At 43.0% G+C, this 144179-nt stretch overlaps 4 protein-coding genes across 6 annotated transcripts in view; 2 read left to right on the forward strand and 2 right to left on the reverse strand.

The window, feature by feature from the left end:
• Positions 1-6854: 6854 nt before the first annotated feature.
• Positions 6855-36094, reverse strand: MPI (mannose phosphate isomerase). 2 transcript variants are annotated; one of them, XM_075857800.1, is made up of 8 exons: positions 35949-36094; positions 33972-34099; positions 29894-30094; positions 27853-27994; positions 23270-23458; positions 21503-21676; positions 7931-8139; positions 6855-7556 (listed from the first exon to the last, which is right to left on the reverse strand). In XM_075857800.1, the coding sequence occupies exons 3-8, from the start codon at positions 30086-30088 to the stop codon at positions 7344-7346; spliced, it is 1122 nt and encodes a 373-aa protein (XP_075713915.1). In that variant the 5' UTR covers positions 30089-30094; positions 33972-34099; positions 35949-36094; the 3' UTR covers positions 6855-7343. The 2 variants fall into 2 exon arrangements, with proteins under 2 accessions (XP_075713915.1, XP_075713914.1); XM_075857799.1 differs by lacking the exon at positions 35949-36094 and adding an exon at positions 35581-35738.
• Positions 36095-36162: 68 nt separating this feature from the next.
• SCAMP2 (secretory carrier membrane protein 2) lies at positions 36163-79808 on the forward strand. The gene is made up of 9 exons (XM_075857801.1): positions 36163-36356; positions 63172-63252; positions 63564-63650; positions 65065-65176; positions 66638-66766; positions 68326-68488; positions 77281-77382; positions 77462-77579; positions 78828-79808. Exons 1-9 carry the CDS (start codon positions 36300-36302, stop codon positions 78972-78974), a joined length of 996 nt encoding a protein of 331 aa, XP_075713916.1. The 5' UTR covers positions 36163-36299; the 3' UTR covers positions 78975-79808.
• A 16133-nt stretch (positions 79809-95941) lies between these two features.
• ULK3 (unc-51 like kinase 3) lies at positions 95942-119359 on the forward strand. The gene is made up of 16 exons (XM_075857798.1): positions 95942-96195; positions 99595-99735; positions 102608-102728; positions 105280-105384; positions 106898-107041; positions 108663-108745; positions 110918-111073; positions 111233-111338; positions 111653-111693; positions 111883-111985; positions 115365-115429; positions 115517-115592; positions 118257-118297; positions 118740-118781; positions 118990-119056; positions 119251-119359. Exons 1-16 carry the CDS (start codon positions 96100-96102, stop codon positions 119265-119267), a joined length of 1404 nt encoding a protein of 467 aa, XP_075713913.1. The 5' UTR covers positions 95942-96099; the 3' UTR covers positions 119268-119359.
• A 5152-nt stretch (positions 119360-124511) lies between these two features.
• Positions 124512-144179, reverse strand: part of CPLX3 (complexin 3) — a 34174-nt gene continuing 14506 nt past the window's right edge. For both annotated transcript variants that reach the window (XM_075857804.1, XM_075857803.1), the window contains 2 exons: positions 127990-128077; positions 124512-126730 (listed from right to left, as the gene is read on the reverse strand). In XM_075857804.1, coding sequence (XP_075713919.1) covers positions 126506-126730; positions 127990-128077 — 313 coding nt within the window. In that variant the 3' untranslated portion in view covers positions 124512-126505. The remainder of the gene's footprint in view (positions 126731-127989; positions 128078-144179) is intronic.

Raw genomic sequence — 144179 nt, forward strand, 5'->3', positions numbered from 1 at the left:
GCTGTGGCGTTGGGGGGCTGTGTAGCGCTAAATTCAAGGGGAGAGGGGCTGTATAGCACTATATACAAGGGGAGGGGGCTGGGCTCTGTAGCACTATATACAAGGGGAGAGAGGGGCTGTGTAGCACTATATACAAGGGGAGGAGGGGGCTGTGTAGCACTATATACAAGGTGAGGGGGGCTCTGTGGCACTATATACAATGTGAGGGGGGCTCTAGCACTATATACAAGGGGAGCTGTGTAGCACTATATACAAGGGGAGTGGGGCTGTGTAGCACTATCTACAGGGGGGTCTTTGGCACTATCTACAGGGGTCTGTGCCGCTATCTACACGGGTCTGTGCGGCGCTATCTACAGGGAGGGGGTGTGACGCTATCTACAGGGGGAAGACGCTATTTACAGGGAGGGGGTGTGTTGCTATCTATAGGGACAGCGGTGTAATGAAGGATTCTTTCACTGATGCCTATAATTGGTGTTTATAACTGCTGGACTTGTAATATTATAGTACATAAAAAAGTCATTAAAACTAATTTCAAATAAGTTTTCTTATTCTCTTATTTAGTCGCTATATTAGCATTTACTGGGGGGGGTATTACTTTTGGTCATCAGATTGCCCACCATTGATGGAGACTTGCCCTGCTCCCTAACCGCCCCGCTCAGGAGCAACCAAGACTTAAAGAGGCTCTGTCACCAGATTTTGCAACCCCTATCTGCTATTGCAGCAGATAGGCGCTGCAATGTAGATTACAGTAACGTTTTTATTTTTAAAAAACGAGCATTTTTGGCCAAGTTATGACCATTTTTATATTTATGCAAATGAGGCTTGCAAAAGTCCAAGTGGGTGTGTTTAAAAGTAAAAGTCCAAGTGGGCGTGTATTATGTGCGTACATCGGGGCGTTTTTAATACTTTTACTAGCTGGGCGTTCTGATGAGAAGTATCATCCACTTCTCTTCAGAACGCCCAGCTTCTGTCAGTGCAGATCTGTGACGTCACTCACAGGTCCTGCATCGTGTCGGACACATCGGCACCAGAGGCTACAGTTGATTCTGCAGCAGCATCAGCGTTTGCAGGTAAGTAGCTACATCGACTTACCTGCTAATGCCGATGCTGCTGCAGAATAATCTGTAGCCTCTGGTGCCGATGTGTCCTCGCTCGTCTGACACGATGCAGGACCTGTGAGTGACGTCACAGCATGATCTGGCAGAAGCTGGGCGTTCTGAAGAGAAGTGGATGATACTTCTCGTCAGAGCGCCCAGCTAGTAAAAGTATTAAAAACGCCCCGATGTACGCATATAATACACGCCCACTTGGACTTTTACTTTTAAACACACCCACTTGGACTTTTGCAAGCCTCATTTGAATAACTACAAAAATGGTCATAACTTGGCCAAAAATGCTTGTTTTTTAAAAATAAAAACGTTACTGTAATCTACATTGCAGCGCCTATCTGCTGCAATAGCAGATAGGGGTTGCAAAATCTGGTGACAGAGCCTCTTTAAAGGGAACATTGGTTAGGGAGAGATCGTTTTGGGGGGGGGGGGTGCGATCAAAATCACATCGTCCGCGTATAAACCTATTTTATGTTGAGTTCTGCCGACATGTAAACCCGTAATATTTACCTGTCTAAGCTTAGTGAATGGTTCCATTATCAAAACAAAAATTAAGGGAGATAGTGGGCGTCCCTGTCTCGTACCATTAGATAACGGGCAAAGGTTTCGATAACACACCAGGAACATAGACCTGCGCTGTAGGCCATGCATACATTGACATTATTGCTTTATGAATTCAACCTATGAACCCAAATTTATGCAGAACCTTTGAAAGGAAACCCCAATGGACCCTATCAAATTCCTTTTCGGTGTCTAGAGATAAAAATACTATAGGGTTATTAGTAGAATTAGCCACTTGTATTAAATCAATAAAAGGGATATTGGCCTGAAGTTACATGGGAAGGTTGGGGGTTTCGGAAGTAGTATAATTGTGGCAGATAGCATCTCTCAGGGAAATGAGCCTAAATCTACCGACGCATTAAACACGTTAGATAAAGCCTCCACCACAAGGTTAGAAAACAATTTGTAATATTCCCCTGGAAGTCCATCCGGGCCAGGACCTTTTGAGGATTTAAGGGTCTTTATAGCATTTTCTTCTTCTAAAACGGATACACGGGCACTAATGGTCTCCCTGTCTACCATAGAGAGTTGAGAAACCCATCAATCAATGAATCATTTGGTTGTGGAGTATTTTAATCTGTTTTCAAGTTATATAATTGCTCGTAATAAGCCACAAAGGCATCCGAAATGTCCGCTGGATTATGTACCTTACCCTTCTTTGGATGATCAATATGTGCTAACATATTTATATAGCATAAGGTGATGAAATTGTTTATGGAGGTCTTGAATTTGAGGAGTGAGTTGTGTGGTAGGTTTAGTTTATTCAATCGTTCTAATTGATATAATTGGGTTAATATAGAGTGTCTGAGCAATTCCCTTTTCTTTTTTTCATAAGAAGCTATTTTTATAAATATTCCTCTAACGACCGCTTTCTGGCAGCACCAAAGAGTGGAGGCAGAGACTTCTGGAGAGGCATTAAGTTCAAAGTATTGTTGGATGGAGGAGGCTATAGTCTCCCTGTGCTTAGGAATGTTTAATAGGTAAGTATTCATATGCCATGGTCTTTGATTTTTATAATTATGTTGCTCTAGAATAGAGTAATTGGTGCGTGATCAGACCATGTGATATGACCCACGGAGGCTGTCTCCACAGCTTGTATCAGGTCGCTATCAACCAAAAACATGTCGATCCTTGTGTATGACTGATGGGAGTGGGAAATATAAGTATAGTCCCGTTTACATGGGTGTAAATATCGCCATATATCGTGCAAATGCTCTTCTTTTAACAAGTGAGCTAGGTTGGGCCTGTTTCCTCCAGACAGGGCCGGCTCCAGGTTTATGTGGGCCCTTGGGAGACACAGACTTAGTAGGCCCCTTTGCGGGGGAACTCACGGCGGCACTAAAATGGCAGAAAACGTCACATTGTGCCCCCCCTATAGACGTTAAGCCCTATTTATAACCCAATATAGAAGTTAGGCCTCCAGTTTGTACCCCCATAAATTTAGTGCCCTGTGTAGATAGTGCCACACAGCCCCCTCCTCCCAGTTAGTGCCAAACAGCCCCCCTCCCTGGTAGTGCCACACAATCACCCTCCCTGTAGGTATCGCCTTTGGGGTTCCCTCTAGGAGTGAAATCCCCAGCCAGAGCATTGCTGACGCTCTGGCTGGGAATTCCGCTTCAGGAGAAGCCCCTGACGTCACTGTCCATATATGGACAGAGTTGTCAGGGGCAACCGCAGAGCAATAGACCTGGGCAGAGCACTACTAGCACTCTGCCTGGGATCAGGGGCGTAGCTAAAGGCTCATGGGCCCTGGTGCAAGAATTCAGCTTGGGCCCCCTACCCCTCCCCAACACCACCAGACCCCTGCGCACGCCTATGCCCAGCCCGACAGACCCCTTGAATGCCCCCACAGTATAATGCCCCCCATAGCTGCCCACCACAGTATAATGCTCCCGTAGCTGTCCCCACAGTATAATGCCCCTATAGCTGCCCCCACAGTAATTGCCACCCATAGCTGCCACATACAGTATAATGCCCCCATAGCCGCCCCATAGAGTATAATGCCCCCATAGCTGCCCTGTACAGTATAATGCCCTCCATAGCTGCCACATACAGCCCCCCTTAGCTGTCCCATACCCAGTATAATGCCCTCAGCAGCTACCATATGAGCCCCCCACCCATACCCAGTATAATGCCCTCATATGTATCTACCTAATAGAAAAATAATAACATAATTACTTAACTAGTCCCGTTCCCACGACGGGTGGAGCAGATCCTTCTCCACTGCACTGTGAGTGACTTGGCGCAGACAGGCGCGATGACGTCACTACATCACACCTCCCCGCTCCAGCATTGAACCCAACTGAATGTGCATCCTGCTTAGGGGGCCCGGTCGCAACTGCGACCTTTGCAACACCTATAGCTATGCCACTGCCTGGGACACTGCTCCGCTTCTGACAACACAGTCTATATATGGACAGTGATGTCAGGGGCTTTCCCAGAGACAGAGTTTCAGAGCAGAGCCGCTTCTAGCGCTCTGCCTGGGACTCCTTCTCTCCTGTTGACATCACCCAGCGGCCGAGTGGGGCCCCTCCTCTCAAGTGTAGTGGGCCACGGCTCTGCCTCCAGATGTACTTGAACAGTCTATATCAGGGTGTACCGTAGTGTTGAAGTCACCCCAGACTACAAGGGATCCTATTTTGACTTTATTCACTAGCTTAAAGAGCCTGTTTAAAAAATATATGTTTTTAATATGAGACATACCCACCCACCAAGGTATATAGTTTATTATTGACAGTACAAGTGATAATTATCCCTTGTGGATCAGCCCATGAGTTAATGCACGAAAATACTAACGTATCTTTAACGGCAAGGAGCACCCCAGCTTTTTTTCCTTTCATTGTTAGCTGTAAATGTATGAGGATAACTTATATGCGAGCATTGTTTTTCAATGATAAGGGATAAAATATGCACGTATAACTTGCATATTTTGCTGAGGTAAAACTGCAGCACTTCCGTCCTATGTGAATCCAGCCTTAGAAGTTTTGTAATCTCAAGCACTAATAATTTGACTCTGGGGGTTTTATTATTGATCTTCTAATAAAGACCGTTATTGTAATTGGTACTTCTCCATATTTCCCTCTAAAAGCACTGGAACAGAGCTATATTGAGAATACAATAGTTTGTTTTATGTAGAACATACAAAAAGCACCATATGAAAAACGGCAGGAAGCTTGCTCCCATTGAAATGCATGGCAATAGTATTCAGAATCTGTGTGAATACGCCAGTATGCATGAGACCAAAGGAGACTCCAGACTGTAGTCAGAAACATTTGTCTCTATTTAATTCAAATTCTGGGGCTGCATTAACCGGTTAGTGACCGCCAATACGCCTTTTCACGTCAGACACTAATGGGCTTTATTCTGATGCATACGCCTTTTCACGGCGCTGCATCGGCATAAATAAATAGCGCAAGGAGCCATTAAATCTCCCTGCTCTCAGCTACCTCCAATATATCAGTATCGATCTCGCCAGTTTAACCCCTCAGATGCGGCACTCAATAGCGAGCGCCGCATCTGAGTGGTTTTGGAAAGAGGGAGGGAGCTCCCCCTCTCACCCCGCCGGCATCCTGCGATCTTATCGACGGTTTCTATGGCAGCCGGAGGGGGGCCTAAAAAAGGCCGCCAGGTCAGCCACTAGATATGCCTGCTAGGCCATGACAGAGGCATGGCCAAGCAGATGCCTGTCCGTTTTACACAGCCAGGCACTAATACACTGCAATACAAAAGTATTGCAGTGTATTATAAATGCGATCGGAGGATCGCATAATGTAGTCCTCTAGTGGGACTAGTAAAAAGAAAAAGTTTAATAAAGTTAAAAAAACCAAAACTTATTTATCAGACTATAAGACGCAGTTTTTAGCAAGAATAAATCTTGCTAAAAAGTCCCTGCGTCTTATAGTCGGCAGTCAAGGGACCCGGCAGCGCCAGGCCCCCTGACCGCTCCTTAATTAACCCCTTCCCGACCCATGATGTGCCGGCACATCATGGAGCGGGGAGTGGATGATGTATGGAGTGGGCTCATGCGAGGAGCCCGCTCCATACACTGCAGGTGTCAGCAGCTGACATGCTGCTCTAACGGCCAGGAACTGTTCCTGGCGTTTAACTAGTTAAATGCCGCGGTCAATAGCAACCGCGGCATTTATAGTGGTTTTCCCATGAAGGACATTTATGACATATCCACCTCTGGGACCCGCATCTATATCTAGAACGTGGCCCCCTAAACCCCATTCTATCTTACACGGCTCCGCTGTCTTCCGGCTACTTCCTGCTTACATGGTCGATTTACACATACAGCGTAACTCGCTGAGCTAAGCAGTTTCCGTAACTCCCATACAACCGAATAGTAGTTACGGAAACAGTGTAGCATGCTACGCTGCTTCTGTAAATGACATTCACTACTATGGGAGTTACGGAAACAGCGTAGCTCAGCTAACAATGCAAAAGGTGATCAAAAAGTCGCATCTACTCCAAAATGGTACCAATAAAAACCAGAAGTCGTCCTGAAAAAAAAAGCCCTTATACAACTGCATCAGTGGAAAAAAAAAAAAAAAAAAAAAAAGTTATGGCTCTTGAAATATGGAGAGACAAAAACAAATAATTTTGAAAAAAAAAGAGATCTTACTGTGTAAAATTAGTAAAGTACAAAATTTATATAAAATTTGGTATCGTTGCAATCGTAACAACCCGCTGAAAAAAGCGATTGTGTTGTTTATACCACATGGTAAATGGCATAAATTTAGGATGCAAAAAAGTGTGGCGAAAGTGCATTTTTCTTTCTATTCCCCCCCAAAAAAGTTAAACAATATATGTACCCAAAATGGTGCTATTAAAAAATAAAACTTGTTTTGCAAAAAAACAAGACCTTGTACAGCTATACCGACGCAAAAATAAAAAAAAAGTTATAGCTCTTTGAATGATACGATAGGAAAACGTAAAAAATAGCTTGGTCATTAAAGCCTAAAATAGGCTGGTCACTAAGGGGTTAAACAATGTATATGGGTATGACACCCTGGTAAATGGGCATCTGAATGTCAACACATTTTAATTGATCATCGCTTTTATGAAGAAGATGGTGATGATATGTTGCAATAAAACCCCACATTCTATATTGCTGTCCACCTGTTTTTATTCAACAAGCAATGCCATAGAAATCTTAATGAGGGACAAATAAAGCACGACATCTTTAGGTTTCCATGGCAACCAATTTATTTTGCCCCTGGACTACAATTTTTTTTAGTATCTGGTAAATACAAGTATGGAAATAACACATTTTATTCATCTCTAATCCTTATTGCAGTTGTAGAACCCAGAATGGTGTAACTAGTCATGTAACAGTAGTCAAGTGGCCATACATTATATATATGTTAGCCGTGCCAGACCATTTATCGTGTATGGTGGCGTCCCGACTCTCCCCGACTGCAGATACCGGTGGAGAGAAGGGTCAGGGTGTGTTGAATTTTAACATGGTCAATAATTTTGTTTGTTAGGAGATAAGTCACCACCAGAGGAGTCTTGAACAGGCCGTCTCCCTATTGAAAACACCTGCACGCTCGGCGGTTCTGAGCATGTATGTAAATGGGGAAGTTGTTAGGAAGAGTTGTCGGCCGAACAAACGATTGTTTGGCCGACAGCTATTTTAAAGTGTATGGCAAGCCTTAGATCTTTCCATCATTACAACAGACAACAAGCCCTGAATAAAAGGAGATTGTGGGATGGGTCAACAGTCAGGGTTAAACTTTCATTTGCAGAAAGGAAGATCGTCGTGCCTGGAAGAAGACTTAATCCTCCATGGATTTCTTGGCTTGAAGCGTGACCCCGGACTAGCAGTAGAATGCTTGCAGAATCGAGTGGTGCAACTTGGTACTGTGTTACAGAAGATGGGACCTGCAAGGATAAAAATTGCTAAATTGAGTTATTGAAAAAATGTATGTTGGGTATTCCCTAGAGTGGAAAACCAAAATTAAAATTCATTATATTTCACCGTCATTCTGCTATTCGGCATTAGTAGTCAATACTATGCAGTACCCAGTAATACAAAATAATGCCTAAAATGACTACGCTATTCAATACAACGGTATACAGTGGAAAAAAAAAGGTAAAGTAAAAAAATAAAATGGTATACATTTATTTTTTTACATTGGGAGGATACGTTGAAAGCTCTTCGTGTATACGTCAAACAGGGCAACAGCCTAATATGAACAGTGCCTAATACTAACAAAATGCCTCAAATTAAAGAGCAAACTGTTGTGCTGATTCACCTCAATTTTGATGACTGAAAAATCAGGTACAGGGGGGTTGTAGAGGAGGGCGTAGGGATCCCCAATAATAGGTGATGGGGTAAACAGCTTGTCAGCAGCAGGAGCTGGTATGTACGTCAGCATTGCACACAGCGTGTCCACGTCAATAAATTTAGGGGTGAGTCCAGCACGGACGGTGTTATCAGAACAAGCCATACATTCCACGCAGTCTGTTATAGAAGAAAAAAAAGAAGAAGAGGTTTACATTTATACATTAGCCTTAAACGTGTCTTTATGCTTATTTACACCCCTTCTTAAAAAAAATGTTTATATATATATATATATATATATATATAACTAGGATTCACTGGTGTGATATACGAGTAAAATATAACATTTATTTATAACTCTCTAAAAACAGGGGTACAATCACCACTGTGAAAAAGCCCCACCGTGTGTATAAAAACGTATTAAATAATAAACTCTGAGTTCTAATTCAATTGTGAACCTACTATAGCTCAGTGTTCAACAAGAATATCAATACGGAATCAGCATTTGAAAAATGGGCATAACAATAGTCTTGACCCTAATTCACACTAGAGTCTGTGATAACCGCACCGGAAGCTCCTAGTGTTGAGGTATACAAACAATGCTAGTGTTCCCAATGCTAAAAAATTCCTATTCACAACCGACCCAACGCGTTTCAATACTCATCATCAGGGGTCTGTAGCTTGGTCACTCTGGCCAGGGATGCCAGCGATATTTAGTTCAGCAGCAGGTATTCTGCTGTACTCCACGGAAGCATGCTCGCATAGATGTCAGCGGCATGCTTCATTCTGGGACTCTGAGTTATTTAAAGCATCTGACTCCTCCCCCTGTCCTCGGCACCGCCAATCGAAACAGCCAAACACACTCACCAATCGAATTCGTGACACCTGTCCATGTGACTCCCGGCCATCAGCTGACAGCCAGGAACCAACATCGACCGCATCAAAAGCCGAACGCGCAGGTGCAGTAGAGGCCACAATCGAGTCGCCCATGCTGCCGGGAACTCACCACTGCAAAGAAGGAGTATATCGATATTTAAGAGTTTGGGTAAGTGTTGCGGATCAGCTCAAAACCCGCAGCTGGACTGCCATTGACAAAACAACTACACTGATAATACATATTGTGTAGATAAATGAATGTCTACCCCACTACAAGGTGTCATTGGAACACCTAGGGTATGTGCACACGTAGTGACCAAAAACGTCTGAAAATCCAGAGCTGTTTTCAAGGGAAAACAGACCCTGCTTTTCAGACGTTTTTTGACCAACTCGCATTTTTTGCGGCGTTTTTCACGTCCGTTTTTGGAGCTGTTTTCATTGGAGTCTATGAGAAAACAGCTCCAAAAACGTCCAAAGAAGTGTCCTGCATATAATGTATATAAGTGTCCTGCACTTCTTTTAACGAGGCTGTATTTTTACGCGTCGTCGTTTGACAGCTGTCAAACGACGACGCGTAAATAACAGGTCGTCTGCACAGTACGTCGGCAAACCCATTCAAATGAATGGGCAGATGTTTGCCGACGTATTGTAGCCCTATTTTCAGACGTAAAACGAGGCATAATACGCCTCGTTTACGTCTGAAAATAGGTCGTGTGAACCCAGCCCTACTGAATAAGGAACCATAGCCAGACTGCCCACATGATGATCATTGATAATTAAGAGACCACCTGTCATGACGACCATGTGGGTCTCTTGCTATCCTGAAGGGAAAACTGGCCATGGAAATGCATGTTTAAATGAATGTTCAAATAAAACATGCATAATTTGTCTGCTCATTTAAACCCCCTGGTTGTGTGCACGCCAATCTATAGATCCACTGGGCTTCCTTTCGTAGTATGAGGTTATCCCAGTCACCTCCCCGTTTGGGAGACCTAATGAGTTCAATTGCTTGAAATTTAAGACATTCTGCACGACCCTGATGTGTAGCGTGTACATGTTTGGATATAGGAGTATCTCTAGAATTCGCAATATCGCCAACATGTTCTCTGATCCGGCGCCGAAACTGCCGCACCGTTTTTCCCACATAATTCAGTGGACTTGGACATGTTATCAGATATACCACCCCTGCTGTTTTACAATTGACAAAATCACGAATGTCATATTCCAATTGCGTAACGACACTCCTAAACTTGTCACCTTTTTGAATAGAATCACAAGCCTTGCACCTGCCACATCTGTGTGTGCCTGGTATTTGTCTGTCCAGCCATGTTCCTTTAGGGTATGTTCACACGAGGGCGTCCGTAACGGCTGAAATTACGGGGATGTTTCCGCCTGAAAACATCCCCGTAATTTCAGCCGTAACGGCATGTGCAGGCGCTTGAACTCCGCGTCCATTACGGACGTAATTGGCGCTGCTATTCATTGGAGTCAATGAATAACGGCTCCAATTACGCCCAAAGAAGTGACAGGTCACTTCTTTGACGCGGGCGTCTATTTACGATCCGTCATTTGACAGCGGCGCGTAAATTACGCCTCGTGTGAACAGACAAACGTCTGCCCATTGCTTTCAATGGGCAGATGTTTGTCAGCGCTATTGAGGCGCTATTTTCAGACGTAATTCGGGGCTAAAACGCCCGAATTACGTCCGTAAATAGGCCGTGTGAACATACCCTTAGGTGCAATGGGGTCAAAACAACTATGCATAACTCTGTCCCTGATGTTTTTCCCTCTCCGGAATGTGACTGAAGGCCATTGCGTAATCTGATCTATCAAATCTGCATCAGTACTAAGAATACGCCAATATCTCTTCAGGATCTGCATAATTTTACATTGTTTAGAATCATAAGTGCCTATAAGTCTCGTAACGCTCTCTTCCCTTCGTTGTCTAGGAACAAGACGACTCTGCCTGTCCGCATCTCTCGCTCCCCCATAGGCCTTTCTGATTACTCCCTTAGGGAAACCTCTATCCTTCAATCTGGTTGTAAGTTCCTTTGCCTGTCTCTCGAAGTCGTCCATGGAGCTGCAACTCCGGCGTACTCTCATGAACTGACCCTTGGGAATACCGCGTTTAAGGGGATAAGGATGACAACTGTTCCATTGCAGGAAACTATTGGTTGCTGTTTCCTTACGATGTACTTGAGTACGGATTGTACCCTCTGATGTTTTTATAATTTTAAGGTCTAAGAAAGTCAGTTCCTGATTGTTGATTTCATATGTGAACCTTAGCCCTAGATCGTTCTGGTTAAGGGCAGCCACAAAACTATTGAATTCTTCCACTGTTGAATTCCAGAACAGCAGCACGTCATCAATATATCTGATCCAGATCCCTATTGACGAAGTCCACTTGGAAAAACTCTCCCCAAAAACAATTGTCTCCTCCCACCAGCCAAGAAATAAATTTGCATAGGTGGGAGCAGTTGGACTTCCCATTGCAGTACCACATTGCTGGTGAAAAATCCTGTCTTCAAAGATAAATACATTTTTCTCCAGCACAAAATGTAATAACTGCAGAACTAGCTGGTTATGAGCCACAAATTGAGTACCTCTAGATCTCAAGAAGTACTCTACCGCTTCACAGCCAAGTTTGTGTGGAATGGAGGAATACAATGCCTCTACATCCAGGCTAGCCAGAAAAGTACTGCGTTCCAAAGTGATACCTTCAATTTGTTTCAAAACATCCATGGTATCACGTACATATGATGTTAAACCCAGTACAAACGGACGCAGCACCTGATCAATATAAGTGCTTACATTTTGAGTTAGATTGTTTATGCCTGAAACAATGGGTCTGCCACGTAAGGGGGGGTACCCTTTGTGGATTTTGGGCAGACTATAAAAACATGCCATGATGGGAAATTGTGGAAATAGGAAATTAAATTCACTAGCACTGATCAAGGACCTGCTTTTTGCATCACCCAGAATGCCCAAAAGCTCCTTTTTGAACAGTGCTGTGGGATTATCCTTTAAGATGGTATAACAGTCAGGATTGAGCAAAATGTCCTCACACATTTTTTTGTAGTCTTCCCTGCTAACCACGATGGGACACCACTGTTCAAAAAGGAGCTTTTGGGCATTCTGGGTGATGCAAAAAGCAGGTCCTTGATCAGTGCTAGTGAATTTAATTTCCTATTTCCACAATTTCCCATCATGGCATGTTTTTATAGTCTGCCCAAAATCCACAAAGGGTACCCCCCCTTACGTGGCAGACCCATTGTTTCAGGCATAAACAATCTAACTCAAAATGTAAGCACTTATATTGATCAGGTGCTGCGTCCGTTTGTACTGGGTTTAACATCATATGTACGTGATACCATGGATGTTTTGAAACAAATTGAAGGTATCACTTTGGAACGCAGTACTTTTCTGGCTAGCCTGGATGTAGAGGCATTGTATTCCTCCATTCCACACAAACTTGGCTGTGAAGCGGTAGAGTACTTCTTGAGATCTAGAGGTACTCAATTTGTGGCTCATAACCAGCTAGTTCTGCAGTTATTACATTTTGTGCTGGAGAAAAATGTATTTATCTTTGAAGACAGGATTTTTCACCAGCAATGTGGTACTGCAATGGGAAGTCCAACTGCTCCCACCTATGCAAATTTATTTCTTGGCTGGTGGGAGGAGACAATTGTTTTTGGGGAGAGTTTTTCCAAGTGGACTTCGTCAATAGGGATCTGGATCAGATATATTGATGACGTGCTGCTGTTCTGGAATTCAACAGTGGAAGAATTCAATAGTTTTGTGGCTGCCCTTAACCAGAACGATCTAGGGCTAAGGTTCACATATGAAATCAACAATCAGGAACTGACTTTCTTAGACCTTAAAATTATAAAAACATCAGAGGGTACAATCCGTACTCAAGTACATCGTAAGGAAACAGCAACCAATAGTTTCCTGCAATGGAACAGTTGTCATCCTTATCCCCTTAAACGCGGTATTCCCAAGGGTCAGTTCATGAGAGTACGCCGGAGTTGCAGCTCCATGGACGACTTCGAGAGACAGGCAAAGGAACTTACAACCAGATTGAAGGATAGAGGTTTCCCTAAGGGAGTAATCAGAAAGGCCTATGGGGGAGCGAGAGATGCGGACAGGCAGAGTCGTCTTGTTCCTAGACAACGAAGGGAAGAGAGCGTTACGAGACTTATAGGCACTTATGATTCTAAACAATGTGAAATTATGCAGATCCTGAAGAGATATTGGCGTATTCTTAGTACTGATGCAGATTTGATAGATCAGATTACGCAATGGCCTTCAGTCACATTCCGGAGAGGGAAAAACATCAGGGACAGAGTTATGCATAGTTGTTTTGACCCCATTGCACCTAAAGGAACATGGCTGGACAGACAAATACCAGGCACACACAGATGTGGCAGGTGCAAGGCTTGTGATTCTATTCAAAAAGGTGACAAGTTTAGGAGTGTCGTTACGCAATTGGAATATGACATTCGTGATTTTGTCAATTGTAAAACAGCAGGGGTGGTATATCTGATAACATGTCCAAGTCCACTGAATTATGTGGGAAAAACGGTGCGGCAGTTTCGGCGCCGGATCAGAGAACATGTTGGCGATATTGCGAATTCTAGAGATACTCCTATATCCAAACATGTACACGCTACACATCAGGGTCGTGCAGAATGTCTTAAATTTCAAGCAATTGAACTCATTAGGTCTCCCAAACGGGGAGGTGACTGGGATAACCTCATACTACGAAAGGAAGCCCAGTGGATCTATAGATTGGCGTGCACACAACCAGGGGGTTTAAATGAGCAGACAAATTATGCATGTTTTATTTGAACATTCATTTAAACATGCATTTCCATGGCCAGTTTTCCCTTCAGGATAGCAAGAGACCCACATGGTCGTCATGACAGGTGGTCTCTTAATTATCAATGATCATCATGTGGGCAGTCTGGCTATGGTTCCTTATTCAGTAGGGCTGGGTTCACACGACCTATTTTCAGACGTAAACGAGGCGTATTATGCCTCGTTTTACGTCTGAAAATAGGGCTACAATACGTCGGCAAACATCTGCCCATTCATTTGAATGGGTTTGCCGACGTACTGTGCAGACGACCTGTTATTTACGCGTCGTCGTTTGACAGCTGTCAAACGACGACGCGTAAAAATACAGCCTCGTTAAAAGAAGTGCAGGACACTTCTTTGGACGTTTTTGGAGCTGTTTTCTCATAGACTCCAATGAAAACAGCTCCAAAAACGGACGTAAAAAACGCCGCGAAAAACGCCGCGAAAAATGCGAGTTGGTCAAAAAACGTCTGAAAAGCAGGGTCTGTTTTCCCTTGAAAACAGCTCTGGATTTTCAGACGTTTTTGGTCACTACGTGTGCACATACCCTAGGTGTTCCAATGACACCTTGTAGTGGGGTAGACATTCATTTATCTACACAATATGTATTATCAGTGTAGTTGTTTTGTCAATGGCAGTCCAGCTGCGGGTTTTGAGCTGATCCGCAACACTTACCCAAACTCTTAAATATCGATATACTCCTTCTTTGCAGTGGTGAGTTCCCGGCAGCATGGGCGACTCGATTGTGGCCTCTACTGCACCTGCGCGTTCGGCTTTTGATGCGGTCGATGTTGGTTCCTGGCTGTCAGCTGATGGCCGGGAGTCACATGGACAGGTGTCACGAATTCGATTGGTGAGTGTGTTTGGCTGTTTCGATTGGCGGTGCCGAGGACAGGGGGAGGAGTCAGATGCTTTAAATAACTCAGAGTCCCAGAATGAAGCATGCCGCTGACATCTATGCGAGCATGCTTCCGTGGAGTACAGCAGAATACCTGCTGCTGAACTAAATATCGCTGGCATCCCTGGCCAGAGTGACCAAGCTACAGACCCCTGATGATGAGTATTGAAACGCGTTGGGTCGGTTGTGAATAGGAATTTTTTAGCATTGGGAACACTAGCATTGTTTGTATACCTCAACACTAGGAGCTTCCGGTGCGGTTATCACAGACTCTAGTGTGAATTAGGGTCAAGACTATTGTTATGCCCATTTTTCAAATGCTGATTCCGTATTGATATTCTTGTTGAACACTGAGCTATAGTAGGTTCACAATTGAATTAGAACTCAGAGTTTATTATTTAATACGTTTTTATACACACGGTGGGGCTTTTTCACAGTGGTGATTGTACCCCTGTTTTTAGAGAGTTATAAATAAATGTTATATTTTACTCATATATCACACCAGTGAATCCTTTAAAATTGTTATGTTGTGGGAGCACAATTGAATGTATCTTTGAAATACAGTGAATTTATATATAATCACTAGCAACATTTTTCGCTGTAGTCGCATTACAACTGGATAGCCTTGGAGCCTAATTTTGCTGGAGATCTATTAGCCCAGGTGTGAATGCAGTTAACCCCAATATCTCCTCTACGCCCCATTTCACATACACAAGTGCCAAGAAGACAAGATAGGTAGGAGTTGTTTGGCAGGGTCCACTCACCGAAGAGCAGCTTTCTATGCCCATGTGCCGGCTTGTGTCACGGGAAGAGCACTGTGGACACTGACAATATAGAAGCTCTGTGGGGTCAATAAGTGAAGAATATATATTTTCCTTAATCCTGCAGAGCGTTTGGCGCCTCGACTCTTAAGAACATATTGCGTAAATTGTATGTATAATGCTACAGTTAACCAGATAACATAAGTCTGAAGTGCTCTGGCAGCTTGAGATACCTTGTGAAATGTCAGAAGGCCACATAGGTGGGGTGGGGTGGTGGTCCAGTAGTACCCTTTTAATATGTCATATTAGACAATATGAGGATAAAAGTCCCTGAATTGGGACCCCGTCTCTATCAGCCAGAGCCATCAATTACAAGAGCTTCTCTGCCTTATTCCTCTGTAGCTGTTCTCCCCGGCATTAATGTACATTGTATATTGCAAAGTGTGAGCTCTTTCTCATACGGTGTAGCACTATTTAGTAACAGGTCAGATTCACACACAGCATTTGGGGGTGTTTTTCTAAACGCTGTGCCCAGATGTTTGCCGTTCGTCTATAGGAACATATGAATATCTGCATACGCATAAGGTTTTGTCTTGTGCTATATTTCTCTCTTTTTGTGGTCCGTTGACTTTTTTGAATGCAGCATGTCCTGGGTATAACATTTTGAAATCTACTGAAAGAAAATGGCTTCGCAAAAGGAGTTCTAAAATACTTGTCGTTTTTTTGGTGCAAATTTTTGGTGTACACATTTGCTTCGTCCACCAGGTAGAGAAACATGTCTAACATGCCTAGCCAGCTACACCAAATCTAATACGCAATGTTCCCCATTCTGATAAATTTGGTGTCATTTATTCAACCAAAGTTTATGCACCTTACCACTGGCGTAGCTATAGGGGTCGCAGCGGTCGCAATTGCGACCGGGCCCCGAAGCCAGGGGGGCCCACGGCCCCCCGCACCACATCAATAAAAAGTTACTATAGTAACTCGGGCCGCGGGCCCCTGTTACTATAGTAACCTACTTTACTTACCTTCCTGGTTCCGGATCGCAGCGGAGGTCCTGACGTCAAGCGCTGTGCGCAGCGCATGACGTCACCACGCTATGCGCCGCGCACAGCATCGAGACGACAGAACTCCCGCCGCGGCCGAAGAGGAAGGTAAGGTTAGCCCTGACTGGCGGGGTCCGACTCCCGGGACCCGCCAATCAGCTGTTTTGAAGGGGCCGCAGCACTCGTACGAGAGCTGCTCCCCTTCATTCCTGTCACTTCATTCCAGTCACACTGTGAATCGGTGTCGGCGATTCACAGTGTGAGCGAGTAGTGAAATGAAGGGGAAGCAGCTCCCGTACGAGTGCTGCGGCCCCTTCAAAACAGCTGATTTGCGGGTCCCGGGCGACACATCAGCTATTGATGGCCTATCCTGTGGATAGGCCATCAATGTTTAGGGACTGCACAACCCCTAAGCCTGCGATGTAGCAGGCTTAGGGGGCCCATGAGACCGGATCACAGATTGCGTGATCCTGTCTGCTGGGCCCTGTATCTAAGCCTACCACACTGTAGGTTTAGATACAGGGTCCCAGCACACAGTAATCTTATACTGTATAAGATTACTGTCTGCTGGACCCTGTATCTAAGCCTACCTTGTGGTAGGCTTAGATACAGGGTCCCACAGACAGTATCACACATGGGCCCTGTATCTAAGCCTTAGGGTATGTACACAGACACTAATTACGTCCGTAATTGACAGACGTATTTCGGCCGAAAGGTACCGGACCGAACACAGTGCAGGGAGCCGGGCTCCTAGCATCATACTTATGTACGATGCTAGGAGTCCCTGGCTCGCTGCAGGACAACTGTCCCATACTGTAATCATGTTTTCAGTACGGGACAGTTGTCCGGCAGCGAGGCAGGGACTCCTAGCGTCGTACATAAGTATGATGCTAGGAGCCCGGCTCCCTGCACTGTGTTCGGTCCGGTACTTGCGGCCGAAATACGTCCGTCAATTACGGACGTAATTAGTGTGTGTGCACATACCCTAACACATGTGTTACTAATCATTTTTTGTGTGTTTTCTTACAGGTTCGGTCGTTAGACTACGGCGGATTCCAGGACTGCTTCGATGACAGCTTTTTTTTTATTAATAAAATGGTTAATGAGGGTTGTGTGTTTTTTTTTTTATTTCAATAAAATATTTTTTCTATGTCTTTGTGTTTTTTTTTTAAACTTTATTACTACCGCCTTAGTAATAGCCGCCGGCTGATTGACAGCATCCATTGCTAATGCGGGGCTTAGTGTTAGCCGGTGCAGAGGCTAACACTAACCGCCTTTATTACCCCGGTACCCACCGCCACCAGGGGTGCTGGGAAGAGCCGGGTACGATCCAGTACCTGACCATCTGTAGTGATGGTCGGCCACTGGGATGGCCGCAGGCTGGTATTATCAGGAGGGGAAAGGCCAAAAACAGTGGCCCTTCCTACCCTGGTGATGCTGCCTGCTGCTGCTTTATTGTATCTGGCTGGTTATGAAAATGGGGGGGACCCCACGTCATTTAAAAACCAAAAAAAATAATAATAATTGGAAAGAACGATGTGGGGTCCCCCCCAATTTTCATAACCAGCCAGATACAACACAGCAGCAGCAGGCATTACAAGGGTGGGAAGGGCCACTGTTTTTGGCCTTCCCCAGCCTAATACTACCAGCCTGCGGCCACCCCGGTGCCTGCCCGTCACTACAGATGGTCGGGTACTGGTTTGTACCCGGCTCTTCCCAGTACCCCTGGTGGCGGTGGGTACCGGGGTAATAATGGGGGTTAGTGTAGCCTCTGCACCGGCTAACATTAAGCCTCGCCTTAGTAATGGAGGTTGTCAATCAGCCAGCGGCCATTACTAAGGCGGTGATAATAAAGTTTAAAAAGATACAAGCACATAGAAAAAATATTTTATTGAAATAAAAAAACAACCCTCATTAACCATTTTATTGAGAATAAAAAAAAACGCCGTCATTGAAGTCCTCGAATCCGAAGTCCAACAACCGAACCTGTAAAAAAAACACAAACACACAAAAATAATCAGTAACACATAAAGAAGCAAAATTATTATTCTTACCTATCCTGGGTCCAGCGCTGGAGACGCAATGTCAGCGAGCTGGGCCCTGTATCTAATCCTATCATGTGTGATACAGTCTGCTGAGCTGTGTATCTAATCCAATCATGTATGATACTGTCTGCTGAGCCACTGTATCTAATCCTATCATGTGTGATACTGTCTGCTGAGCCACTGAATCTAATCCTATCATGTGTGATACTGTCTGCTGAGCCACTGTATCTAATCCTATCATGTGTGGTACTGTCTGCTGAGCCACTGTATCTAATCCTATCATGTGTGGTACTGTCTGCTGAGCCACTGTATCTAATCCTATCATGCGTGATACTGTCTGCTGAGCCACTGTATCTAATCCTATCGTGTGGTACTGTTTGCTGAGCCACTGTATCTAATCCTATCATGTGTGGTACTGTCTGCTGAGCCACTGTATCTAATCCTATCATGTGTGATACTGTCTGCTGAGCCACTGTATCTAATCCTATCATGTGTGATACTGTCTGCTGAGCCACTGTATCTAATCCTATCATGTGTGATACTGTCTGCTGAGCCACTGTATCTAATCCTATCATGTGTGGTACTGTCTGCTGAGCCACTGTATCTAATCCTATCATGTGTGGTACTGTCTGCTGAGCCACTGTATCTAATCCTATCATGTGTGATACTGTCTGCTGAGCCACTGTATCTAATCCTATCATGTGTGGTACTGTTTGCTGAGCCACTGTATCTAATCCTATCATGTGTGGTACTGTCTGCTGAGCCACTGTATCTAATCCTATCATGTGTGATACTGTCTGCTGAGCCACTGTATCTAATCCTATCATGTGTGGTACTGTTTGCTGAGCCACTGTATCTAATCCTGTCATGTGTGGTACTGTCTGCTGAGCCACTGTATCTAATCCTATCATGTGTGATACTGTCTGCTGAGCCACTGTATCTAATCCTACCATGTGTGATACTGTCTGCTGGGCCACTGTATCTAATCCTATCATGTGTGATACTGTCTGCTGAGCTGTGTATCTAATCCTATCATGTGTGATACTGCCTTCTGAGCCACTTTATCTAATCCTATCATGTGTGATACTGTCTGCTCAGCCACTGTATCTAATCCTATCCATAGTTTATAGGGTTGTAGTGCTATAGGATATGCTATGCTGTCTCATATACACACTTTTTTTTGGGGGCGGACACATGTATTGGGGCTATTTCCCGGACATTTTAAGCCCTGAGGGTATGTTCACACGGCAGCGTCTGTTACGGCTGAAATTACTGTGCTGTTTTCAGGAGAAAACAGCACCGTAATTTCAGCCGTAATGGCATGTGCAGGCGTCTTTTGCTGCGTCCATTACGGAAGTAATTGAAGCTGGTTTTCCATGGAGTCCATGGAAAACGGCTCCATTTACGTCTGAAGAAGTGACAGGCACTTTTTTACGCGCCGCCTTTTGACAGCGGCGCGTAAAAAAAAATGACCGTCGGCACAGAACATCGTAAGACCCATTCAAATGAATGGGCAGATGTTTGCCGACGCTTTTGAGCCGCATTTTCGGACGTAATTCAATGCTAAAACGCCCGAATTACGTCCGTAAATAGTGTGTGTGAACCCAGCCTTAGTGACGCCCCGGCTGCTAGTGCTGCATTGTTGGGTCACTTAGGAGACCCAGCGATGCAGCTGAAAGCGGACCGTCGGCCATGAGAAGTTTGCGGGGGGGGGGGGGGGGGGGCCCCAGTAAGAATTTTTGCATCGGGGCCCATGAGCCTCTAGCTACGCCCCTGCACCTTACCACACGACAGACATTGGGGGAAATTTATCAATCAGTAAATAAAACAAACCTACCTTTAACCATACTTAAAATACCATTGTATTATGTTACGGTCTAGTCATCGCCATTTTAATAAAATTTAATATAAATACTGAACCGTAAGTAACAGATTAATAACAAAATATTCATGTGTTCCAAAATTGCTTTTTTTGGCGTAAGGATTTTTGCAAACCTTATCGCCCTTTGAGGTCATGGGTGCATGAAAACTACGGACAGCACGCGGACGACAATAGTGTGCTGTCCGTGTTTCTTGCACCAGTTGCTAAAGAACTGCAGAGAGAGAAAAAAAAAAAACATAAAAAAACCAGATGCCACACGCAAACCACACTGATGCCATACAGACAGTCATATGTGTAAAACACGACACTTTTTTTGCAAATGCAAATCAGACACGCTCGTGTGAATGAGGCCTAACTTTTACACTGGCTAAAAAGACAGGGCTTTTTCTACGCCAGGATCAGTGTACAGTAGAGATGAAAATTTTTGGGGCGACTTAAATGAAATAATAAGAAAAGCCACATTTCATAAATGTGTCTACATGTAAGCCAATTTTTACAAACTGTTGTACGTGGTGCAAATTAATGAATATGGGTTAATGAATATGTACACAGCAAATTAGACACTATATTGGAGTAAAATGCACCCCAGAAAAAGTGAAAATACATTGGGTATGTACTTACTTTTTGCAGCTTTATTTTTAAAGTTTTAAAACTTCATTGGGGACGGCCATATTGGAGACACACTTCAAGTATTGTCTGTATAGACCGTGCGACAGGATGTGTTCGCTTTATGGCAATTGACAGAAAAATGTAATCGATTATTGCAGTCTCCAGGAAAAGATGGCGTACAGTCCCCTCCCGCGGAGACCATGTAGAGGGGAGATGCATACAGAGCCTTATCAGTGTGTATAGTGTTACTATTCCAGCAGTATAATAGAGCGGTCATTAAATCCCCTGCCCATATACCAGTCATATAGCCAATGTGATAAGTGAACTTCAGAAAATAGGAAGAGTCAGCCTACTGTACCTGCTCTAAGATTTTCAGATTTTAGTTTTATGTGCATAGTAACAAAAAAAATAAAAATAACACTAAACATTTAAAAAAAAGATGTTTCGAATAAAAACCGGACTTAAATAATACATCATTTTCTGATGATACATCGCCTTTAAGAGGGTGTAGATAACTCCTTCAAGGAAGCGGACAATACATGTCAAGTTAATTTACAGTAACTCACCACCCTCCAGATACGCATGGGGTTCATTGGCTCCTAGATACATGGCCTCTCCAGGTTGAAGAGTCACCACATTGAGAAAATAAATAGCAAAGCAACCTATATCTCCAGGGAACTGGGAGTGTAGTGTAAGGAGCAGATCTCCAATACAGTACGACACATTTTCTCCTCTTTGATCTGAAATACAAACAGTTATGGTACAATGTTACAGAATGGTACTAGTGATAGATAGATCGATCGATCTAATGCAGACTTGCACCCACAAGTACATGCCACACCCATTCCCCATCATCAGTTTCCCCTCAAACAGTGCCAGAGAATTTTTGGCACGTTTTTTTTTACTGGAAATTAAACTGCAGCGTTTCAGGTTAGATTTAATTAGTTATCTTATATATCTCTACTTCCCTTCACAGAGCCATAGTTTACAGTATAAAATTCTAACTGCTTAAAACCACCAGAAGGGGGTGCTCATCGCATACAGATTTACACAGCTCCAATTGGAGTCAATGAGAGTCATATAAATGAATATGTACCAGGCTTCCCTAGTGGCATCTGCAGGTATCCTGTTTAGCTGGGAGATATCCCCCTACTTCAGGAGACTCAGGGACAAGTCCCCTGGGGGTCTGTACTACAGAGCTGCAGAGACACTGTGTGACACGGTACAACGCTCTGCCGTTTGCCATATGGCAGAGATCTACTACCCTAGAAGCTGTGTGCATGAGGCCTTAAAAAAAAAGATTTTTCTCATAAATATATATTATATAATATAGAAGTATTTTTTCAAAATAATATATATATATATATATATATTGTGACAACCTGGGGACCACTTAGCTCACAGGATTGCAATCTCCCGGGTGAGATCGTTGGCACACATAGAAAGTTCACTCCAACTCCTTGAATAAAAGGTTTAAACCAGCCGCAGCTAGCTTTATTGTCTTCACCACAGCAGTCAGTGTTACAACATAAATCATACAAAATAAACCCTAGGCCGTCCAGGCTCTAACTAACACATTCAGTGTCCCTCACAACGGGACCCTGAGCCTTGTGCCCAGCACCTCAAAACCCTCACAGCTTTACCTCACACGGTGGTGACTCTCACAGGCTAGCATGCCTGTCTTCCCCAGACTGAGAGCCCTGTGTGAACTGCACACCCCTGAATTAAAGAGCCGTCTCAGGTGAAGCCTAACTAAGCTCATCAGACAGCCCAAGACATGGACTGTCTGTATGGAGTGGAAGCCCGCCCTTCTCCTTCACACTCCAGCAAACCAGGCCCTATTCCAGGCTTTACACCCAAGAAACAGCAGAGAAAACCCTCTCTGCTGTACATGCTCCCTGGTTGCTTAAAACCTGAGTTTCTGCACTTTCAAGTAGCTGCACTGCTACAATATATATATAGCAGATTAAAAACAGACTGCTTTGATTTTATATTCCAGCGTCACTACATGCAGCCCGTTCATATTTAAAGATGCATCCAGAATTCTGCCAGTTACCAAAGTGCAGTGCATTGTGGGAGCTCTTACGACAGAGCTAAGCGGTCACTTCACAACCCACAGATTTAGGCAAGCAGCAATCAACATTTTGTGTAAAAGTGGAGATACATTTTAAGACACATTCACATACGTTTAGGAGGGAAGGTTTAGAATCTTACATGCTTCTCTATGCTGGGATCCGTTTTTCATTTGTTTGTGGCTGTTCTTTTAAGTAAGAAAAAAGACGAAAGAGAATGCAGAAGTGCCCTTGAGTTTGTCCCCAGCCACATTTACGTACCTTGCTGTGATACACGCTGCACCAGCAAGTTAAGTTGTTCTGCAAACTCTTTCTTGCCGCTCTGCATCATGCAGGTGAAGCATCGCTGCAGAGCCTTCCTTTGCTCTGCCTCCTTACCGGGATCTTCTGCGCTGGACTCCAGCTGTTGTGCAGCATCCTGACCAATAAGCGCACGGAACTCTGGGATACCTGGAAAATAATAGAGAAATATCCTTTAAAGTGATACGGTCCTTAGCTTATTCTACTTAACCCCTACCCGCACCAGGACGTAACTGTACGTCGTTGCGGGAAGTTACTTCCCGCACGAGGACGTACAGTTACTGAGTTAATCCCGGTGCACACTGTCGGCGACAGTGTGCACCGGGAACCAGGAGGTCAGCTGTCGCCGACAGCTGACACTCCCCTCTTGCCGGCCAGCGGTCCTTTGCCGCTGATTTCGGCGCATTAACCCCTTAAATTCGGCGATCGGGTGCAATCGCCGAATTTTAGGGGTTTCTAACATATCGGCAGACCCCCGTCCGAAATCGCGGGGTCTGCCGATAGTTAGTATGGCAAACGGAAGCCAAACAATGGCTTCCGGGTCTGCCATGGACAGAAGCCCATCAGGACCAACCTTCGGCTGGTCCTGATAGGCTTCCTGTCAGAGTGACAGAAAGTCACTGTGCCGTTCCCGATGCACACTGTCGGCGACAGTGTGCATCGGGAACTTGGAGATCAGCTGTCCCCGACAGCTGACACTCTCCAGTGTTGCCGATCAGCGGCTCATCGCCGCTGATTTCGGCAATTAACCCGTTACATGCGGGGCTCGATTGCGATCTCCGCATGTAGCGGGTTTGTAGCGCATCAGCAGCCCCCATGCAATCGTGGGGGCTTCTGATGCTTGTGATGGCACCCGGGGGCCAGACAACGGCCCCCAGGTCTGCCATGTATGTCAGCCTATGAGGATCAGCCTCTGTTGATCCTCGTAGACCAACTGTCAGAGTGACTGTGACGTCACACTGACAGTTGGAATACGTTACACTACCTAGGTAGTGTAATGTATTCTAGCAGCGATCAGAGCTGCAGGTCAAAAAAAGAAAGTGTAAAAAGTAAAAGAAAAGTTAATAAACAAAAATATAAAGTGTAAAAAGTAAAAAAAAGTTAATAAAAATGTTTTATAAAAGTGTAAAAATAAAAGGTTTTGTTTTCCTATAATAAGTCATTTATTATAGGGAAAAAATGAAAACGTTAAAAAAAAGTACACATATTTGGTATCGCCGCGTTCGTAACGACCCAATCTATGAAACTATAATGTTAATTTTTCCGCACGGTGAACGCCGCAAACAAAATAAACGGAAAACTGTCAGCATCGCTATTTTTTGGTCACCACCCCTCCCAAGATATAGAATAAAAAGTGATCAAAAAGTCGCATTTACCCCAAAATGGTACCAATAAAAACTACAACCCGTCCCGCAAAAAACAAGACCTCCCACAGCTTTTTTGACGAAAAAATAAAAACGTTACGGCTCAAAATAGCGTGTCCCAGAAAATAAATTATTTTATAGAAACTTAATTTTATTGTGCAAACGCTGCAAAACGTAAAAAAATCTATACACATATGGTATCGCCATAATCGTACCGACCGGCAGAATAAATTAAAACGTAATTTATTGCGCACGGTGAACGCTGTAATAAATAAAGAATTTAAAGCGCCAAAATCGCTGTTTTTTGGTCACCTTAGCTCTAAAAAAGATCCTGAGGGGCCAAAATCTCACTATACCCCTAGAAAAATTCCTTGAGGGGTGTAGATTCCAAAATGGGGTCACTTTTGGGGGGTTTACACTGTTTTGGTCCCTCCGGGGCGTTGCAAACCCGACATGGCACTGAAAACCAATCCAGCAAAATCTGCGCTCCAAAATCCAAAAGGCGCTCCTTCCCTCCTGAGCCCTGCTGTGGGTCCAAACATCAGTTTACGACCACATATTGGGTATTGCCGTAATCGGGAGAAATTGCTTTACAAATTTTGGGGTGCTTTTTCTCCTTTATTCCTTGTAAAAATGAAAAAATTCTATGTTTCCACAGAAAAATAGGTGATTTTCATCTTCACAGACTAATTCCACTAAATTCTGCAAAAAAACTGTGGGGTCAATATGCTATCTATACCCCTAGAAAAATGCCTTGAGGGGTGTAGTTTCCAAAATGGGGTCACTTTGGAGGGGTTTCGGCTGTTTAGGTACCACAAGACCGCCTCAAACCTGACATGGTGCCTAAAATATATTCCTAAAAAAAGGAGGCCCCGAAATCCACTAGCTGCTCCTTTGCTTCTGAGGCCTGTGTTTCAGTCCATTAGGACACTAGGGCCACATGTTGGATATTTCTAAAATCTGCAGAATCTGGGCAATAAATATTGAGTTGCATTTCTCTGGTAAAACCTTCTGTGTTACAGATTTTTTTTTATTACAAATGAATTTCGGCAAAAAAAATGAAATTTGTAAATTTCACCTCTACTTTGCCTTAATTCCTGTGAAACGCCTAAAGGGTTAAAATATTTTCTGAATGTGGTTTTGAATACCTTGAGGGGTGCAGTTTTCAAAATGGGGTGATTTATGGGGACTTTCTAATATATAAGGCCCTCAAAGCCACTTCAGAACTGAACTGGTCCCTGAAAAAATAGCCTTTTGAAATTTTATTGAAAATATGAGAAATTGCTGCTAAAGTTCTAAGCCTTGTAACGTCCTAGAAAAATAAAAGTACGTGAAAAAAAATGATGCAAACATAAAGTAGACATATGGGGGATGTTAACTAGTAACTATTTTGTGTGGTATTACTATCTGTTTCACAAGCAAATACATTTAAATTTAGAAAAATGCAAATTTTTGCTAAAATTTGAAGTTTTTCACAAATAAATATTGAATTTATCGACCAAATTTTTTCACTAACATAAAGTACAATATGTCACGAGAAAACAATCTCAGAATCGCTTGGATAGGTAAAAGCATTCCGGAGTTATTACCACATAAAGTGACACATGTCAGATTTGAAAAAATAGGCTGTGTCCACAAGGCCAAAACAGGCTGTGTCCTAAAGGGGTTAAAGGCTATGCCAACTGTTGCACTTTTTTTTTTTTTCTAAATAAAACAACGTATTGTGGCTTTTTAAACAACTTTTTCATTGGTTTTTAATGAAAAAAAGTTGAACTTTTTGAGATACAGCCTCTATTTATCCTGGATACTGAAGCTGTATCTTTCGCTCAGAGCCGAATCTGTCAGGTCAGTGGGACTGACGGGTTCGGAGACAGCGGATCCTGCATGCCATAGGTTTTGCCTATGCATAAACAGGTTTGTTGTTTGGGCGGTTGGTTGGTTCACAGAATAGCTAGTAATTGGTGGACATTTGTATGTTCTACCCCTTTTCTCTACACATTTGAAGTTAGTCAAGTGCTAATATGGAATGGCAGCTGTACAGCTAAAAAGAATTACCCTCCAAAATATAAATAGTAGATCAGGAGTTACAGTAAAAGCCAAAGATTGTTTATTCTTTCATTAATTTTTCTTTTTTTTTTAAATTATTTTGGAGCGGCCATTATTACAATATTGGTTGTCACTTTTTAATTAAGTTCTCAGGGACTGACCAGCTATCAGGTGGTCAGTACATTTTATAGAATAAAGTCAATACCTCTGTAATCTCTATATACGTATAGTAAGGCCTCATTCACACGGCAGGGTTTCCCGTCCGGGTGCCGGCCGTTCATAAATCGGCCGGCACCCGGCTGCATTAGGAATGATAGACCCCTAATGGGGCTATTCACACGACCGATTTTTTGACGGCCGGGAAATCCGGCCGTCAAAAAATAGGACATGCTCTATCTTTGCCCGGGTACCCGGCCGCCCGGCTCCCATAGAAGTCTATGGGGCCGGGTATTACACGGCCATCACCGGAATGTGTTCCGAGTGATGGCCGGGTTTCCCGGCGCTTGCGCTCTATCTCCTCCTCCTCACAGCGCAGAGTGCATGTGAGGAGGAGGAGTTGATGCCATTCTGACGAATGGCATCGCTGTACACTGTGTTGCAGGGCCGGGGTGTACAGCAGGTGGAGGGAGCGCTGCGCTGGCTCCCTTCCCCTGCTTGTTAAAAGCACCCTGGCTCGGCGACACCTTCGATGGCGCCGCTAGTAGCAGCCGCTGCTGCTGCTGCGGCTGCTACTACTGCAGCGACGCCACTATAGCAGAGCAGGGAGGTATCTCCCCGCTCTGCTATGTGCTAGCCGCACTTTAGCTCCTTGAAGGAGCGGAATCCCCGTGTGTTAGGGGATTCCGCTCCTGGACAGAGCGCTTGATGTCTCTGTCCATATCTGGGCAGTGACATCAGGGGAAACTCCTGAAGCGGAATCCCCGAACACATGGGGATTCCCCTTCAGGAGCTGCCGCTGATGTCACTGTCCGGATCTGCCCGGCCCGGCACGGATGCATAACTTTATGCAAACCGGCCGGGCAAAATGGCCGATTTTACCGGCCGACACTCGGGCTCGGGAACGACCCGGTCGTGTGAATCCCGCCTAAATCAACCCCTTAAATGTGTAATGGTGACTGATGTATGTGTTCATACCCTGCAAGAATTCTACAATCTCAGATATAGGTCTGAATCCACAAAGACCCCGGAAAGGGGTAAGAGCAATGGCCATCTCTGGCTTGTGGTTGTCATCAGGATAATGCTGAGGAAATTTGGCATGCAGCTTCTTGGCCAGCGCCTAGGTGTGAAGATAGTAAGAGAAAAAAAAAAAGAGAGAGAGATGACGGAGAAGTGTTAGAACAAATAATAAAGAAGATAAGCGTGAAATATGGACAAAGAAAAGAGGACAAGAGAAGAAACTTATGTTAGAGACTTCATTAAAAAGGTATGATCAGTCATTAAAGCTGGCTATGGATATTAGTATTATTACGACTAATGTTTTCCTGGATACAATTATGTACACATGCGACAACGTCAAACATTATAGAGTTAAAAGAAAAAATAAAGTAAGGAGACCGGACGACAACAGGCAAATTTATGCTCAAATTAAAAATTTCAACCACATATGAAAAAAATCAAAGCAGATGAAATTATCCACAGATAGTCTGTTGGGAGTCAACAACGGAAAGCACAAACTTAAAAATTGCTCAACAGTCGGAACTTGAAATTTATTTCGTCCAATAATTATATAAAGTTTTTGCTGCCGAAACCTGCGGCAATCGGCTGACATAGCTAGGGAATCAGAGGATGGCCATAAATTTACGTAGTGCTACACTGCACTCTTTCAAAAGAACAGGCAACATATAATAAAGTGTGCTGGAGCAGAGACTGATCTTTGCAATGGCACTCTGCTCCGGCTGATAGAGGGGGCTCCGTTTATATGCCCTAATATCGCATTATGCACAGGTGTTGCCTAGTCCGGGGAACTCTATTAAAAAACATTATGGCTTCCTTACATATGACTTTTTGACCACTTTTTATTCCATTTTTTGGGGTAGCAAGGTGACCAAAGAACAGCAAATCCAGCATTGTGACTTTTTTCTTTATATATATATTTTTCAAAAACATTTTTTAATTTAACTTTTTTTAGTCAGCCTAGGGGACTTGCGATCGATGCATTACTCATGCAATACTTATATGTATTGCCTTTTTCTGTGCTCTCCTATCAGGGCTTAATAATCAAGCAAAGAAGGAAGACCTGGAATCCTTAAAATGTAGCTAAACGTTTGACAAACTTCTGACATGTCAGAAGTTTGTATTGGTGGGGGTCCGAGCACAGAGACCCCCACCAAACGCTAGAACGAAGCAGCTGAAGCACTCGTGTGAGCGCTCAGCTGCTTAGTTTCTGTTCGGCTATTTCCAGAAATAAATGTATCGGTGTACAGACTCAATAGAAAGTCCATGAGCCCGTACTCTGATACATCGGAATTCCAGAAGAAGTCGAACAGACACGAAGCGGCTGAGCGCTCACACGAGCGCTTCAGCTGCTTCGTTGTAGCGATTGGTGGGGCCCTCAGTGCTCAGACCCCCACCAATCCAAACTTCTGACATGTCACTATGACATGTCAGAAGTTTGTCAAACGTTTAGCTACACTTTAACTTGATTTTGTCACGGGAAGAGGTTGAGGGTTATTGGGGGACAAAGGCTCCCCTTCCCCGGTCTAACCGCTTAGATGCCACAGTCGATTATCTCCGATCCCAGTCGTTGCAGATGGCTGTCAGCTGTAAAAAAGAGCTGGCACCCGCCGAATACGGTGTGGACTGCGAAAGACAGCACTATATTGTTGTAATGCACAATTGTGGTACGTCGAATGGCGTTAAAGGGTTGAAGGAGACGTACAAAAAAAAAAAAAAAAAAAGGCCATTTCGAGCATGAAAAATATTATTTTATATGGCGAGATGTGATGGCTTGAAGTTACAAGCACAAAATTAGAAGAAGAGACATTCCGATTTACAATATGTCCCCTTTAGATTCCTGTCAGATGCAGTGTGGTCATGGAAAACATGGTCAAAGCGCTGAATACATTATCATAGCAACTGTAGTAAGACAGCCACAGTGTATAGGAATACATAGCGAAAAAAACCCACAATAGCCACTGTTTGTAGTCCTAACCTGACCGTAATTGATTCGTCTTACCTTGTCTGGATGAGCTTGGATGGAAAGAGCGAGTCTTACAGATAGAACTTTAAACAGAAAAGGCAGCTGATCTTGGAAAACATCTCTGACCTTCGACCCCAGACAATCTGGATGGGCTGCAATCCATTGTCCCAAGGTCCTCTGGTTAACACGGTTGTCTGTGATCAAGGCATCACCTTTGGGGTGAGTTCCCATCCACAACTAATGAAGGCAAATAATAAGATTAGAGTCTGCACAAAAAGAAACACATAATTGGGAGATTTATTAAAACTAGTGCAAGGTGGTGTCAGGGTCCGCTCATTGATCGATGCTCCTTTCATATGGGGCGAAGGATTGCCCATGTATAGGGACGAGCGCTTCTTACTCCGATTGCTAGTCCCCGTACATTTTCATCATGTCGGCAGCGCGTCTCCCTGTTTACACCGGGAGATGCGCTGCCGACAACGATGGTTATTAATACTGCATAAAAGAGCAGATCAGCTGATGAACGGGAACAAGTGTTCATAGAATTGCTCATTTGCCTGATCATTGGCCCGTGTAATAGGGCCTTTACGAATAATGTTGATCCAGGGATATGTCCTAGTGGTAATAGGGGGTAAGAGACATTTTTCCACTCTATGGTAAATCGGTCGTTGAAGGATGAATTTTGGCTTCTTATTTGTAAGCATAAACTAATGGGGACAGTTTCACTAGCCTCTGATGTCCGCTGTCAGAGACCCTAGGGCTAAATTGGTCAGATTTTTTTTAACAGTGTTTTACTGGTTGTGTTACACATTTTCAAATAAAATGAGGTGTCCAGCAGAGCTGAACATGGGGAGTTGGGAGTAATAGCTATTGGCAGGTTCTTCTGCTGACATGGGGTTTACAGAAATCCATGCACATGCTGCACTCAACCCCATTCTGTTGAATGAAACACGTTTTTTTGCAACAAATCTGGCATTTGTGAATATACCCTCATGTGTACAGCATGGTCAGCCTCACTTAGGGTAGATTTTGTGTTTTGTTTTTTTTTTTACAAAAAACTTTCCTAAATAAAAAAAAAACAAAAAAAAAACTTTGCTGTAAATGTGCTGTGATGTCATTTGTAATGAACTGTATGTACATCCTTGTTACATAAATCAGCAGCTATTCTCTAAGCCAGGGGTGGGGAACCTTTTTTCTGCCTAGGGCCATTTGGATATTTATAACATCATTCGCGGGTCATACAACATTATCAACTTAATGATCCTGCTATGTTTGGTCAAACATTTACTTAACTCACCCCTAATGTGGTGGCTGGAACGGCTTCTCTTTGGTGAGGCGTGTGATGTTCGCCGGTATTGATGATGATGTGTCGGGCAGTCTGGAGCGCAGTCGTCTCATTGGTAAGTTTCGAAAATAACTCACAGCAGTAATAGGCCTCATGCACACGACTGGATTTTTTCCCACCCGTAAATACTGGCGTAAATACGGGTCCGGTGTCACACGTATTCCACCCGTTTTGCACCAGTATTTACGAACCCGTGCCCGTAAATATGGGTCCGGTGTCACACGTATTCCACCCGTATTTACGAGCACGTTTTTGGCGGCAAAATAGCACTGCACTAATCGGCAGCCCCTTCTCTCTATCAGTGCAGGATAGAGAGAAGGGACAGCCCTTTCTGTAATAAAAGTTAAAGAAATTCATACTTACCCGGCCGTTGTCTTGGTGACGCGTCCCTCTCTTCACATCCAGCCCGACATCCCTGGATGACGCGGCAGTCCATGTGACCGCTGCAGCCTGTGATTGACCTGTGATTGGCTGCAGCGGTCACATGGCCTGAAACGTCATCCAGGACGTCGGGCCGGATGTCGAGAGGGACGCGTCACCAAGGCAACGGGCGGGGGACCGGACTGGAGGAAGCAGGAAGTTGTCGGTAAGTATGAACGTCTTTTATTTTTATTTTTTACAGGTTTATACTGATCGGTAGTCACTGTCCAGGGTGCTGAAACAGTTACTGCCGATCAGTTAACTCTTTCAGCTCCCTGGACAGTGACTATTTACTGACGTCGCTTAGCAACGCTGCCGTAATGACGGGTGCACACATGTAGCCACCCGTCATTACGAGAGCTCCATAGACTTCTATGGACTGTCCGTGCCGTTATTACGGCCTGAAATAGGACATGTTCTATCTTTTTCAACGGCACGGACACCTTCCCGTGAGAAAACGGGAAGGCACCCGTCGCCAATAGAAGTCTATGAGCCCGTTATTACGGGTCGTGATTACGACCCGTAATAACGGGAGTTTTTACGGTCGTGTGCATGAGGCCTTAAAGGGGTTTTCCCATCAGGGACATTTATGACATTTCCACTGGATATCTCAAATGTCAGATAGATGCGGGTTCCATCTGTGGGACCTGCACCTACCTCTAGAACGAAGCCCCCTAAACTCTGTCCTACCTCTCTGTGTTCCTGCTGATTGCGGACCATGAAGAAGAAAAGAGCGTAGCTTGCTGAGCTGTTTCCGTAACTACTATTCAGTTCTATGCAACACGGTTTCCTTCTTTATGGTCGGAAATCAAAAGCTTCAGCACAACACCAAGACATAGAACAGTGTTTAGGGGGGGCCCGTTCTAGAGATATGTGTGGGTCCCGCATCTATCTGGCATATCCTGTGAATATATCATAAATGTCCTTGATGAAAAAAAAAACCTTTAAAGAGGCTCTGTCACCAGATTTTGCACCCCCTATCTGCTATTGCAGCAGATAGGCGCTGCAATGTAGATTACAGTAACGTTTTTATTTTTAAAAAACGAGCATTTTTGGCCAAGTTATGACCATTTTCGTATTTATGCAAATGAGGCTTGCAAAAGTACAACTGGGCGTGTTGAAAAGTAAAAGTACAACTGGGCGTGTATTATGTGCGTACATCGGGGCGTGTTTACTACTATTACTAGCTGGGCGTTGTGTATAGAAGTGTCATCCACTTCTCTTCACAACGCCCAGCTTCTGGCAGTGCAGCACTGTGACGTCACTCACAGGTCCTGCATCGTGTCGGCACCAGAGGCTACACTTGATTCTGCAGCAGCATCAGCATTTGCAGGTAAGTAGCTACATCGACTTACCTGCAAACGCCGATGCTGCTGCAGAATCATCTGTAGCCTCTGGTGCCGACACGATGCAGGACCTGTGAGTGACGTCACAGTGCTGCACTGCCAGAAGCTGGGCGTTGTGAAGAGAAGTGGATGACACTTCTATACACAACGCCCAGCTAGTAAAAGTAGTAAACACGCCCCGATGTACGCACATAATACACGCCCAGTTGTACTTTTACTTTTCAACACGCCCAGTTGTACTTTTGCGAGCCTCATTTGCATAAATACGAAAATGGTCATAACTTGGCCAAAAATGCTCGTTTTTAAAAAATAAAAACGTTACTGTAATCTACATTGCAGCGCCGATCTGCTGCAATAGCAGATAGGGGGTGCAAAATCTGGTGACAGAGCCTCTTTAAGTTACTTGGACCTCACTTTAAGTAGGGGCGCAGAGGGAGCCAAGTAGGGAACGACACGGCGACAGCCAGATGACAGGACTGGTCCACTCAGGCCACCGCCGCCATACTTGGCTCCGTCCGCCCTGCTCCTAAATGTGAGTGAGTAGGGCGGACAGAGCCAAGGAGGGAATGACACAGTGGAAGCGGCGGTCAGAGTGAGGTTGGAGCGTGCTGTGACAGGAGTGGACCAGTCCAGTCAGTTGACCTCACTGACGTGAAGTCAGATGACTGGACTGTGCCGGCCCGGGTGTGTACCAGTCCGGTCACATGACCTCACGTTACGGACTCAGGTCAGATGACCGGACTGATCCACTCTTGGGCCGGCACACACCAACCTCACTCAAACAGCCGCTGACGGAACCAAGTAGCGAATGACGCGGCGGCAGCGTGGTTTGAGTGAGGGCGGGCCGGACTAAATCATCCCGCGGGCCTTATACGGCATGCAGGCCGGACGTTCCCACCCCTGCTATAAGCAATCTGACCATGACTGCAATATTTCAATCTTAATATTATTATACATGTGACAGATGACTTCTGTCAGTATTCTTAAAAAATGTCTGCGTTACCTCTGCATATGGTTTATTTGGCTCGATTTTCCGCACAGAGTCACCACCAGCCCATAGTTGAGCTACTTCGCTGTCACCTCCGAGCTTGCCCCATGCATAGTCTTGCACCACACATGACAGAAGAAAAACTGCATATGATAGAAAAGGAACTTAGAATGAAGCAAGCCAAATACTTCCTCACAACAATATATTATTTCGGGAGGCCCAATCTCTCCTTTTGCCAAAATTTTTTAAAATGTAAAATGTTTCCACTGTTAGCTATTCAGTTATTTCAATGGATAATTTATTTAAGTCAGCTTTCAAGAGGGTATATCACCAGATTGCACAATACAAACGGTATACATTATTAAATAGATCTGTTAAGGTCAATGCACACGATGCCTATTACGTGCAGTTTTGCCACACGGTTTTGCGCGCGGTATTTTCCTGCACGTAAATTGACCTGCTGTGCAGATTTGAAGATCTGCAGGATGCCAATTTAGCTTGTGTTTCCGCTTGCGAATCTGCCTAGTGCAGAGGAAAATCGCACCAGAACACGCAGAATGAAAACACCGTGATTTACGTATCAAAATGTAAAAAAAACGCACCAAAAAAAATGCACCTTCGGGAGCGTTTTTTCCCTGCAAATTTCTTGCGCTTTCCTGCTGCATATTTTCCCCAGCAAAATACGCAACGTGTGCATGTAGCCTTAGTCCTGAAGTCAAAATGGCTTTATAATCCGCTCTCAAAGTTTTCCTGCCTGATATTAGTGAGCTAATTAGGCCCGGCTTTATAGGAGTGCCTTAGGTTCTCTATATGGCAGTCCTGGGGGCCATTATTAAAGAGTCTCTGTCACTACATTATAAGTGCCCTATCTCCTACATAAGGAGATCGGCGCTGTACTGTAGGTGGAAGCAGAGCTTTTTATTTAGAAAAACAAATCTATTTTTACCACGTTAGGAGCGATTTGGCTATCCGTATTTGTGGACGCACCTCCGTAGTCATCGGCAATTTTGGATTCCCCCATAGACTTCTATAGAGGAGTCCGTGCCGCAATTGCGGACCAAGAACGGACATGCTCCATAATTCCCAGCACAGTTCTGCGGCACGGACACTCATCCGTATCGATACGGAAAGGTACCCGCGTTCAATGAAAGTGAATGGGTCCATTTTTGCAGTTAGCAAAACTGAGGTTTTTTACGGTCATGTGCATGGGGCCTAAGGGGTTAAACCAATAGGCACCAGAACACATATTATTCCCCAAACAATTCGCGGAGACACCGATGAAACAAGATTCCCGCTCACTCTACAGATTATTGGGCTAATACAGTATTGGTTTTGTCCAGTCCATACACCCCAAGTCATGCAAAACCATATTTTACACTCTCGCCAATCAGAGCTTGATTGTTTCCATAACCCCATAACAATTACCAATGAAAAAATAAAACACATCTAATCACCAGGAACAAAAATAGCGAATGATTTATAGTACAGGCAGCCTGAACTCTGTTGGACTACATCTCCCAGTACGCCCTACTCTACTGAACATGGCTATATCATCGCCCTGGAAACGGTTCACTCCCATTTGCCCACCTTGCCCAGTTTCAATGCCCTACCGTCCTCCACTCACCTCTGGGTTCAGCCATCATTCGCTACTTCCACCTCGTTCCAGTTTACACTGCGCAGCCACATCACAGCGCAAAGCATGCCGGGAACTGTAGTCTACATTTAACTATTGACGTTACTGCTAAGAATATTTTCTCTTAGGTCATGTGATCGGGGTTGACGATGAATGGTTTATAATTGGATGACGCTGCCGAGGTTCCCGCTAATAACAGACACACAATTCCAATGATTTTAATTAGCACACAATTTTAATTTGTTAAAACAACCGATCTAGATCATAGCCAGCGAAACCACAGCAACCGCGATCTATCTACAGACTTTCCGCAGCGCCGTGCCTCTCCGTCACGCCGCCACACCTGTTGCAAGTCTTACCTGTCTACTGTTAAGACACGCCCCTCCCGGATATCAGAAAAATATTGTCCCACGTTAACTCCGCCTCTCTGTCATTTGCCACGCCTCTGTAACTTAGGATCGGCTTTAGGACTCCGGCAGTACCAGTCCCGCCTCTTCTTGTAGAATCTCGCTAGATGATTGGCGTGTAGGACGCGTCAATGATGCGGCCACTGCTCGCCTATTGGCTTCCGTGCAGACGTCGCTCAACACCCTGTACTCGGAAACCCCGCCCTGCAGAGACTGCCCCGTCACATCCAGAAGGGTTCCTGTCCAAGGAGGAGTCCCGGCTGGAGGATCCAGCTACACACATTGACCCTCGCGGAAAGAGCCATGGCCGGCTACGACACTAACCCGTTTGCGGACCCAGTGGACGTTAACCCTTTCCAGGTAAGCATGGGTGATTAGAGGACTAGTTCCCTGACGGTACACGGCTATAAGTGGCAAGTCCATAGTGGTAACTTAATACAGCCTATCAGGAAGAGGAGCCTGGGGCTGGGTCGCGGCAGGTGGACGTGGGCGGGGCCTGTCATCTGCCTCGGCTCCTGTAGTGTGATGTGGCGGAGGTGTCATCCGGCGATGGTGTCTGGGTCATCTTGTGTTTCCTCATAACTTCCTGGAAGTGTCTGTGCTGCTTGTAGTGACAGAAAGTTTGTGCTACTTTTGAATTGATTACTTATCAGGAACAAGCTCTATCCAGAAGTTAAAAGATGGCATTTTTAGGGCCTATCTGTGATTAAAATATTACTGAAAGGGGAAATCCAATCAAAATGATCTACTGATATGTCCTAGATACATCAGAGACGATCGCATTGGTGAACTCTGTGATCTCAGACCACCACTGATTTCCAGATGAAAGGGATCAGTTAAGTACTTAAAGGGGTTGTCCTATGATTAACAATCATCACCTATCCACAGGATAAGTGCTAAATGTCTGATCACTGGAATTAGGGTCTTGAACCGCCTTGGCACTGCCTATAGATTAGTGACCGGATGTTTGACATGACCTTTTATTCACCTAAATGCTGTGCAGAATGTGTCTGCTATCAAGTAACAGAAATCTGGGGAGTGCCAAAGGGGTTTGATGATCTCTGTGGAGCCCTTTAATTCTGGAAATCCGTAGTGGTCTTAGATGCTGCCAATCTCCTGTGTATCTGATGTATCAGAAGATCATTCTAACTGGAGTTCCCCTTTAAAGTGGCCATTAATGTCACCTCCAATTGTAATAAATATTGCCTAATCGTTTTTCTTGTTAAATGTCATCAAGTTGTAGTGTTTATACCTTTGATGGCTTCTCCCTAGTAGCAGACTGCATTTTTCTAGCACTGGCTACACGGGAATTGTAATATTACAAGGTGCCCAATGGAATGAAGCTAGAACGGCTCCGACTCATTTAGGGGATACCCCCCCCCCACAACCCCTCTGATGTCTGTATTTCTTAATAGGGCATATGGAACGGGGTTGTTAGTGATGGCAAAGCTGGTAGAGCCCATACATATGGGCGTTTTGTAGGATTTTACGGATCCTTAGTATGGTGTCCATAGCCTGCTATAGCGCACATTTTGTATATCTGTGTGCCTCATATCACCAAATACAGGCAGGATAACCAGTATAATGCAAAATACAGCATCTTTATTAGATATAAAATTGAATGACAAGCCCACGATGCGAGGATGCCCACATGTAAATACTAAAATCCTCCTATAGAAAAAAAATCATGGGTAAATACGGCAAAGTGCAAGTTTCTGAACAATAAATGCAGCAGCCCTATACTGCCAAGTGTTCAATGTCAATCTGATTTTATTCTGCAGCACAGAGGGTTTTTTTTTCCCCATGGATTCTTAATGAATCCTTGAAAAGAAAAATGTAGGCCTTGCATGTCGCATCATGGAGGGATTTGCCCCCTAAAAGCTCTGCTTCTAGAGAAGAGTGGTGTTCATGGAGGCATCGTACGCTGGCACATGAAATGTATATGGGTCTGTGCCTTATTGCCATGTTAAGCAGAAGATCTGAGAAATCCGGAACAGACTTGTGAAAGGATCGCCCTTGCTGTGACATGCTACAACTGTTTAAGGGCCCGGATACACCCGCGTCTGCGTTTCCGTCGTAAGAGCAGAACAGCGAAAATCCCGTTAGCCCTGGTTGTATTACTTGACGGCCACCAATTGTGCCCAACAGAGCCCGATGACTTTAATGGGTTACCCTCAGGTCTTCGCTATGGAGTCCGTAATTTTGCTGGAAGCAATAGCGCATTGTGCTGCTCTATTCTTTCCAGTATTTTTGGCAGAAGGTTTTCTAACGGAGCCTCAGATGTGAACCGGTCCTAACATGGGGCAAAGCAAGAATGAGATTACCGTATATTCTTTGCTTCTATTGTGATGTTCCAGTTGAAGAAACCTTTTTCTTCCATGGATGCTGTTTTTGGATGAATGTTCCAGAATGGTGTAATTATCGGATCTTGTGTCATGTTTATGTCTACAATCCTATACTCAATGTGTACAGCTACTCTTGTATACAGAGGGCAGAGATAAGCGTTTATGAAAAGGAAGCTGTCACTACTTTGTAAAGCTGATAGCTAGGTTTTTCCTTTTTTGTATTATGTCCCTTGTGTGTTACGTTGTTCCAAGAAATACAAGGTTTCATTTTTTTGAATTTTCTGGTGTTCGGGTTTTCAACAACTGATCAGTGACCTTATTCAGACAGGCCTATTGTCCGTGTGTTTAACGGGGTTTTCCAGAGTTATTCCAAAATGTAGCAGGGGTAGGAGGGAAGCATTTAAAAACAAAAAACAAAAGCATTAATCACCTCACAGATCCCTGGCGTTCCAGCGCCGCTGCTCCAGTCCTCCCCACTGTTGTGTATTGACCTATCTGCAGCGATGATCTGCTTGTATACCCACCTGATCGCTGCAGCCATTCACTGGTCTCAGTGGGCATACGGCACAGGATCACTGCAGCTATGTCTATAAACAGTGGCGTGGAGGGCCGGAGTGGCTCGAGGATCTGTGAAGTGAGTAATGGATTTTTTGTTTCTTTTAAATGCATCCCTCCTACCCCTGCTATTTTTTTGGAATAACTCGGAAAACCCCTTTAAAGGCTCATGAACATGGGAGAGCCTGTACATCAGTGCAGGGAGGCCAAACCGCTCCTTAGTACGCAGCCGCATGGGCACCGTGTGCTGCCATTACAGGCTCTGCCGGGTGCTATATGTACAGAGATGTTCTCCAATAGAAGTTTTGCCTCCAGCAAGGCATGGCACAATTTTTTGTTGTTGCATTTTCTTATGAAATCGAAGGTGTACAGAAGAGCGTTCACCTCTATGGGTCAAGGTGGATCCTGCTTAAATAAGTCGGATAAGCTGACGCCCAATACCTATATATTATGTATGTATTACGTTGTGTTCATTTTATGTCAGAATAGATGAATACTAAATAATATATATTGGTGGGAGAAATAGGTTGAACGGAATTGTTGTCATCATCACTTCTAATAGTTGAAATCACGATCACAGATCTTCACATATGCGAAAAACGTAGCTCTTAAAGGCTATATACACCTATGAAAGTTTTTTTTTTTTATTGTTTTTTTTAAATGTTTATCATTGTTTAGTGCAACTTTTATTTAAAAAAAAAATATTACTTTTTGAGATACAGCTGCTTTGTATTCTGTATACAGAGCAGCTGAATCCTGTACCCATCAGGTCTGTGGGAATGATGGGTTCAGTGACAGCGGGTCCTGCATGTATCTGACATGCAGGATCGAGTTGTTACCGATCTCATCTATGTTCATAACTTAGACCCTTTGACGCCGAACCAGTCAGGTCCGACGGGACTGATGGATTTAGGTCATAACGAACAATACAGCTGCTCTGTATACAGAATTTAGAGCAGCTGTTTCTTAATAGTAAAAATAATTTGTAATAAAAACTAATTATAAAGTTGCACCAAACACACTGACTTTTTGAAAAAAATATAGAATCCCTTTCTAAGGCCTCATGCACACGACCATGCCCGTAATTGCTGTCCGCGTGCACGGACGGCTGCAGCACGCGTTTTCGGCCTGTTCTCCCATACAAAGTATGGGAGCACGGCCTGTAAAAAGCAAAAGTTAGGACATGTCCTATCTTTTGCGGTACACTTCTACAGCATGGGCACCTATCCATAGCGATACGGAAAGGTGTCCGTGGCCAATAGAAGCGAATAGGTCCGTAATTGCGGACCGTATTACGGTCCACAATTCTGGAGAATTTTTATGGTCGTGTGCATGGGGTCTTCGGAGTGGTTGTCCCACAAAGAACATTTATCACTTATCCACAGGGTAGGTGATACATTTCTGAACACTGGGGGGCCCACCGATTACTGGAAGAAGGGACTTCAGTCCCCTATTCCTACTCATTACACTGAGGGGGAGTTTAAATGGTATAACAGTCACGCATTTGTACTGCCGCTCCATACAATGTCTATGGGGCTGATGTTAAGGGTATGTGCACACGATAACTGCAATTACGTCTGAAATTACGGAGCTAGTTTCAGGAGAAAACCGCTCCTGAATTTCAGATGTAATTGCATGTACTCGCGTTTTGCGGGGTGTCTTTTACGGACGTAATTTGGAGCTGTTCTTCATTGGAGTCAATGGACAAACGGCTCCAATTACGTCCCAAGAAATGTCCTGCACTTCTTTTGACGAGGCTGTATTTTTACGCGCCGTCTTTTGACAGCGACACGTAAAATGACAGGTCGTCGGCACAGTACATCGTAAAGCCCATGAAAGTAATGGCCAGATGTTTTCTGACGTATTGGAGCCGTTTTTTCAGACGTAATTCGAGGCGTAAAACGCCTCCATTACGTCTGAAAATAGGTCGTGTGAACCCAGCCAAACACAGCGGTCATGTTGCTACATGTAAACAACTTGTTTTTTTTTTTCCTCAAGACTAGATATCGCCAAGGCGTATGAGGGTGTGTTCACACGCTGATACAAAAACGTTTCAAAATACGGAGCAGCTCCTGATTTTCAGACGTTTTTTAAGCCACTCGCGTTTTCCGCCGCGTTTTTGATGGCCGTTTTTGGAGCTTTTTTCAATAGTCTATGAAAAACACCTCCCAAAACGTCCCAAGAAGTGTCCTGCACTTATTTTTTGCGGCCGTTTTTTTTACGCTGCCGTTTTGAAAAACGGGCGTAAAAAAAAACGCAGCGAAAAGCGATCTGTCTGCTTCTAATTTTTCGGGCATTTACGGCCGTGTGAACATACCCTAAAGGCTCCCACAATCCTTTTGGGTAGGAAAAAGTTTGCTGACACTGAACATAGACTGAAGAACCCGAGTCAGAGGAACCAAGTGGGATCATGTGTTGGCTACTTTTGGATTCATGGATTAATTCAATTTTCATTGGCTGAGAGGCCGAATTTTCATACAATTCCTACAGTCTTTTATTAGGGCATAAAATAATATGAAATGAAAGGGTCTGTCTGGTGGCAGAAAATATATATTTATAGACTTTTTTCAAAATTTTTTTTTAGGGTGCTTGGCTATTAATGTAGCCATGCTCCATCACTGTCATGTGCCTGGGCCACAGCCCTTCATTATGATTCGCGGCGTCTGCTAACCAACGCTTATTTAGTAAACTTGCAGGAATGCATAATGTAGCTGCACCCAATCCCGTGACACACAGCATGCAGTTTATATATTGAGATAAGAGGGAGAAGTTTTAGAGAATGTGTGTAATCTTATTAGAATTTGTCCTATTCTATTCTGGTGGCTTTTCACGGTTGGAGTAGAAGTCACATGGACGAAAAATGAAGATATTTATTATGAATCTCCTCTTACGTCTGTTCTTGGAATGGTTTTAATAAGAGCCTACATATACATATATATCCCCATTACAACGCTGTGGTATACATTGGCACTTCATAAATACTGGCATATAATGATGGTCTTTTGCATTTAGTACACCATCTATATGTTGATCATTCTATCTTTTTATACATAGGAAACTCAAATTTCATACATCGAAGTAATAGATGTTCCCATTCAGACAAGCTGACCGTTTTCACTTAGTCGGGATGGTACTTGGGCTACAGGATAGCTTGGCCTGACTACTGCGGCTTGTTACCATGATTCCTTTTGACACATAGAGATGTAGGGTTCGTTTATTGAAAGGGCTTGCTATGGTAGGTACCCCCTCTATAATGAACCTCACTGTTTCCAGAAGTGTGTGAAGGGCGCAGTGCTCCCCATGTTCTTAGAAGAAGTGCAGCTTTTGCTAGGAAGCCGGGAGTACTAGTATGGGACATACCAGGTCCTTCGAATCTTCATATTCTTATTGGATCATAAGTGAAGTTTGGGTATTGACAAATATGTCACTATCTTCTTGTCTTTACCTGTGGACATATCTATTTTTACTGACATAATGAGCATTTCTGCAGTAACTTAGGCTGTGTTCACATGTCATTCTTGATCCATGTTCCATCACATGTCATATATTGCCTGGTGCACAGGACTGCGTTTGCCGACCTATACTATCTGCAATTGTGGATAGTATAAAACACATGCTAACCTAATGGGCCAGTGCACACGACTGTCGTTTCTATGGTCCATGCATTGCCCGGACCGCAAAAACAAATAAGACATGTCATACGGTCCACAATTGCGGATCAGGCTCATTGAAATCAATGCACACCTTGTGTATGCACGGTCCGTGATTTGCGGACGGCCCACGGATGACACTCTGCTGCCTGTCCGTGTCCACAGACATGTGCGTGAGGCCTTATAGGGTTAATCTTCCTTAGAAGCGTTGCTTCTAGGGGAGAATACAGGCAGTACTGATGCACCATATATCCGTGCGTGGAGCATACGGCTCCGTAATAAGTCACTATATTCATATATACTCATCTGTATGCTGTCGGATAAGAAAAACTCTTTGCACAACCTACCAATTATATATATATATATATATATCTATCTCTCTCTCTTTGAATTCACTCATCACAGATTTTACCTTTTGCAAAGCAAAAGGGTGAGATCCGCATCAAATCTAAGAGATGTAAAGTCAGCCCAACAGACTGTTTAAAGGAAAACTCTAAAGGTATGTTCACACGCTAAAGTAAAAACGGCTGTAAAATACAGAGCTGTTTTCAAGGGAAAACCGCCTCTGATTTTCAGCCAGTTTTTCTATTGGCACAATGAAAAACGGCTCCAAAAACGGCTGAGGAAGTGACATGCACTTCTTTTTATGGGGCGTTTTTTTTTATGTGCCGTTTCAAAAGGCTTTGTAAAAAAAGTCCAGTCTGAACGAAACGCCGTTTTTCCCATTAAAATCAATAGGCAGGTGTATGGAGGCGTTCAGCTTCCGGTTTTTCAAGGCCTTTACACTTCGAAAAACGCCTGAAAATGTTGCGTGTGAATATACCCTTACAGTCGTCTGAAAACACCTTCTTTGGGAGATTTTTATTATCTCCCTTCCTTCCTGGGTTGGGAATAAATCTAAATGTATATAATAAAATGTCATCATATGACCAAAATAAAGCTTCTGACAGTCATTCAAGCCAGGTATATAATTCATCTGTATAGACATTTTCAGGTTATTCCACTTTTAACTATTCTCTCCTCTTCATCCAGGCCTCCTTCACACTCAGAAAATGTCTTGCGTTTTTTGGGAGAACTGGACGAGGCGGCACGTTGCTGCAACTCGTTCTGCTTACACCTCTTTTTGGTGTTTTCTTGCGTTTTAAGCTGCATGAAAAAATGCTAGCGTTATTAAAATGAAACGCGCATTTTTCATTTGGTATCATTTTGTACAAGCTTTTTTGAAGTCCTATAGAGAAACCTATGGGAAAAACACCTGAAAAAAACGCCATACCCAGAGCATGCTTCGTTTAGGAAAAAATGCCACTGACCACAAATTTGCCTCAAAAACGCCACGAACCAAAACACAGTTGTGTGTCGTGCATTTCATATTTTGCTATAGTCTTTTAATGTAACATCTGGCTGCAGTAAAAAAAAAAAAATAGCACCACAAAACGCTGACAAAAACACTGCGTGTGAATTCAGCCTTAAAGGGATTTTCCCATCAGAGACGTTAATGACTTAACCACAGTATATGGCCATTAAGAAGAAGGCAGAGTAGCTCGCTGAGCTACGCTGTTTCCGTAACTCCCATAGTAGTGTATGACTGTTAAGGGAACAAGGCAGCATGCGTGCTAAGCGGTTTCTGTAATTACCATTGAGTTCTATGGGACTTACAGAAACTTCGTAGCTCAGCGAGCTATACTGTTTACATAATTCATGGTCGGAAATCACACGCTTCAGCCCCAACACAGAGCAGTAGAATGGGGTTTGGGGGGCTCCGTTCTAGAGATAGGTGCAGATCCCATAGGTAGGATCCGCATCTATATGACATTTATGACATCCTGTGGATATGTCATAAATGTCTCTGATGGGAAAACTCCTTTAAAGTTCTTTTGTGAGACAACCACTTTTTTAAAAAGAAGTTGGCGTTTGGTTTCTCTTGCCCCAGAGATTAGCTGTTATCGCCGGGAAAGACTCTGCCAGCCATACATTTGTGTGTAGCATTACATGCCGGCAAAATGAGCCTCATAGAGCGGGGTTATGATGTACTGGGGTTGTGATGGAGAGAGCCCATTTAAGCGACGTGATTGCACATATGAGGGTATGTTCACACACACTAATTACGGACGTAAATCGAGCGTATTAACCCCCGAATTACGTCCGAAATTACAGCTTGAATGCGTTGACAAACATCTGCCCATTGAAAGCAATGGGCTGACGTTTGTCTGTTCACACGAGGCGTATATTTACGCGCCGCTGTCAAAAGACGGCGCGTAAATAGACGCCCGCGTCAAAGAAGTGACCTGTCACTTCTTGGGGCGTAATTGGAGCCGTTATTCATTGACTCCAATGAAAAGCAGCGCCAATTACGTCCGTAATGAACGCGCCGTTCAAGCGCCTGCACATGCCGTTACGGCTGAAATTACGGGGATGTTTTCTCCTGAAAACATCCCCGTAATTTCAGCCGTTACGGACGCTGCCGTGTGAACATACCCTAAGAGTGAAAGGAGCACTAAACTTAGAGACCCTTGTAAGAGTTCAGCTCATAAAAACAAAAAAATCTTGGCTTAGTGTCCTTTTGAAGTTCACAGGCCCTCAGACTTTCTGTTGCACAAATGCCTGCACAGGAAAAACTTGTTCAGAAACTGAAGTCACACCCAGCCCTGCCGAGAACAACTTGCCCACTCATCGAATGCAGAAACAGTTGCAATAAAAAGTAAGTGATCCTTTTGGAATTACCTGGATTTCTGAATTGATTACTAATAAAATGTGGTCTGATTGTTATCAAGGACTTCGTTCACATCTGCATCGGGACTCTGTTCATGGGTTCTGCCTGAGCTTTCTGTCAGGGGAACCCTTAAAGAGGCTCTGTCACCAGATTTTGCAACCCCTATCTGCTATTGCAGCAGATAGGCGCTGCAATGTAGATTACAGTAACGTTTTTATTTTTAAAAAACGAGCATTTTTGGCCAAGTTATGACCATTTTTGTAGTTATGCAAATGAGGCTTGCAAAAGTCCAAGTGGGCGTGTATAAAAGTACAAGTCCAAGTGGGTGTGTATTATGATCGACTTACCTGCAAACGCTGATGCTGCTGCAGAATCAACTGTAGCCTCTGGTGCCGATGTGGCCGTCACGATGCAGGACCTGTGAGTGACGTCACAGATCTGCACTGTCAGAAGCTGGGAGTTCTGAAGAGAAGAGGATGTTACTTCTCTTCAGAGCGCCCAGCTAGTGAAAGTATTAAAAACGCCCCGATGTACGCACATAATACACACCCACTTGGACTTTTACTTTTAAACACACCCACTTGGACTTTTGCAAGCCTCATTTGCATAACTACAAAAATGGTCATAACTTGGCCAAAAATGCTCGTTTTTTTAAAATAAAAACGTTACTGTAATCTACATTGCAGCGCCTATCTGCTGCAATAGCAGATAGGGGTTGCAAAATCTGGTGACAGAGCCTCTTTAAGCGGAGACCTGACTGAAACAAACCGAAACCTATGGTTTCAGTCAGGGCTCCGTTCGTGGGTTTCCTTGACTGAAAACTCAGACAGAACCCATGAATGGAGCCCTGACACAGATGTGATCAAAACCAAAGTCACAACTGAATGCAAACACAATCTAAACAAACTAAAACCACACAAACAGCTAGGCCTCGTGTGCACATCTGTCGGCCGCTGTACGGCTGCTAATGACTGATCCGTGAAACACGGACCGCAAACGGAAACCGAAACGTTGTTTCACGGACCAAATCAATGAAAAGGCAGAGACTGTTCTATCAAAAACGTACAAGAGTAGGACCTGTCCTATTTTTACAGAATAGCAGCACGGTTCCGTTAAAACAGAAACGTGCATGGCCCCATTGAAATGAATGTGTTGGGGTGCTATCCGTTAAAAAAACGGATAGCAACCTGAAGAAGAAAAACTGAAGTGGGCATGTGGCCTTCTACTGTTCATGTCTTTTATTGAGCACATCCACAGTGCATGGAGAAAAACGTGGACCCCTGAATTTAACAACCTGTAACCCCTTTGGCAGTAATCACCTCTACCACTCGTTTCCTGGAGCTGAAAATAGGATTGGACCATTCCTTCCCGCAATTCTGTTTCAGATCCTCAATATTTCTGAGATTCTTTGCGTGCACAGCCCTCTTCAGGTCATGCCAGAGAATCTCTAATGGGTTAAGGTCAAGACTTTGACTTGGCCATTCCAGAACACAAATCTTCTTTTCCAACCATTCTATAGTTGATTTACTTGTGGGCTTTGGGTCATTGTTTTGTTGCATTACCCAATATCTCTTCAGCTTGAGATCATGGACTGCTGCCCTTGTATTCTCCATAAAAAAAAGTTTTGCTACGCCTTTGAATTCATTGTTCCACCAATGATGGTAAGGTCTCCTGCACACACACAATTTTTCTGGCGTTTTAAACTTCATCAAAAAACGCTTATAAAAATGCTAGCAGTTTTCAAATGAAACATGCATTTTTGTGGCGTTTTTAATTTGGTGTGATCTTGTACATGCTTTCTTGTTTCTTGAGGTCCTATAGAGGAGCCTAAGGAAAACGCCTGAAAAAAAAGTCACACCCAGATCATGCTGCGTTTTGGGGAAAAACCCCCTCTGACCACAAAATTGGCTCAAACACCACAACCCAAAATGCAGTTGTGCATTGTATATTTTACAATAGACTTTAATTACAACTCCACGAAAAATGCACAAACACAGCAATTTTGCATCCAGGTCCTGAGGCATCAAAGCCGCTTTAAACCATGGTGCTCCCTCCATCATGCCCCACACTTGGGATAAGGTTTTGGTGTTGGAGTGCAGAGATCTTTTTCCTCCTAACATAGCGTTGTGCATTTGTGCTTGGAAGTTCCACTTTTATCTCATCTGTCCATAGAACATTTTCCCAGAAGCATTATGGAACATCCAGGTGGTCTCGGGCAAACTTGCGATGGGCCGCTGTGGTTTTTTATCTTTGTCTTTTTTTGTTTGTTTATTTTTACAGTAGCGGCTTCCTTCGTGGTGTCTTTTCATGAACACCGTTCGTTCTTATTCAATGTTTTTCCAATAGACTCTTGAAAATAGGTTTTTGCAGTTTGTAGTCTTCAGTAGGTCTTTTGCTGTTACCTTTGGGTATTTCTCACCCCTTTCAGGATCGCCCGCTGAGCTCTTGGAGAGATCTTAACTGAATTCTTATTCCTACAAAGAGTAGCAACAGTGCTGAATTTTCTTCATTCGTATGGAAATTTGTCTAACCGTGGATTGATGTACACCTTTAGTAATTATTTTGTAGGCTTTTCCAGCTTCATGCTTCTCTAAAACTCATCTTCTGGAAGTTGCTTGCATTAATGATTGGATCACACTAATCAATCTTTCTTGAGAAGAACAGATTTGGCAGTAACCAGGTTTTGGTGTGCTTATTTAATGGGCAAAGCACCTATGAAACCCACACTTAAGGCCCTTTTACACGGGCCAATTATCTGGCAAACGCTCGTTTATAGAAAGCTCGTTGCCGATTGCCCTGGGAAAACAGGACAACGATTAGCAGATGAACGAGCAAACACTTGTTCATCAGCTGATTGTATAGTTTTAAAAATTAAAAAAATTATCGTTGTCGGCAGCACATCTCCCACATGATGATAATGTATGGGGCACGAGTGATCGGAGTAACGAGCACTTGTTCCAATGGATAGATCCTTGTGGAAGAAGCAAACAAGCGCCGATCAATGAGCTGTCTCGTTGATCGGTGCTTGTTTACGTGGCCCAGGACGGGCCGTGTAAGAGGACCATTCACAGTCTAATTTTTTTAATTGAAACACCTGTAGGTCAATTAACGCTTGGAGAAGTCATTAACACAGAGGCTTCCTGCACTGTGGATGTTTACTCAATGTGCTCTATAAAAGACATGGACAGTACAATTGTTTGTGTTTTATTAGTTTAGTTAGATTGTGTTTGTCTAGAATTGTGACTTAGGAATTATCTCGATTTCTGCATTTATTATGAATAAAATTTGGTCTGACTTATCTAAGGTTCACTTAGGCTGGGTCCACACGGAGTGTTTTGACAAATTTTTTGGCGCGCCGCAAAACTCGCAAAAAGCGGCTGAAAATGCAGTCTCCGCGTCAGGCAAGTGTACAGAGGAGGGAAAGGGGTGCTGTTAGAGTGAGATGCAGGACACTTCCAGGTCCGGAGGACTCTTTGTGCCTTATTAGCCTAAGACTTGGGGCTTATTTAGACGAACGTGATATACGTCCGTGCAACGCGCGTAGTTTTCACGCACCTCGCACGGACCTATGTTAGTTTATGGGGCCGTGCAGACTGTCCGTGAGATTCACGCAGCGTGTGTCCGCTGCGTAAAACTCACAACATGTCCTATATTTGTGCGTTCTTCGCATCACGCACCCATTTACGTCAATGGGTGCGTGAAAATCACACGCAGCACACGGAAGCACTTCCGTGTGACGCGCGTGATTCGCGCAACAGCAGTAAAAAGTATGAATGAAAACAGAAAAGTACCACATGCTTTTCTGTTTACAAACAGTGTCATAATGATGGCGGCTGCGCAAAACGTACACGCTCGTGTAAATCCAGCCTTACAGATGAGTAAATGTGGTTTTTGAACGTTTAGAAAGAAACCATATATGTAATATAGGTACCTTGACACTGTTTTTCTCAAACTGACCAGCGGTATAAGGCTGGGTTCACACACCCTATTTACGGACGTAATTCTGGCGTTTTAACATCGAATTACGTCCGAAAATACGGCTCCAATGCGCCGGCAAACATCTGCCCATTCATTTGAATGGGCTTTACGATGTTCTGTGCCGACGGTAATTTTTTTTTTACGCGCCGCTGTCAAAAGACGGCGCGTAAAAAAGACGCCCACGTCAAAGAAGTGCCTGTCACTTCTTGAGACGTAATTGGAGCAGTTTTCCATTGACTCCATAGAAAAACAGCTCCAATTACGTCCGTAATGGACGCTGCGAAAAACGCCTGCACTTGCCTTTACGTCTGAAATTCCGGAGCTGTTTTCCCCTGAAAACAGCTCCGTGATTTCAGGCGTATCGGACGTGTGAACATACCCTAAGCGGTTTGGGGAGGAAAAAAAAACTGGAGACAGACTCCCTTTAAAGGGCTTTTTTAGCCTCAAGCATTTTTCACCTATCCACTGGATAGATGAAAAATTCTAGATTGATGGGGGTACGACCGCTAGGACCCGTATCGATCGCCAGAATTAAAGACCCCAGTGGGTAGGTGAAAAATTGCTGGAGGCTGGAATACCTTCTTAAGTGCTATTTATTTAGGATCCAATGGCTTACTATCAGCATGTGTAGTATGATAAATGTATTGTTTCTGAGAGAATAGACATATGTGTACACTGCACGCATGCAGTAAACAAGTATGTGGCTCGAATCCTTGATGTCCCTAGGATGTAATGGATATTTGACATTGGTTCTCAAACTCCCATATCACATCCCTGCTGGCATTGAATAGCCCTTTACTAGATCAAATTTCATGTTGCTGACACTTTATTTTTTCTAAATGAATTTTAGCATAGGACAAAATCTTACAGCTGTAAACCCATTAACATTTTAAGGCCCTGTTCACACAGAGCTTTTTGCAGGCAGAAAAAATCTGCCTCCAAATTCCTTCAGGAATTTTGAAGCAGATTTGACCTGCCTGCGTGTTTTTTTTTTTTGCTGCGGTTTTCATGCCATTTTTCGCACCGCAGGCAAAAAATGCTCGGAAACGAGAGCCACAGTTATTTTTTCTGTCAGGGGCATAAGCAAGAAACGACATGCCGCGTTTTTTCCTGCGAGCATATAAAAGCCTACCGGGGGGGGGGGGGGGGGGGAATGCTTCTGCCTCCCATTGAAATCAATGGGGGGGGGGGGGGTTTAGCACTGAATCCGACGTGGTTTCTTCATCAAAATCGGTGCTCAAAGACTCCCTGGGCCTAAAAGTGCTGGTATTTTTATTTTCCAGAGCGTTCTATTTAGTTTATTTCTATATAGAGGTAGATATAGGGTGTGCATCCCTGTTGTGAAAATGTTATACCCTGAGCCTAAAGTCCCTATTACATCTGCCAATTTTGGGAAAAAAAACAGACATGCACGGAAGACATCTGTGTGCTGTCCGTTTTTTACCGATCAGTTGCTAAGAAATGCAGAGAAAAAAAGAAAAGTGAAACCACAAAGTGTTCGCAAAGGAGAAAAATATAGATGACACGCAGAAGCAAAGCGGGCATTCATATGCATAAAAAACTGTCGTGAATTGCACATGCTTGTGTAAATAAAGCCTTAGGCTTCATGCCCACTTCAGTCTTTTCCTTCAGGGTGCTAGCCGTTTTTCTGACGGCTAGCACCCTGACCTATTTGTTTCAATGGGGCCATGCACACTTCAGTTTTTTTGACGGTCCCGTTGCTCCGTTCCGATAAAAGTAGAGCATGTCCTACTTTGGTCCGAGATTCCGTGACCGTGAGGCCCATGCAAGTCAATGGGGCCGTCAACACGGAAGGCATCCGGTGCCGTCAGTGTGTGACGGAGCCGTTGCCTAGCAACAGCCGGCCGGGTAGAAGTACATTAGAGATATTACACTAATCGGCAGCCACTTCTCTCTATCCAGCACTGATAGAGAGAAGAGGCTTCTGATAAAAATAAAAAGCAGTTCATACATACCCCGGTCGTTGTCTTGGTGACGAGTCCCTCTTCTTCCTCCAGTCTGACCTTCCTGTATGACGCGGCAGTCCATGTGGCCGCTGCAGCCTGTGATTGGCTGCAGCATCAGTCACATGGGATGAAGAGTCATCCCAGGAGGCCGGACAGGAGGAAAAAGCAGGGAGTTATGGGTAAGTATGAACTGATTTTTTTTTAAATTTCATTAGAATTGTATTTTGCGAGCGCCGAGCATGGTCATTCTTCAGCGCTAGTTACTGTCCAGAGTGCTGAAAGAGTTACCGCCGATCAGTGCAGACAATTAACTCTTTCAGCACCCTGTACAGTGACTAGCGCTGATCAACTATGCTCTTTCAGCACCCTGGACAGTACCATGCTCGTGCACACGGGAGTGCACACGGACTACAAAACGGGCAAACGGAACCGTCAAAAACGGCTGATAAAACGGTGAAGGAAGTGTGCATGAGGCTTCAGGCTGCGTTTACACTGAAAGCATATGTTCTATTTACCTTGGCAATGGTGAGTTCTGCATGCAGAGATATCTTAACCGAATGGAAAGGGCAGAAATGTTTGCATCCTCGTACAATAAATCTGTGCTGTGCAGCATTGCCTCCTGATCCAGAAATACTGCAGAGCGCTCTCGTTAGCCCAGAGTGTACAGATTGACCAGAGCCCTCTTCCCATCTCTCTAATGAAACACTTGGTTGAGAAGCAATGCCTCAGCAGAATTACAGCCGCTTATTACTTTACAGTTCCATATCGGCTGCTAAATATTTACTTGTCACACTTTGGCAGGAGATTTTTCACCAGTCTACTAAGGCTCACAGCTGTTCTTTTTTTTCAGACATGGGGCATTTCCCATAGCCGCTGATTTATTTTATTTGTATAGCCATTTTGGAGTAGGGGTAAAGTAATGTTTGTAGTTTTATTCCATAGCATTTATTTTGCAGCTCCTATGGCTTGTAAGAGTAATGGATAGGAGAAGTTCCTGTACACTTTCCTATAGAGCTCCCACTTATACAGTATTTTATGCAGGATCTAGAAGATTGTAATACCACCTGCTAGATTTTATCATCGCGTACCCAGGTTTTGTGTAATCCTTGCTTGTAATGGAGACCTCTATGGTACCAACATCTCAGCAGGACAATGCTTCGACCTTTCTTCCATGCCCCTTCAGCACTATTCATTTTTTATTCTGTGGAACCCATTTTCTTTCACATCCTAGGGCCTTCTCGCTGGTGCCCCATATGGTACTGTATTACAAGGAGAGTCTCCCATGGAAGGTAAAATATTTCTAATATGGTGTTCGATGGAGCATGCTGCAATTTTTTTTTTTCATAGCTAATCTGACAGAAAAAAAACGTTAGCATACCTCCGTATGAAATCGGAGGCATACAGAGATGTAAAGTAGGGCCCAATAGACGTCTGGAAGCTGTTTTACACCTCTGTAAAACTTGGCCCATTCTACAGAAACGTAATACGCCAATATACATGAGGACTTACGCCATGTGCACATTCAGCTGATTACTTCCGCTGACGGTGGATGAAATCCGCAACCAATCCGGAAATCTGCACAAATTTGAGGGCACGTGTATGAGATATTGTTAAACCCAATTCACATGCATTGTACTGTGTTGGATGTAGATTTTCATGTACACGTTGTCAAAGAATACCACCACCTAGTTTGGAGCGCAGATGCCAGTCCAGGTCCACTACAAAATCTAAATTCCAAATAGAGAGAAAAAAAACATGGCTGCTTTCTTCAAAAACAGAGCCACATCTGTCCGTGGGTTGTGTCTGGTATTGTAGCTCGTCACTGTTCACTTCAGATGAGCTGAGGTGCGATACCAAATACAACCCAAAGAAGGCCGCCATGGTTTTCTATTCCTGGACAATTTTTGTGGTCTATTTATACGGTGAATTTTGGTGATACGGTTTTTCTTTGTCGGACACCCGTGTACCGTCTGTTCTATGGAGCGATATTCTCCCAAAACATTTTATTGGGTCCTAATGTGATTTTAATATTTATTTATATATATATATATATATATATATATATATATATACCCTTCTTTAACGATAATATATTTGCAACTGCTTTGAATATTGCAACTTTTTTTTACCTTGTTTTTTTACAAGACTGATGAGGCTTTCATTTTCTAGATTTGTTTAATTTCATGTTTTAAATTTTTTTTATTGTGCGCTGACAAATCACAAAATATTTTTTTTTGTAATTGAGATATATGCACTCAATACTTGATCGTGGCTACTTTTGCATGAATTACTGCATCAATGCAGCGTGGCATGGGGGACATCAGTCTGTGGCACTGCTGAGGTGTTATGGTGTTATGGTGTTATGGTTATGAGGTGTTATGCTTTGATAGCGGCCTCCAGCTCATCTGCATTGTTGGGTCTGGTGGCTCATCTTCTAGGGGTTTCCTGTGACGCAATGAAAGGGCAGTCCCCCCTCCTCTTATTTACTTTGAATGCTGCGATCAGCTTTGATCGCAGCATTCAAGGGGTTAACGGCGGAGAGAAGATGTTTCTCTTCTCTCCGCCGTTAGAGCGGAGCTGCGGTGGTGTATTACAGCCGTTGCCCCACTGATGTGTGTGTGTCAGTGATATTCTGGATGTGCCACACCCAGGTACTTTAGCTACAGCCTTTGTGAAAATGTAGCCTAGAAGTTTACTTTTTGCTTGACTAAATTAAAAAAACTCGGAAACTGCGTTCTTATTTCCAAAGATTCCAGTTTAGTTACTTTTTATCATTTTAAATGGGTCTTCGGCTTCAGCTTGACACACATTTCCCATAGGATATCTGTTCTACGGCATTAACCCATAGTTCACTTACAGGCTCACATTACTCTATGTTCTGTACAGTAGTAAACAGGGATTCAGTCCTGAAAACTTGGGGCATTGGTCAGTTTTAATAATTTGAAACCAACGGATAATGCAATAAATGCTTATTCATGAGAATATAGTAAAGCAATGCAGGTAAGGGTACTATCAGTGTCGTAACTACCGCTATAGCGGCTGCTACGGGACCCTCAGCATGAGGGTGCCTGTACCGCTCACCAGCACGGGCCCCCCATGCCCGAAGGCTCTGCTAGCAGCCGCTATAGCTGCTACAGCGGTAGCGACGCCACATTCAATAGTATCTGCGTCCAACAGAGCACCTCCCTGCTCCGCCATAGGCTACAGCCTATTAGGCGCAGGGTCAGGAGCCCTGCGTAGGCTGGCGCGATGATGTCACTGGGTCACGCCGGCCCACGCAAGGATCCTGTCGGTGTTGAGGAGCTGCTCCGTTCGTCGTGGGAACGGGGCCCAGGTGAGTATAATCTTCTGTTTTGCCTGTATAGCGCGGTCTACGGGGCTGGGGGCCTGTGTGGCGCGGTCTACGGGGCTGGGGGCCTGTGTGGCGCGGTCTACGGGGCTGGGGGCCTGTGTGGCGCGGTCTACGGGGCTGGGGGCCCTGTGTGGTGCGGTCTACGGGGCTGGGGGGCCTGTGTGGCGCGGTCTACGGGGCTGGGGGGCCTGTGTGGCGCGGTCTACGGGGCCTGCGTGGCGCGGTCTACGGGGCTGGGTGCTATTGCACGGTACGGACAAGCTGCTATCACTGCACGCTGTTTAGTGCCAGTTGCCATGGTTTTGCAGCACAGACAGGGTAAGCGCATGGTTTTTATGTGAATCATCTTTGCTTGCAGCGGTAAACCGCATGGTCTAGATCCACTACATGTAACAGCACCCTTAGGGTATGTTCACACGCAGTGTTCTCAGGCGTATTTCGGGGTGTTTTTCATAGTGTTCAATGGAAAATCCGCTCCTAAAAACTCCTCAAGAAGTGACCTGCTACTTCTTTTTACAGAGCGTCTTTCTGTAGGCAAATGTTTATAGGTGTTCAGCTTCCGTTTTTTTCAGGCGTTTTTCGAGGCGTAAACGCCCCGATATACGCCTGAAACCACTGCGTGTGAACATACCCTTAGGCCTCGTTCACAGAGTTTTTAACGGGGAAAATTTTTGCCCGTAGCACTCAATGGGCGCGAGCGAAAAACGCCATGAAAAAAGCAGCGAAAATCGCAACAAACGACATGAAGGAAGGACCAAATCTGCCTCAAAATCCTAAACGGAATTTTGAGGCAGATTTCGTCCTTCCTTCATGTCGTTTGTTGCGATTTTCGCTGCTTTTTTCGTGGCGTTTTTCGCTCGCACCCATTGAGTGCTACGGGCAAAAAACTCTGCCTCCCATTGATGTGACCCATCAATGGGAGGTCAGAGGCGTAAATGCGCGAAGAAAGGGCATGTCCCTTTCTTCCACGAGGCGGTTTTACCGCTCGCGGGAGAAAACCTCCCCCGTCTCCCATTGAAATCAATGGGAGGCATTTTTGGCCGGTTTTTGACTGACTAGTTTTGCGGAGCGGTTTCCGCTACAAAAAGCTCGTCAAAATACTCAGTGTGAACATAGCCTTTCTATTACAACTCGCAGTTCCTCTGGATGTTTATTTGCAAGCAGCCATATTTGGCAGCATGAAGTCATCATCTTGTCACCAAACTGAGCAAACGTATGGCATCATAAGGTCATTGAGCAGAGTCTGAACAAAGGGCGTAACAAGGTTCACGTATTAAAATATGATCTAACAAAACTGTAGGAAAATCAACAAAGCATGGCTATTGCCTGTTTGGCTCAGCTTTGTAGGCCTGGGCTTACCTTATTTTATGTTTTAGATCATTACCTCAGAAATTTACCGACTGTATATATAGCTTGAGACCATGTGTAGGCCCAATTCACATAATTTATTTATTTATTTCAGTTACTTATATAGCGCCAATTACGCAGCGCTGTACAGAGGTCCTCATTTTTTACTGTCCCCATAGGGGCTCACAATCTAAATTTCCTATTGGTATGTTTTTGGGGTGTGGGAGGAAACCTTGAGTACGCGGTGGAAACCCACGCAAATGCAGGGAGAGCATACTAACTTCATGTAGATGTTGTCCTTGGTTGGATTTGAATCCCAGCGCTGCAAGGCAATAGTGCTAACCGCTGAGCCACCATGCTACCCATATTTTTTTTTTACCCTGTGTTTAGCATGTACGTTAGGATCTTTTCCCGGGATGTATAAGCTAAATGTAGTCAAGAAAACGTGACGCAAACATAGACTTAGAAAATATACACAGAACATAAAGTTGAAATCCTTACCCATCCATAAAATATCATACCATATTACAGTAAGATTCATAAAATCAAGCCTACAGCAATGCGTCTCCATAGATGCAAATTGGCATTAGAACAAGTCATGCTGAAGTTCGTGGTGATGTTTGACGCGGCCATCTTTTCAACAAGTCAATACACAATTTCTGCCCTTCGAGAGCTGCCCTGGTCATCAGTAAGAATAGTTACTCTGAAGTAGAAACATCTAGGAGTAGCAACGACTCAACAATCCACAAAGTGGTGCACCACACGTGCTTAGGACCATGGAGCGCTTTACTGCACAAGTCGCATCACTCCGAACTGTCTCTGGCAGCGCCATCAGGACATGCCAATTTATGGACTTTATTTCGTAGCCATTGGGCAGACATTGCTGGAGCAGTGTGGTGTACAAATCTGTGGGATGACAGAAAAAAATCTGTCTGGAGTAGGCACTATGTATTTAGGCAAAGTCTGGTGAAGCAGTAATAATTGTTAGGGCTGTGTTTCTTTGCTTAGGCTATGTTTCTTAGGCTGGGTTCACACGAGCATGTTACGTCCGTAATGGACGGAACGTATTTCGGCCGCAAGTCCCGGACCGAACACACTGCAGGGAGCCGGGCTCCTAGCATCATAGTTATGTACGATGCTAGGAGTCCCTGCCTCGCTGCAGGACAACTGTCCCGTACTGTAATCATGTTTATGCGCTGCCAACATAATAAAAAGGTATGGGGACGAGCAATCGTAACAATGAGTGCTTGTCCCCATACTAGCTCCTTGTGCAAGGAGTAAACGAGCGCCAATTAACAAGCTGTCTTGTTGATTGGCGCTCATTTACACTGCTGTGTAAGATGACCCTTTGTTCTACTGAAGGGAAATCTTCATACTACATCCTTCCAGAGCAGGGCTAGGAAAATCTTTAGATCCTTTTTAGGAATAGTAACACCGATCTACCGTTCTTTTTCAAAAATACACAAGGAACTTTTTCCTCCTCCACTCATACCAATAGTAACTGGGATTGGATCTTTGGGGGAACAACTAAGAGCATGGGTGGACCACGATCTCCAACCACTAATAAAAGACTTACCAGGATAATTAATAGATACCAAACATGTGATTTTGTATTTGAATAGTGTGGAATGGACTAGTGACTGCCCATAGCTCTCATTTGATGCTGTAAACTTATGCCCCAGCATACCACATGTACAAGCCATTCAACCCCTAAGCTACTTTCTAGACAGATACAGCACATATACAAATGATATTAAAGAATTTTTGGCCATGGTGGTAGAACTCCTACTTGGGTACGATTTATTCTTCGTTTGACCAAGAATTCCATCTCCAGAGGCAAGGAGCCTGGATGGTAGCCAAGTTTTCCACGTCTTAGGCAAATATTTATATGGCCATGTGAGAAGAAAAATGTTCCTCTGAATGAGGAGTATTTTTCAAGTGGTATGGTCGATACATAGACGACCTACTACTGATATTGCGTTGGACTTCAGAGCAGGCACAAGAATTTGTTAGGTACATAAATAAAAATCCCATGAATCTTGCCTTCATTTGTGTCTATGATGAACATAACGTTAAGTTTCTAGACAGAACGGTAACAGGAAAGACTGACAAAGAAATTCTAATCCGTCCGAAAAGGACATCTGTCAACTCCATTTTGAAGGCAAGCTCATGTCGTTCTCCACATATCATTAAAAATATACCAACGGGAGAACTGATCAGAACTAAAAGTTCTGTATCCAAAAAAGCACCTTCGTTACGGATTACTTAATCACTAAGTAATTTTACTTCAAATAACAATAGTGTCCAAAATACATGGTTGACAAACACTGGGCTTTATGGCTGTTGAATACATGTAAAGTATGTAGTCATTCTAATCGAGCACTTTTATGTCAATGTCCAATAAACCGCAATACAAAATGAGAAATTACATAAATTGCAATACGACTAATACTTTAAACATAACTTGAAAATTACAGTATGTCTGTACATCCGGCCTGTTAAAAATAATCAGCAGACGTCCTATTTCAGATGTAACCAATAAACAAGCCACAAACATATCCATGGCTTGCTAAAATTCTTTGTTCCTGTACGTGTATCGCAGGAAAAACAACTGTCTTACAACATATATGTGAAACAAATGTAAGCTCACCAGTGACCGATGATCAGCTCATCACATGACAGTAGATCAGCAGATCACCTCACATGCGGGTGGATTAGCTGGTCTAGCCACATTATTTGGGTTTTTAAAGGAGCACTCCCACAACATTTTTTTTATTCTCTGGCCCGTTGGAAAGGCACATTATGTAAATTGTGGTGAAGGTAATCTTCTTACCGGTGGCTGTATTTGTGAGTTCTCCACTCCCTTCCGGTCCTCAGCTGTGTCATGTGACCAGCAATAGGACTCTCCAACTTCCGCAGCGTCTCATGTGTGGACAGGAAGTCAGTTTCTCCATTCATTCCTATAAGGCTCATATGGAGGCTGTGATGGTAATGAATGGAGAAACTGACTTCCTGTCCACACATGAGACGCTGCGGCAGTTGGAGAGTCCTATTGCTGGTCACATGACACAGCTGAGGACCGGAAGGGAGTGGATAACTCACAAATACAGCCACCGGTAAGAAAATTACCTTCACCACAATTTACATAATGTGCCTTTCCAGGAGGGTAAGAGAATAAAATTTTTTGTAGGAGTGCTTCTTTAAGGAACTGGTCTCCATACAGGAGCAAACTATGACTCAAGGGGTTTTCCCATCTTGGACATTTATGGCATATCCCCAGGATATGCCATAAAGGTCCAATAGATGCGAGTCCCACCTATCTCTAGAACGCGATCCCCTAAGCCCTATTCTAGCTTACTCGGCTCCGCTTCCTCCCGGCCACTTCCTAGTTAGGTGGTCGGGAGTTACGGAAACAGCCGAGTGCTCGCTGACTTACGGAAACAGTGTTGCACGACGGGCTATGCTGTTTCCAGAACTCGGTAGCTACGGAAACCGTGTAGCTCGCGCGCTATGCTGTTTCCGGAACTCCCATTCACTTCTATGGGAGTAACGGAAACCGCGTAGCTCAGTGAGCGCTGCTGTTTCTGTAACTCCCGGCCACCTAACCTGGATGTGGCCAGGAGGCCACAGGAGCAGAGTATGCTAGAATGGGGTTTAGGGGACCCTGTTCTAGAGATATGTGTGGGTCCCAGAGGTGGGACCCGCATCTTATCAGACTTTTATGGCATATCCTGTGGATCTGCCATAATTGTCCAAGATGAGAAAACCCCTTTAAGGTCGGGTTCCCACGTAGCGTAAGCGCTGCAGAATTTCTGTAACTGAATTCTGTGAGGAAATTCCACAGCATTTACAGTAGCAGCAAAGTGGATGAGATTTTGAAAATGTCATGTCCACGCTGCGTAAAAAAACCACAGAGAAAGCGTTCATATATTTACCTGCAGTGCGGAATTTAAATCCGCAGCAGGTCAATTTATTATGCGTTTTTGTTGCTTTTCTGTTGCGTGTGTTCCAAATTTAATTAAATGGGGATGCAAAGCCCGCACCAAATAGCCAAGTGTTGCGACTTTTGCAGCAGAATTGCAGCAATTCCCCACAAAAATCGCAATTCGGAAAATAAAGTTTATACTTACCCTAGAATTCCCTGCTTCCTCCAGTCTGGCCTCCTGGGATGACGTTTCATCCCCTGTGACCACTGCAGCCAATCACAGGCTGCAGAAGTCACATGGGCTGCAGCGTCATCCAGGGAGACTGGACATCAAAGGAGGGACGCGTCACCATGACAACTGTATAAAAGTCTTGGTGTTTTTTGTGGTTTTTTTTTCTACTGCAGGTTTCCGCAGCGGAAGTTCCATCTGAAATACTGCACCACAATGTGGTTCGGTTTTTCAGACAGAATATGCTGCGGGTTCCAGGTCTGATACGCTGCGTAGTTTTACATGGCGTATCAGACCAGTGGGAACCCGGCCTAAGGACGCTAATCTGACCTGTCATGACTTACTGCCATGGAATTTTAACGTTCAATTAATAATGATCGTCTGGAATTGCTTACTGGTTTTGCCTAATTTTTAGAAATGCACCTAAAAATTTGGAACCGGTGCCTGATGTAACATAGAATATATGGAGTGCCTGCCGGCAAACAGAGCCCTTGTTTCCCAACTACCAAAATTAAAATAACAAGTTTTATTTGGTATAGACGACCATAAACAGACTATATGAAGGTTAAAAATCCTGGTCCATTGCTGATCGAGATCAGCATAGTGCAATGTGTAGACACTCGAAAAAGCAAGGTGCTAACGACTGCAGACCGCAACACCACGCTGTAAGTTAAATTACTAGAGGATCAGCAAGACCAGAGGTTAAAATTCAAAAAAGCCCCCCCGACATGTTTCGCTACCGACGTAGCGTCTTCAGGGGTATCGGGGGTAGTGACAGCGAGCGGCGGAATCCACAGACCTATATACACAGAAAACCATCTACAGCTGTGACTTCAATTAGTTGAGAGCCAATCAAAAGACGAGCGGAGGGCCGAGCCTCCACTCGGCTGACTGACAGCCAGCAGCACCAATCGCTGGTGAAACACAGGCCACCAATGGATGCGGTGCCGGCGCGCATGCGCAGTAACAGAAAAACCGGAGATAGAAAAAATCTGGTAGTTACAAAGATGTTGAGATTCATATAGGCGCATGCACAATAAAATGCATGCAGATCTCATTAGGTAAGATGTAATTGCTAAGTTAGTACATGACCAGCAATCAAGAGAAATCATTTGTAAATGAATAAGCAGATAGTTATGGCTGCGGTACAATGGACTGCAAAAATGATTAGCACGGGTATGAGTGATGCATGTATAATGCCAACCATAAAGTACCCACAATAGTGGCACCAATTTTGGCCTGCAGTGAGAGCCCAATTTTAAAATTAAAGGAAACCGTCGCAATAGTCACTAGAAAAGTAATGTAACCTAGGTCTCATCTTTATAGCTGGTACAACAATAGATGATGGGAAAAAAAATCTATAATAGTGAATAATTGAAGTTAATTTCTAAATGCAGCAAAATGTGGGCCAAAAGAGGTTACTAAGACTGAAATATATACACTTAGGCCCTGTTTGGAATTTTGAGGAAGATTTTGAATTGCCTGCACGCCATTTGCCACGTTTTTTTCGCTCACGCCCATTGAGCGCCACGGGCAAAAATGCTGCAAAATTTGCATTCTCTGCCTCCCATTGATGTCAATGAGAGGTCAGAGACGTAAACGCCCAAAGATAGGGCATCGCATATTTTCCCCGCGAGCGTTTTTTTTTTCCGCTCGCGGGAAAAAACCGCCTCAGTCTCCCATTGAAATCAATGGGAGGCATTTTCAGACGTTATTTTGACGCGTTTTCCGCGTCAAAAAAACTTGTCAAAAAGCTCTCTGTGAACTGAGCTTAAGACCTTCTTCACTAGTTGCGTAAATGCTCCAGAGTTTCCATGCGGAAAGTCTACCGTGTTTACACAAGGTAAGTTTATATGCTACAGATTGAGAATCTGCACCGCAGATTAGTTTCCTAACTTTTTTTTATTTATTTTTTCTTGAGGATTTTTCTAACTGTAATACGCTGTGGAATTTCCGTGCGGAAATTCTGAACTAGAAATCCAAGAGCCCTTGGAGGCCGCAGGCAGGGCAATATTGACACTGCTTTCAGGGAGAGTATGTGAATACTTCCCTCCTGCAATATGTCACTAGGTCATGTGAGTCATCAACTAGGCAAACCTGTTTATAACCTGCGGGGAGTGGCTGCTTCATACTGCACGCGTCACAACGTGCTTCCCTTCTTCAGGGTTTACTCATACGGCTCCCCGTCTACCAGCCAGTCTCGGTATTTGACAGAGTAGTACCATGGATTTGTTTTGTTTTTTAACGCTTCAGAGATTTATTTTTTTTGCATTATGTATATATGGTGGTAATCACTACAATTGATAGACAAATATTCCTTTGAAGCAATGGTAGTAGTGGCACACAAGGGATAAACATGGTTGACTTTTTTCCAGGGAATGTGCAGTTGAAGCTGTTTGTAGAATTGTAGTTGTCAATGAATATATACAGATGTGTTTGCCGGCATAATATGTGTACAGCACTGGAGTAATGAACATCATTAGATGCAATTTTGTCACTTGGTCACGTTTGAAGTGTCACCACAGGCCTCAGCGGGGGGGGGGGGGGGGGGGACTAGCGCCATTTTGAGCAAATAGCATAAAATCTATATATGCACAGTCTAGTGAACAACTTTATTTTTTTCTTCTTAGTTTCTTAGTTCTTATAAATACACTTAGTGGTTTTGTGGTTTATGTACGTGGCATTGCCATTCACCAGAAAGCTGGATTGGCATGGTGGCAAAGTACCTTGCCCGCAGTTGAGTGGTCACTACCCATCTGAGGTTGTGATATTATTCAGATTTGACAAAAAAATACATTTAGGTGGAGAGAACCTCTGTAAAGCAGTAGTTCTACTTCCAACAGTAAGTAAGCATTGCTTTCGACGCAGATTCCATTATATTTGTCGAACAGCATACGGTACTATTTTTTTTTTAGTCTGGCAAAAACGCGGAAACTGATTGGTGTCCGTCATCATTTGACGGATCCAGCGCTTACGTAGTTTTCGTTGCTCTGTTTCTATAAGCATTATGATAAGGTACATTATTATATGTAAGGTATTTCTGAAACCAACACATCATTTATTTGTCAACATGCTTTTCTGTATTTTACCTGCTCCTTTTTTTCCCTATTTTTATAGGATCCCGCAGTCACACAAATCACAAGCAGCGGCCATGGGAACATTGAAGAATTCAACCCTTTCTCTGAAAATACTCGCTTGGTGCGTATCTTATGTTATTAGAACTGCCCATTCCCACTGCCACAAGGACTTGGCCTGCTTCCAGAGCTGGTTCTCTGCCTTCACGTTACTATTTTCATGCTCCCTTTATTTTGTTAGCAGTATTTATACACTTCTATGGATCAGCTCTTCTTTGTATGAAGCAGTGCGTACTTCTGAAGTGATCTGTTACACAGTATGATCAGTTTCCACAGAATGCAAGGTGTATTGAGATTACCTAGCTTTGTATGTAAAAAATTATAATTATCTCTGGTTATTTATTTAGTTGTTCATTTTATGTGTTTCTTGCTTAGACAACGAATCAGAAAACTGTCCCGGTACAGCCGGTGATGCCTTCCCAGCCTGCTGTTCTACAGCCATCCATAGAGCCATCTCCACAGGTACACTTTGATTATGTAGCATTTATCTGGGTTTAAAGTGGATGTGTCCGTATATTATGCTGGCCTTGTTAAGGTCTGCTCGACTATTAACCCAAACGCTCCTAGTGCCAGAGACGGAAAGATCATCGCTAGTCCCGTCATGTTGTATAGATCTCTATGGCCATTTGAAAAGTTTTGGATAGTTAGCTGGCTGTAATGGGCAAAAAAGCCCATTAGAGCAGAACGAAATATGAAATTAATTTAGGGTATGTTCACATGGAGGAAGTTTGCAGCGGAGATTCCGCTGCAAAATTTCGCCTCCCACTCATTTTATTAGGAGTCTGACGCTTCATTTTCCCGCTTGCTGAAATAATAAAGAAAAAAAGAAGCGTCCCGCTTGTTCTTGATATCAATGGGAGGGAGGAGTCTTGCTGCCACTGTCGGGAATAGTTCCGCAGCGGATTTTGTGGTGGGACCCGCCACGCAAAATCCGCTATGTGAACTAGCTCTTATTGAAAATAGTCTCATATTTTAATCTTAATTTCCATCCATTATTGTACATATGTCACTATTTTCATTTGCAAATTCTTGGTATGCAGTCATCTCTTGGTCACAAGTTACATATGAGCATGTAAAGATGAGATTGCAGGGCTGAAAAATGTAATCTAGTATTATCAATTGAGACACCATTACTCTCCAGTCAAGCAAAGGAACTGGGAATAAATAGCCCGCTCAAGACGCTGCTCTATTGCTGCTCTTACCACTGGAGGCTTCCAGGTTTATAAGCAATGGTTGGCATTGGTTTCAGTGAGTTCTGTGCTATGTTTCTGAGCATAAACCGTGAAATTTCCCGACTACAAGCAGGTGAACATGGCTGCTCCCTGCATCAGGTAACTAGAGGGGCAGCCAAAATGACCATGAACTTGTGGAGGAGGAGACCATTATTATGCATGACCCAACTACACAAATGGAGGACTTGGCCCAAGGAGCTGAACAATAGAAATCAGTGGTAATCATCTCATCGTATTGTGGGGGCCTCAAATGCGGCCCTAGACGCAATCATACGGCCGCACATTACATTCAGTCAGGGCCAGGTCAGTGCCCCTATAACCGAGGAGAAAACCGATTTAGCCCTTCTGTTATTTATGGTTGGGCAGATCACTCCGCATACAGGAGCACTTATGCCTGACCTTGGGGCAACTGCACCATATGAAGTTCTGTTCTGATGCCGCCAGTTAGGCATCACCAACTTAAACTCTTGAAGCATTTTCTCCTCAATATTAGATCCTTGTATGTGGCAGCTCGTAAGTACCATACAATCTGCAGTGAGTACATAAATGGCTGCATAGAAACTGCATATCAAATTTGCTTTTCGTTTTCACTTCAGAGAGAGAAAAGATATATTCATTCTGGCCTTCTTTTCCTTTCCCTATAGGCAATAGCCATGGCGGCACAAGCTAGCCTCCTGCAGCAACAAGAGGAGCTGGACAGGAAAGCAGCGGAGATTGAGAGGAAAGAAAAAGAAATGAGTAATGTAAATATTAACTGTGAGTATGGAGAGGTTTCATGTGCTAGTTTTTGGTTTTTAAATGTTTTGGTATTATGTAGCATGACCCTGATGGCCTTCACGGTTATATTATTGTGGCACAATGAACTGTTAATACGGCTGTTGCTTACCCCAGCTCACTTGACGGCCCCCTACTGCCATGGACGGGAATGTAAACGATGGACGAAGCTGGCCTCCACGTCCATAGGATGTAAAATGGCAAATCCTCCGCTTTCCCTTGCTGCATCCACTTTTGTGCAGGTGCTGAACAGTAATTGAATGCTTTCAGCTCATTCGCAGAAACAGGCAGCAGAATCAAAAACTGTGAAAGGAATGTAGCGTTAAAACACCATCGTTTTCAGGCCCTCCAACGATCATAAAGTGATGGCATATCCTAGCGATATGCCATCACTGCATAAGATGGGAATAACCCTTTAATGTGTGCAGATGCTTCTGGGTGCTTTGCTTTAACCCCTAGAGCCGTGTGGCGTATATTTATAATGTACAGCAATGTGATGATGTGGGCACAGGAGCTGATTGACAGCCAGCCTCCCAAATCAATGACCAATATCAGAAGTCCAATCTTTGGCGTTTAACTCTTCAGTCAATACTGACATCTAATTAATAAACAGAAATGGAGGGGGCTTCCTTTTACTCCTTAAAGGGATTGTCCAGCCACGGGACTGTTTTTCATAGTGATGACCTATCCACAGGATAGGTCATCAGTATATTATCGGTGGGAGTTCGACACCCAGACCCTGCACCGAACAGCTGTTCCGGCTGCCTCCGAGCACTGGATGTTATGCAGTGGTGAGTGCTGAAAGCAGATGGCTCCGTACACTGTATAGCGGCCGTGCTGCAGAACTGAAACTCTGATCCTATTCACGTGAATAGGAGCAGAGCCGCAGTACTGCACCTCGGCCGCTTTACTGTGACCAGAGCCATCTGCTTCCAGCACTGAACACTGCATAACATCCAGTGCCCGGAGGCAGCCACCCGCACTTTTTTTTTTTTTTATAAAACTAAAATGCTTAGATATATGTACCCAGAAAACTGTTGTCCATACAACCATTGTCCATATGCCCCATTGTGGCATATAACTCTCTTTGAAGGTGATCCCTTGCTCTTTATCTGTTAGCCAGAGTGGCGAGCAGAATGTCATTTCAATTAAATGTATTAAAAATTATCTTCGTTACATTTCCATTAAGTATTGTGCATATGCTATTTTCTATTGCAAATTTTGATCCTGGCCTCAATGAACTTTAAACTTCAAAAGTCGGACTAGGCACATTTACAATATGCAACTTCACAAATAATGAATCAATGATAAACTTTAGTTTTAGCGCTTGTCCTCTTTTATTGTTACAATTGCTTGGAATCTTATGAATTGTAGGGATAATTGAGACCAGCAAATGGGCCTACGACAATATGTCTGTCTGACATTCTTTCTCTTCTTCTACAGTAAGACAGAATAATTGGCCTCCTCTTCCTACTAAGTGTCCCATCAAACCATGCTTCTACCAGGACTTCTCCGCCGACATTCCAGCGGACTACCAGCGCACCTGTAAAATGCTGTACTACCTTTGGATGTGTAAGTATCTGACTGTCACCTCATTCTGTAGAGTGTAAGCCCTCGCGAGCAGGGCCTTCTCTCCTTCTGTACTAGTCCGTCACTCAGGTTTATTGTACTTGTTTGTATCGTTTATTCATGTTATGTATTTCAACATTTCTGTATTTTATATGCACATCGCCCTGGAAGTTAAAGGGGTTTTCCCATAATAATTATTTATCACCTATCCACAGGAGAGGTCATAAATATCTGATTGGTAGGGGTCCGACTGACTTGTGATTGTTTGGGATCCCAGCGGTCTAACCCCCACCGATCAGATATTTATCACCTGTTCTGTGGATAGGTGATAAATATTGATTATGGGGAAAACCCCTTTAATAGCACTAGAAAATAATTCTGGTGATTGTGTAGTGACACGTGCTTATATTTGACCCAAGTGGATGCCTTCAAAAAAGAGAATGGATTTTCTATATGTTTCAAAGAATAACTGTCCTTTTTATAAAACCTTTGACATATCAGAAGTTTTGATCAGTGGTGGTCCGGGTGCAGGGATAACCGGAAACTAGGAGAAATCTGAAATTGTGCTTCATAACCATTTTGACAGGTTAGTGACCATATGAGAAGTTTTGATCAGTCATGGTCTCAGCCCCTTGACCCCCTCCGATCGAAACTTCTGACATGACATTGTGACATGTCAAAGTTGATATGAAAAACAATTTCAGAATTCTGCTGGTTTCTGATTCCCCCTGTCCCAGAGGAGCTTAGATAATTTTAGTTACAGTTAGAAGTAAGAGTTTAGGTTGCATAAATGATAGCGGGGTCGCGTACTGCAAATAAAGAAGTGAGTTAAGGATTCTAAGGAGAAAATATTATCCCAATTCTATAAAGCTGAATTCACACAGGACACTTTTTTTTTTTGTTTTTTGCTGCAAATTTATTTTCGCCGTATCAATGTGCATTGCTAGTAAATGGAGGTTTGAATCTCACTCCTTCATTGCAATTTTCTCATGCTGTGATTTTGCAGGGATAGTTTGGGAAAGCTCATTATTTATTTTTGAGTTTTTTTGGGGGTTTTTTTTTGGGGGGTTTTTTTTGGTTTTTTTTTCTTTCGTTTAGCAGTATACTCCAGGTGACCAAACTGGGGAGCTGGAATATAATAGGCAAATACATCTGGTACTGCATATGTGGTTTTCTATAGAAACTGTAAGAAATATTTTAACCCTACAATTGCTTCACAAACTACACGTGAACGTGTGTCAGATGTATTATTATTTTTTATTTGTGCGAAAGTGGTGTAGTACTCAAGTACACCACGAACCTTCCCGTCCCCTCATGAATGACCAAGACTTTACAAAGCCATTACCACATGTTTAGTGGATCTAATGTAGGTAAAATAAAGGTTTCTTCAAAGCAAGTCTGTATTTGCTCTGTTCCTTGACATGGTCCCTCAAAGAATTAATATTTTTTTTATTGGAGAAGTCGCTGTTAAATTTATGGGCTGTGTGCACAAAAGGAAATTTAGTATGAAATACAAATCGTGTTAATATATGTCTGAATAACCATTGTGCTTCTTTTGCCAGTTCACTCGGTGACACTTCTTCTCAACTTTCTGGCCTGCTTGGCATATTTTACCACCGACGCTGCAAATGGTGGTGTGGATTTTGGCTTATCCATCTTGTGGTTTATTTTGTTTACTCCTTGTGCTTTTATATGCTGGTACCGGCCAATCTACAAAGCTTTCAGGTAATTTTTCCTTTGAACCTGGAATTCATCTATTTGTCTTTAGGTACAATACTGGGTATTGTATATGAAATGAGTAGTGAGAAAAATCGACCTGACCTATCTCTTTAGATCCGCTAACTTTTAGTGGATTACCAAACCTATAATTGCCTTTCTTTCAGTGACCGCTTTACATTCGAGAAAAGGCAGAGGTGGGTTTTCACTGCTTCTGCCTTTTCTACATACACATACTGAGGCCTCATGCACATGGCCGTGCCCATAATCACAGCCCGCACCGCATTTTGGTGCCGTGCTCCCATACAAAGTATGGGAGCACGGCCCGTAAAATCCGAAAAGTAGGACATGCTCCATATTTCCAGGCACGGTTCCTCGGCAGGGACACCTTTCCGTAGCGCTACGGAAAGGTGTCCACGGCCAATGGAACCGGGCGGGCCCATAATTGTGGACCATATTGCGGTCCACAATAAGAGTTTTTTCACGGTCGTGTCCATGGGGCCTAAGTAAGCGTTTTGTATTTAATACTGTTTTCTTTTGCTGTATCAGAACAACTCACAAAACTAGGCTGTTTTTCCCCTGATGAAATGCATAAAATGTATTAATTTTACATGAACGTTTAAAAAAAATAATAATCTGTTTCCATGCTGTCAGAGATATTACTATCAAAAATACTTGGGCCTATAAAGGGGTATTTCAATCTAAGTGATTTATGGCATATCCAGGGGTATTCATTGGCATTTTATGTAATAGACAAGAAGTGTTGGAAAGCTGAGTAAATATAAGTTCTAGTTAATTCTCTTGCTCCCAAGCAATACTCTGCACTTTATCATACTCCTTTGTGCCCGTGTATGGTTCAGGAATATAAATCTCGTAGCAATGGGAGAAGGAACTAGGGTTTTCCACTAGCCATTTCATACACACACTAGTTTTGGACACCTCCACTCATTAACTTTGAACATTTGGCTTCTCAAGTTTATTGTAAAGGGTCCTCTTCAGTCAGGACATAGTAATACTTGGGCTTCACCAGTAGAAGAAATCCATGTTAAATCTTTTTTATTTTTCTGATGAACTCAGTATAACCTTAAAGAAGATTTGGGACATTACTTTGCGGCTCTCTTTAAGAACCGCGTAGTATGTAGACAAGGCCGCTGTACTATTGGCCCTCTTCTGGCCCCGCCCCATTCTACACCCTCACTAGTGACTGATGGGGCAGCCCATCCATCACTAGTGAGAGGGGTGGGGGAAGTGTATTTCTAATTATGAAGGCCCACAATATTTTATTTTCGCTATTTAGGCTAAAAGTAGAGTAGAACTGTCCCCATACTATGCTGCTCTTAAACAGGGCAGTATAGTATGATGGCAGATTCACGTTAAAGGATATGGACACCGTACTAAAAAAAATAATAATTCTTCATTTGCTTCCTAAATGCGAAATTTAAGCAACTTTCTCAGTTGGTTTAATTAAAAATGTACTATAATTTTGCCGTAAACAGGGAGACATGCTGCCGACGTGATAATAATGTATGGGGACGGGCGATTGGAGTAACGACCGCTTGGCCCTTATACATAGCCCATTGTGACCGGAACAAACCAGCGCCGATCAACAAGCTGTCTCGTTGATCGTCGCTCGTTGTACCGGCCAAAATTGGCTGGTGTAATAAGGCCATTAGGTTGCTAAATCAGATACTGGAAAGGCTTGTGCAGCCTGAAAGATAAGCAAATCCGGATTCCTATCAAAACTGCCTTCCCAGCCGTGGGACAAGAACTGAAGGTAGCCTTATCCGTGATGCCTACTTCATAGATGGTTTGACGCGTACTGGTTGAATGTGCTTGGTTTGAGCGCTGATATAGGCCTTAACTCAGTCCCTACAGTGCGGTATTATGGATCTGTAGGCACTCGATGGGCGATTATAAGATGCGTCCGTACAGCACCGTATCCTCCCCTAGGACTAATGCTTCTTAGGAAGATTGCTTACGTAATACGGCATGCAATGAAACATGGCAAAAAAATTATTTTTCCCATATGCCTCTGATGTTATACAGGTACGGTACATTAACACCTTAACGACCACCCACCGTCTTTTGACGGCAGGCGGTGCAGGTGCTTAGTCTACAACTACGTCTTTTGGCGTCGCTGTAGATGAGGCTGATGAGCGCTCGTGTGAGCGCTCATGCTCTAAGCAGGAGCTGTAACTTACAGTTCCTGAATACAGCTGGGGTCGGAAAACATTTCAACTCCAGCTGTTTAACTCTTTGATCGCCACGGTCCGTGACCGCTGCATGATCAAAGGAAACTCCCCTCCTTGATCTCATCGGAATTCCGGTGACCTGGGCAAAGACCAGGTAATTCCTCTGCAGTCAGTCCTGGTTACCTAGAAAGGACCCCAGGGCTGTCTGTTCAGTGAGCCTGCTGTTTGGACACACTATGTGCTGTCCTAACAAAAGCCTGTGTCAAAGTGACACAAAGTGTATTAGCATACAGGAGTATGCTAATACATTATAAGTAAAAATTTGTAAGTAAAGTTATCCGTTAATGGGATAAAAAAGAAAAAAAATATCCCCAAAAAAGTCATTATTTTGCATAAAATATATTTTATTGACCCTACATTTCATAAAACCAAAAAAACTACACCTATTGGGTATCTACACGACCGTAATAACCTGCAGAATTAACTAGACCGGTTATTTAGTGTGAAACGTGAACGGGATAAATAAACAAGTAAAACCTATGGCAAGAATCGCTTTTTCCTATATTCACGCCATAAAAATAATTCTTTTTTCTACCCCCAAACTGCGAAAAAAAAAAAAATATATACTATTTCTCCCACATAAAACAAGGCCTCATACAGCCGCGTCCATGAAAAAAAATAAAAGTTATGGCTGCTGAAATGCAGAGAGAATGCAAAGACAGAAAAATGTAGCTGGTCATTAAGGCCTTTTCGGGCCCAGTCATTAACCCCTTATGGTCGCAGCCTAGTTTGGGCCTTAAAGGGAATGTGTTGCCAGAAAAACATGTTTGTTTTTTTTTTAATTAAACATTTAGTGTGTAGGTGATTAAACATTGTTCAAATTTTTTGTATTTTTTTTCACGAGTCAGGAAATATTATAAATTAGATTCTAATTTATAATATTTCCCATTGCTGGTCACTAGATGGAGCTATTCCCAAAATTGCAGCATTGCAAAATTGGGTGAAAAGCCCTCGCTCTAGTGAGCTCTCAGCATCCCCCCCCCCTCCTTTATCCTGGCTAGTGCCGGGATAAACGAGGGGTTTGAACGGTCTAACCTCCTACACTGTGTGTCGCCATTTTTTGAGCTAACACACAGTGTAGAAGGTTTACATACAGTAGTAAACACACACTGAAACACGAACATACATAGAAATCTCTTACCTGCTCCTGCCGCCGCGGCTCCCTCCGGCCCGTCCGCTCCGTCTGCTGCCGCTGGTCCAAGTGCACAAGTCCGGAAGCCGCGACCGGAAGTAGTAATCTTACTGTCCGGCCGCGACTTCCGGTCCACAGGAAAATGGCGCCGGACGGCGCGCATTTCAAATTGGACTGTGTGGGAGCGGCGCATGCGCAGTTCCCACACAGACGGCGTACACTGAAGTGGATGGGACGGGACCCGTTCGCAGTCCCTATGGGACTGTGGCTGCCGTATTCCATGTCTGTATGTGTCGTTAATCGACACATACAGAAATGGAACAAAAAATGGCAGCCCCCATAGGGAAGAAAAAGTGTAAAAATAAGAAAAAGTAAAACACAAACACACAAATAAATATAAACGTTTTTAATAAAGCACTAACATCTTTAACATATTAAAAAAAAAATTGTGATGACCCTGTTCCTTTAAGGCTCAGAGCCCATTTTTTAAATCTGACATATTTCACTTTATGTGGTAATAACGTCGGAATGCTTAAACCTATCCAAGCGATTCTGAGATTGTTTTCTCGTGAGACATTGGGCTTTATGTTAGTGGTAAAATTTGGTCGATATATTCAGTGTTTATTTGTGAAAAATTGCAAAATTTACAGAAAAATTTGAAAAAATAGCATTTTTCCGAATGTGCTTGTAAAACAGATGGTTATACCAGCCAAAATAGTTACTAGTTCACATTTCCCAGAAGTCTACTTTAGATCTGCATAGTTTTTAGAGCATTATTTTATTTTTCTTGGACGTTACAAGGCTTAGAACATAAACTGCAATTTCTCATATTTTTAAGAAAATTTCAAAAGCCTTTTTTTAAGGTACCTGTTCAGTTCTGAAGGGGCTTTGAGGGGCCTATGTATTAGAAACCCCCATAAAACACCCCATTTTAAAAACTAGACCCCTCAAAGTATTCAAAATAGCATTTAGAAAGTTTTTTTTAACCCTTCAGACATTGCACAGGAATTAAAGCAAAGTGGAGGTGAAATTTGCAAATTTCCTTTTTCTTGCTGAATTTCAATTTTATTCTATTTTTTTTTCTGTGACAAAGAAGGTTTTACCAGAGAAACACTACTAAATATGTATTGTCCAGATTCTGCAGTTTTTAGAAATGTCCCACATGTGGCTCTACTGCGCTCGTGGACTAAAACACAAGCCCTAGAAGCAAAGAAGCACCTAGTGCATTTTGGTGCTTCTTTTTTATTAGCATATATTTTAGGCAGCATGCCTGGTTTGGAGAGGTGTTGAGGTGCCAAAACAGTAGGAATCCCCCAAAACTGACCCCATTTTGGAAACTGCACCCCTCAAGGAATTCATTTATGGTTGTTGTTACCATTTTGACCCCGTAGTTTTTTCACAGCGCGTATTTGAATTGGGCTGTGAAATTAAAAGAATGACAATTTTTCCAATAAGATGTCATTTTTGATCAGAATTTCTTATTTTCACAGGGAACAAAATGCCTCATTTTGTTGCCCAATTTGTCCTGAGCGCAGCAATAACCCATTTGTGGTGATAAACTGCCGTTTGGGCCCATGGGAGGCCTCAGAAGGAAAGGAGCGCTATGTGTTCTTTTGGAGCCCAGATTTTGCTGGATTGGTTTTCGGGTGCCATGTTGCATTTGCAGAGCCCCAGAGGTATCAAAGCAATGGAAACCCACCAGAAGTGATCCCATTTTGGAAACTACACCCCTCAAGGAATTTATTTATGGGTGTTGTGACCATTTAGACCCCACAGTTTTTTCACAGAATTTATTTGAATTGGGCTGTGAATTAAAAAAAATTTAAATTTTTTCCAATAAGAGGTAGTTTTGGCTCAAAATTTCTTATTTTCACAAGGAATAAAATACCCCATTTTGTTGCCCAATTTGTCCTGAGTGTGGCAATACCCTATTTGTGGTGATAAACTGCCGTTTGGGCCCATGGGAGGGCTCAGAAGGAAAGGACCACCATGTGGCCTACTGGGAATTTTCTGGTGCGAAGTCATGTGTACAGAAGCCCCTGAGGTATCAGTACAGTTGAAACCCCCGAGAAGTGACCCCGTTTTAAAAACGACACCCCTTAAGGAATTCATCTAGAGGTGTAGTGAGCATTTTGACCCCACAGGTATTGTGTAAAAGATAATGCGCAACAGATGGTGCAGAGTGAGATTTGCAATTTTCTATATATATGCCATGTCAGTGTCCGATATATTGTGCCCAGCATGTGCCACCGGAGACATACACCCCATAAACTGTAATGTGGGTTCTCCCGGGTACGGCAATACCCTACATGTGGCTGTTATTAGCTGCCTAGGCACACGGCAGGGCTCAGAAGGAAAGGACCACCATTTGGCCTACTGGAGCTTTTCTGGTGCTAAGTCTTGTACGCAGAAGCCCCTAAGGTACCGGTACAGTTGAAACCCCCGAGAAGTGACCCTGTTTTAAAATCTACACCCCTTAAGGCATTCATCTAGAGGTGTAGTGAGCATTTTGACCCCACAGGTATTGTGTAAAAGATAATGCGCAACAGATGGTGCAGAGTGAAATTTGCAATTTTCTGTACATATATGCCAATTCAGTGTCCGATATAGTGTGCCCAGCATGCGCCACCGGAGATATACACCTCATAAACTGTAATGTGGGTTCTCCCGGGTACGGCAATACCCTACATGTGGCTGTTATCAGCTGCCTGGGCACGCAGCAGGGCTCAGAGGGGAAAGATGAGGAGGGGTAAGCTGTGCGAAGTGGATCAGAGCGAGTAAAACTGGGGTAAATTAAAAATAAAGGGATGTATGATAAATTTGAAAACACTCTTTCATACAGAGCTCTGGTTTTTCGGGACACGCGTCACATTGATATATTGTGTCCCTCCTTATCCCCCTCTTATAGCAGACTTTGCACCTCTTTTGACTTTTTCCCTTCTTGCCAGTTTGGGGAACTTCTCCTGGAAAGTGTTGCCCTGGTACGATGCCTGTGGCCCCGCTTCCAGAAGTACTGTAGGGCTTCAGGACTTGATCTGACAAGTCCACCCCTCCCATGTACCTATTGTAGTCCAGGATAAAGTCTGGTTTGGGGGTCTCTGTACTGGTACCTCGTACTGGTACATGGGTACTGGTGTGGCATCTCCCTTGTCTTGTACTTGACACACAATATGTTGCTGCTAGAATGTGCCCTGCTCTCACCCCTTCTTGTTTGCCCAAGCAGAGTCTTAGGGAGGCATCTCAGATTTCTTCTAGCAGTGCCGCATGCCGCAGGACTTCTGGAAGCGAGGCAGTTGAAGAGTGGGACGCTGGTATAAAAATTATGGAGGTAGAGGTGGTAACCCTGGTCCAGCAGTGGGTGCACCAAATCCCACACAATTTTTGCATTAACTCCCAGTAAGGGGGCATTCTGGGGGCTGAATACTGGTGTCCTTCCCTTCATATATCCTACATTTGTAGGTATACCCTGATGCACTCTCGCACAGCTTATACATCTTCACGCCATACCTTGCCCTCCTACCCGGCAGGTACTGGCGGAATTGAAGCCTCCCTTTAAAATGTACCAAGGACTCATCAATAGAAATACACGTCTCGGGGGTGAATGCTTGGGAAAACCGGGCACTGAAACGGTCTAATAGGGGTCTCCGTTTATACAAACGGTCAAAACTGGGGTCATTTCGGGGTGGGCACGGCTCATTATGAGTATAATGTAAGAAGCGAAGTATTGCCTCATTTTTATTTTATTTTTTAGTTTCCAGCTCCGTTCTGAAGTTGCTTTGAGGGGCCCATATATTAGACACCCTTATCAAACACCCCATTTCAGAAACTAGATCCATCAAAGTATTCACAACAGCATTTAGAAAGTTTATTAACCCTTTAGATGTTTCACAGGAACTTTAGAGCAAAGTAGAGGTGAAATTTAATTAATTTAATTTATTAGGCACCATGTCCGGTTTGAAGAGGTCTTGTGGTGCTAAAACAGTGGAAACCCCCCAAAAGTGACCCCTTTTTGGAAACTAAAGACCTTGAGGAATTCATTGTAGTTTTCTTGGGGTGCATGCGACTTTTTGATCAGTTTTTATTCTATTTTTAAGAGGCGTGGTGACTAAAAAACAGGAATTTTACTATTGTTTTCTATTATATTTTTTTTTTACAGCGTTCACATGCGCTATAAATGACATATTCACTTTATTCTGCGGGGTGATACGATTACGTCGATACCAGATGTTTATAGTTTTATTTTATGTCTTATGGCGTTTGCACTATAAAATACATTTTGTAAAGTATAATTTATTTTTTGTGTTACCTTATTCTAAGAGCCATAACTGTTTTATTTTTCCATCAGGAAAGCCGTGCGAGGACTTATTTTTTGCGTAACGAACAGTAGTTTCGATCAGTACCATTTTTAGGTACATGCGACTTTTTGATCTCTTTTTATTCCATTTTTTGGGAGGTGAAGTGACCAAACAATTGTGATTGTGGTACGGTTTATTATTATTTTCTGTTACGGCGTTCACCGAGCGGGATAAATAACGACATTGTTTTGTAGTTCAGGCCGTTACGGACGCGGCGATACCAATTATGTATAGTTTATTTGTTTATATATTTTTATTATTAATAAAGGACTGATAAGGGAAAAAGGGGGATTTTTACTTTTAGCACTTTTAAAACTTTTATTTTCTTATTTTTACACAACTTTTTTTTTACTTTTTTACACTTTTTTTACTTTGTCCCACTAGGGCATACGTAGTGCAGTGTATTAGAACTGTCAGCTGTTCGCTGACAGCAAGCATAGTGGGTCCTGAATTTGTCAGGACCCACTAGGCTTCCGTTGATGGCGTAGCCAGAGTCCATTGTTAGGATTCTGGTTGCCATAGTAGCCATCGCGGCCCGCTATCGTGTAGCAGGCCGGCGATGGCAGCTTAACCCCTAAGAAGCCGCGATCGCTATTGAACGCGGCTTCTAAGGGGTTAATCGGCGGGGACCACCGCGATCGGTCCCTGCACACTAAGCTGTGATAGCCTGCTGTCGGAAACAGCAGGTATCACAGCTCAAACACGCGCCGGGGAAAGATGGCGCCGTGTTAACTCAGGTCAGTACTATTACTGAGCTGAGCGCGAACGATGCGCTCAGCAGGACGTAATAGTACTGACCTGAGCGCGAAGGGATTAAGCGGTTACTTTGGCTGTGTGCATATCTTCCTGTTGACCCTTGTAGGTACACCACACCTATGGACTTTACCATGTAACTACACACTGACCCTGAATCTTCAGACACCGTCCTTATGATCAGTATTTGATGACCAGATTATAAGAGAGAATTTTGCAAAATTGGTGGCATCTTTTGCTGTTGCAAGCTGTAAAAAAGAAAAAATGTATTGGTTTTTAACCTGTCCAACGCTCCATGTTTTTTTCCAGGACAGACAGTTCCTTCAATTTCTTTGCGTTCTTCATCATCTTCTTCTGCCAAATCATCATTTATATCATACAAGCAGTTGGCATCCCTCACTGGGGAGACAGGTGAGATTGAAGTTCTTCTCTATTGTTCTCCTTCTCCTTGCTATTCTTGCTTATCTCACACCTTTCTGCTTTATTGCAGTGGCTGGATAATAGCATTGACAATTGTAGGGACTTACCCTGCCGTTGCTGGGATAATGATGGTTGTGGCGTCATTCTTTACAGTGTGTGCCCTCTTATCCCTGTTCCTGCTGAAGAAGGTGAGTCTGAAATATATTATACACTAACCTCTCTTTGTGGAAGTTGTAATAAAAATGACATATTTTGTGGAAAAAAAAGTTCCATAAAGGGGCATTACGACTTTAATGTCAATCTCCACCTTTTAACACATATTGTTTTTAGGTCAAATTCTGTTCGGATTCCGTTTTTCTGATACATATTTCCAAAGCCCCTGTATAGATTTATAAGATAACATGCTGCCTGCAGATATGCGTGGGATTAGGAGCTCTGGAGCAAAAAAAAAAAACAGAGCTCTGACCGCTTTAAAGATATATTCTGAAATTAGCACAGAATTTTTAACATATTTAAATGAAAAACTCCGTGATCTACAAGGGTCAGCGAGTCACTTTAATGTAGCCATATATATGTTCCATTTTTATTTTTTTAACATTTTTCTATGTATGGTGGCTGCCCTGCATTGCATAAGGTTTACTGTTGGGGGAAACCTAGATTGGACGAGTTGGACTTTTTTTTTTTTTTTCCCCTCTCGTCCCACGTAGCGTGAACACTGCAGAATTTCCGTATTGAAAATCTGTGCTGAAATTCCGCAGCATTTATAGTACCGGCAAAGCGGATGAGATTTAGAAAATCTCATGCCCACGGTGACGTTAATTGACCTGTGGTGCGGAATTTAAATCTGCAGCATGTCAATTTATGCTGCGTTTTCGTTGCTTTTTTTTTTTACTGGTTTTCCCCATTGAATTCACTGGGGATGCAAAACCCGCAACAGAAAGCCAAGTTTTGCGACTCCTGCAGCAGAATCGGGGGAAAAAAAATCATACTTACCCAGAACTCCCTGCTTCTTCCTCCAGTTCGGCCTGCTGTGATCACGTTTCAGCCCATGTGACTGTTGCAGCCAATCACAGGCTGCAGCTTCACGTGGCCTGCAACGTTCTCTTAGGAGGCCGGACTACGCGCAGAAGAGAGGGCGGGGGGGGGGGTAAATGTTATGACATGTATGGCTTTCAATACCTGATATGTGTTTCAAGCTGTTTTAAAACTGTAGTGACCATGTGGCAGATATTTTTTGGGCTTCCGATCTGTAATCCAAATGCAGAACACTGCAGTCAGTCTTTTCCCACCCCAATATGTCTGATAGCAGTGAGCAGAAGACTCTTCTTTTTTTTTTTATTTTGACTACTGTACTGCAAAATGAGATGATCTAGACTTTTTAATGTTGTTTGGTGTTTTCCTTGCTTTTTAATGTATTTATTTCTCTTCTTTCACAGGTTCACTCAATGTATCGCAGAACAGGTGCAAGTTTCCAGAGAGCACAGGAAGAGTTTTCACAGGGTGTCTTTACTAACCGCACAGTTCAGAATGCGGCTACCGGAGCGGCAACCGCTGCTGCCAGGGGGGCATTCCAGGACAACTGAGCATCTTCATTCCATTACTTCTCCCTTTTTTACAATCTGACTATTTCCCTTCTCCCTTTTACTTCTTCTTCTCCTGAGAAGAAATCCATTGTCCCTCTAAAGCAATTGCCTCTGTTATGCTTCTGGTGGTTGTACCCAGCACTCCACATAATTCCACTTCCACCAAGAGACTGTAATTCTACATATATATGTACATAAATATATATATATATTTGGATATGAAAAGATAATTTACTTGATGCTTGACCTTTTTTATTTGAGGCTGAATTATTATTTTTTATTTGGAAATGGGAACGATCTGATGTGTCTATAAAAACACATAACAATCTGCGCTAATGAACTGCTTGTTCTATGTTGACACAGCCCAAGATGTAAAATATGTAGATTCCTCTTCATCCTCTTGTACATGTTTTCTGTCATTGTATTTCTTAGTTTGCTGGAATGCTGAAGAAGCCATTTTATGTACCAGTGTTTCTTTCAGTAGAGGCTACAAGATGGCGGTTCGGATTTATCAACGGTTTGGCCATTCCAGGGATAATGCTTTTTAGACATTTAAAGACACAAATCGTAACCTATAATCACTCCCGTCCATGCTGGCACGCTAGCCGTTCATTCACCAGGTTTTCTTAACATTGAGAATAACATGGCTGTGAAAATGCCCAGGCCTGAGCAGTGGACGGTCTTTTATAGGTACAAGTTACAAACTAAATAAACTAAATTCACGGCTGTGTAGGCAACAAACTGACTGCGCCAGCTTTATATAATGTTAAACTGTTGTTACTTCACAGAACCTAATGAGTGAAAATCTAAATAAATCTATTTTCTACAATGATACTTTGTTTTGTTTCCATTATTCAGCGTTAATGTTTATTATGGTATTCCGTGTCTAACAGGTCGCGTATACCCTTATCCCTATAAAAGCAGCAATAACGCCTGGATTATGGATTGAAGCAGGAAAAGTTGTTCATTGTTGAAGAGTGATGTGTGTACGTCACCTTTGCGTAATGGGGTATTCAATTCTATTCCTTAATGCGAAACTGTTCGCTACCTGTTGGGTCCACCATCTTGGAATCTTCCTGCCATTAACTTTGTGTGGCTGAATCTGAGCTGAGTATGCACGGGCCAATTGGGAATTTCTATTCTCGGCCTTAGGGCTTATTCAAACGAACAAAGTATACGTCCGTGTGATGGCCGTTTTTTTCTAACGGCCGTCACACGGCTACATGTATTTCAATGGGGCTGTTCAGACGGCCGTTGTTTTAAACGGACCGTGTGAAGGGCCCGTTAAAAAATAGGACATGTCCTATTTTCGTCCATTTTCACGGATCCCTCAATAGACAAGTCTGAGGGATCCATGAAAACGGGTGCAACTCGGATGTGAAAAACAGCAGTTTTTTGCATCCAAGTTTGCACTGGTTCGTAAAAGGCATACTAGATCTTGGTCATGTTGGTGCTTGCTGTACTACAGGGACAGAGCAAAATTACAGGATAGTGGCATGAAAAATCGCCTAGCCTCTTTTGCATTAGTCATTACAGAGTTCCAAATTGCCTCTGGAACTGAAAACTGGAAAAGAACTGTCTGGAGCTTTATCAAATTGGTTTCTATGGTTGAGCAGTTGCATAGAAGTCTTTAAGATAATCATCTGCAGTTGCAAGTGTCGGCCGGAGTGGTGTAAAGCAGCCGGACTCTGGGGCAGTGGAAACGTGTTTTTTAGAGTAATGAATTATGTTTCACTTTCTGGCAGTCTGATGGATAAATCATGTTTGGCAGTTGCCAGGAGAACATTTCCTACCAGAATGCTTAGTGCCTCCTGTAAAATTTGGTGGAAGAGGGATAATGGTCTTGCGGTGTTTTCAGGGGTTGGCCTAGGCCCCTTATTTTCTGTGAAGTATAATTTTTATGCTACAGCATACAATGACACTTTAAACTATTGTATGCTTCCAGCTTTGTGGGAACAGTTTGGGGAAGGCCTTTTCAAACACCTTTAGGGTGAAGTAGAAAAGAGATATTGAACCAGGACCTCTCGTCCAACATTAGTGTCTGATCTCACAAATGCCTCTTTGCTGAATGGGCACAAATTTCAAGGCAGACACTCCAAATATTGTAGAAAGCTTTCCAGAAGAGTGGAGGCTTTTATAGCCTCAAAAGGGGCCCAACTCCATATTAATACTAATGGTTTTAAAATGGGATGTTCAACAAGCTAATATAGGTAGGAAGGTCAGTTGTCCACATACTTTAGCCATATAGTGTATTTAAAAAAATAAATAAATAAAATAACTCCTCTAACTTAATATTTTATACTGACATGTCAGAAGTTTTGATCGGTGGGGGTCTGGGTGCTGAGGCCCCCCACCAATCGCTGAAACAAAGGGGCAGAAGCGCTCAGCTGTGCTCTGCGGCTGTGTTGGTATCCCTCCGGCTCTTCTCAGAGACCGCATTCGCTGAAGATGGCTCAGAGTGAGTTTAAGCCAGCGGATCCTCACAAGTATGAGCTCCATTTGTCTTTCAATTGGGATAGTCCGCGAGAATCCTGAACATGCTCATTATTCTCGTGGATGTTTTTTTTTTTTTTTTTTTTTTTTTTCCCCTTCTGTGGTGTGTCCACAAATCCACATGTTTTTCTTCCTGAGCAAGTGAATGGGGTATAAATGATAGTCGGTAAGTGGTCCGTATAGGACTTCCGTTTGCCACCCGGAAGTACTTCTTGTTGTGAAACAATTGTTTTTTGTTTTTTTTTTGGTCAGCATCACTTAGGAACAGATGCATGAAATCCGGATACATGTGGCTGGTGTCCATACGCTGTGTTTTGTTTTTTTTTGTCGTTTTTTTAGGTTTTTTTTGGTTTTGTTTTATAGCCCACATTGACTGATGTGTGAGTCTCCTCTGCAACTCTTGACTGTAAGGCTGGGTTCACACACAGTTTTTTGCAGGAGGAAATTCTGCCTCAAAATTCAGTTTTCCTCTGTCTGCACGCCAATTTTCGCTGTGTTTTTCGCCCGTGGCCATTGATGTCAATGGGAGGTCAGAGGCGCAAACGCCCGAAGATAGGGCATGTCCCTTCTTTTTCCCGCGAGCTGGTTATTCCACTCGCGGGAAAAAAATATCCCCTGTCTCCCATTGAAATCTATGGGAGGAATTTTCGGCCGTTTTTTGGTGCGTTCTGCAGCGCGGTTTCCGCGTCAAACAACTCTGTGAACTCCCCCCTAATGGTGCAAACTGCGTGTGGGAAAAACGTTTGTTTGAGTTATGCCATTGAGTGCTATGGGTCTGTGTGCAGTCTGTTGTGGCGTAGGACCGTACACTGACAAATTACTAGTATTAGCCCTAAGGCTCTTGCATAATAAGGAAATTAATCTAGACTAAGAATTTGTTATAAGGCATAAGTATAGAGTTGTATGCGTTGATGGACGTTTGTTTGTTGTTCTTTAAAGGTGTGAAGTTATTTTATTGTTTTTGCCCTTTTCTTTCCGACCGGTCCAAATGTATAAACTGTGTAAGTGTATATCCATAAAATTGGATCCATTTGCCATTATAGACAAAGTATAGTGTTTTTTTTGTGACTGAAAAATGTAGTTCCCTATTCTTTTTAGTACCCTCAAAAAGGAAAAATAATATGTACACATACATAGGTGTAGACCTGGCAAACGTTTGCCAAACTAACATATTTTTGGTTTACATATGAACAATGTAAACCTATGTTTGTCACATGTATACCTAATAGATAGTGTGAACAGAGCCTAAAGCAGTTCAATGTTAGAATCCCACAAAACAATGGGTGAATCACATATTGGAGCTGCAGTCACACTTTTTGGTATGGAATTGGGTGTGAACTAAAAACTTGCAAAGTAGAAGGTTACAGAGGGAGTTACATTAGTGTCGGTGTTCATTTTACATTGGTATATTATGTATGTATCATAGCCAAAATCCAAAAGGGGTTCTCCAGTTTAAGAAATATGGGTTATTTTACTAAAAGTGCTTATTTTTGCAATCTACATGTATGTTTATACACCAGACTCTATGGACACCCTTCATACAGAGTTACATGTACACAGCCCATTTGTATACGTTAGGGCTTTTCCACACGTAATGGAACTGCTGCGTGGTTTCCGGACGGAAAAAATATGCAGCAGAATAAAGTAGCAGCAAAATGGGTGAGATTTAACAAATTTCATCCACACGCTGTGTAAAATCTCTGACCAGAAATTTACCTGCGGTGCGTATTTTACAGCAGCATGTCAATTCCTGCTGCGGAAAGTGGACTGAATTGCTGCGTTTTTGAGAAGAGATATCACCATTTCCCAGAATTAAAAAAAAACACCCAAAAATCTGCACCATCTTCTACAGTCAAAAACGCAGGAAATGGTGCGGTTTTTCCGCAGCGGAACGTCTGCTAGTTTTAACGGAAATGCTGCAGAAATTTTCTGCAGCAGTTCCGTTACGTGTGTACTTCAGTTTTTTTTCGGCAGGGTGCTATCCGTTGTTTTAACTGATAGCAACCTGACAAATTCATTTCAATGGGGCCATGCATACTTCCGTTGTTTTAACGGAACCGTGCGGCCGTTCCTTCGAAAGTAGTGCAGGTCCGACTTCTGCCTGTTTTTGACGGAACAGTTTCGGCCTTTGCATTGAATTGGTCCGTGAAACAACGGGTTGCACACGGAAGCCATCCGTGTGCAGTCCGTGTGTGACAGGACCGTTATTAGTGGCCGTTCAACGGCACACGGAAGTGTACATGAGGCCTAAGTGTTTAAACAAACTTGTTGCATGCACAGCACAGTCCCAGAGATCTCAGCTGGGGATTGAATTCTCAATGAATATATATCACATTGTTTCAATACCTCCAATATTAAGTCAAATATCATTTCAGAGCTGAGAGAACTGTTTTTCCTTTTGCGTTCCATACTTCTGTAAGCACAGTTTGATAGTTATTTGTGTTATTTCTTCACATTCCTGTTTATCTATAAGTGTCATTATCTCCTTAATGACTAAAATAACCTACTTAGATCTGAGTCTCCTGCAATGTTCAATAATATACATATATACCTACACCAGATATTGTCAGACTTCTATTCAATGTTGACAATGAAATGAGTGGATGATATATTGGAAGGTCTACTATGAAGCAATTGTTGGCATTTGGGTAGACACAACACACCGTATGTACTTTACTCAGTCAGATGTCACAACGCTCTGGACACACCTATGGTAAAAATGATTTATTTTTTTTAATTTTTTTTAAGCATGTCATTTCTAACCCTGAAAAGGCCGTTACTGGGCACCTTTGGCAGACAAGTGCCATACGCTTTTCAGCAATACTCTTTGGACATCTGCCACACTAGGTCTCAGTAAAAATACATATGTAAGATTTATCTGTATAATAAAAGAAGTGACCCTTAGTCATACATGGTGTTAGAGCTTGTATACAGAGCTGTATCCAGTCACCACTACCTTGGAGTCTAGTAATACCGATCACCGCCATCAGACCTCTTAACATACATGTAATACTTGGCTGAATGTATGCGATGGTGAGAAGATGAGTCGTTGTCAGCAATGTTCCCTCGAAGGCCTCATGCAGACAAACGTATTTTTTTCCTCCCATACATACTGGCGTAAATATGGGTCCGGTGTCACCAGTATTCCACCCGTATTTACGGGCACGTTTTCGCTGCAAAATTGCACTGCAGTAATCGGCAGCCCCTTCTCTCTATCAGTGCAGGATAGAGAGAAGGGACAGCCCTTTCCGCAGTAAAAGTAAAAGAAATTCATACTTACCCGGCCGTTGTCTTGGTGACGCGTCCCTCTTTCGTCATCCAGCCTGACCTCCCTGGATGACGCGGCAGGCCATGTGACCACTGCAGCCTGTGATTGGCTGCAGCGGTCACATTGGCTGAAACGTCATCCCAGGAGGCCGGGCTGCAGGAAGAAGCATGGAGTTCTGGGTAAGTATGAACGTCTTTTTTTTTTTTTTTTTTTTTTTTTACAGGTTGATCTATATTGTGATCGGTAGTCACTGTCCAGGGTTCTGAAAGAGTTACTGACGATCGTTTAACTCTTTCAGCACCCTGGACAGTGACTATCCCCTGACGTCGCCTAGTAACGCTCCCATAATTACGGGTGCACACACGTAGTCACCCGTAATTACGGGAGCCCCATAGACTTCTATGGGCCTGCCCGTGCCGTTATTACGGCCTGAAATAGGACATGTTCTATATTTTTCAACGGCACGGGCACCTTCCCGTAAGCATACGGGGAGGTACTAGTGGCCAATAGAAGTCCATGGGCCCGTAATTACGGGCGTTTTTACGTTCATGTGCATGAGGCCGAAGTCTTGGCAGCTCCTGGGCGGTTAGGGAGCAGGGCAAGTCTCCCATCAATTGTGGGCGATCTGATGACCAACAGTAATACCCCCAGTAAACTCAAAATAAGAGAATAAGAAAACTTATCTTAAATTAGTTTTAATTACTGTAATATTACAAGTCCAGCAGTAAAATAGACAGTCCTAAACACCAATTCTAGGCATCAATGAAAGAATCCCTCATTGCACCGCTGTCCCTATAGACAGCACCACACAGACCCCTATAGATCCTGCCACACAGGCCCCCCCAGACTGTAGATCCTGCCACACAGGCCCCCCCTGTAGATCCTGCCACACATGTCCCCCCTGTAGATCCTGCCACACAGGCCCCCCCCTGTAGATCCTGCCACACAGGCCCCCCCCTGTAGATCCTGCCACACAGGCCCCCCCCTGTAGATCCTGCCACACAGGCCCCCCCTGTAGATCCTGCCACACAGGCCCCCCCTGTAGATCCTGCCACACAGGCCCCCCCTGTAGATCCTGCCACACAGGCCCCCCTGTAGATCCTGCCACACAGACCCCCCTGCAGATAGTGCCACACAGACCTTAGTTTTATGGGTGATCAGTTAGGGTATGTTCACAAGCAGAGTCAAAAATGTCTCAAAATACAGAGCTGTTTTCAAGAGAAAACAGCCCCTGATTTTCAGACCTTTTTTGTGCGACTCACGATTTTCGCTACGTTTTTTACGGCCGTTTTTGGAGCTTTTTTCACTAGTCTATGGAAAACTGCTCCAAAAACGTCCCAAAAAGTATCCTGCACTTCTTTTTCGCGCCCGTTTTTTTACGTGTAAAAAAACGCAGCAAAAAATTCGACTTTTGGGGCGTCAACGGCCCGAAAAACTGCCGAAAATAGGCCGTGTGAACATACACTTAAAGTGCGACAAAATAATATTATGTTCGCACGTTGTGGATACTGTCCAGGCTTATGCTTCGATTTTGCAGCTATTCTGACGGCAATACATGTGACTGTTTTTATTTTTTTTATGTCCAATTCATGTGCTCAAGCAAAAATTCTGCACGTAATCCTTACCATGCTGAGGATTTTCTAATCTACAGCACGTTCATTATTCATGTGGATTTTGCACTGAAAAGCCGCAGTTCATTTCCACTGAATGCTCAAACTTTCTACAGTATTTAAACACTGATCAGCCATTAGGGTATGTGCACACGATAGCTGCCTTTTACGTCTGAAAAGACCGACTGTTTTCAGGAGAAAACAGCTGCCTCGTTTCAGACGTAAATGCTCCTCGTATTATGCGAGGCGTCTTTGATGGCCGAACATTTGAGCTGTTCTTCATTGACTTCAATGAAGAACGGCTCAAATTACGTTTCAAAGAAGTGTCCTGCACTACTTTGCCGAGGCAGTCATTTTACGCGTCATCGTTTGACAGCTGTCAAACGACAACGCGTAAATGACAGGTCGTCGGCACAGTACGTTGGCAAACCCATTCAAATGAATGGGCAGATGTTTGCCCACGTATTGGAGCCGTATTTTCAGACATAAAACGAGGCATAATACGCCTCGTTTACGTCTGAAAATAGGTCGTGTGAACCCAGCCTAACAGTAAGGGTAGGAACACATTGGGCGGATACACTGCGAATCCGGCTAGAATTCAGTTTGGAAAAAACGCACCAAATTGTGGTGCAGTTTTTCAGGTGGCATATCCCCTGCGGAAATTCTGCAGAAATGAAAAAAAAAGTTTATACTTACCCCTGCCGTAGACATGGCGACGTGTCCCTCACTTCTGATCATAGCCCGGCCTCATGGGATGACGCTGTAGTCCATGTGACCACTGCAGACTTTGATTGGCTGCAGCAGGTACTTTGGATGAAACGTCATCCCAGAAAGCCGGGCTACGCTCAGAATAGAGGATCGCGTCACTAGGACTATGTCAGGGGTTAAGTATAAGCTTTTTTTATTCATTTGAAATTAAAAATAGAATTGCAGTGTTTCTGTTGCAAAAGTCGCAACACATGCCTCTTTGTTTCGAGTTTTACCTTCCCATTGAATTCAATGTGGAAAACCCGCAACAGAAGAGCAAATAAATTGACATGCTGCAGTTTAAAAAAACAGATCGCAGGTCAATTTATGAAATTTTTTTACAATGTGGGAGGATGAGATTTGTTCATATCACACCCACATTGCTGCTACTGTAATAGCTATGGATTTTCCACAATTAAATATTTTTGAAAAATACGTAGTGTTTACACCTAGTGTGTTCCTACCGTAAGGGTTCGGTCCCACGTTTTGGCATCCACAAACCAGGCCTGCATTCAGTGGGTGGAGTTTTCGAACAGATTGTTAATTGGCCACATGATTTTGCAGATGAACAGCAGCTTTACCAACAAAAATGCTCGGGCATTAATAATCAGTCTTAATGGCCTTGCAGTTTTGCGAGTATAACTGCTATTAACCTGCAAAATAATAGTCAGTTAACAACCCCGCCCACCACATGCGGATGTGGTTCGCAGACACCTCTATGTGGCACTGTGACTAAGCCACAGGCAAAATGCACGTCGGGGTGTGCTTCTGTATACATCCTCCATTTTCCATTGCTAGACCTCTCCCCCATGGCTAATGGTATGCATTCAGCATTCTAGTACAGTTATGCGAGTCTGATATGTACTTTTCTATCTATTGCATGACCCTCGCTACACCTGAACGGTGTACTTAGGGATTACTCTGTGCTCTTTGCACCTATAAGGGTACGAACACACATGGCGTGTTCAGGGCAGATACCGTGTCAAGCTGGGGGAAGAAGCAGGGAACTCTGGGTAAGTATAACTTTTTTTTTTTTCTTACTAATCGCTGTGATTCTGCTGCAAATGTCGCAACACACACCACTTTGTTGCGGGTTTAAGTACCTCACTAAACTCAAACAGAACAACAGAAAAGCTGCGATTACGCAGCATTAATTGAGATGCTGCGGTTGAATAAACCGCACCGCAGGTCAACTTGTGTGTTTTTTTTCGGCTGCATTTTTCCACAGTGTGGGGATGAGATTTGTTGAAATCTCACCCACACTGCTGCTACTGTAATACGCTGTGGATTTTCTGAAATGAATCCGTTGCGGAAAATCCACAGTGTTTACACTGTGTATGTTCGTACCCATAGGGTATGTTCACACGGCAGTGTCCATTACGGCTGAAATCACGGAGCGAAAAAACGCCAGCAACATGCCATTACGTCTGAAATTCAGGAACTGTTTTCTCCTGAAAACAGTTCCTGAATTTCAGACGTAATGGCATGTTGCCGGCGTTTTTTCGCTGCGTCCATTACGGAAGTAATTGGAGCTGTTTTTTTATGGTGCCAATGAAAAACGGCTCCAATTACGTCCCAAGAAGTGACAGGCACTTCTTTGACGCGGGCGTCTTTTTTACGCGCTGTCTTTTGACAGCGGCGCGTAAAAAAAAATTACCGTCGGCACAGAACATCGTAAAGCCCATTCAAACGAATGGGCAGATGTTTGCCAGCGCATTGGGGCCGTATTTTCGGACGTAATTCGAGGTTAAAACACCCGAATTACGTCCTTAAATAGGGTGTGTGAACCCAGCCTTACTATTCAACTCATTACACCTTATGACTTGGCTTCACAGACCCATCTCTATGGGTTCTAGACAGTGTACTTAGGTCATCATTTCTTTTTTTTCTTATATTTTTGCACATTGATGTGGTGCCTATATGGATGGCCTTGTACATCCCTTAGCACCTTGTATCTTTGGTGTATTTTACTTCTACACAGTTGAGTTACATTATTAAGACCAGCAGCTGATATCCAGAGTAACCACCGTGTGCAGCACAGACAGCAGCTAGACGGCTGGGAGTGACTCAATAAGATGCTGGTAGGTTGTCTCAGGTATCTGGAGCCATGCTGACTGCTGTACACCCCACATTTGCTGTAGGGTGTGTGGGGGAGGATCCATAGAGCGAACAAGACGATCGTGGTGGTCCCACAGATGCTCAATTGGGTTAAAGTCTGGCAAATTAGGGGGCCAGGGAAGTACTTGGAAGTCTTGGTCGTGCTCTTCCAACCACTGTCGGACATTTCAGGCCGTGTGACATGTCGCATTGTCTTGCTGGAAGATTCCATCTGCCCCAGGGAAGACAAACCGCATGTATGGGTGGACGAGATCTGAAACAAAGGATTCATACCCAAATCGGTTCAGAGTGCCTTCCACATGAATGAGTGGGCCCAGAGAAAATTCCCCAGACCATAACGCTGCCACCACCAGCTTGTGTTCTTCCAGAAATGGTTGCAGGGTGTTTGTTCTCTGTTTCTCGCCTGACACACAAACATCCATCTGTTCGATGAAGCAGAAAATGCTACTCATCAGAGAAGGCAACCCTTTGCAAATCATCGGTGGTCCAAATCTGATACTGCCATGCAAATTCAAGCCTTTTTTTTTTTTTTTTAAAGCATAGAAGCAGAGACCAGCCGTCTGCTACGGAGCCCCATATGCAGTAGGGTTCCCTGAATTGTTGTTTTAGACACGTGTCTGGTAGCCCCGGGTTGATTTTTACGGTGAGCTGCTCCACTGTAGCGTGTCGTTCATCCTTCGTGCACCTTCGTAGCTGACGTTCACCTCTCACATCAATGAACGTGGTGCTCTGCAATTTACACGTAGGTTATTCCCAATGATGCCATTTGTCCACTCACAATGCACTTTCAGCACAGCAGCATGCCAACAGTTCACAAACTGCGCTGTTGGAAAAATACTGCCACCCTTGCCCCCAAATCTAATAATCATCCATTTGGCAACTCTGATAATTCACCCATTTTACCCATGGCAACGAGTGATATGTGTTCAGCCAGCCTATCGCACACCCTATATACCCACCAAGCCAGCCCACAATACATCACTTCCTTCATGGGCTATGCGCTGCTGACGTCGAAAGTAGGAGTTGGCCATAATAATGTGACTCGACTGTGTATATTTATATTATATAATTGACAGTATACTCTATGGACTCAGCCTGGTGTACCTGGTCATTGGTGTGACTGACGTGTTATGTATATGTACACTTTGTTGTATGCATATTTAGTTGCCATATGTTATATGCCATGTGATATAACTGGTATTATCTGTGATATATATATATATATATATATATATATATATATATAAAACTAGGATTTGGTCGTAGTTCTGGACATGGAGGTGTACTGTTTTTGTGTCTTTGGATAATTATTCCATCCAGGGCCGGCCTTAGGATAGATGGCGCCCTGTGCGAAATGATCTTTCGGCGCCCCACCCACATCATCTAATTGTGCCCACAGTATTATGCGCCCTGTAGCACCACTACACAGTATAATGTCCACTTAGTGGCCCCCCACACAGTATAGTGCCCCCTGTAGATTTTGCCATACAGCCTCCCTGTAGACCGTGCCATAATCCCCCACCTCCTCCTTGTAGATCGTGCCATACAGCCCCCCCACCTCCCCCTTGTAGACAGCGCCGCTAAACAAAAACAAAAATTGTACTCACTTAGGCCCCGTTCCCACGACGGGATCCTTGCGTGATCCTGTAGCCTAGTACAGAGTTTCCCAACCTTTTCGGACTCGAGGCAGCACTGGAAAAACTACAATTTCCTCAGGGCACCCCTACCAAAAATTGTTATGAGTAAGACCGAAAACGGCAACAAAAAAAAAGCACTACACTCGTAGGGTATGTTTACACACATTTTTTCGTAAGGCAAAAAAAATCTGCTTCAAAGTTCCTTCGGGAACTGTCAGCGTTGTTTGACCCTTTTTTGTGTGTTTTTTTTTTTAAGCCATTGAAGCGAATGCAAAAGACACAGGCAAAAAACCTCCAAACAGGCGCTGCAGGTATTTTCTGCCTCATTCATTTCAATTGGAGGTTAGAGGTGGGAACCACTTGAAGATCATCAGCCCCCCACTCACAGTAAAATGACCATCAGCCTCCCACTCACAGTAAAATGACCATCAGCCCCCCACTCACAGATTCCCCCTGTAGGTAGCGCCACACAGCCCCTTGTAGGTAGCGCCACATAGCCCCCTTGTAGGTAGCGCCACACAGCCCCCTTGTAGGTAGCGCCACACAGCCCCCTGGTAGGGAGCGCCACACAGCCCCCTTGTAGGTAGTGCCCCACAGCCCCTTGTAGGTAGTGCCACACAGCCCCCATGTAGATAGCGCCACTGTAGCTCCTTGAAGGAGCAGAATCCCTGGAGCGCTTCTTGATGTCTCTGTCCATATATGGACAGTGACATCAGGGGAAACTCCTGTAGCGGAATCCCCGTACACAGCGTTGCCGACGCTGTGACTAGGGATTCCACTCCAGGAGAAGCTCCTGTCGTTTGTGTCCATTTATGGACAGTAACGTCATTGGCTTCTCGTGGAGTGGAAACCCCCTGCAACGCTGTGGACGGGGACTCCACTTCAGGAGTTTCCCATGATGTCACTGTCCATATATGGATAGAGACATCAAGGAGAGCTCCAGGAGCTGAATCCCCGGCCACAAGGGGATTCCGCTCCTTCAGGGAGCTACAGTGGCGCTAGTAGATAGCAGAGCAGGGAGATACCTCCCTGCTCTGCTATAGTGGCGTCGCTAATGCTGTAGCAGCCGCAGCGGCTGCTAGCGGCGCCACCGCCCTCATGCCCGCCATGGCTGCTACGGTGGTAGCGACGGCCACTGAGTGAAGAAGCGTCCGGGAGGAAAGGCGACTGCTGAGTCGCCGGGCCCGGTGCGCTCCTGAGGCAAGCAGAAGGGAGCCAGCGCAGCGCCACTTTCCACCTGCTGGAGTGATGCGCTCTGTGCGAATTCACAGGTCACACACCCCTAATGCCTGCCCTGATTCCGTCTTGTCCCTGAAATTGACCTGCAGTGCGTTTTTTAGAATCCGCAGCATGTCAATTTATCTTGCGTTTCCGCTTGCGAATTGTATCTGCCTAGTGCTGTGGAAAATCGCACCAAAACCCGCAGCATGAAAATGCGCCAAAAGACGCATCAAAACCGCACCGAAAAACGATATTAAAAAAATGCACGATTAGGTGCGGTTTTTACCTGTGAATTATTTTTGTGGTTTTGGTGCGTATTTTCCCCAGCAAAATACACAACGTGTAAATATAGTCTTAGGACGGCTTCCCACGGGTCGGATATTCTGCTTAAAAACTGCTCAGCGTATCCAACCTGGAACCCTCAGCATCTTCTGTCAGAAAAACCGCACCACATTGGTTAGGAACGGAAAGAAGTGCTATGAAAAAAAAAATCTGTTCGTACCTATACCCCTCCCTCTTCTCTGTGCGTAGTCCGGCCTTCCTGGATGACATTGAGGGCATGTGACATTGCAGCCTGTGCTTGGCTGCAGCAGTCACATGGGAAGAAACGTCATCCCAGGAGGCCGGACTGCAGGAAGAAGGAGAGCACTCTGGTAAGTATGATTTTTTTTTTTCCGGAGTTGCGATTTTTGCAGCGTGATTCCGCCGCAAAAGTTGCAACATGGCTTTCTGTTGCGGGTTTTGCATCCGCATTGAATTCAATGGGGGAAAAGCAACAAAAACACAGCATAAATCGACATGCTGCGGAATTAAATTCTGCACCGCAGATCATGTTACGTCCGTAATGGACGGAACGTATTTCGGCCGCTAATCCCGGACTGAACACACTGCAGGGAGCCGGGCTCCTGGCATCATAGTTATGTACGATGCTAGGAGTCCCTGCCTCGCTGCAGGACAACTGTCCCGTACTGTAATCATGTTTTCAGTACGGGACAGTTGTCCTGCAGCGAGGCAGGGAATCCTAGCATCGTACATAACTATAATGCTAGGAGCCCGGCTCCCTGCACTGTGTTCGGTCCGGGACTTCCGGTCGAAATACGTTCCGTCCATTACGGACGTAAAATGGTCGTGTGAATCCAGCCTTAGACAAAATACCATCCATGAGTTTAATTGAAAAACTAATAATTAAATGTTTATGACACTTAAAGCCAATGTGCATAACAATTTGGAACACGGTGTAGTTATATCGTTATGTGCAGCTACATATACAAACACTAACATTACTGCAGTGTCCTGATAATGAATATACATCACTACCAGCCTGGATGTGATGTTTATTCAGAATCCTGACACTTCTGAATCTTTTCTGTGAGTTTCCAGCAAGGCAAGCGTAATCTCGCGAGATTACGATGTAACCTGTCATTTCAAACAAGATTACGCTTGCCTTGCTGGAATCTCACAGAAAAGATTCAGAAGTGTCAGGATTCTGAATACACATGACGTCCAGGTTGGTAGTGATGTGTATTCATTATCAGGACACTGCAGTAATGTAAGTGTTTGTGTATGAGGCTGCACATAGCGATATAACTATATTGCTAGTGCAGGATAAATGAAAGGAGAGAAGTGTATGACGCTGATTGGTCACTGATTGGTCAGCGTCATACACTTCTCTGTACAACGCCCACTTGGTCTAAAGTAAAAACACGCCACTTGGGCATTAAGAAATTCATTAGCATAAATCTAAAAATCGCTCATAAAGTGGTTTAAAATAGATCGTTTTTCTAAATAAAAAGCATTACTGTCACCTACATTACAGCGCCGATCTCCTTATATAGGAGATAGGGCACTTATAATGTGGTGACAGAGCCTCTTTAAGGCCTCATTTACACGAGCGTGTGCGTTTTGCGCGCGCAAAAAACGCAGCGTTTTGCGTGCGCAAAAGGCACTTGACAGCTCCGTGTGTCATCCGTGTATGATGCGCGGCTGCGTGATTTTCGCGCAGCCGCCATCATAGAGATGAGGCTAGTCGACGTCAGTCACTGTCCATGGTGCTGAAAGAGTTAACTGATCGGCAGTAACTCTTTCAGCACCCTCGACCGTGCATTCCGATCACCATATCGAGTAACCTGTTGAAAAAAAAAGAGGACTTACCGAGAACTTCCCGGCCGTTGCCTTGGTGACGCGCCTCTCTTGACATCTGGCCCCACCTCCCTGGATGACGCGGCAGTCCATGTGACCGCTGCAGCCTGTGCTTGGCTTGTGATTGGCTGCAGCGGTCACTTGGACAGAATTGTCATCCCGGGAGGTCAGACTGGAGGAAGAAGCCGGGAGTTATCGGTAAGTCAGAACTTTTTTTTTTTTTTACACGCTCACGTATATTGTGATCGGAAGTCACTGTCCAGGGTGCTGAAACAGTTTAACTCTTTCAGCACCCTGCACAGTGACTGTCTCCTGCCGGGTTCGGTCAAAACGAGTTCCGCCGAACCCGGTAAAGGTCGGTTCGCTCATGTGTAAGACACTCCGTTCGGATGTTTGTAAACAGAAAAGCACGTGGTGCTTTTCTGTTTACATTCAGTTTGACAGCTCTTGCGCGAATCACGCAGTTCGCACGGAAGTGCTTCCGTGCGACCTTCGTGGTTTTCACGCACCCATTGACTTCAATGGGTGCGTGATGCGCGAAAAACTCAGAATTTTAGAACATGTCGTGAGTTTTACGCAACGCACTCGCGCGGCGCAAAATTCACGCATCGTCTGCACTGCCCCATAGAGTAATATAGGTGCGTACGACACGCGTGAAAAGCACGCGCGTATATTACGCTCGTGTAAATGAGGCCTAAGTGTAAGGGTATGATCACACGGCTTACGTGTGAAGCAGAAAAATACGAGGCTGACTTCAATAGAAATCTGCCTCTGAGGCTACATGGACACGTTGCGTATTTTGCTGTGGAAAATACACACTAAAACCACGGGAAACCGCAAGAAATTGGTTACTTTACATCGATGGTACTATCACAATATTGCTTATAGGGGATTTCGGTGCGGTTTTTATGTTTTGCTGTGTAAATCGCAGCGTTTTCATGCTGCAGGTTTTGCTGAGTATTTTTCCAGAACTAAGGAAATAAAATTCGCAATCGGAATCGTGGGATAAATTGACATGCCGCGGTTTTGAAAATATGCACCACTGGTCAATTTACGTCCCGAGAAATACCACAGCGTGGACATGAGATTCCGTGCAAATATGCGTGGCAAAACCACAAGTAATACGCATTGTGTGCATTGACCCTAGAAGCTTTTGTTTTTGAAGCAGATTTGCCAAGCGTATTTTAATTATGTTGTTTTTTAAAAAAAAAATACTTTTTGGCATTATCCATTGGAAATGTTACAAATCTGCTTCAAAAACGCCTCAAGAACTGACGTCACTTCTTTTTTACACAGCGTTTTATGAAACAGTGGCGTGAAATTACGTTTCATATAAACTACACAGGACTTTTACACAAACACCATAATATTAGACAGTGAATATCATATTTCACATGCAGATGTTTTTTTTAGTAGTAGATTTATTAATGCAAATCTATTTATCAGGCGAAAAAGAGGGACATAGGAATTTGGGTCAAAAGTAGTCCAAAAGGCAACACATATACACACATGAACACAGGCAGTACACACTATATCTAGGTGCACTTATTACTATGCGATTTTTAAATACAACAACAATAATTAAAATAATTATGATGATAATCACAAAAATATTAAGAATATAAAAACTATATGCAGATATCCCTCAGCATTTCAGTCATACCGCTGTTCTACCACGTGACGGCGCTACTCTTCAGTTTCCTCGGATTGCTGAGCGGCACCCAGCGCTTCCTGTTCCTTTAATAGTAATAAGGAAGAGTGATGTAGAATGACAGTTCCACAACAACACGATGGTACCCAGTATGCCGGGCAGCAGTGTGCGGTGAGGGTGGCACATAGACTGCGGTGCCCGGACAAAGCCTTGCTCACACGCGGAGGGTACATGGCATAGCATGGCTAGCTGGGCTCCCCCTCGGTTAAATGACTTCATTCTGACTGATAAACTGGGGAGCGGCACCTATGCCACCGTATATAAGGCCTACAGGAAGGTAACCGCTGCTCGGGACGGGTTTGGGTAGTATAAAGCAGTTCCTGCCCTCTGGGCATGGTGCCCACATCAGCCGCTGCCAGTTTCTCCAGATTGTCCCCATGTCTCGGGTGATACGAGTGTCTCTGGACCTGACGTATTTTCTTGTGGTGACGCTGAACCTCCGTGTATGACGCTGTCGGAGCTTTTGGACGTTTATGTGACAGCGGAAGTCCATGTATGTGTGGCCCCTACATGTATGTCAGCATATGATCGCTGCTCGGTAAATGTCAGGGCTGCAGGGCAACATGTGATCTTATCTTAGATAATATGAAGTGACTACTGGACGTGATGAGGCGTTTACTCCTTGCCTGACCCCTATTGTGTATTATCCTTGTAGTAGCCAGTCATGGACTGTAGCTGGTTTTGGCATCCTGTGTGACTTGGAGCTGCCTGGGAAGCACCAGGAGACTGGGTGTAATAGTAGACTTGTTGGCCTCTGAACAGTAAAGATGGCGGATGTGTTCGTTATACGAGAAGTACTGACGTTTTTGGATTGGGTCTGTCCCCAGTGACACTTTTTAGTAGAGATGTCTACTTGAGGCATTATAATTGCTGTACGGGAGACACCTGCATAATACGCCATCCGATGGCGCGTGCTATGATTATTTTTTTTGAACAGTATAGGACAACAACTGTCTATGAATCCACACAACACAGATCTATAATACGGCCGGGTACAAGAGGCCTAAATACGGGAAAGTTGTTTTGAATTGGGAAATATACTGTAAGGGTATGTGCACACACACTAATTACGTCCGTAATTGACGGACGTATTTCGGCCGCACGTACCGGACCGAATACAGTGCAGGGAGCCGGGCTCCTGGCATCATAGTTATGTACGATGCTAGGAGTCCCTGCCTCGCTGCAGGACAACTGTCCCGTACTGAAAACATGATTACAGTTGTCCTGCAGCGAGGCAGGGACTCCTAGCATCGTACATAACTATGATGCTAGGAGCCCGGCTCCCTGCACTGTGTTCTGTCCACTACTTGCGGCAGAAATACGTCCGTCAATTACGGACGTAATTAGTGTGTGTGCACATACACTAAGAAGCAGTAAAGTGGATGGCACTTCCCTCATACATTGGGAGACTACACCAAATAAAATACATAGGGCTGGTCTAACTATGTAAAGTGGAACCTATGCAAATTATAACCACCAACAAAAAGAACTAAAGCACAAAGATTATATAATATATATATATATTTTATTAATGTCCATATACATACACGGTTACAACTATTAGTAAAACAATATATCATTGTGCGGACATTACCCATGAGTCCCATCCCAGGATCCTATACTGTACAAATCCACCATAGCTGTGTAATAAAGTGCTCGTGCAAAGGATAGCTACCTCATGGTAAGTTATATACATGCAGACATCAACAATATCCACACATGAGGAAGGCCATACAATGTAAAGCAAGCCGGGGCATACAGACCACACAAGGGGGGACAGAAACCTCAATCTGCAGCATTTTGTCATGTCCAAATTAGTGTTGATGGGACTCTATTTTTTTTATAAACCCCAATGGGGCACATTTTCATAAATGTCGCTGGTTGCGTTCACCATGAACGTCATGTTTATCGAACAAAAGTTCTCCTGGTAAAGTTCTGTAGCTGTGTTCCTCTGGGTGCTATGAAACGCAAAAACTGCACCGTGTGAATAGAGTCTTAGAAATCTTCTTACTTTACATTGATGGTGCTATCACAATATTGCTTATAGGGGATTTATGGGTTTGTATAAATAAACTTAGTCTAAAAAAATACATATGTGTCTATGCGTGGTGTGTGTGTGTGTGTGTATATATATATATATATATATATATATATATATTTATATTAGTCTTCAATGAATTAGAATACCGTCAAAAAGTTTTTATTTATTTCAGTAATTCAATTCAAAAAGGTGAAAGTCATATATTCTATAGATTCATTACACACAGAGTGATCTATTTCCAGCATTTTTTTCTTTATTATTTTGCATTTCATTTGGAAATCTCGGTCCCAGAGTCTGGAGGAAGAGTGGAGAGGCATCAATCCAAGTTGCTTGTGTTCCAGTGTGAAGTTTCCACAGTCAGTGATGGTTTGGGGAGCCATGTCATCTGCTGGTGTTGGCCAATGTGTTATATCAAGTACAGAGTCAGCGCAGCGTCTAGCAGGAAATTTTCGAGCACTTCTTGCTTCCCTCTGCTGACAAGCTTTATGGAGATGCTGATTTCATTTTCTAGCAGGACTTGGCACCTGCCCACACTGCCAAAAGTACCAATACCTGGTTTAATTACCACAATATAACTGCACCAGCAAACTCACCTGAACTAAACCCCATAGAGAATCTATGGGGTATTGTCAAGAGGAAGATGAGACACCAGACCCAACAATGCAGACGAGTGGAAGGCCGCTATCAAAGCAACATGGGCTTCCATAACACCTCAGCAGTGCCACAGACTGATCACCTCCATGCCACGCCGCATTGATAACACCTCAGCAGTGCCACAGGCTGATCGCCTCCATGCCACGCCGCATTGATAACACCTCAGCAGTGCCACAGGCTGATCGCCTCCATGCCACGCCGCATTGATAACACCTCAGCTGTGCCACAGGCTGATCGCCTCCATGCCACGCCGCATTGATAACACCTCAGCAGTGCCACAGGCTGATCGCCTCCATGCCACGCCGCATTGATAACACCTCAGCAGTGCCACAGGCTGATCGCCTCCATGCCACGCCGCATTGATAACACCTCAGCTGTGCCACAGGCTGATCGCCTCCATGCCACGCGGCATTGATAACACCTCAGCAGTGCCACAGGCTGATCGCCTCCATGCCACGCCGCATTGATGCAGTAATTCATACAAAAGTAGCCCGACTAAGTATTGAGGGCATATACCGGACATACTTTTCAGTAGGCCAACATTTCAGTATTAAAAATCATTTTTTAAATTGGGCTTATAGAATATTCTGATTTTCTGAGACAAAATTTTGGGTTTTCATTAACTGTTACCATAATAATCAACATTAAAAGAAAAAAATGCTAGAAATAGATCACTCTGTGTGTAATGAATCTATATAATATATGAGCTTCACTATTTGAATTGAATTACTGAAATAAATTAACTTTTTGATGATATTCTAATTCATTGAGAAGGACGTGTGTGTGTGTGTGTGTGTGTGTGTGTGTGTGTGTGTGTGTGTGTGTGTGTGTGTGTATGTATGTATGTGTATATATATATATATATATATATATATATATCACACATGCATACACACACCTATATATAACTGAGGAGCTCCTAAGTGACTAGTATGGTTGCTGCTCCTAACATATACCTCCTTTTTGCTTTCCTTCTCTTAGCATGACACACGTGAAGTAGTGGCCATTAAATGTGTCAGTAAAAAGAGCCTCAATAAAGCTTCTGTGGAGAACCTATTGACAGAAATTGAGATCCTGAAAACTGTCCGTCATCCGCATATCCTTGAGCTGAAGGACTTCCAGGTCAGCCCCTGCAATGTTTTCTGGACTAGTAATTATTGAGAATGTTGCTTTCCCTGATTTTTTTTTTTTCTTCAGGCTTTTACGGTACATTGACTTAAATTAGGACAACTTGTGGCATACAAAATTGCTTCTTTAACCCCTTAATGTCATCCACCGTACATGTACAGCGTATGTGTGTCACAACAATATAATGCAGGCCAAGGTGTTGACACCCCCCCCCCCTTAAGTGGCCGGTGCCAGCTGATTTATACAGCTGAAAGGATTGGAGGTAAAAAAAAGTTGAATTCAAAAATAAAAACGAAAAATGTAAAAGTAAAAAATTTTTCCCCCATTTTTCACATAAAAGAAACATAATTGATATTGCTTTGTTGGTAAAATTCTGAGCTATTAAAACCAAATATGGACGTCGGGAGCAGTGCTGGGGTCCCGAGCAAAGCACTGACTGATGCTCTGGGGTCTCAAGCAATAGGCAATGTAACTGCCCCTTGCGGTCATGTTCTTGATAACACGCCGACACGGACAGCACAGGCCCTGAGTCACGTGGGCCCTTGTCGGCGCGTCATCATTATTAGAAAAGCTCCAGCACTTCCGGGAACAATTCATGAGGTTTGAACTGCACCATTTAGTACAGAATTTTAAATGAAAGTACATTATTAAGTGACTTCTTTTCACATAAATATATTATTGCAATGCAATTTATGTTCCCCAGATAACCCCCTTTAAGTAGTAAAATATAAAACAAAAAACTACATAAATCCGGTATCACTGCAATCGTATTGACTCGCAGAATAAAGTTGACATGTCATTTTTACCACATGGCGAACACTGTAAAATTTGTGTTTTGTTTTTTTTCCATTCAATCCCACAAATAATTATTTCAGTGCATTAAATGGTGCCGTTAAAAACTACAACTGATTCCACAATATATTTGTTGACGGATAAATAAAAAAAATAGCTTTTGGAAGGTGGGGAGAAAAAACAAAAACCCAAAAATGAAAATTGGCCTGGTCCAAACTAGACAACCCATTTTTTTTTAGAAAGAGACCAGCCAGCAATCATCTTATAGCCGCCGGATGCTATGGGCGACCACACACTACAGGAATAATGTGGTATTTCATAATGGCCTTTCAGAGATATGGGGGTCCAAGTAATCCATGGTCACATTGAGGGTATGTTCAAACGGCCGAAATGCCCGAAAAATCGGAAGCAGAACGCCACCAAACATCTGCCCATTGATTGCAATGGGAAAAACGGTGTTCTGTTTTGACGGGCCATTTTTTCGCACTGAAAAACGGCCGCTTAAAAAAACAGCAGCGAAAAAGAAGTGCTGGTCACTTCTTGGGACGTTTTTGGAGCCGTTTTTTATAGACTGTATTGAAAACCGCTCCAAAAACGTCCGTAAAAAACGCTGCGAAAAACGCAAGTGGCTAAAAAAAGTCTGAAAATCAGGAGCTATTTTCCCTTGAAAACAGCTCCGTATTTTCAGACGTTTTTTGCTAAGCGTGTAAACATACCCTGAGTCTTAAAGGGAATGTGTTGCTAGAAAAAAATGTATTTTTTTTTTTAGTTAAACAATTAGTGTGTAGGTGATTAAACATTGTGCTAATTTTTTTTATTTTTTTCACGAGTCAGGAAATATTATAAATTAGATTCTAATTTATAATATTTCCCAGTGCTGGTCACTAGATGGAGCTATTCCCAAAATTGCAGCATTGCATGTGGTAAAGCAACCACATTGCTTTATGCTGCAAAATTTGAGAAAACTCACTCGCTCTAGTGAGCTCTTAGAATCCCCCCCTCCTTTATCCTGGCTAGTGCCGGGAGCGACGAGGGGATTGAACGGTCAAACCTCCAACACTGTGTGTCGCCATTTTTTGAGCTAACACACAGTGTAGTAGGTTAACATACAGTAGTAAACACACAGTAAAACACGTACATACATAGAAATCACTTACCTGCTCCTGCCGCCGCCGGTCCGTCCGCTCGGTCTGCTACCGCCGCTCCAAGTGCACAAGTCCGGAAGCCGCGACCGGAAGTAGTAATCTTACTGTCCGGCCGCGACTTCCGGTCCACAGGAAAATGGCGCCGGACGGCACACAGTTCAACTTGGACTGTGTGGGAGCGGCGCATGCGCAGTTCCCACACAGACGGCGTACACCATAGTGGATGGAACGGGCCCCGTTCGCATTCACTATGGGACTGTATGTGCCGTATTCCATGTCTGTATGTGTCGTTAATCGTTAATAGGGAAGAAAAAGTTAAAAAATAAAAAAAAGTAAAACACAAACACACAAATAAATCTAAAAGTTTTTAATAAAACACTAAAATCAAACTGATGTAAAAAATTTTTTTTTGGTGACACTGTTCCTTTAAAAACAACGGCAGCTCTTAGTAAAGGCTTTTTGTTCTGGTTAATAGAGAGATAGCCCAACCGGTTAAACGCCCCACTATGATGCCTGGCATATGAAAAGGGGATGACAACCCCTCAAAGGCTATGTAAACTTTTTTTTTTTTTTTTTTTTAAATAAAAGCTATTTGGGATACAGCTGCTTTGTATTCTGTATACCGAGCAAATGTACCATGCGCTAAGACCTGAATCCGCCAGATCAACAGTACTGACGGGTTCAGTGACAGCAGGTCCTGAGTGTCTCTGACATGCAGGATCGAGCTATTATCCATCACATCTAAGTTTATAATGGTGCACATAGCTTTTTTTTTTTTTCTATAAACACCCGGAAAAGTATTAAAAATCTCCTCTTCTTTCCGCCTCATTGCTTGTACATTTGTATTTACTTGTATCTATTCTAGAGGATTATTCAGATCTATCCTGTTTTATTTTGTTGCATATGCTGGATGGATTGATGTGTCCCAGTGGGACCGAGATTACATATTTCTGATCACAGAGTACTGTCCTGGGGGAGACCTTTCTCGATTTATCCGAACGCGTCGTATTCTTCCAGAGAAGGCTACTCAAATTTTCCTTCAGCAACTAGGTAGGTCATTCTTATTATTGCAGCTGCTGTTTAGATACATCTCTTTCTCCTCTAAACAATATAAGCAAATAGTAGAGTAAGCAGTAAAAGTGGTTTTGCTCACATCTACTGTTCTAGTTCTAGAAGTCGTTTGAGGCACACAAGATCTTATATTAGAGAACTGCTTTATATGCAGGATATAAGTAGGAGATAAGCCGTGACATTTACAGATTACAAGAGGCTTATAGGGATAAAGAGAGACTGAACCACAGCTTGATAGAGTTTGATGTGTATAGAGTAGGGATGCACGATGCATCGAAACTTCGATACTGTTTCGATACCGTGCACCCTCAAACAGTTTGATACCGTTATTTCATGTATTTCGATACTAAGCTGTGTGGCCGCACAGCTTAGCACTGTAAGACATGAATGTATGAGAGCGGGGCTGCAGCTGTGTGATACAGCTATTGGCCCGCTCCTGAGTCCTGACAAGTGCGCGCGGTCAGCATGAGGTGATGCAAAACACTGCTCGCTCATTAGTGCAGCGCCGGCCGCATCACCTCATGCAGACCGCGTGCACTTGTTGTCAGGAGCGGGGCAATGGCTGTATTACACAGCCCCAGCCCCTCTATAACGGCGGAGATCAGAGAAACCTCTCATCTTCGCCGCTATTCCCCTGAATCCTGCTATCAAAGCTGACCGCAGCATTCAAAGGGAAAATGAGAAGGGGGGCTGCCCTTTGGATCGCATCACAGCGAATCCCTGTGACGCGATTTTTGGGCCATACCATATATGGGCAGACAGCCCAGGGTCCATTGAAGGACCCAGGGCTGTCTTACCATATTTCCTGTTGTTAGGGCATACTTAGGTATGTCCTAACAAATACCTGTTTACTATAAGTACACCGGCTAATGTACTGGCATATAGATATAGCAAAGTTTAAAAATAAAAAAGTAAAAACATAATTAATGTTAAATAAAAAAAATACACATACACATTTTTTACAACAAGCATTAAAATAAGTCTCAGTACATTAAATACACACATTCGGTATTAGCGCGGCCGTAATAACCTGCACAACAATTTTTTCCGTCATTTACGATGTGTACGCTATAAAAAAAATTGAAATAAAACGTCTTTCTTTTAATTATTAATGTAAGCGATCGCAGTAGTGAGCGCTCATCCCCATACATTACTGATAATAGCTCCTTGTGGAAGGTGCAAACGAGCGCCGATCAACGAGCTGTCTCGTTGATCGGTGCTCATTTTAAAGGGCCCAAATTGGCCGGTGTAAAAGGACGCTTAGACTGGGTAACAACTCACAGATGTATTAATGTCTAAGCAAGTAGTTGAACCCATAATGTGACCGTCATGTTGCTGCGTTGAGGTAGAAAACACAAGAATATGGGGGAACAGCCTTTTTATAGTTGTACGAATAGGCCTAAGAGCCAATGTAGATGTCAGGATCCAGGTGAAAGGGCAGGTAATGGGTGGGTCTGTTTGAGTAAGGCTGGATTCACACAAGCATGTTCGGTCCGTAAAGGACGGAACGTATTTCGGCTGCAAGCCCCGGACCGAACACACTGCCACTGCAGGGAGCCGGGCTCCTAGCATCATAGTTATGTATGACGCTAGGAGTCCCTGCCTCGCTGCAGGACAACTGTCCCGTACTGTAATCATGTTTTCAGTACGGGACAGTAGTTCCACACAGAGGCAGGAACTCCTAGCATCGTACATAACTATGATGCTAGGAGCCCGGCTCCCTGCAATGTGTTCAGTCCGGGACTTGCGGCCGAAATACGTTCCGTCCTTTACGGACCGAACATGCACGTATGAATCCAGCCTAAGGCTTTGGATCGTGAGCTCGAAGTGTAAAGGATCTGCCAGACACAGCTTCTGTGCAACGCCCATAGATAATCACTCTGCACCTGCTTCTATGTCTGTGAGACTGACTCCATCTTCCACCACTCAGGATGGCAGGCTTAGGAGTGGGAGAGCCTATCACAGCCTGGCCAGACGGAGCTAGTTCCCGCCCACTGTCTATTTATACCTGCCTTTCCTGTTCCTCCTTGCTTGTGATTCTTCTCTGCTGGTTTCCTGGCCCTGCTGCAGCGTCTTGAACTACTGACCCTCTGCTTGTTATTGACCTTTGCTTACTGACCACTCTTCTGCTCTGCGTTTTGTACCTCGCTCATCTCCTGGTTTGACTCGGCTCGTTCACCTCGCTTGTTGCTCACGGTGTTCCCGTGGGCAACTTCCCCATTTCCCCGGCTTCTTTGTACCCTTGTCTGTTTGTCTATCATGCACCTATTGAGTGTAGGGACCGTCGCCCAGTTGTACCCCGTCGCCTAGGGCGGGTCGTTGCAAGTAGGCAGGGACTGAGTGGCGGGTAGATTAGGGCTCACCTGTCTGTCTCCCTACCCCATCATTACACGAAGCTAATGAAAAATAATTATATAACATCCAGGACGAAGACTAATTTCTGATAATATACCAACTATAGGCAGGCAGAAGTAAAGATTACATATCCTATAAAATAACTTATGTTTTGTTTCCGCTTTTTTTTCTCCAGCAAGTGCATTGAAGTTTCTGTATGAGAGAAATATTTCACACTTGGATCTGAAGCCTCAAAATATTCTACTTACTAGCCTTGATAGGCCCCACCTTAAGCTTGCTGGTGAGTGTAGTCATTCTCAAGAAAGTACTGAAAAGTCCTTAAAGCAATGACCCTGGACACACTGCATACATAGACTTCACTGTACACAACATGTCCAGAGTCTCTGTTCTACAGATCTCAGGTCAAGGACCTAATTTTTTTGTATGTCGATTGAAAGTTTTAGCAGTCTTAGTTTTCAGTTAACATACCAGTAGTTTGATAAAATTTACACAGTCGAGTCACATTATTATGGCCACCTCCTACCTTTGACTTCGGCAGCGCATAGCCCATGAAGGAAGTGATGTGTCGTGGGCTGGCTTGGTGGGTATATAAGGTGTGCGATAGCTGTCTGAACACATATCACTCGTTGCCATGGGTATAAGGGGCGATTTATCAGCGTTGCAAAAAGGGATGATTATTGGCTTTAGGGCCAAGGGTGGCAGAATTTCTCAAACAGCGCAATTTGTGAACTGTTCGTGTGCTGCTGAGTTGAAAGTGTATCGTGAGTGGACAAATGGCACCATTGGGAATAATCGATGTGGAAAATGCGGAGCACCATGTGCCGTTGATGTGAAAGGTGAACATCGGCTACGAAGGTGCGCGAAGGCCGAACAATACACCGTGAAAATCAACCAGGGGGCAACCAGACGTGTGTATGTAAAACAACAGTTCAGTGAACCCTACTGCGTATGGGGCTCCGAAGCAGACAGATGGTCACTGTTCCTATGCTAACAAAGGTACATCGGAAAAAAGGCTTAATTTTGCACGCCAGTATCGGAATTCGACCACCGATGATTGGCAAAGGGTTGTCTTCTCCGATGCGTTACGTTTTCTGTTTCATCGAACGGATGGATGTTGTTGTGTCAGGCCAGAAACACGAGAGAACAAACACCCTGCAACCATTGCTGGAAGAACACAAGCTGGTGGCGGCAGCGTTAAGGTCTGGGGAATTTTTCCATGGCATTGTCTGGGCCCCCTCATTCATGTGGAAGACATTCTGAACCGATTTGGGTATGAATCAATAGTTTCAGATCTCGTCCACCCATACATGCTGTTTGTCTTCCCTGGGCCAGATGGAATCTTCCAGCAAGACAATGTGACATGTCACATGGCTAGAAACGTCAGACAGTGGTTGGAAGAGCACGACCAAGACTTCCAAGTACTTCCCTGGCCCTCTAATTCGCCAGACTTGAGCATCTGTGGGAAGACCACGATTGTCTTGTTTGCTCTATGGATCCTCCCCCACGCACCCTCCAGCAAATGTGGGGTGTACAGCAGTCAGCACGGCTCCAGATACCGGAGACAACCTACCAGCATCTTATTGAGTCACTCTCAGCTTGTCTAGCTGCTGTCCGTGCTGCACACGGTAGTTACTCTGGATATCAGCTGATGGTCATAATAATGTGACTCGACTGTGTAAGCATTAAAAAAAAATAGCTAGAAGTATTTTGATATTGTATGAGGAATTGTCATTGTTTAGCCAATGCTAACTAATCTTTTCTTAGTAAAAGTGATTGATTAATCTTTCCACTAGACTTCGGTTTTGCCCAGCACATGATGTCCCAGGATGAGTCTCAGTCACTACGAGGGTCTCCTCTGTATATGGCTCCTGAGATGATATGCAGTAAACACTATGATGCTCGAGTAGATCTCTGGTCTGTTGGGGTTATTCTGTATGGTAAGAAGTCTTAGGCTAATAATACTGTTCTACTGTTCATCTGATTTTCACACAACTTTCAGGATATGCTGAAGTCCCATATACATATTGCTGTATATGGATAGTCTCGGTATCTGGCATTCAATCAGATCAATTTTTTTATTCGTTTTTTAACAATACAAAGTGTGCAAATGGCAAACTCTATTCAGAAAGACCCTACCAAACCCTCATTCTCCAGGGACAATACAGATTCCAGAATTACAAAATGCATACAAATAGAGATTACAATTGTGGATGTATACACCAAGATTTGTATCTATTATGTATAGACCGAGAAAGGTAAATACATTAAATAAATCACCCTGCCTGCACATGTATAAGATCATATGTATTACTTTCAAAACACTATTGTTATCCAGATTAATTAAAGATTAGACTTCTTAAGAGCGAAACACCATCAAGTGGGCTTCTCTGCAGATATTGTAATGGAATACCAGTAGTCCATGGGCCCCAGATTATTTAAAATGTGCTTAATTTTTTTGTATACCCCTTTTTCCAATCTAATCAATGCATTTATTCTGGAAAGTAACTCAGGTTTAGTAGGAGTGGATGATTGAATCTAGTATTTAGTGATCAGTTTCCTGGCCTGATAGAGCATTTAGAAGAATGCCCAACGATATGTCACTTCAAGATATGTCGTCTCCCAAATGATCCAATATTCCGATTTTTGGCTCTGCAGTAATATAAACTCCATAGACTTGGGGGAATTTGTCAATCGTTCTACACCATTTTTCCGGAATAGAAAAGAGGCATATAGCATTAATTTATTCCAGCTCACGGATTTCTCTTTCTGGCGTACGAACAATGTAAATTAGGCGCATCTTACTCCAGCTCTGTTTTAAGACTGGCGGATGAAACCCCAATCTTAATACATTTCCCTCTATGTATCAGTGGTAGCACATCTCTACCAAAAAGGTCCCACCACTGTACGTTCCCATATCATATGCATTGAATGTGCTCCCTCAGGCCCACATCTAGAGCAATTGGAATAATTTCTAAGCCCTATTTTTTTGTAGGAATTGGGGAGTTATATACACCCTGTGACTAAGAAACAACTGGGAAAATCTACAAGCCTCACACAGTGATAAGGTGGGATTAATTGCCAAAGTTTCTGGCTATTTCTCCTCTGTAAGGGGTCCCACATCCCTTTCCCAATTATTTGTGAGCATCAAAGTGCATTGTCGATGGTATAGAGAAAGCAGAGTGGCGTGGGTTTCGTACAACCATTGATATTTATTTGTGTACATTTATACCTTGCGCCCATCTTAGTCCAGTTTTAACCACATTCCTTTTTGGATGATACCTCACATGAGTAGAAACGACTTACATTGTAACTTTGTCTAGACACCACATAAATTAAAGCTAGACATTGCCATACATTCTTTTTCAACACATGTTCCTAAAATAATGCAAAATCTGGGTTTATTTAGCTAAAAATAATGGTTCTCTTTAGGAGAATATGCAGAAAATTGAATAGCAACTGTGGAATAAAATGTTTGTTCTAGATACATATCTAGATATATCACTTGTCCTGTTTTTGTGTGCTCTGTGTATGTCATTAGTCACCTCTCTTTCATCTCAGAGGCTTTATTTGGGAGAGCACCATTTGCATCTAGGTCATTCTCGGAACTTGAAGAAAAGATAAGAAGCAACCAAACCATAGAGGTAAGACATGTGAAGAGGCGATGGACAAGCCGTATTGTCGATCGGCGCTCGTTTAAAAGTGGTAAACGCGGGATATATCTGCCCGTGTAGTAGTGTGTTCATATTGTATGTATGTCTGCACATTAGAAGCAGTGTCATACCTAGGTACAGACAGATAGCAGATATGTAAGATTCAGAAATGTGTCTTCAAAAATTGGGTTTATCTCCTTGGGAACAAACAACTGGACAAGTTAATATCCAAATAAGGCTTCGTTCACATCTGCTTCAGGTAGGGCTGGGCGATTTTGCCCAAATAATAAAATCTAGATTTTTTTTTTTTCAACAGTTTGTGCGATTTTCGATTTGAATCTCGAATTTCTTACTTTTTTTCTGTTTATTTAACAGTAATACCAAGAGATAATTGAATACATTTTCTGTATATAAATAACTTTTTAACATATATTGCTATAATAATTGTACGTAACTTCACAACTTTTAACTTCTGCAAATACTTTATTTTGTCATAAATACAATTGGAAAAATGTCTGTCTAATTGATTATAACTTCTGTGTTCCCCGGTAGGGAACAGGTTAACAGAATCTATAATCAATGAAGCACTGCGTGCACTAACATTCCTCTCTGCCCGTCACCACCTCAGCCAGTCTCCGACATTGCCGGATTCACACGACCGTGATTGGACCGTGAAATACAGTCCGTGTGTCTGCCGGATTTTGTGGGTCGATCATGGTACATGTGAACGGGACTCCTGGCATCATAGTCATTTAGGCTACAATCAAACAACAGTGAAAAAAAAATGTCCATTAAAGATTGATCAATGGTCAGTATTTCATGTCCATTTTGCATCAGTGTCAAATTCTCATCCATTTCCAGTCCGTCTTTCACTGGCGTTTACAAAAAAAAAGGATGGATTTAATTTGTCAGGGTAGATAGTGCCACAGTGCTAACATATAGTGACAGTGCCCACATAGTGGCACCCCCCAATATAGTTCCCATGTAGACTGCTACACCCCCACGTAGATCGTACCCCACCTTGTAAATTGCAGCACCACCCCCATCCGTTGTAGATAGCACCCCTACATGTAGATCGCAGCACCCCCCCTTCCTTGTTGAGCGCACCCCCACCCCTTGTAAATTGCAGCACCACCCCCTTCCCTTGTAGATAGCACCCCCCTTCCTTGTAGATCTTGCCGCTATAGCTGCCACTAGGAGACCCGGCCAGAGGTTGCCAACGCTTTGGCCGGGGATTCAGCTCCTAGTGGGAGTGGTGCGATGTACAAGGGGGTGATGCGATCTACAAGGTACAAGGGAGGGGGGTGCGATCTACAAGGTACCAGGGGGGTGGTACGATCTGCAGGGGGGTGCTATCTACAACGGGGCGGTATCTATAGGGTGGTGTGGCTGTGTACTAGGAGTCTCTGCTTCCCTGCGGGACTGCTGTTCCGTACTGTATCCAGTACAGCAGTTATGCGGGGAAGCAGAGACAGAACTGGGCAGAGCAGGCAGTGAGGAGGCGGCGGGGCGGAGCTTCCTCATGCAGCTTGGCGCGATGGCGCCACTAAAGAATTCTACGATTCTGTTAAAAAACAGAATCGTGTGAGTCCTTGAGGGCGAATTAATCGAATTAATTAGATTAATCACCCAGCCCTAGCGTCAGGGTTCCATTCAGGCATTCCGACTGTGCTTTCGGCCATAACGGAAGCCTGACTGAAACAAACGGAAACTATAGGTCCGGTGCAAATGGTTTCCGTTTGTCTCCGTTGTGCAAGGTTTCCGTCATTTTGACGGAAGCAATACCGTAGTGTACTGCGCTATTCATTCTGTCAAAATGACGGATACCAACGGAAACCATTTGCATCGAATCCGTCACCATTGAAATCAATGGTGATGCAAACGGAAACCTATGGTTTCCGTTTGTTTCAGTCAGGGTTCCGTTCTGACGGAAAGCTCAGACGGAACGTCTGAACGGAGCCCTGATGCAGATGTGAACGAAGCCGACATTCGGCTGTGCCCATGCACATTCGATTTTCGTATATCCCATGGAAATCGGCGAGACTTTCTTTGAACAATCTAGTGCGTATGACCAGCTTTACAGTAATCTAAGCTTGTGTAATCCAATACACACCTCTGCAAGTGACAACTTTCTGAGCCTCACTTTTGCTTCTCAATGTTTAGCTCCCAACAAGACCACGGGTTTCCCCAGAATGTCGTGATCTAATTCAGCGGCTGTTGGTGCGAGATCCAGCTCAACGGATTTCTTTCCCAGATTTCTTCAACCACCAATTTGTGGACTTGGAGCACATGCCATGTGTGGAGTCTTTGCAGAAAGCTGTAAGTAGCTTGTCTTTGCTATGCCCTTACCCCTTTTTTTTTTTCTAAATTTTGTTTATCTTTGGATGGCAATTATTACCATGATTATTTATTTAGTACCACTATATGTTTTGCTTTGTCTTCACCTTTAGCTGTCGATCTTTTGTATTTTATATACAGACTGCCTTTGTACTGGCAGCAGTAGAGAAAGATGGCACTGGAGAGCATTCAGCTGCCCTCACTTTGTACTGCCGAGCTCTAGAATACTTCATTCCTGCCCTGAACTGTAAGTTTTTTTTATGTTTTATTCTCTTACACACATTCTCAATTCACAAAACTTGGTTAGGGCTTCTGATACTCTTTCGGATACATGTTTTGTTTGTTTTTACATTCTCATGATTTGCCTGTACATAAGATGGGCAACATTGATATAGAGTACCCCATAGTTAGAAGTTTCTGTATTCCATAGCAATCAATTCAATATTTTTTTTATTAAAAATGTTTCTTCCATGTAAACCAGCTTATGTAGTAGTTACAGATGTTTAAGTTGCATACATTTATGTTTTAAAATATATTTAACTACTGCATTCTTTCTTGCAGATGAAACAGATGTTCGTAGAAAAGAAGCAATCCGTTCTAAGGTTATTTCTCACTGCCTGTGGCCAGATATCAACGCATACCCTGTGTCTGTCGTATTAAATGATAATATGCACCCTATGTTTAGTGCGCACAATGCAATATTGCACAATTTTTCAGCTAAAAGTGAAAGTTTTTTTGGTTTTGTAATCTTGGCGGTTTATTAGTTAAGTATTCATTTGTGCATGTTACAGGTTTGTCAGTATGTGTCCAGAGCTGAGGAGCTAAAGGTCCTGGTGTCCTCTAATAACAAGTGCCTGCTGCAACAGGGAATATCATCGTGGGTACTCTTGAAAGGTGAGATCTGGCACCTATTGATGGGCAGCTCAGAACAAACTGTAATTTTATTCTATATAGATTCAGTTTGTTATTTGTTTGTTTCTCATTAGATTTTTTTCTTATTCTGTATTTGTAAATGTAAAATAGCAAAACAACAGAACTAGTGAAGGATAAGCCAGGAGACTGACTTGGGTATTTTTGGAGTTGAAGAGCAAGTCAGTACAACACAGCAATAGGGGGCAGCAATGATAATGCAAAGTTTAAACAGTGGTAATATACTGGGATGTTGGGAATTGTGTCATCATATTGGCTATAAGGGTATGTTCACACGCAGTAGCAAAATACGTCTGAAAATACGGAGCTGTTTTTGCCTGAAAACGGCTCCTGATTTTCAGACGATTTTTTAACAACTCGCATTTTTCCCGGTGTATTTTATGGACGCTATTGGAGCTGTTTTTCAATGGAGTCAATGAAAAACTGCTCCAAAAAGGTCCCAAGAAGTGACATGCACTTCTTTTACGCGCCGTCTTTTGACAGCGACGTTTAAATTAACACCTTGTGGAAACAGAACATCATAAAACCCATTGAAAGCAATGGGCAGATGTTTGTAGGCGTAATGGAGCCGTTTTTTCAGGCGAAAATTAGAGGCGTAAAACACCCGAATTACGTCTGAAAACAGAGAGTGTGAACATACCCTTAGAAGGAAAACCACCTTCAAGATTCTGTAAATTTACACAATTTAAAGACAAAAACATTTAGCACCTATTCACTGCCACTACATTCAAACTCTATGGGAGTGACTGAAACAGCCAAACTCTGTTTTGGCTGGAATACCCCTTAGGTGTTACTGGAATATTTTTGTACTTTGGAGAAAGGAACTTAAAGGGGTTGTCCAGGAATACATTTTATTTCTATTTTAACTTAATGTGACATATAGAATTAACTTCCTAATATAATGTCTATTTATATCTTGTGGCGTTACTTCTAATGTGCGGTCACGTGACTGCACCCAGAGTACATTTTTCACTTCCTCTGACGTTCCATGTCTTTGCTCAGCCAGCACTTCCGGCAGACCTGAAGCACGGCGCGTCATCAACTAGATTTATTGACTAATACACAGGGATAATGGGGTAATACACAGGATGATGGGGGTTATATACAGGGATGATGAGGTAATACACAGGGATAATGGGGGTTATACACAGGGATGATGGGGGTTATATAATGGGGTAATACACAGGGATGATGGGGGTTATATACAGGGATGATGAGGTAATGCACAGGGATGATGGGGGTTATATAAAGGGATAATAGGGTTATATACAAGGATGATGGGGTCATCCCTGTATATAACCACCATCATCCCTGTGTATTACCCCATCATCCCTACGTATAACCCCCATCATCGCTGTGTATAACCCCCATCATCTCTGTGTATTACCCCCATCAACACTGTATATAACCCCCATCATTGCTGTGTATAACGCCTTCAACCCTGTATAGGATGTTGGGACTAATACACAGGGATAATGGGGTAATATACAGGGATGATGAGGTAATACACAGGGATAATGGAGGTTATACACAGGGATAATGGGGGTTATATACAGGGATGATGAGGTAATACATAGGCATGATGGGGGTTATATAATGGGGTAATACACAGGGATGATAAAGGTTATATACAGGGATGATGGGGGTTATATAATGGAGTTATACACAGGGACGATGGTGATTATACACAGGGATAATGGGGTAATACACATGGATGATGGGGTTATATACAGGGATGATGAGGTAATACACAGGCATGATGGGGGTTATATAATGGGGTAATACACAGGGATGATAAAGGTTATATACAGGGATGATGAGGTAATACACAGGGATGATGGGGATTATACACAGGGATAATGGGGTAATATACAGGGATGATGGGGTTATATACAGGGATAATGGGGTAATACACTGGGATGCTGGGGGTTACATACAGGGATGATGAGATAATACACAGGGATGATCAGGGTTATATACAGGGATGATGAGGTAACACACAGGGATGATGGGGACTACATACAGGTTGTATACAGGGATGATGGAGTTATATCATCCCTGTGTATAACCCCCATCATCCCTGTGTGTTACATCATCCCTGTTTATAACCCCATCATCCGTGTGTATAACCCTCAACATTCCAGTGTATAACCCTGATCATCCCTGTATATAACCCCCATCATCCCTGTATATAACCCTCATCCCCCCAGTGTGATTATTACTGCGTGTGTGTGACCAAACTGGTTAGAAGGTTAGTATGGGGTTTTAGAAAAGGCAAACCAAGGCTGGGGGACACTTTTTAGAAAATATTTTTTCCCTGGCCAACCCCTTTGAGGCACTTTTAATACGCCAATGGTCGGGCAAACAAGCGTTTATATGAACACTCATTCTCGATCATTTCCCTGTGTAATCAGGGCAACGATCAGCCTAAGTCCCATGCACGCAACCGTGCTCGTAATCACGGTACGTGATCGCGGGCATTGCAGGAGACGGACAGCTCCCTGCATTTTCGGCGTGTGTTTCCATACAAAGTATGGGAGCACGGACCATAAAAAGCAACAGATAGAACATGTCCTATCTTTTGCGGTACGATTCTACGGCCTGGACACCTTCCCGTAAATAGGTATCCGCAATTACTGACGATATTTACGGTCGTGTGCTTGGGATCTAAGAATGAGCAAATGCTTGTTTATAGGCTGATCTGCGTTTATATGCAGAATCAAAAATCATCGTTGTTGGCAACCTGTCTCCCTGTGTAATCAGGGAGATGCGCTGCCGACATTATGGAAATCCATGGGGACGAGCGATCGGAGTAACGAGTGCTCATACCTATACATATCCAATCATTGCTCGTTGATCGGCGCTCGTTTACATGCCCATGTCGGGCCGTGTATTAGTACCCTAAGGCTGGATTCACACAGTTTTTTGCAGGCGGAAAATCTGCCTCAAAATTCTGTTTGGAATTTAGAGGCAGATTTTGCTCTGCCTGCACGCCGATTTTTGCGGCCATTGAGCGCCGCGGGCAAAAAATGCTGTGAAATACGCTTTCTCTGCCTCCCATTGCTGTCAATGGGAGGTTAGAGGCGTAAACGCCCGAAGATAGGGCATGTCCCTTCTTTTACCCGCGAGGCATTTTCGGCTGTTTTTTGGCGTGTTTTCCAACGAGGTTTTGGTGTAAAAAAACTAGTCAAAAAACTCTGTGTGAACGCCCCCTAAAAGTACAAAAATTCTTATTGGTTTTATTAAAGTATCAATGTTATAAGTTGTTTCATCTTAATGTGTATATTTTTATATTTGGTGAAAACTAATTAACTCCTTTTTTTTTTTTAACACATTCATCAAGAGATGTCTCAGGACAAGCCACGTCTGTTTGCTGCTTTGAATGTGGCCTCAGCTGCGGTAGCGAAGGTATGAAGTCAGAAGTAGAAAGTAGCGTAAAAGTAGATAATCTGCGAGAACTTCCTTCTATTCCTTTTATTGTCAATGTCCTCGCAGGATGAAGATGGCATGGCTGCAGATGCCCTGGATCTATACCAGCAGAGTCTGGGGGAATTGATATTAATGCTATCTGGTGAGTGGAAACATTTTGTGTTGTGTGAATAAAAAAAGCTATGCAATGCTAAAGCCAATATTGCTTTCTGACTTTTTATAATACATGCATATGATGTCTGCTTTTGGTTTTACAAATGTGAAATTTGAAGCCCAATTTTTTTCTTGCTATTTCTGATATGTCCACTAGTTGTGGACAGGCCTTATTAAGAAGGGATTTCCCTTTTCGTGACATGAGTTTATAGACAGAGTAAATAATATCCAGATTTAGATCTATATTTTAAAAAGGTTGCTCAATATAGATGTCGTAGGGGGATTCGAGCAGGGCACTCCCATTCTATGTGCCAGGGTGGAGAGCTGCTAACAAGCAACAGCTCCTCTTCTGGCCGGCTATGTAACACTGCATTTTTCCTGCAGAGCTTGAAGGGGAAATTATCAGTTGATTTTGGCAAAGGAGTTAATGTCACCTGTTTACAAGGGATCTTGGGAGCCGGACCCATGATGATCAGCTGATCGCCATGACCGCTCCCACATTGTGAGCAAGCCACTAATAAAATGAAAAAGATCCAAATTGTGTGCGTACTTGATGTTCATGCAAGTCATAGCGTCAGCCTCATATCAGACTTTTCTGTGATTTACACTTGTACAAAGAGATGAAGCGTGCAGACACCATTATGTACACGCTGAAGTAGCGTCTGTAAAACGGAACATATGATGAGCTGCTTATATGACAAATCAATTACGTAGGCTCTGCTTTAAGGACTGCGTAGTGTGGATCCGTGAGATGAAGAATAGCCTGGGAGTAATCATCTCATATATTGGCAGTTATCCAACTTTAGAGTCTGCGACATATGTGGCCCATATTAAAGCTAATGGCATAAGGACTTTTCTTTGCTACATCATGTTGAACTCTGCATTTACATATAATGCAGCTGATAAAAGGGTCCTCAAAACTGTTGCAAATTGTGTGCATTATATTCGTCAATTTGCTCTATTTGAGAGAATTATAACAACACCTACATCACACTGCAATTTTCATTCCATAGGGGCATTACAGGGGAGCGGCAGGTTTGCAGCAGCTTTGCAACATATTAATGCATCTTACTGCAATTTTTCATGCAAAATTTTAAAATAAAAAATTCTCTGTGGTGTTGCGTGTTGCGCTTCTTTTACAATTTTTTTTGTTTTATTAAAGGGAAAAATCTAATTTACACTGCATGTTAGAAAATGCATTCATTTGCATGCGGCGTTTGCCTTAGGTTTTGCAATACAGAAGCAGTTTGACTGCCAGTATTTGTGAACCTGCCTCTAATACATCCCTTTTTGCAATCAATGTATTCCACATTTAGTTTCCATGGATGCAGACAGGAAACATAGATACTTAGAGCCTGTAAAAATAGCTGCAGCAGTATTTCTTGGGCTAAAGACAACGAAAACCTCATTCTGTTCCTTTTGAATGGTAGAAATGGTATTAAAATGAATGAAAGGTTGTTACACCAACGTCTCGTCAGGAGTCTGCACACCAAAGCCAATTCTTCACAGCGTTTGCTGGTGGCCGGGGGTATCCCCTGGCTATGTAAGTGAAAGGTTGACTAGTAAGTGAATACCATTTCTGTAGTCTGTGGTATATCTCCCTTTATAATATCCAGAGAACTGTGATACACATTTATAGTTCTGCACTTGTTTTTGCCAATTTAAATAAGTAATTGTTAAAAAAACATGAAACATTATTTTGCCCAAGACTCTCAGGAGCAAAGGTAGGAAATATTAAATCAAACCTGTTTGGACCTTAGAGTCGGGTCTGCACCCGGACTGGGACTAGATCCCATTACACAGTGCTGCTCCATCTTGGACTTCTTTACATATTGTAAAAATGTCACCCAGCACTTTACACTCATGGACGCCTTCATGCAATTGTGCATCAATGCGTTGTGCAAAACATTTTGTAAAACCTCATGTTTGTGGCTAAAAGTCTAAACCAAGCTGCGCATCTGCTAAAAAAAAAAAAGTTTAGCCACTTATGCCTATGTCTACATGCATATCTTCACATATGCACCAGAACTGTTTAAACCGGAGATTAAGATGCCGGTACGCATACAAGTCACGGAGTCTACAAACTTCGTTAGGAGGGGATTAGATATGTAACAGCCAGGTCTTATAATTTTGGGAGAGTTTAGTGTACCATTGTTTGGTGTGGCGTGCAGGGCAGCCTGCCTGATCTAATAGTATGGGTGTGACTAATAGGCTGTGATCTGGCAAGATACAAACTGGCACATTATTTGAAGCTTTGGTTGTGTGCAGTGATAACACTGAGCAGCCACTCCCCTCAAGACTAGTGGGAGTGGCTATCACTATTTAATGCACCTGAGCCCTCTCCCTCTGTAGCATTTTTTTACTTGTCTGCATCCTGTTGGGATCTGGTGTCTACCAACCCATTTAGTAAGTATGGAATTTTTCAGTTTATTTTTTTTTAGATATGTAACTGCTCATTTTTTCACCACTGTAGTAAGAAAAGAAAAAAAAACACCACCCCTTTAAATATGACAGTCAGAGAGCACTTATGCTCTCTGATAAGAGTGTTGATAACATGCAGACAAGTTCCTATATCTCTTCCCATTGTGTGCCTGATAATTGCACCTAAATACATTTTGTTGAGGTCTTCTGCTTTTATTTTGTTCTGTTGTAGCTGAACCAGCCGGAAGAAGACGTGAGCTGCTGCACGCTGAAGTAAGTACAAGAGTCAGACAGTGATGGAATATAGTCATATAGTGGGAGAAACTCAAACTGAAGGAAAGAAATTGGGGTACATATTTCCTGTATACCGTAGAAACCTAAAATGTCATTTTATAATTTTTCAATGTATTATATTATCAAGTTTGGCGCTTATTAAACCACAACTATTCAAATATTAAATATATATGTATATACGTCCTACATAACTGCCTATCCACAAAGTGAGTTTCAACACTGCAAGTCTGCAAAAGTAGATTAGAGATGCACTGCACACACAAGGTGGCAGCCTGCCATACGAGAACATCATTCTGCATGGTATTAACTATATACCCATCCATTATACTGACTATTAGACAGAAAAGAACACAAGTAGAACCATGATCCATAATCATTTGGCTCTTCTTCCTCTCTGAATCGACATGTGCTTATCCTGCAGATTCAGACACTGATGAAGCGAGCAGAGTTTCTAAAGGAGCAGGTATGTAAAGTACAATAAGGCCAGGATCACACACACAGTTTTTGTGGCTCAGAAGTGGACAGTAAAGAAAAGAGATGCATCAGTGAAAAACTTCCACAAAACTGTGTGTGATCCGGGCCTAAAACAACACATCAGCTACATGTGAAAGGATGGCTGTTGCTATTCAGAATCTAAAAGTCAGGTGATCTCTTCTATGGGTTTTCTGCAGATCAAAACTTCTGATTGGAGGTCAGAATCTCTCGGACAGGAGATGCTATCGGAGTCTGTGCGAAGTTGTAAGTCTATAAAATTGCTACTTTTCCACTTTTTTTTTTCTTTTAAAATAAAGGAAACATACCAGAAAATAAGGGGAATGCTATGTTAACTAATGCTGCAGTAGGGGGCAATGAGCTCCTGAACACTGCTGATGGGAAAATACCCCTCTCGATCTCTGCATTATGTCTGAAATGCCTTCCTCTCTCTTTTTCAGCATGTTCTCTGCAATAGCCGCAATGTGGGACACTAACTTGGATGGTATTCTTTACCTATGGTTGTGTGTTTTAGTGATATTATGTGTGAATTAAATTATTTTCCAATCTCTGGTGCATTATTTTTCATGTTTCTCTACAGCCGACACTTGGCTAGTATCACACATTTACAAGTTGGATGAAAGAAACCTTGCACAATACCCTCTTAGCTTGAGTTACTGTAAATGACTTATATCATAAATCTCCACAAGAAAACAGAATAATCACAACAATAAACTTTTCAAAGAGTTCTTTTAATATCAAGTAGTTAGAAATGCAGTTGCTAGTAGAAACCACTGGTACAAAGACTCACAGTTCTAAACAAAACCACTGTAGAGCGAGGCATCCGGGCTAGGGCACTCTCTCAGCCCTCTCCAGTTACTACGCCAAATAGGTCATTTGAGTTTTGCAAGGATAGGATTTAGTATTTGGAACAGTGCAGACATCTAACACGATTTTCCAGCGATGTATATACCAGGGCCTGATTGTTATGTTCTTTATTCCCTTCTACGTATATATAGCATTATTTGGCATACAGTACTGTGAAAAAGAATTTGCTCCAGATGTTTTATATTGATCACACTGAACTTTTTCCAATCTATAAACAAACTATTATGTTAGACATAGAGAGTATGATGCAGTCATTTTTTAAGATCTACAACACGTGTACCACCCGTTTGAAGAAGTGACTTTAAGGCCTCATTGATACCAGCATGTGTAAAGAAGGACAAAATACAGTGCACAATAGGTTACGGGAATATTCTGTTCTGGAATGGGTGATAAAGCCATATCTCTGGGCCGAGGAGTGGCTGGCTTGCCAAATTTACTCCGGGCGCACAGTAGCGCCTCATCCGAGAAACACTCTACAGCTACGGTTGGTGTTAATGACTCAATAATAATAAAGAAGCAAAAGTGGGATCCATAGGAGGGTAGCAAAAAGAAAACCGCAATTATCCCTGTAGTTGTCCCATGTTTGCCCAATAAAAAAATCACTTCCCCGGAGGATCTGACAAGGCAAAAGTGTGGCGTAGGCAAATCAGGTATTTCACAGTAAGAACCATCATACCAACATTGAAACATGTTGGTATGTGTGGTCTAGGGATTTCTTTAGACAACTTGCTACTATCGAATTAATGGGGTTGTCTGGATTTATTTATTCATTTATTTATTTAGAGAATAGGAAGTAAATTTTCTAATATACATAAATATAATAACTTGCTCACATACCTTTTTTTTTTATATAGCAGTGGAGTCATCTGTAAAAAAAAATACGGTACAGCCCAAAGATTAGTCCATAGTAATGCATCGATAGTCTGACTTAATGGAACCCCCACCCCACACATCATGTGACCACTGGCTTTCAGGTAACTGTCCAGGAATCTAACAGATGAATAGTAGTTTATTGAGGAGCAGAACAGGAGCAACAGGCAGCAATGTTATAAAAGGAAATACACACACGCACATCTCAATAACAATCATTCCACCATTAGTCCTTTTTATTTAGCCCATGTAACCCTTTTGATGTCATGTAACACTGTTGCTAACAATGCCTGGGATCACATAATGTGTGTGAGGTCACATGACTGACGCCATGTTTAGTCATATTTAGCTAGCCCATGAATGCAATACACAGGACTAATCCGTAGACCCTAGCATTCTACTATGCAGAGACACGGCCTACTACACTGCTATAAGAAAGGTATATGAGCATAACTTCAAAAACATTTATATTAGAAAACTATGATTTCCTTTTCTCTAATGAAATAAAAATGGACAAGCCCTTTAAATATGAATTCTACATTTCCTTTTTTTTTTCCAGAGAAATAGCGCCATTCTTGTCTGTGGGCTGTGCCTGGTATAGCAGCTCAGATGCAAAACCGGACACAACCCATTCACAAGAGTGGTGTTGCTTCTGTGGGGAAAAAAAAACAGGCCTATTTTCTAATTTCAAACAACCCCTTTAAGGCTGGTTTCACACACAGCGTTTTTATGGCACGTTTTTTTTGGTGTGCGGCCAAATGCTACATTAAAGTCTACAGTAAAATATAGAATGCAACACACACTGTGGTTTTTGTTGTGGTGTATTTTTCATAACAGCATGCGTTGTGCCATTTTTCCTGGTGTTTTTTTCTATCGACTTCTCTATAGGACTTTAGAAAAAACGCCATAAAAAAGCATGTACAAAATGACATGAAGTGAAAAACGGTACAAAAGATGCTATAATACTTTGAAAAACACTGGCGTTTTAAATGCGTTTTTTCATGCAATTTAAGGACAGCAGAAAAAAAATCTGTGTGACGGAAACCTAATATTGCTAAGGGAGGATCAGAAATGTGAAGTTCATGCTTAAAAACTCGCCGCTATGTCTGAATTAAACCATTTCTATGATGTGAAAAACTGACATCAAATCATTGAAAGGTTTTGGTTGGAATTGCCAAAGCTGCTACAACCAGTGATCGCATTTTCAATGGGTGATGTGAGTTATGGAGAACGAAGCTAAAAAATGTGTTGTGTGTTTACGCAAAAAGGAAAAGGATCCAGCAGTGTCTGCATTGCGTAGCTTAGCTGTGTTTTGAAAGATTACCAACCACTGTGACAAATTTTGACGGGTCGACTGGACAGTACAAGGGTAGACAATCCCCTGATATCTATATCCGCATTGTAGAGTGTTTTTCCCTTTACACAAAACTGCTTTCTCCTTTTTTCCAGGCTTTAGTGTTGTAATATACACTTACTTCCACCACTGTTTTAGTTTTTATAGATGCCATTAATAAAAATGTATTCCAGCACAAAAGAACAGTAGCTGTACTTTTCATGGAATGTGAAGTATACTCTGTACAATGTAACATGATGCTATTTACTGATACTTGCAGGAACTCCATTTAAAGGCTTTGTATATATGATTTTAAAAAAATTGCTGTTTTCCTCCAGAAAAAGTGCCACTCCTGTCCTATGGCTATGTCTGGTATTGCAGTTTAGCTACATTGTTGTTGAGGCTGGAATACAACTAGACACCACCTATGAACAAGATTGAATACTTTCAGAAACCGTGTCAGACGTTTGTTTTCTAGTCTCATTAAAACCCCTTTAATGTTTATTAAGCTCTATATTTCATAGGAATACTGCTTCAAGTTCAGGATCTACACATACAAGTACTGTGTAAAAGTTTTAGACAGTTGTTGAAAAATATTGCAAAGTAAAAATTCTTTCAAAAATAGAAGTGTTAAAGAGGTTCTGTTACCACATTATAGGTGCCCTATATCCTACATAAGGAGATCGGCGCTATAATGTAGGTGACAGCAGTGCTTTTTACTAAAAAAAAACTATCTATTTTCACCACGTTATTAGCGATTTTAGCTTTATGCTAATGAGTTTCTCAATGGACAACTGGGCGTGTTTTACTATTGACCAAGTGGGCGTTGTACAGAGGAGTGTATGACGCTGACCAATCAGCGTCATACACTTCACTCCGTTCATTTCCTCAGCATGTAGGGATCCTTTTAGATCAGTATGTGCTGTCTTATACGAACACATTAACGATACTGAAGTGTTTAGACAGTGAAAAGACATTCCACGGGATGTATATTCACACTTCGTTAACGTTTCTGTGGTAGTTACAGCAGAGCAAGCGTAATCTCGCGAGATTACGCTGTAGATGACAGGTTACAACGAGATTACGCTTGCTCTGCTGTAACTACCACAGAAACGAAGTGCAGAGATTGTGAATAGACATCCCGTGGAATGTCTATTCACTGTCTAAACACTTCAGTATCGTTAATGTGTCTAAAAGGATCCCTATGCGCTGACTAAATGAATGGAGTGTATGACTCTGATTGGTCAGCGTCATACACTCCTCTGTACAACGCCCACTTGGTCAATAGTAAAACCCACCCAGTTGTCTATTGAGAAACTCATTAGCATAAATCTAAAATCGGTAATAATGTGGTGAAAATAGATATTTTTTTTAATAAAAAGCACTGCTGTCACCTACATTATAGCGCCCCATCTCCTTATGTAGGAGATAGGCCACTTATAATGTGGTGACAGAGCCTCTTTAATAGTTTTTATTTATAAATTAACAAAATGCAAATTAAATGAACAGAAGAGAAATGTCAATCAAATCAATATTTGGTGTGACCACCCTTTGCCTGCAAAACAGCATCAATTCTTCTAGGTGCACTTGCAGGAATTCGGCAGGGAGGTTGTTCTAAACAACTTGGAGAACAAACCACAGATCTTCTGTGGATGTAGGCTTCGTCAAATCCTTCTGTCTCTTCATGTAATTCCAGAATGTATCGATGATGTTGATATCAGGGCACTGTGGGGGCCATATTATCACTTCCAGGGCCCCTTGTTCTTATTTAAAGAGGCTCTGTCACCAGATTTTGCAACCCCTATCTGCTATTGCAGCAGATAGGCGCTGCAATGTAGATTACAGTAACGTTTTTATTTTTAAAAAACGAGCATTTTTGGCCAAGTTATGACCATTTTTGTATTTATGCAAATGAGGCTTGCAAAAGTCCAACTGGGCGTGTTTAAAGTAAAAGTCCAAGTGGGCGTGTATTATGTGTGTTACAACTGGGCGTGTTTACTTCTTTTACTAGCTGGGCGTTCTGACGAGAAGTATCATCCACTTCTCTTCAGAACGCCCAGCTTCTGGCAGTGCAGACACAGCGTGTTCTCGAGAGATCACGCTGTGACGTCACTCACTTCCTTCCCCAGGTCCTGCATCGTGTCGGCCACATCGGCTCCAGAGGCTACAGTTGATTCTGCAGCAGCATCAGCGTTTGCAGGTAAGTAGCTACATCGACTTACCTGCAAACGCTGATGCAGAATCAACTGTAGCCTCTGGTGCCGATGTGTCCTCGCTCGTCCGACACGATGCAGGACCTGAGGCAGGAAGTGAGTGACGTCACAGCGTGATCTCTCGAGAACACGCTGTGTGTCTGCACTGCCAGAAGCTGGGCGTTCTGAAGAGAAGTGGATGATACTTCTCGTCAGAATGCCCAGCTAGTAAAATAAGTAAACACGCCCACTTGTAACACACATAATACACGCCCAGTTGGACTTTTACTTTAAACACGCCCAGTTGGACTTTTGCAAGCCTCATTTGCATAAATACAAAAATGGTCATAACTTGGCCAAAAATGCTCGTTTTTTAAAAATAAAATCGTTACTGTAATCTACATTGCAGCGCCGATCTGCTGCAATAGCAGATAGGGGTTGCAAAATCTGGTGACAGAGCCTCTTTAAGCAGAAGATAGTTCCTAATGAAATTGGCTGTATATTTGGGGTTGTTGTCCTTCTGCAGAATAAAGTTAGAGCCAATCAGATGCCTCACTGATGGTATTACATGCTGGATAAGAATCTGCCTGTATTACTCAGCATTGAGGACACCATTAATCCTGACCAAATCACCAACTACATTTGCTGAAATGCAGCCTAAAACTTGCAAGGAACCTACACCATGCTCCAGTGTTGCCTGCAGACACTACATATTGTACCATATTCTCCAGCTCTTCAGCCAACAAGCTGCCTTCTGTTACAACCAAATATTTAAAACTTTGATTCATCAGTCCAGAGCACCTGCTGCCATTTCTATTCACCCTAGTTCCCATGTTTTCATGCATAGTTGAGTCACTTGGCCTTGTTTCCACATCATAGATATGGCTTTTTGGTTGCAATTTTTGCATGAATACCACTTCTGGCCAGACTTCTTCAAAAAGTAGATGGATGCACCTGGGTCCCACTGGTTTCTGCCAGTTCTGAGCTGATGGCACTGCTAAACATCTTACTTCCCTTGGAAATCGGCATGATGTGTCTTTGAACTGCTACACTAAGTTTCCTTGGTCGACCACTGCGTCTATGGTCCTCAACGTTGCCCGTTTCTTTGCGCTTCTTCGAAGGAGCTTGAACAGCACATCTTGAAACCCCAATCTGCTTTAAAATCTTTGCCTGAGAGAGACCTTGCTGATGCAGCATAACTACCTTGTGTCATGTTGCTGTGCTCAATCTTGACAAGGTGGACCTGTGACATGAAACTTTCACAACCTCATCTTTGTAGCAGAGTTTGGCTGTCCCTCACCCAGTTTTAAGCCTCCTACACAGTTGTTTCTGTTATAGTTAATGACTGCGTTTCAACCTACATATAAAAATTATGATCATTATCACCCGATTGAAATAATTGGTTAATCATACACCTGACTATAATCCTACAAAAAAAATGACTTTGTGCAAGTGTACCTAGAATAATTAATGCTGTCTTGAAGGCAAAGGGTGGTCACACCAAATATTGATTTGATTTAGATTTCTCTTCTGTTCATTCACATTGTATTTTGTTAATTGGTAAAGAAACTATTAACACTTCTATTTTTTTAAAGCATTCTTACTTCTAATCTTTTGCACAGTACTGTATATTTATTTGTTGTAGTTATATGTCCTATTTTTGGCTTAACTAAACTTGTAAATAACAGAAATTGGGTTAACAAATGTACAGAGTAGAGATCACACTTTCAAAAACTGTCAGTTCACATACTGCATATTTTTTGGTTCACCAGAAAAACATTGAATTTTATCTCAAAAGAACAATCAAACTTGTACAATGAAATTGTTTAGAGGAAATGCCAAACAATTGTAGACATATACATAGCACAACACAATGATCAGTGTAATAACTTCAAACCCTACACAAGGGTGTATACACTATTTTCTTCATCAGCAATACAGGTCTATTTTTTAGTATATACTGAAAGTGACCTTTATGAATTATTGTCTGAACACTAAAAAAAAAAAAAAAAAAAAAAGCACATAAAAAATTTGTACCTACCTACATCACCCTGACAGAGGTCTTTATATGTACAGAAGAGAACAGTTTAGGTTAATGCTTAGCTATATTGGTGAAACGGTTGTAATAGTCTACCTGGGTCTGTTCTTGTTTTGCGCTTGTCTGTAGAATGACTTTCTGGGCACGATCACATACTTGAACTTCAATATATACGATCAAATTAAAAAATGTAACATCTTGTATTCTCAACTCTGTTGACTACATGATCAAGAACTACAACTCAACAACGTCAAATATTAGGACTTCCTGGTAGCAAACATTACAGATTGTATTGTCTCCCATATCTATTTTATGGTTGGTAACCAGTTTTGGAATTTCAGGATGTTTTTAGTTGGCGGTCAGTAAACTTAGATACTTCGGGGGTTTGGATAAAGTCACATGAGAGTGCATTTTTCAGCTGACTGCTTCAGGTCATCCAGTGTAGACTGGGCTTTCCCTTTAATTGAGTCCAAGTCAATATTTTGGATATTGCTGAGTTGGCCAATGACTGATGATCTTCCTTCTTCTTCTTCGTTATCCTCTTCAATCATTTTGGCCAACTCCTTAGGAAGCTCTACATCCCCACCAGCTAACTGGAGCTGCGCCTCATCAACATCACTCTAGAAAGGGAGAGAGAAATACTTGCGTTATACATTCCCACACATCTGCTGATTAATGTTTCGCCACTTGGACCTGGACAAAGCTTATAAGAAGAACGATGAGGTTCATACAGTGTAAGGGCTCATGCACACAACCATATTACAGCTCTGTACAACCTCATAGTTGTACAGAGCTGTAATTTGGCATTCATGGAAGACTATGGGGCCCATACTGCACCTCTGTATGCCTTTGTGTTTTATACAGAGACATATGGAGGTTTTCTTTGTCAAAATCATATGGAATCTGAAAAGAAACAAAATCGTGGTATGCTCAGATGCTGTGTTATTTAAATATTTTCTCTAGAAGCTTTGCTTTAGAGAGAAATATCTCCGTAATATGGTGCCATGCAGAGACCTACAGTGCCTCTAGCTCCATAGACTAGTGCCTCTGTACAGGCTCTGTGCAAATGAACCTACCAAGTATTTTTTTTAATATCTGGTATAGTTTGCTTGTGACAAAGTTATTCACTCGATATTGAAGGTTATTTACTAATATTACTTTGAAATGTCTTGCTAAAGTTTGAACAAGTTTAGCTATACACATTTGAAATGCATTGCCTGAAACTGGCTGTTAAACTGTTGTAGAAGGTCTATATGACTCTATGAGAGAACTATAGTGACTGTCGGGCTTCTCATGGAGGTTTAGCGCTACGGTACAAGAAAAATGCTCTGGAGGGCCATATCTTTCACTGGTAAATCAGCTTTAAAGAGCCATTAAACCGTAACAGGGTATTTTAGGACTTTGATATTAATGGCCTATTCTTGGGACTGGCCCTCAATATCAGATTCCCGGCACCCCCACTGATCAGCTGACTGAAGGTGCCACAGCGCTCGTCAGTGCCCTTCATTGTTTACAAGGCACAACGCGTATTGGAAGTGCCTGGTATTGCAGCTCATTCTCTTGAATGGGACTTATCTTCAGAGAACTGCAGTATCGGGCACAGCTGCTACAAAATGTATGGTGCTGTGCCTGGTAAACAATGAAGGGAATGCGGCCTTGAGGATAGGACATCAATATCAAAGTACAGGAAAAAACCTTTAAGTAGAAAGCTTACAGAAGTAAAAGGGCTGCTAATAGAGTACACAAATATTCATGTAATTGTAGCTGGAAGTTACAAGATATGTGAGATAAAGTAGTGATTATGAGGGCAGGGATTTTCCTGGACTTCCTGTGAATAATTTGCTTTGTACTAGAACTCCACAGTTGCATGTGGTTTTACCTTGGGTAAGCGGTACTTGTCCCTGAAGTGACTCCGGACTGTGGCTCTTTCAGCTTTGCGTTGAGTATACATTGCCTCTCGTTCCATCCTGTATGAACCAAAAAAAGGTTAATACTATACATTTATTAATTTTAACTCTAAAAACACTCTAGTAGGTGGAAAAAATCTTTGTATATGGTAAATTCTGCTGTTCACTTTTTGATCATATGTAATAATGAGCCTTGTAGGCTATGTACACCCCCAGTGCATCTTACAAATTAAAAAAAATGAAGCAAATAGGCAAAAAAAATAATTGGCCTTAATTACAAATATCATCAGTTTTGTGTATACAGCTCCTACGCAGACATATGTGTCTCCATGGATACAAATCACAAACAAGACCTTGTTTTGGTTCTGCTGTCTGTAGGTTAACAAGAAGAGACAACCGAGAGCGAAGTAATACATGACTGTAGAATCAGACTCCAGAACCATTGAGTCACATAGGTCTGCACAGGAGCTGTAAATACAAATGGTAGGCTATATCATCTACTACTTCTCAAAAGGGGACAAGATGGAAAAGGAATAACATATGTATAACTAATAATAGTTTCAGAAGCCCAGTGCAAGTTGTCATGACGCCTCTTCACATTTCCAATATCCGTACCCGACCTGGCGGAAGACCACACCCTACCAAGTCAGACCAGTCCTTGTGGCACGCAGAACCCCTCGGCAGCATGGAGTTGTGACCAATGACATCATTTAAAAGAGATTGGTGAGCCACATACTAAGATGGATTCCTGAAACTATGTAATCAACTGAAAAACAGCCCAAGACAGATTGTCGTGTGTATTTGTGTAAAACAGCAATAAAGCTTACCAGTTTTTCGAAAATAAAGTTTTACATCGGTTTCCTTTTCTAGTGTGGCCTCTACCCAGTTCCTTTTAATTAAAAATTAAATGTTTTGTAAAAACAATTTTAACGGTTGCAAAGATGGTTGAATCCAGGTACGTAGTGTGGACTTCACCCTGGGTGCTGAGAACATATGCGAGTTTCATACTACATAGGTGCAGGGGCTAACATTAGTGTCTATGTAAGCAAATATTGCCCAGGTAGGATTTAGGGGGCATGGAATGTAGGTTTTCTAGTAGTAAAATCATTGTCCTTTAGCCAAAATTCACAAACCGGTATAAAGGTCAGCTCTGGTTGATTGACAGTCTGTGGGGAATATCCTTATCCATTGACTTCTTATAGGAGTGATATAGGCCCGATCATATAGCTGAAGGGTCATTTCTATGTTTTGGCTAGAGGTGAGCTCCAATGCTTTCAGCATCATGGATATTTAGCTATTAACGTGTGGGATATCCTCAATCCACATAGAAAGGGCTATCAGAGTGTGGTCGTAGTCTAAGGGAGTGTGTAATAGACAGTAGAATCTACACCTATATCCCCTAGGGAGTGTTGGGTGAGTTAGAGGGCAGAGTTCCATTCCATGCGTTAAAGATGGGAGAATCTTGGACACATAACTGTGGGTCGGACGGAGGGAAAAAGAGTGGGACATATTTGAGTATTTTAAGTTTTAAATCTGAACAAGAAATAACTCATTGGGTCGACTTGGATTAGCTAACAATGTGAGATGTAATAAGTGGATGGGGTGGAGATGATTCGATTGCCACATCTGCCATTCCCATCAAGTGGTCAACAACAGGGGGTTACTTTTACATGAATCTGGGAGTGTCCCATGAAAAAGGTGTAAGAAAGTAGAAAAGGTTGTCTGCGGGATAAAGGCTTGGTCTTGTGTTATGTCGGTGAATAGCAGTGGTGTAGCTATAGGGGTCGCAGCGGTCGCAATTGAGACCGGGCCCCGAAGCCAGGGGGGCCCGCGGCCCCCCCCCCCGCACCACATCAGTAAAAAGTTACAATAGTAACTCGGGCCGCGTGCCCCTGTTACTATAGTAACTGACAGTACTTAAATTCCTGGTTCCGGAGCGCAGCAGAGGTCCTGACGTCACAGCACTGTGCGCAGCGCATGACGTCACAACGCTATGCACAGCGCACAACATCGTGATCCTGGAGTCAGGACAGAACTCCGCCAGGGCGGAAGAGGATTGTAAGATTAATATCCCTGTCTGCTGAAGCTGATTGGCGGGGTCCATCTCCCGGGAGCCGGCCAATCAGCTGTTTTGAAGGGGCCGCAGCACTCGTACGAGAGCTGCTTCCCCTTCATTCCGGTCACTTCATTCCGGTCACTTGCTCACACTGTGAATCCGTGTCGGCGATTCACAGTGTGAGCGAGTAAGGGAAATGAAGGGGAAGCAGCTCTCGTACGAGTGCTGCGGCCCCTTAGAAACAGCTGATTGGCGTGCTCCCAGGAGTCGGACCCCGACATATCAGCAATTGATGGCCTATCCTGAGGATAGGCCATCAATGTTTAGGGACTGGACAACCCCTTTAAGCCTACCATGTAGCAGGCTTAGAGGGCCCATGAGACAGGATCACAAATTGTGTGATGCTGTCTGCTGGGCCCTGTATCTAAGCCAATCACATGGTAGGCTTAGATACATGGCCCATGTGTGATCCTGTCTGATGGGCCCTGTATATAAGCCTACCACACGGTAGGTTTAGATACAGGGCCCCAGCACACAGTAATCTTATACTGTATAAGATTATGGTCTGCTGGACCCTGTATCTAAGCCTAACTTGTAGGCTTAGATACAGGGCCCATGTGCGATACTGTCTGTGGGACCCTGTATCTAAGCCTACAAGTTAGGCTTAGATACAGGGTCCAGCAGACCATAATCTTATACAGTACAGTAAGCCTAACACATGTGTTACTAAGCGTTTTTTTGTGTGTTTTCTTACAGGTGCGGTCGTTGGACTACGTCGGATTCCAGGACTACTTCGATGACGTTTTTTTTTATATTTTTATTATCAATAAAATGGTTAATGAGGATTGTGTGTTTTTTTTTTTTATTTCAATAAAATATTTTTTTATATGTCTGTTTTTTTTTAAACTATATTACTACCGCCTTAATAATGGCCGCCGGCTGATTGACAGCGTCCATTGCTAAGGCGGGGCTTAGTGTTAGTCGGTGCAGAGGCTAACACTAACCCCCTTTATTACGCCAGTACCCACCGCCACCAGGTGTGCTGGGAAAAGCAGTGTACGATCCAGTACTTCACCATCTGTAGTGATGGTTGGGCAATGGGGTGGCCGCAGGCTGGTATTATCAGGCTGGGAAAGGCCTGGAACAGTGGCCCTTCCCACCCTGGTAATGCTAGGCTGCTGCTGCTTTATTGTATCTGGCTGGTTATGAAAAATGGGGGAGACTCCACGTCATTTAAAAAAAATAAAATAAAAAATAATTGGAAAGAACGATGTGGGGTCCCCCCCAATTTTCATAACCAGCCAGATACAACACATCAGCAGGCAGCATTATCAGGGTGGGAAGGGCCACTACAGATCGTCGGGTACTGGTTCATACCCGGCTCTTCCCAGTATCCCTGGTGGCGATGGGTACCGGGGTAATAATATGGGTTAGTGTTAGCTTCTGCACCTGCTAACATTAAGCCCCGTATTAGTAATGGAGGTTGTCAATCAGCCAGCGGCCATTACTAAGACTGTAATAATAAAGTTTAAAAAAATACAATCACATAGAAAAAATATTTTATTGAAATAAAAAAAACACAACCCCCATTAACCATTTTATTGAGAATAAAAAAAACACTGTCATTGAAGTAGTCCTCGAATCCGAAGTAGTCCAACAACCGAACTTGTAAAATAACACAAACACACAAAAATAATTAGTAACACATAAAGAAGCAAAACAATTATTATTCTTACCTTTCCTGGGTCCAGCCCTGGAGCTGCAATGTCAGCGAGCTGGGCCCTATATCTAATCCTATCATGTGTGATACTGTCTGCTGAGCTACTATATCTAATCCCATCATGTAGGATACTGTCTGCTGGGCCCTATCTCTAATCCTATCATGTGTAATACTGACTGCTGAGCCACTGTATCTAATCCTATAATGTGTGATACTGTCTGCTGAGCTGTGTATATAATCCCATCATGTGTGAAACGGTCTGCTGGGCCCTATATCTAATCCTATCATGTGTGATACTGTCTGCTGAGCTACTGTATCTAATCCTATAATGTGTGATACTGTCTGCTGAGCCACTGTATCTAATCCTATCATGTGTGATACTGTCTGCTGAGCCACTGTATCTAATCCTATCATGTGTGATACAGTCTGTTGGGCCACTGTAGCTAATCCTATCATGTGTGTTACTGTCTGCTGAGCCAATGTATCTAATCCTATTCATAGTTTATAGGGTCGTAGTGCTATAGATATGCTATGCTGTCTCCTATACACACACACACACACTTTTTGGGGCAGATATTGGTTATAATGTTAACCTAAAGTTATGTTGCTGAAGTGCCCTAGGGCATCCCCCTTTTCAGATAAATGAGCCATGCCATAATTCATTATGATCATAGTAATAATAGGTGCATTTTTATTATTTCTACAGTGCCATCATACTCTGCAGAGCTGTACAAAGAATATATCTATTTATTTGAGTCCTAATTTTCCTATCTCACTCACTAGGACTAACATCATAGCAATCCGCCAAGGTGTCTGTTATTTTAATGAAAAAAATAGTGCTGCAGCAACGGATTCTGCAATGGATGCTCTTAACGGTGCCTCGGACGCAGATATTAACTTAGTCTAAGTTTTTCTTTTCCTGCACAACCACTTAAATTACAATAGGAAACTCTAGTTTTCACCTAAAGGACAACTTATTCTTAGAATGAGAGTCTGATTTTTCTAGCTAATTTCTCTAAGTCTGGACTTACACGAGCATGTTCGGTCCGTAAAGGACGGAACGTATTTCGGCCGCAAGTCCCGAACCGAACACACTGCACGGAGCCGGGCTCCTAGCATCATAGTTATGTACGACGCTAGGAGTCCCTGCCTCGCTGCGGGACAACTGTCCCGTACTGTAATCATGATTTCAGTACAGGACAGTAATTTCGTGTGAATCCAGCCTTACTGATCAGCTATTTTCACAGAGGGAAGCTCAATATTATGTTGTGTGCCAAAGCAGGATACAATCGTTGCAGTGGCTCTGCACTATGGCTCATAGAGGATGGACTGCTTAGGTATATAAGGAACATTGACAAGATGCTCTCAAGTTCTTTGGATCCGTTTAAATAGAGGTATCTGTGTATGGTTCTTAGTCCGCTCGTGGCTGGTGGGGACACGGTCCCTCTGCCCTTTGGGCTACGGACTTACTCCCTGCCATCCTTGAGCAAAGCCTGAGCTGTATGTGTTTGTTTATTAATTTTTTATTTATTTCTTTATTTTTATTTTACTTTATTTTATTTAATTTTTGTTACCTGCATTTTGTTTGTCATTTTATGTTTTATTATAATTTTGTTTCTCTTTTTCTTCTTTTTTTTTCCTTTTTTGGAGAGGGACACTGCTGATTATTTACATACTTCACAGGAAATTATATTCTGTGGTGTATTGGTTGTATATGTTTCTTATAAGATTGTTTATGTAAATATTATTTTTTTTAGATTAAAATAATTGATAAAATCATAAACTGTATTAGATAAAAATAAATATATATTACATACAAATAAATGTTTTTCTTTTTTTGTCAAAATTATGTAAATGACTTATCGTAGGTTTGCTGTATATCTTCAAAAATGTGGGATATGTTCCCTTTAAGCAAGGCACTATAAAGATGCCATACTACTCTGTATCAATGGAATAGCTCTGAGGAAATCCCGAACATGGATGAAACGCGTCAGCTGGACAAATCTAGGAGCTCACGGAAGGTAGTCACGTCAACCCTGTCTTGCAACCCCTGGTGGAGTGTAACGCCACATGGGAAAAAGCACTGTACGATATTAATTCTACTGTCCTGGCTACACACCGTTTGGAACCCCGTTCATGCCTCCGGGAGATCTATTTGTCTGTGGTGACAAATGCTTTGAAGAGCACTAGATGGAGACGGAACAGGCCGGGCCCGGTCAAGACCAGAATAACAAAGGTCTTTCTCTCTCTGCTTTCTCCTGGGTTTTAAAAAACAGCCCACAAGTAAAGTGCTTCTTGGCAGTGCTGGAATCTGCACTCGGAAACCACAATTTCGGATCAGATGAGTATACAATGGTTACTTCTTGAGCAGATATACCACTTTTTATACATCATTAGGCTGGGTTCACACGTGGCGGAATTTCACTTGAATTCCGCTGCGGACACTGCGCAGGGTTAATCCGCAGCGGAGCCGTTTCTGCATTGACTTCCACTTCTATTTAGAAGTGTTAGTTTAGACGATGCGTAAAATTCCGCTGCGGAGCATAGGCTGCGGAGCGGAATTTGGTGTCCGCAGCATGCTCTGTCTGTTGCGGACCAGTGGCGGACTGGTTGCGGACTCATGGCGGAATTTCTCCATTGACTTTAATGGAGATTCTAAGTTCCGCAATGAAATCCGCAGCTGTCATGCACATGTTATGTGTGCTGCGGATGCGTCTTGCTTTTTTGCCATGACATTTCTTCATTCTGGCTGGACCTATGTATTTCTAGGTCTACAGCCAGACTGAGGAAGTCAATGGGGCTCCCGGAATTACGGGAGCGTTGCTAGGTGACGTCAGTAAATAGTCACTGTCCAGGGTGCTGAAAGAGTTAAGCGATCGGCAGTAACTGTTTCTGCACCCTGGACAGTGACTACCGATCCCAATATACAGCAACCTGTCAAAAAAATAGAAGTTCATACTTACCGAGAACTCCCTGCTTCTGTCTCCAGTCCGGCTTCCCAGGATGACGTTTCTGTCTAAGTGACGGCTGCAGCCAATCACAGGCTGCAGCTGTCACATGGACTGCCGCGTCATCCAGGGAGGTCGGGCTGGATGCCGAAAGAGGGACGCGTCACCAAGACAATGGCCGGTAAGTATGAAATTCGTTTATTTTCACTAGGGAAAGTGCTGTCCCTTCTCTCTATCCTGAATAGAGAGAAGGGAAGCACTTTTCCCGCAGTCCGCAGCAGCTAGTCCGCATCAATTTACTGCACATTTTGGGCAGATACGCCGCAGAATCTGCAACGCAGATTCTGTGCGGCATTGATGCGGACAGCTGCGGAGGAAATCCGCCACGTCTGGCCGTGCCCTTACTGTTGTTAATGGACAGATTGTATTGAACCATGTTGCCCAAAAAAAAATTTAGACACGAAAATGGTGGTGTGAACGAAGGCAAGCTTTATTTGAACTATTATCAGTAATCGTGATTAAACGGTGTTGACATACTACTATTTTTCTAATGGTCAGATTGTGCTGATCTATGTTGCAAAATCCATACTAAAAAAAACGCTTTAAATCACAGGTGTGAACGGAGCTAAGGGTTTTTCATATGATCAGACAGACCATGCTGAAATAATTAGATTTATTACATCTCCCATTTCATGTATTATGTTTAATATCTTTTGATGGGCTAACAGTTTTCATTTTGTTATATATGGTACATCATTGCAGAACCTGGCCAGGTGGTGTGTTCCTGTTTTAAATTGTCTCTAATATTGCGAAAAGTATTTCTCCTCTTCCCAAAACTATTCTTTTATAAATTAAATATAATTAATATAGAATTAATAAAAACATTCATTTTTCTAAATGGTGCCTGGAATGTTTCTGGAATCTGCTTTTCTTTTTCTGTTTTTTATATATTTTACCCTTTTCCCGGTACAGCACAGTGCAATATTTTGATTGCATTTCATTTGGAGTTTTCTATTAGATCAAATTTAAACCCTTTTTCTTTAATTTTGAACATAACTGACCTGCCAACCTGCTAATTTCTAATAAATTGCTGGAAGGTCTAAGGAAAAAAATATTATTGTGACAGCATGCACTTAGCTTTCAAGAAGTGGTAGACTAGCTTGAACAGAAAGGACTCTGTAAAGGTGACCTTACTAAGGCCCGTCCTGGTGCCTTATCTGAGCCACAGGGTCATTTTTCAGTTTGGCCATAAACGTGAACAAAGAAAGAGACTCCAACTGTTCTCATAATAATCTGAACCACATTAAGCATGTAGATAGTGTTTAATGTTGCCCTCACTTTTATGTTGATAGCACTCATTTTCCAACCATAGAAAAGTATAATTATTACGTGATGATTTTTATTAGTTGATTATTGATTGCCTGGAATCCCGATTCACCAGTAAAAGGGCTCTGAAAGAGTCATTCTCTATGGAAACGTACTGACTGTAGACTCATTCAGAGCAGATGCTGGTGGCAGCTTAAAGGAAAGGTGTCATGATTTTTTTTTTTATTATTATTATTATTATATTGCTTTTAATATAATATTAACAAAAAATTTATTTAATTGTGTTCTCATTTTTTACTTTTTAATGTATTTTTACTTTTACTTCTCTATGGGGGCTGCCATTTTTTTTCTTCATCTCTGTATGTGTCGATTAACGACACATACAGAGATGCTATACGGCACATACAACCCCATAGAGAATGCGAACGGGAGCCGTTCCATTCTCAGTTGCGTGAGCCGTCTGTGTGGGAATGGCGCATGTGCCACTCCCACACAGACCAAAACGAAGCTAGTTCGTAGAGCGAAATCCGGCGCCATTTTCATGTGGACCAGAAGCCGCTGCTGGACAGTAAGATGACGACATCCGGCCATATGTTCAATGAAGCGAAGGCGCAAGGAAGAGGAGCGTAGACCAGCGGAAGCGGCGGCAGGAGCAGGTAATTTATGTTCGTGTATGATGTGTGTATTATGTTCGTGTGATACTGTCTGCTGAGTCCTGTATCTAATCCTCCTAGCACTGTGCAGTCGCTCAGAAAATGGCGGCACACAGTGTAGGAGGTTTGAAGACATTCAAACCCTTCCTTCTCCTGCCACTAGCCAGAAGATGGGAGGGGGGATTGTGTGAGGACACTAGAGGAGAGTGTGTCCACCCCAAATTTGCAGCATAAATCAAAGAGGTTGCTTTACCACAGTGACCATGCTGCAATTTTGGGAACTGCTCCCTCTAGTGGCCAGCACATGGAAATATTATAAATTAGAATCTAATTTATAATATTTCCTGACTTGTGAAAAAATTAAAACAATGTGTAATCCCTTAAATACTAATTGTTTAACTGGAAAAAAAAATATATAATTTCTAGCGACACATTCCCTTTAGGGACTGTGTCTAAAGGCCTCTCATTTTCAGGTATGCGATGCGGAGTGTGTGGTATTCCAGCATTTGACTTGGAGTCCCTATTGAAGAAAGGGCTCTAATGTAATGCTGCCTATAATTTTCTGCATCATTTCACCATGTAATGCCTAGTACAATCATAAAAACATCAGCTTCTACTGGATGTGGAAGTGTTAAAGATCATAACTGCATCCTGTATTTTGCCTGTCAGTGTACATTGTTTAATCCCAGTCTTCCTCCCTCTACTAATTTAATGCACCATGTGTGCAAGGCGTGTTTCGAAAAGCTCCTTAGGAAGCAGTACAACTAAAAGCAATAATGTTAAGAGAAGGATTACGCACATGGAAAAGGGGATTTTAATCTTTTATTTTTAGCTTATTTATTGTACTGTCTGCTCACAGTCTCATAACTTGGGGCTTTTTTCATCATGAGTAATGTAGCAGTGTTCAACCTATTGAGCAACAAACCTTGTCTTCTGTTTTCTTCCCTTATCAATTAATGTTTTTTTTTACCGCAGACTCTTATTCTACCGCCTCCTCAATATTTCCATTCCCTTCTCTGCTGTAATCTCTAATTTTGTCTTCCAACATGTCATTTCTCCACTCTTCCCTCACCTAGAACGAGACGTTCCAGCCATTTATGTGTATTACAGGGGGCATAATTTCATATCAGTAGTGTATGGATTCATGCACTACTGAAAAGTATCCTTTGTTGTCAGCGCCTATTATTATATAGATCTGTTTTTCTCTTTGTCGCCATGCTTTTTATTTTTTCAATTCAAATATTGAGTAGACTTTCTTTTCCAACATAATGATAGCAATCGGTCAAATAGTCAGGTGATAACTGACTCATACTGAGAAGCCGAGGATACAAAATTAGAGTAGTTGGAACCTGACTGAAGTATAGAATTAGCAATGCTTTCCATCCAACTAAGCTGTCATGTATTCATCGAGTGATGTTTATAAAACATATTAAACTGTAATGGATATGAGATCATTTTACCCAACAAACCGATTCATGTTATAATTGCAGGACTTACTATGGGTGAACTATATTACTCTATCTATCTATCTATCTATCTATCTATCTATCTATCTATCTATCTATCTATCTATCTATCTATCTATCTCATATCTATCTATCTCATATCTATCTATCTCATATCTATCTATCTATCTATCTCATATCTATCTATCTATCTATCTCATATCTATCTATCTCATATCTATCTATCTATCTATCTATCTATCTATCTATCTATCTATCTATCTATCTATCTATCTATCTATCTATCTATCTATCTATCTATCTATCTCATATCTATCTATCTATCTCATATCTATCTATCTATCTCATATCTATCTATCTATCTCATATCTATCTATCTATCTCATATCTATCTATCTCATATCTATCTATCTATCTATCTATCTATCTATCTATCTATCTATCTATCTATCTATCTATCTATCTATCTATCAATAAAATAATAATTTGTCCATGTGTACATTTCTTTAGTTTATTAGCAAATTGCTGTAACTTGATTATTTTGTTCCATTGCTTTCATTCATTTGACTGTAGAAGAGTGATTTTTTTCGACATTTATAAATTATTCATGGTTCAGGCAATGCCGATTTAAAAAAAAAAAAAAAAACTTTACATAGCAGCACCACTTTTGAACATGATATTTTATGGAATAGCTTTAAACACACTGTATTTCTTTTTATGAAAACTCTACAAAGGCATCACAAAGCTATTTGGAGCCTCTGGTGGTGGTCTGTTTGGGTGAACTCCTTTTCTGCAGTTCCCTATAGGGATCTTTATACAGTAAAATATCTCTGATCCGACATTAATGTGACCGGATAGGTTGCAGACTATGAAATATTCTAGATTATCGACGACCATAGAAATGTCCAGAAAACTCACTTGTAAGAATTAGGGTATGTTCAAACTTGGAGGATTTGTTGCAGATTTTCTGTGAAAATTCCACACTGAAATAAATTTAAGGTACAATGCTAGTGAATGGGACTTTACAATCTGTAACAAGCCTATTATAAGATTTTGCTAGAAGTTTGCGGAAAAATTCATGGTGGATTTTTTCTGATGCATGACAGCACACCTAATTTGTGTTCTCTGCTCAGCTTCTGGCCTTATAAAATTCCATACTACTAGTCATGCTATCTCATAATTTCTGTAATGATTTCATGTTTTGGAGGTGTGGACGATTTGAAAGCATTGTGCTATCATGGTGCTGGAATTAATATTATTTAATCATCTGTGATCACACATAGACAATTGTTGTTTATATCTCTTCCTATGCCTCTGCATACATGGAAAAAAATCCCGACATCTTATTGATTATTAACTGGTCCCTTGTACATCTCCACACTCCTATCATCCATAACAATTAGATGTAAATGCTAAGTAAACCTTTGAATGTCCTTTTTTTTTTAAATAAAAAGGTCAGTCAGTGTATTCTCTATACAGCGCAGCTGTATTTTTCGCTTTGACCTGAATCGGTCAGTCCCACGGACCTGATGTGTTCAGTGTCAACATGTAACATGTCCACATGTAATCTATCACATCTAAGTTATGAACTTAGTAGGATTTAGCAAACTGACTAGCCTTTTTTATATAAAAAAAAAAACGTCATTCAAAGGTTTACATAGCCTTTAACTATTTATCAGGTCTATAAATTCAGAAATGTGTGGCTCTGAGGGGTCAACGCCTGTGCCGCCTACACAGAGTTCAACGCCTGTGCCCCCTACACAGAGTTCAGATTTGCCATGATCAGAGTGAAGTTGTGCCATGATGTGTTCTAGCAATTCTTTCATTTATACTCACCCCAGTCATGTAATCCTACAGATATTTGCATTATTTTGCCTTTATTATCACCTTTATGATGTGCTGTTCTTTTGTGTAAGGGTATGTGCACACGTAGTGACCAAAAACATCTGAAAATCCAGAGCGGTTTTCAAGGGAAAACAGACCCTGCTTTTCAGACGTTTTTTGACCAACTCGCATTTTTCGCGGCGTTTTTCGCGCCGTTTTCTACGTCCGTTTTTGGAGCTGTTTTCATTGGAGTCTATGAGAAAACAGCTCCAAAAACGTCCAAAGAAGTGTCCTGCACTTCTTTTGACGAGGCTGTATTTTTACGCGTCGTCGTTTGACAGCTGTCAAACGACGACGCGTAAATAACAGGTCGTCTGCACAGTACGTTGGCAAACCCATTCAAATGAATGGGCAGATGTTTGCCGACGTATTGTAGCCCTATTTTCAGACGTAAAACGAGGCATAATACGCCTCGTTTACGTCTGAAAATAGGTCGTGTGAGCCCAGCCTTACTGCTACCATGCCTTCTTTATGTTACCATAATGCTGTGTGATTCAGTGTTGGCTCATCTGCCAGCCTCTATTCAGCCTGATATATGGAGAACATATCTGATCTATCTTTGGTATATATCTAATCCTGCTGACAGTTCAGTGCATGCTCCCTGGAGGGGCTCTTCTTGGCAGATGGGAGGATTATTTTCATGGGCAATTGTGGCTTTTGACAAAATTGAAATGTACAGGAAAAAAAAAATGGAACCCATATCATGCAAGTGGAGAGTAAAACTAGTATTATATATTTTTTTTCTCTGTATAAACCTTTAAAGCAAAATAATGCGCTTTATAGTAGCAATGAAAAGGAACATGTGACACGTACATATTTATGTGTACACCGATCAGCTATAATATTAAAACCACTGACAGGTAAAATGAATAACATTGATTATCTCATGACAATAGTGCCTGTCAAGGGGTGGGGTATAGGAGGCAGCAAGTGAACAGTCAGTTCTTGAAGTTAAAGAGACTCTGTCACCACATTATAAGTGCCCTATCTCCTACATAAGGAGATCGGTGCTATAATGTAGGTGACAGCAGTGCTTTTTATTTAGAAAAACGATCTATTTTTACCACTTTATGAGCGATTTTTAGCTTTATGCTAATTAGTTTCTTAATGCCCAAGTGGGCGTGTTTTTACTTTAGACCAAGTGGCAGGAGTTGTACAAAGGAGTGTGTGACACTGACCAATCAGCGTCATGCACTTCTCTCCATTCATTTAGTCAGCGCATAGTGACACTGCATTGTTCGCTATGTGCGGTCTTATACTGACATATTAACGTTACTGAAGTGTTTAGACAGTGAGTAGACATTCCTTCCAGCCAGGACGGGATGTCTATTCACAATCCTGGCACTTCGCTTACGTTTCTGTGGTACTTACAGCAGAGCAAGCGTAATCTCGCGAGATCTCGCTGTAAATGACAGGTTACAGCGAGATTACGCTTTGCTCTGCTGTAAGTACCAAACAAACGTTAACGAAGTGCAGGGATTGTGAATAGACATTTAGTCCTGGCTGGATTGTCTAGTCACGGTCTAAACACTTCAGTAACGTGTCAGTATAAGACAGCACATAGCGAACAACGCAGTGTCACTATGCTCTGACTAAATGAATGGAGAGAAGTGCATGACGCCGATTGGTCACCAATTGGTCAGCGTCATACACTTGGGCATTAAGAAACTAATTAGCATAAAGCTAAAATCGCTCCTAACGTCGTGAAAATAGATCGTTTTTCTAAATAAAAAGCACTGCGGTCACCTACATTATAGCGCTGATCTCCTTATGTAGGAGATAGGGCACTTAAAATGTGGTGACAGAGCCTCTTTAATGTGGTGAAAGCAGGAAAAATGGGCAAGCATAAGACAGGGGTGTAGCTAAGGGAGGGACAGGCGGGGCATGTGCCCCGGGCGCAATAAATAGGGACGGTGGGCGGTGCCAGGGCCACACGGGCTGCACCGCCTATGACGGGGTGGGCGGCAGCGCCACTGAAACCAGCCGCCACCACCCCCTCCTGCATCTTAATTGTACCTACGTCTTTCAAAAACACGAGCGGCGCGATTACTGTTTTGCGTCGTTGAAAGGCGTTGATTGACAGGGCAAGTCATTGTGCCCTGCCAATCAGCTTTCATAGACACAAGCAGGTGCTGATTGGCAGAATGAGTTGCCCTTTCAATCAGCGCCTTTCAACGATGCAAGCGGCACGATGACGTCATCACGCCGCTTGCATCGTTCAACCCCAGCAGACCTGCTCAGAAGTGAACAGGTCTGCATTGCCACTGGACGGCGTGGGAACAGGATGAAGGGGAGTATGTACATTTTTTTTTTCGATCCTAACAAAAATGTGAGTAGCATTACCTACAGGGGGGCTCTATCTACAGGGGTGGGCTATATGTGGAGCACTATAGGGGAGCTATAATTGAGGCACTATATATGGGGTTGGGCTATATGTGGAGCAATATTTATAGGGGGATATATATGTAGGGCACTATCTACAGGGGGGTTATATTCAGGGGTGGGCTATATGTGGAGCACTTTAGGGGAGCTATATTTGAGGCACTATATACGGGGATGGGCTATATGTGGAGCACTATTTATAGGGGGATATATATGTAGGGCAATATCTACAGTGGTGGGCTATATGTTGGACACTATATACAGGGATGGGCTATATCTACAGGGGGCTATTTACAGTATCGGCTATATGTGGAGCACTATAGGGGGAGCTATATGTGAGGCACTATATACAGGGGTGGGCTATATGTGGAGCACAATTTATAGGGGGAGATATATGTAGGGCACTATCTACAGGGGTGGGCTATATGTTGGACAGTATATACAGGGGTGGGCTATATGTGGAGCACTAACTACAGGGGGAGATATATGTGGGGCAATATATACAGGGGGATCTATATGGGGCACTATCTACAGAAGTGGGCTATATGTGGGGCACTATCTACAGGGGGCTACATGTGGGCAGTCTTTTCAGGGGGGCTATATGTGGGGCACTATCTACAGGGGGGCTATATGTGGGGCACTATCTACATCGGCTCTATGGGGGTCATTATCTACAGGGGGATCTATGTAGGGCACTATGTACAGGGGGCACAGTGTGTGTGTGTGTGTGTGTGTATGTGTGTGTGTGTGACAGTGTATGGCGCTATTATATTTAGGGGCACAGTGTCTGGTACCATGAGAACATTATCTTTGTTTATAGGTGCAGAAATGTTTGAAAAGTGATCAGCTGAAGACATCTGAGCGGCAAACTGCAGAAATGGGTTGTGGCCGGGAGAAGTCATCATAGAGGTCTGGCCCGGATGGAGAAGAAAAGAGAACAAGAACAACTAGAATCTGACGTCACTGGTGAGTCACTTAATGTAAAAGTTTGGGTGGTTAGATGATGGCTAAATGATTTTTTTTTGTGAAACAGCAACTCCCAGGATATCTTTACCACTGTTCGGGCCATGCTGGGAGCTGTATACAATTTAGTGCAAACCTATAAGGCAGGGGTGGTTGCACTAAATTGAGATGTATTTGTGCTGGTGTTGCATTTATATATATATATATGTACTGAGTTTGGTTCTGGAGCTGTATATATGTACTGAGCTTGGTTCTGGTGTTGTATATATGTAATGAGCTTGCTTCTGGTGTTGTATATAGAACTATATTGCTTGTAAAATGCACAAATGGTGTTTTGCTCGAGTTACACAAAAAAAATGTGGAAAAAAAAATTACACCTCATTGATTTGTATGGAAAACAAACATGGCGAGGGGAAAGGAGATGTCAGGAAAGAGGTTGGGGGGGGGGGGCAAATCTTTGCCCCGGGTGCTGGAGAACCTAGCTACGCCTCTGCATAAGAATCTCAGCGTCTTTGACAAGTGCCAAATTGTGAAGATTAGACTAAAGGGTCAGAGCATCTTCAAAACGGCATGTCTTGTGGGGTATTCCCACTTTTGATTGTACCTATCAAAAGTGGTCAAAGAAAGGACAAGTGAACCGGCAACAGGGTCATGGGCGCCTAAGGCTCATTGATGCATGTGGGGAAGGAAGGCTATCCATCTGGTCCAATGCCACAGAAGAGTTACTATAGCACAAATTGCTGAAAAAGCTAATGCTGGATATG

The sequence above is a fragment of the Rhinoderma darwinii genome, chromosome 3 (genome assembly GCF_050947455.1).
Source record: "Rhinoderma darwinii isolate aRhiDar2 chromosome 3, aRhiDar2.hap1, whole genome shotgun sequence".
Taxonomy (NCBI): domain Eukaryota; kingdom Metazoa; phylum Chordata; class Amphibia; order Anura; family Rhinodermatidae; genus Rhinoderma; species Rhinoderma darwinii.

Excerpts from the sequence above, each read along its gene's own strand:
- SCAMP2 (XM_075857801.1), top strand. The coding sequence starts at position 36,300 with ATGGCCGGCTACGACACTAACCCGTTTGCGGACCCAGTGGACGTTAAC. Across the intron at positions 65,177-66,637 it reads GAGTAATGTAAATATTAACT|TAAGACAGAATAATTGGCCT; the intron begins GTGAGTATGGAG and ends CTTCTTCTACAG. Across the intron at positions 68,489-77,280 it reads CCAATCTACAAAGCTTTCAG|GACAGACAGTTCCTTCAATT; the intron begins GTAATTTTTCCT and ends GTTTTTTTCCAG.
- MPI (XM_075857799.1), bottom strand. Across the intron at positions 23,459-27,852 it reads GATTGTAGAATTCTTGCAGG|GTATCCCAGAGTTCCGTGCG; the intron begins GTATGAACACAT and ends ATTATTTTCCAG. Across the intron at positions 7,557-7,930 it reads TTTCAGTCATCAAAATTGAG|GTCCCATCTTCTGTAACACA; the intron begins GTGAATCAGCAC and ends TTATCCTTGCAG.
- ULK3 (XM_075857798.1), top strand. The coding sequence starts at position 96,100 with ATGGCTAGCTGGGCTCCCCCTCGGTTAAATGACTTCATTCTGACTGAT. Across the intron at positions 108,746-110,917 it reads GAAGCAACCAAACCATAGAG|CTCCCAACAAGACCACGGGT; the intron begins GTAAGACATGTG and ends CTCAATGTTTAG. Across the intron at positions 118,298-118,739 it reads GTGAGCTGCTGCACGCTGAA|ATTCAGACACTGATGAAGCG; the intron begins GTAAGTACAAGA and ends CTTATCCTGCAG.